Raw genomic sequence first — 135,357 nt, 5'->3', positions numbered from 1 at the left:
CGCGGGGCCGCCCCGGGGTCCCGCGCGGGGCCGCCCCGGGGTCCCGCGCGGGGCCGCCCCCGGTCCCCTCCCCCCCCAGCGGGGGAGGATGGAGGGAGCTTCGCCGGCGTGACCTTGTGCCCTCGTGGGAGGGGAGGGAGAGTTGAGGCCTCGGAGTGCACGGAGGTTTGCCGGTCTGGTTTGGGGAGGGGGGGGGGAGGTGAGGGGTGCCGGGCAGGCTGTGGGGGTCCTCGGACTGGAGGGTGGTCAGGTGGGTAGTGCGTGGGAAGATATGAGGAAACATGGTGGGGGGAGGACAAGATCAGAGTGGTTAATAGTTTCCTCTGGGGCTTGGAGTTCTTGGTCGGACTGGGGCCTAGAGAGGGCCTCGAGCCCTAGATGGGTACGGTGGCCAGAACAGTTTCGCTCGTTTGTTTGTTTTTGGTTCACCCGTGGCTACTGCCCAGGTTTGGTATGTCCTGGATTTATCTGTTACATACTGTAAGGTTGGTCAGGACAAAGGGCTGTTCCTGGGTGCTTCCCTGAGATTGAATATAGACAGATGGCAGAAACCTAGGTAGTGTAAGACTTGGCCTAATCATTTTTAATAGTAAGAATGCAACCTGTATACCCCTATGTGGTTGCGAGCTACGCTGGCGATGGTACATGCCTTCAGTAGGGTCACCCATGCCAGACAGGTCAAAACTACAGGGTCGGATACAACAAATCTGTGGGCAGGATGAGCTCATTAGCCTTCTGGCAGTCATCCTAGGAGAAGGTCAACTCTAATTCCAAACCCGGGCTGATGGAGCTCGCTTAGCCCTGTAAGGCCATCCATCTAAGAGAAGGTCACTCTAATCAAACCTACGTCCTGAGGACCTCACTGCCACCGTCCAAGCTCGCTCGGCCCTGGCAGATGAACCTCGGGATTAAAGGGTGGGTTCAGTTCCGCGCATACTGCATCTCACCTAAAAAATCCATTGCGCAGGCTTGAAGGCTTTACCCACATGCAAAAAGTCCTGTAGCGACGGGCGAGGGTCGAAACGGCAGGTGAAAGGTGCACTGGGAGCCGCAGACTCAACCCTGCATGCAGGCGGTTCAGGATATTGGTCATTTGAGACTGACTGGAGATGACAGTCTCTTGAGGCAGCACCCTGAACGACCAAGCAGCCTTTCCAAGGACAGCACTGCTTGCTCCACTCAGAGAGGGGCCTAGAAAAGGTGGCCTAAACAAAGCTCATCTCCACTTTCACCCGGTTGGTTAACCGCAGGCCAACGGGCATCTTCCTCCAATGCGGTCGCACAAAGAAAAGTCAAAGGCACACACCTGCCTCCAAAGGTGTACCTAAATTAACTCTAGCATGTTGGAACATCAGAACCATGCTCGATTCTGCAGATAGCGGACGTCCTGAGCGTCGGTCTGCCCTAATTGCCCATGAGCTGGCTCGTCTCAACATCGACATTGCCGCTCTCAGTGAAGTTCGCCTTCATGAAGAAGGCAGCCTCAGAGAACATGGTGCCGGTTACACACTCTTTTGGTCAGGCAAGCCCAGAACCGAAAAACACCTCTCAGGAGTCGGCTTCATGATCAAAAACTCTATTGTTCCTAAACTCGAAAATCTGCCGACAGGTCACTCTGACCGCATTATCTCCCTACGCCTTCCACTAAACAACAAACAACATGTTGTCATCTTTAGTATATATGCCCCAACTCTCCAAGCTGACCCTGCTGAGAAAGATAAATTTTACACTGACCTACGCCTCCTTACCCAAAAGGTCCCTGCAGACGATAAGATCATTATCCTTGGTGATTTCAACGCCAGAGTAGGCAAGAATTTTGAAGTTTGGAAAGGTGTATTAGGCAAGCATGGTGTTGGAAACTGCAATGATAATGGTCGACTTCTGCTAGAATTCTGTGCAGAGCAACAACTCACCATCACTAATACTATCTTTCAGCAGAAAGATAGTCTGAAGACAACCTGGATGCACCCCCGTTCTAAGCATTGGCACCTCATCGATTATGTCCTGGTGCGACGGAGAGATGTCCGCGATGTCCATCACACCCGCGTGATGCCCAGCGCAGAATGCCAAACAGACCATCGGCTGGTGCGCTGTAAACTCAATTTCAAGATCAAAATCAAACCAAAAAGGGGCAGCATCCCAAGGAGAAAACTCCAAGTTAACAATCTCCAATCAGCCACAGTAAGAGACAGTTTCCAGACAAACCTTCAAACTAGGCTCGAAAACATTCCCACAGTTTCTGCAGATTCCTCTCCTGAAACAATCTGGCATCATATTAAAAACAGCATCCTGCAATCCTCCGAAGAATCCTTAGGGTTCTCCCTCAAGAAGAACAAGGATTGGTTTGACGAAAACAACCAAGAAATCCAAGACTTGTTGAGGAAGAAGAGAACCGCCCACCAAGCACACCTTGCACTGCCATCCTGTCACGCAAGAAAAACAGCCTTTCGTCTTGCGTGCAGCAAACTCCAACAGAAACTCCGTGACATCCAGAACAAATGGTGGATTGATCTAGCTGAAAAAACTCAATTATGTGCAGACACAGGTGATCACAGAGGTTTCTATGAGGCCTTGAAAACAGCATACGGGCCTACATACCAGGTACAAAGCCCTCTACTCAGCGCTGATGGTCAAACACTTCTGACAGATAAAACCGCCATTCTGAATCGATGGTCTGAACACTTTCAGACTCTATTCAGTACCAACCGCACAGTCCAAGACTCGGCAATTCAGTCCATCACACAACAACCAGTAAAGTATGAATTGGATACTGCCCCCACTTTAGGAGAAACCCTCAAGGCCATACAGCAGGTGAAAATCGGCAAGGCAGCTGGGATTGATGGAATTCCACCTGAAATCTGGAAACATGGGGGCCCTGCACTCCACACCAAATTCCATGAGTTCGTGGTGCGCTGTTGGGAACTCGGCGAACTACCATCTGACCTTCGTGATGCAGTCATCATCACCTTGTATAAGAAGAAAGGAACTAAATCTGACTGCTCAAACTATCGTGGTATTACTCTGCTCTCCATTGCTGGCAAAATCCTGGCAAGAATACTCTTGAACAGACTAATACCCACTATAGCAGAAGGTATACTTCCTGAAAGTCAGTGTGGTTTCAGAGCCAACAGGAGCACCACAGACATGGTATTTGTCCTCAGACAACTGCAAGAGAAGTGTAGGGAACAGAACAAAGGTCTATATGTAACCTTTGTCGACCTCACCAAGGCTTTTGACACTGTGAGCAGAAAAGGTCTGTGGCAGATTTTGGAACGTTTAGGTTGTCCCCCTAAATTCCTCAAAATGATTATCTCACTCCATGAGGATCAGCATGGCCAAGTCAGATATGGCAATGCACTTTCTGAGCCCTTTTTAATTAAGAATGGTGTGAAACAAGGCTGCGTTCTCGCTCCTACCCTATTCACCGTCTTCTTTAGCATGATGCTCCAAAGGGCCACAGCAGACCTCAATGATCAGGACGGGATCTACATTCGATACCGTACTGATGGAAGTCTATTCAATCTAAGGCGACTGAAGGCCCACACTAAGACCTTAAACCATCTTGTCCGGGAGCTGCTTTATGCTGATGACGCCGCCCTTGTTGCCCACACAGAAGCAGCTCTGCAGCGTTTAACATCCTGCTTTGCAGATGCTGCTGAGCTCTTTGGTCTGGAGGTCAGCTTAAAGAAGACAGAGGTCCTCCATCAGCCTGCACCTCAGGATGTCCCCCATCATCCCCACATCACCATTGGTCAATCAGAGCTCAAATCAGTCCAACAGTTTAATTACCTCGGTAGCCTCATCTCCTCAGATGGTAAGATTGACGGAGAGATAGACAACAGATTAGCAAAGGCATATAGTGCTTTTGGAAAACTCCATAAAAGAGTATGGCGTAATAAACACTTGAAGAAAAGCACCAAGATCAGTGTTTACAGAGCCATTGTGTTGTCTACTCTCTTATATGGATCTGAATCATGGGTCATCTACCGCCACCACCTGCGTCTCTTAGAACGCTTCCATCAACGCTGCCTCCGTACAATCCTTAACATCCACTGGTCAGACTATGTGACCAACACATCTGTTCTAGAGCAAGCAGCTATCACAAGTATCGAGGCTATGCTGATGAGAACACAGCTGCGTTGGGCAGGGCACGTCTCCAGGATGAAGGACCACCGCCTTCCCAAGATCTTGCTTTACGGTGAACTTGCCACTGGCTGCCGCATGAGAGGAGCCCCGAAGAAACGATACAAGGACTCCCTGAAACAACATCTCAGCCTTGGCCATATTGATCACCATAACTGGTCTACTCTGGCCTCAAATCGGGAGGCCTGGAGACACACCATCTAGAACGCAGCTGTCTCCTTTGAGAACACACGCAGGATCACCCTCGAGGAAAAAAGGCAACGCAGAAAGAACCGTGTATTGCAGAATACACCATCTAAGGAGTCTTTCTGCTGTGCCTTTGGCAATCGGATTTGTCTGTCACGTATTGGCCTCATAAGCCACCAGCGTGCCTGCAGCAAATGTGGATAGAGCCTTCCCAAATCTTCGTTCGCGAAGCCTAGCCATGATGATGATGATGATGATGACTAGGTGATTTTCCTCAGCCTTTACTAGTTATAAGGCCTGTAAGCATGTGATGTTTTTATGTAGTCTTGTAAAAGTACATTTTAAATTCTTTAATGTGTGTAGCTATATTGACCTAATGAAGTTCATAATTTCAGCCAGAACGATGCTGTTTTGGGAGGCTCTTACCGGAACAGTTTCCAGACTCTTATGAAATACAGCTGCTTCATGACTCCTGACGAGCTCAGACAGAGCCCCTGACCACCTCAAAGCTCGGGGGCAGATATAAAAGTTCACAATTCACAAGTCACTGTCCTCAGACAAAGCTTCAGCGAGATCTAAGGTGTTGTGCTAACCCACCAAGTGCAATTTCAACATAGCTCAGCTTTACACGCAAAGGAGGAAATATCTTTCACTTTAATGATTAATCAGTGGCACTGTCAGGGAGGTTTCTTTTATTGCCTCTGACCTAAATGTGAGCTGCAACTCTCCTGGTGCTCCTCTTTGCCACCAGGAACTCTTTACCCTGCCATATACCAGTCTAACAGCAGAGTGGGTGTGCACTTCTCATTGCACCACACCAGAGCAACTGTGAAGTCCCTACATTTTAAAGCCCCGAAAATGAACAACCTCATCAACACAAGCCTAAAAAGTTAAGATCTACACATACTAATGTGACCACTGGAACTGCAGTTCCAAGTATCAGTTCTACAGAGATCACCTATAAAGAGGTGGTTAAGTTTTATCATTTTGGATGGGTTGAATGAAAAGAGGCTGTAAAAAAACATAATGGGGTCGATAATGCGTGATGTAAAATAAGAACTAACCTAGAAGCTTTCATAAAATTCATTTTCTATCAGCTTTGAAAAATCAAAGTTGTAACAGAAAAAAAGTGGCTTCATTTTCTAGCACACTCAGACATTATATTATACACTTCTGATAGCAAGTGCAGGTGACAGCAATTATATGAATGATGTTCTCAGATACTTAAGTTTGCTTTGTCCCAGAAACAACAGAAAGGTTTTGAAGTTTCCAAATGTTTTACAGCATTTTACAAAATGCAGAAATACCCACCTCTGCATGTGTATGTGTGTGCGTGTGTGCTCAGGTTGGTGGAAAGCCACAATTCAGATATTTTGACTTGGAAAAAGCCATAAAACGTCTAAAGCAAGGAAAACCTCAAAACATCATTAGGAGTTTTGCTACATATTTGTGGTGCCTCTCTTGCCATTTGTCTCTCTTCCCCCAGCCCTGCCAACCCCGGCTCGCCCGGCACAGCCCGGCTTTTGAAGCACTGAACGCTGGAAAAGCAGCGCCCTCACGACTTGCCAATCTCTCCATCTGCTGTCACAGCAGGGGTGTTGGGAAAGCTCTGCTTGTATGTCACACTGCATGTTGCTGGAAATTTCTGCCATCTGCTATTGCCTTTCCCTCCCGTGCCTCACAAAAATTTCAGTGACTCTAAAGAGAAAGCAATTCCTTGATCAGATGTTTTAAAGGGTTGTCAATTTGAATCATGACTCTTTTTTGATTACCCTTGTATTCACACAAACATAACAAATCAGCACAGATGGAGGGATAAAGATGCAAGGTTAGATTTATACAGCCAGTGAATAACTAAATATGTTGAACAGCCTACCCCAAATGTATTTCCTACAAAAACATTTTTTTGAACTATGATTTGGATGACTTTTGACCTGTGTGAATAGCGCATGATTCTCTCCCAAAGCCAAGCCCTAAATTCATCACACAACTTATCACGCTGGAATGCAATTTAAAACCGCACAGGATCATACACAAAAGCACAGTCTCTGCCCGGGCAGCACCCGGAGCTGGAGACTGAGCAGGCAGCAGTGCAGAGGACCCTCATCAGGGTGCTCTTTGATTTAATGTGTATTTACACCCACACCTGACAAACCAAGCCCTGAATGAGGCCAGATATGCAATTCAAAATATGCCTTGCTACAGAAAGCATTTGAAAACAAGAACAATCAAACTAAAATGTGCTCTACAGTCCTTCTGTGGTCAAAACACAGGGAAATACTCAGCTCTGAGGCCAAACACTAAGGGCTTTTAGGATGACCCAGCACACAGACAAGTATCACTGCCAGGGACAGCAGCCCCAAACCTCTGATATGAAGCATCTTATCACGTATACAACAGCCAGCAAAGACAGGCCACACTGCCTGGTGACACACAGCTTTACAATCAGCTTGTTTCTCCTACACAGTTTCACGAGAGGACTTACCTTTGTGTGTGCTCATTCTGCACGGCTCATCCTGCCCTGCCTCATCCTTCTGCTCCGCAGGGCCAGTGCTCTCCTTGTGGGGTGAGTCAGGCAGGAGCTCATGGCAATGGAAGCAGCTGCTCCACACCCTGCTCACAACCTCAAACCACGGGGCTGAGGAGCCCCATCCTGCCCAGGGAAGGAAATACTTTGGGGGAAGCTCGTCACCACCAATGGTCCCCAGCAGCAGCTTGTCACCGCCTGGACAGCTCTCCAGTAGCCCGTCCGTGTGCACCAAGGCCGTGACTCCCACATGGCAGCTGGGACACCCTTACCTGTGCATGTCAAACCGGCCGCAGCTCCCTGGCCTGCAGGCGCCGAGCCGAGGGACAGAGATGGCCCCAGGTGCTGTCCCTCTTTGGCTGGAGGTGACACCGTGACCGGGGCAGTCTCCGGTGCCTGAGCTGCCCCGGGGCCACTCCCAAACGCCCCTCAGATGGCCCAAAGCAGGATTCGGGGCAGCACCAGGTCCCTGGGGCAGCAGCGGCGCTGAGGGGTCTCTGTGAGGGGAGCCCGGGGCTGCCTCACGTGGGGCACGGTTGGTTCCAGCAGGTTCCGGCTGGTTCCGGCCGCCCCCCTGAGCCCCTCAGGTGATGCCTTGGCGGGAAAACCCTGCCTGGACACCAGGAGTGAAGAGAAAGGAGTGGCTGAGGGGGCAGAAAGAGGTGACAACGGGGTTAATTTGCCTTTATTTCTCATCACCCAAACCTATTTTAATTGCCAATTAATTAAATGGATTTTTGCCGAGCGGAGTCCGTTTCTCCTGTGCCGTACGGCGATGGCCCTGTCCATCGCCACCCACCAGCTCTGTCACCCGATGTCCCCCTGCCCTGCTGAGGTGGGGCACTGACATCTGGCCACAGCTGGCCCATGGCAGCTTGGCCACTTTGTACCAACCACAGCCATAAACCCTGTGCAGTGTCCTGGGAGACACCCAGCCCGGGACTGGGACATGGACACGTAACGTGGGAGCCCTGAAATGGGGGAGTAGTGAGAGGGAAGGTAAACCAGCCCATGGGAAGGGTTACAGGGATCCCCAAACCTCCAGTAAAAGATGTGTGGAGCCTAATCTAGCTAACCCGCAGCGACAGAAATCAAACCACGACTTGATCACAACCTAAGTGAGACACTTAGTAAGACACTTGGTGAGATACTTGGGGAAATCTGAGGTAGGATGCCATTTAATTTATATGATGAATATTAAGAAATGGCTTGAGACCAATTCTGACTTTATCTACATTTAAAGTAAGGTTAGACTTTTTGCCTAGAAGGGAAATTACCCATTCAACGCCCTGCTGAAAATTGGCAAATCACTGAATATGGAGAGTGAGGATTTCTGTTGTCATTAACTGAAAACTTTCCAACACTTTCTTAATATTGGTATGAACCCATATTTATAAAAAAGAGGCTCAGTACTTAATAGATATTGAAAACACTGATGGAACATTATGTCTCTTTTCATAACAGTGACTTGGTGATATTTCTTAAAAAGTGCACTGCACAGCTTGTTTTCTCCCCTAATCATTACCACCTCAGCTAATAAGAAATAGCAAAGCACAGGTTTGCAATATTTTCTGTTCCTTAAAGACCTGTTGCAGCAACTCTTTCTAAAGTCAAATATGGAGACTTTCACCCACAGTTTTCCTAATGGTTGTTCATGTTATTCTTTGACCATCCAACTCCTCACCTTTGACCATCCAGCTCTTCACTTTGTTTGTAACATGGCAATATTATACCTCCAAATAGTAAAAAATCATGCTGGTTCAGTTCTTCATTGGGATGTTACATAATCAAAGTTGTGAATGCTGCAAAAGGAAAATAAACCATCGGGAAAGCATTTGCCACTATTGGGTTCAGTTATGGGTCTCCGTGGAGTAAAATTCACTTTTACGCAGACTTGGGTAGCTGCCAGGAGATAAACCCTAACATTTTTTTGGACAGATTTGGGACAGTCCACTTCATTTACCAGGAACTGAAAGAAGTCTACTTGCACAAAAGCAGCATAGCAAGAGACAGCTTTTATGGGAAAAGGAAGAGTTGAAAATTTATGCTATTTTGGAGTTCTGTCTTTTCATGCTTGAGCATGAAACGTGAGTATAATTGGTTCCCTTGAGTACACAAATTGAGAGCCTGTTCACCTTGGAGCACAGGCTTCTCATTTTTAAGTAGGTGAACATGTAGCAACTAAACATTTCATACAACATACTACTAGGTCTAGAAGCCTGGAGAACTTGTTTTCAAAAGATCACAGCATGCACAGAGGAAGGAAGTATTGCTCTACCAGGGATTTCTTTTCTGTGCTTAAACATAGAACAATTTCACTAGATTCAAGCAAAAGGAAAAGTTGATCCGGTGAAGAGTTAGAGGACAAGTAAGAAAGCTTTCCAAGTCTTTTTGATATTTCTGCACACCTCCCATGTTGAATAGCATGTGAAAACACACTAGAATGTTTATCAGAAAGTGATTTGCCTTCAGGAACCATAAAAACTTGATTTATCTTCTGCCAAATTTTGTGAGCTTGGAAAATCTCAATTAGATAAAAAAATGCTTTAAGATTAAACACTGACTTATTTCATTTTGGGAAGGGAGGTGGAAGGGACAAAGTCTCTGTGATTCTTTGTCATAACATTTTTGGGTTTTATGTATACACACAAATTCTGAAAGGTCTATAAAATTTCACTTAAACCCAAAACAGACCAAGGATACAAAATATGCCATTTCTAATATAGCTTTGAACAGACAATGCATCTTCATGTAGTATTTGATTTAATGCCTATTTTATCACAGATGATATAATCACAAAAACCTGAACACTTGAAAGCAATTTGACAAACAGAACCAGATGTAAAACATCTTGAAGTTAACAAATTCATCACAAAGATTAAGGAGGACTTGAAAATAGTGGGTTTCAGAAGTTTCCAGCAGACCAACACATCTGTTCAGTCCAGAAATGCTCTCATACTTCCTGATGTGTTTACACAGTGAGAAGACACACTAGGAACTAGATGAGAAGCAATTTTGTTCCTGGCGTTTCATTACCTTGTTTCTGCAGCAGCTCCAGGGCACAGAATAACCACAAATTAATATGCAACCAAAGTACATGGATGCAGTGACCTCAGCACAAATATTACAGGTAGTTGGGAAGCAAGGAAGAAATGTGCTGTTGTGCTCCAATAACTAATGGTAAAGAATCCCTCTGTCTATGACTAATTATGTATTTATTACAGGTTATGGGAAGTGCCCTGTAGAATCACTTTCCATAATCATTTTTAAACTGTAATAAGAACACCATGCAAAAGGATGCTCCTTTCTATGAATGTTTAAAAAAAATGAACCAAAGAAGCAAATGAACATTTCCTTTACTTGATCTTCATGAACAACCACCCACCTGAAGAAATTATACCCTCATCTACACTGGCTTTGTAATAACAGTGTAATTGTGCTTACAGATTTAATTCCTCACACTCTCCAAGGATGACCATTAGCATCTGTGCCCTCATTGCCATAGTTTTTAAGTCCAACACAAAAAGCAAAGAAAACACTAGCCTGCCTGAAAATTTAAAATGCTTCAAACTTCCCAAAAGTACTTGTTTGAAACTTGACTGCTTGTCAGAAGTGAGCAGAAACTTGAGCCAAGCATGGGAGAGCCAAGATCTAGGAGAGGTGAGCAGACACCACCAGCAGCCAGGAAAGGCAGCAGTGCCAGAAGTGTTATTTCCAGTCTTCAGTCATGACTTTTAAATCCCTTCAAAAAAAATCCTTCAAAGCTCTCATCCACTCTAGTGGTTCTGGATACTGTCCATATTAATCACTCCTAGGAAAAGAAGAAAATATTGTGCTTGTGCAAGCAAAAAGCTCATGGAACTGCATGTAAAATTTAAAAATTAGCCCCTTCTAGCATTTGGAGTCCAAAAGGATAATGGAAAGAAAGCACTGAGTCAACAGTGGAGCATCTGCAACCACTTTCAGTGAAGATGGAAGATAAGCAGTGCTCAGGAGGAGCTTTCTTATGTGACACATGCCTTCAGCATTCCAGCTTGCTGGCTATTGTCACCATTTGGTGCAAGGAAAAACACTGCTGGCACAAAGATAGTTTTAATATAGCTGCACAAAAATATCCCTTGCCCCCCAGGGATTAGTTAGCTAGTTGTCTCCTATCCAGTTTTCAAGCAAGATTCAAATCTGTCAACAGTTTAGTCTCACCAAATTAGCTTTGTTTGTACTGATTTCTAGGTGCAGGGCTACATAAGGACATCTTGTAGTATCAGAAGAATCAGCATTTTAAAGTACTGAACTGTCACTGCTAAACATCCAGTGCCCATTCAAGCTATTTCAGAGTAAGGATCTTTCTGGTACCATGCAATAGCAACTTCTCACTGAGGTGAGCTTTGGCATGAAAACACAGGCTTACTCTTGAGAAACCAAACCACTGCTCTGCTGCATGGTGGGAAAACTCCTGCTGAAAGAAAAGGTTGTGAATATTTTGTTGTATCTGAACTTCAGATCCATTTTAAAGCAAAAGAAAATTATCCTTGGCTTCCATCTTCCTTTTCCCTTAGTACATTCATGTCTAACATATAGTAAGATTCACTGTCTCCTGGAGGTTTCTTATGTTCTCTTCCTCAAAAATCCCTCACATCTTCACTTCTATATTGTATATACACAGCATGAGATTGCATTTTCCATGGCTGGCTTTAGTTTTGGGAATTATAAGCTAGTGCCATGTGCATTTCAGGCCTCTTCAACTCTTCTGTCCTTCATGGGTGACAAACTGTGATTTTTATCACAGCAATAAAGTGTACCAAGATCCATATCAACCCATGGTCCTAGAGTTATTAAATTTGTGACAACATTATTTCTTACAACATTTACCACAGATTGCTAGAAGTGACAAATTTTTACTTCATTATATAATTGTTTGGGGTTTTTTTCCTCATATTATGCTTTGCTTTTTCCATCTGTTAGTTTCCATGAAGTTGCAACACAGTTTTGGCACAAACTTGGTAATTTCCATCACAATGTATTCATCTTTCTTCATATTTTCATCAACATCTGGAATCGTTCTGCATTTCTCAGTAGAGACAATATTACCCAAATCTTACTCCTTAGAAGAATGGGGAAACTTGACACTAAATGATGCTTTGACTAATACAAAAACATTTCTACATCTTCATAACCAAGTATCTTAATTTCCCAACATAACTTACATTTATTCTGATTCAGTTCAGTGTCAAAAGGATTTCACAGCATACTTCTTGTAGTTATAGCTCCAGGTAATCTAAAGGGTACTGGGAATAACAAAACAATATACTGCAAATATACTTAAAGGTAATTCCAAGAATTTCAGAGAATATTTTCTGAAAAAAAAAACCCAAAACAAACCAAAATCAATCCCAAACTTAACAGTTTGTGACTTATTTTTCTTTCAAGGCTGAAAACTTGCTTTTTGGTTTTGCTCATGTTCATTTTGCTATTAAACCTTACTACAATAAGTAGTTTGCTAACATTACTGCAATTTCTTCAGAGGGAAAAAAGTCATCTCAACTAACCATTAGCTCCTCCTAATAGCCATGTCAATATTCAAAATTGGTAAATAGGTCTGTTCTACTACTTTATTTTTATTTATAAAGTTTGCTTTGTTGATTCATGAAAGCATATAAAACATTAACATTCTAAACACTATAAAAAAATTACATCTGTACATCTGTAGCAAAGGAAACAAAAGATAAAACTCAAGTTTTCCTTAATACAATATATCATCTGCAAAAAGCCTCTTATAATTATCTGGATTCTTGTAATTTCTGCTCCAGATAGTATCTTAAGCCAAAAGAAAAAGAAAGGAATTTTATAGCAAACCCACAAGTTTATTGTGTGCTCTTCAGGTTACAAGATATTCCTCACTCACAACTACCCCTAATTCAAAATAAGACCTCTTATCTTCAGCCATTCTAAAACACCTTCCCTTAGCTTCTTGCATGTCCTGACAGCTCTCCACTTTCAGAGAAGTTGTAAAAATATTGCAGCCATATATACACCAATCCTGTATATTGGAAATTTTTCTACAAGTTCTCTAGTTTTTGCATCTTCTCAAATCCTAGAAAAACTTCGCAGCAACTCCAAATAAAAGCCAAACCTTCCTTTTGCTCAAATGTCTGTGACACAAAGGAAGCCTGTTTTTCAAGGATAAAAGGTAACATCAGCAGTGTCCAGACTTGTCTGCAATCAAATTCTTCTAAGCTTACTTCACAGTACAAGCACAAATTTCTGAATGCCCCTGCCTATCACACCTTTCCTGACCAGCTTACAACAGTACTCATAAGCCTTTTGTAACTGTGTTTTCCAGGCTTGCAAAAAAATAAGTCTCCTCCAGCTAGTGTTTGATTGGATTGGGGTCAAACAGTAAAGAGAGATGCCTCAGTTTTAATCTTTACATAGTTTGGAGACTCCATTTGCAAGCCCCCCTGCCTCTCTACATTTCCACTGAGTTTATGCCAGTGCCTGGTAAATCTGCACTCAGCCCCACATCCTTCAGAGTTGGCCTCTGTGGAAGAGTTTGTTTTTCTGTTTCCTTCCCAGACTTGTTCCCACACCTGCAATTCTCAGTAGCTGTTCAGAATAACTCACAGATTTTTGCAAGGTCAGTGAGCTGGGAACGCTGCCACTGAAGTGGAGAGGTGTGTGTTTAAAACAGTTAACTAAGAAACCACGGGAGGCTGGAATGACAAAATGCCTGGATGCACTCAGTGAGGTGAGCAATCCTGAACCTGCACCACTGCCTGTGGAGCAGAGACAAGACTGATGATGATGTACATTGTGTACACATGAACTCAGTGGGAAAGCTGTGCCTCTCACTAGAGGCTGACTGCTCATGTCCCAGCATGCCAAAGAAAGAATTCCCTTTTTTTTTTCCCCCCGCTTCCGTACTGGAAGTGACACTACCATGAAAGAACATGTAGAACTGCCCTGCTAACCTGACCAAAACATAGTCATTCAAATGGGAAGACCAAAGAAGAATAGAACTTACGTAAGCCAAACCAATAAAGCCTGATATGAATTGAACCTGAGGTAATTTAACTCCTCTATATTAATTATTAATGACAGGTATTTCAACAAAGCACTCATTTAAAAGTCAGACACTGTATATGACAAAAAGAACAGTAATACACGAAGCATTAGCATGTGAAAGAAACATGTTGCAATTATGTCAAATACTGCTTTTTATATTTTATTAACAAGCAAGCATCCCTGGAACTGGGTCTATATAAAAAATACTTCACAAACCAATCAGAATACAAGGGTGTTATATAAATTTATTTTATGCAACACTGATTAGTTTTGAAAATTCCCATTTTTAATGTCTTAATTTCAACTTTTATTTTAAAAAAAATCACTAAAAGGACACAACCCACAAAAATACAATCTGTATCTGCTCTATATTTACAGATAACTGGTCACTATTAAGGCACAGATTTAAAACTAACATTTTATGTAGCAAGTCAAATATTTGTGCATAATATAACACAATACGGTACACTGTACGGTTATATTCCCTTTGTGGAATCAAAATAAGTGAGAAATTTTTTACTTCCAGTGTGTTCTTTTTTTTGTGTGTGTGTGAAGCCCTACTGAAAAATTTTGTTGTTCAAGGGAAATTCTTCACTTTGGTGTAGATGACATAAGCACTGCTCAGCAAAAGACCACATCAACTTAATACTGTAATAAAATGAGTTTCTGAGTATAGTACCATCTGGATACATAGCAAGTACTTACAAAAGACTAGAGTGTAAAAGCTTTCTGATGCTTTTAAGTTTAGGCAAAATAAGCAAGAAGGGGTTGCAGAAAATTCTGTACCAAGTGCAGCTGAATATTTATTTAATTAAAAATATTTTATAAAATAACATGGCTGAATACAATTTGATTTGCAAACACTGGTCTTGCGAGTGCAAGCATAGAAATGACAGCTTATCTGTAAGCACACAAGTAGCCCCTGTGAATGGAACTACCTACATGCTTAGAAGTAAGCACAAGTGTAAATAGTTTTAGAATGAGAAGTTGTGGCTTCTGAGAGGGTTTCCATGAAGTTGCTCTTGCCCATGTGACACACAAGTACCTCTCAGATATGTGGATATTGACTCTTGGCATCGAGCACAGTGACTGGTGTGAACAACTGTGTACCAGACACAGCTTTACCCAGTCAGATCTGTAGTACCACTGTAAAACCAGGCAAAGATGCTACTGGACCTAGAGGGGAAGTCACCCAGTTATACACCATTAAGTAGATATGGCTGAAGTGATTACTGAGCAGCAATTTCTAGCTAACCACAAGAAGACTTTATATTATTGCTTGATCATCTATGCCCTCAAGTAACAAGTCTCTTTAAATTCCCTTTGTGTGTGCAAATTTCTCTTTATGTCATTTTGCATTCTCACCTTAAAAGAAAGAATTATCCATGGAAAGTGTCAGAACTCTTTCTCACCCATTTTTGCATAAAACCCAACTACTGTAAATGTTATTCTAATGCCTTCTGTTAAGAGCACTTGACAGTGGTTTATGTCCATCTCAAAAGGCTTGTACACTGAACATAAATAGTACATTACAGTAGAGGTAATTCACAATATTTCTCATGGGAATGCTTTTCAATTAATGCTTGGAAACTACGTATTGCATTGCAAAAAGAGGCACTTTATGAATTCCTTCATTATATCTGAACCCTTCATAAACCCATAACACAACATCTGTCAAGACAGAGGAATAACATTGCCAAATCATTCGGACTTTCACAGTATAAGAATGCAAAAGTTAGCTCTAGCCACTTATAACATGGACTCTTTCCGTTGAACATAACTTGTTTCAGAAATAGTTCATCTCCGGAGTTTGAAACACTTCTGCAGCTGACAATTACAAATCTGGATCGAACAAAACAGATGCTATTACACCTATTTTATGTAGGTCACTTAATTGCTGCATGCATAGTCATGTAAGTAATATGTGTCATTTATTAAATGGCAACAGTGCTGTCTTGTCAAATTAGATTAGTTGTCTGTTTAATCAAACTGACAGCCTGGAGCTCTAGTTTGATGAATGCCTTTCATTCTCTACCATAAATCTGCAGTAGATCAGTTTAATCTGTTACGTATTGTAGGTGTATAGAATCTAAAAATAAAAGTCTGATATAAATAAGTGTCCTTTAGTGGCAGGGTACTAAAAATAGCCCTTTGCTTTGAGACAACCATTAAAAACACTTTTAGCATAACAGGCAGCAGTTAAATATGTTGACTGCAAAGGGTTAATATTGCAAGGTCCATTTTGGTCTTTCATTGCATCTGTTACAGTGAGTATTATTGCAGGCAGCATTACACTGCTTCATAAGAGCATAACAGGACTGGTCCACTACCAAGTGACTTGATTTTGGAACAATCTCTTCAGATAACTACCCGGGAGACAGAGAGAGGGAAAAAAAAAGTCTGCATAAGAACCGGATTCTAGTACCATTATAGTGAGATGTGACTTAATGCAGGAACACCTGAACAAATTTGATTAGTGCCAATATAAAAATTGATATGGAAATGAAAGAGAGAAATAAATTTCCACAGGACAAGAAATCAGAACATGTAAAGTGCAGAAAGACCTCAATAATTATTTTAAGCAGTACCAGAAAAATCCATCTTGATAAAACCAAATCTATGCTCTCTGGCATCCCAGCTCTTCATTCTTCCTTCATTCAACAAAGTAAAAAATTCAGTGCATACATTATAGTTATAGGTAATAAAATACTAAACAAAGAACCCTATATTATTATTATTGCAAATTCTGTCCAATCTACATGAGTAAAACGTAACCCACATTTGGTGTTTCGAAAGAGAACAGACAAAATGTGTTTTCTCTGTTGATTTTTTTGTTTTCTTTTGGCACAGTATTGTGCAGACAAAACGCTTTGGTCCTTGACGCCCAAACTCCCAAAGTGCAGAGGGTGGTGTGCAGTGAAGGCTGTCCACAGGATTGCCATGTCCATCTTTACAGCTGACTTTTTAGAGCCACAACGTCCTGCTACCAGCGGCCGCTGACACTGGCAATGTCCGAGTGATACTGGCGCGGCAGTCTCCCACTGGCTCCACCTTCCAGGAACGAGGCACGGATGTTTGACGGATCAAAGAGCTTTCTTCGGTTTTTATTCAGTTCTGCAAAGGTCAAACATGCACAGAAATCTCTCATCAGAAATTAAATTTTAATATTTTGAGCCCAATGCAACGCAAAACTTCTGTTTAAACAAGCAAAATATTTTAGATGGAACAATATGAACTGAAGGTATCTGTGAGGTACTTATTCAGTTCAACAGGATAATCAGTGACAGGTTAAGGCTCAGAGGCTGCCTAGGACACAGGCATCTATTTGGTGCAATTCTTATTGGCACTGGTACAGTGTGAAGTAGATAATTTTTTGCAATATTGATTTAGAACCAGTTGATAGAGCTGAAACACTTTAAAAAGTTTGTTAGAATACTCAAAGACTGCAATCTTCCCAGAAGTATATGCTGCAGCACAACCGTGTAATGTAAACTGAGATGACAGAAAAGTTTATCTTGATCATTTCTTAATGCACAATTCTTTAAAGACAAAACTGAAGCAATATTTTAATTCGGACTTTCAGAAAAAAACAGATGATCACCTCTCATTCCAACATGCACACTAATCTTGTATTAGCAAAAGCTCATCCAAAATACTTTTTTCCCCACTTTTCTATTCTTGTAACCAAACTTCATGACAGATAGGCAGATATCACTGAAATATTACACAGATATTCACGACTGCTACTAAGTACATTGCATTTTTGCCCTTTTTACTGCACCATTTTAAATTAATAAAACATTCACTAATGGCATCAGTAGAAGAGATGAAATTGGGAGGAAAGTAATGTAGTGTTACAATGAAGCATCTGAAAGAAACTCTTCCTCTGATACAGATTCATTGCCTAGTCAAGGAAGATAGCACTCCTATGTAATAAGAAACCTCATGCTATTTATCACAATTAGAAAAATCTAGTTAGGCTTTATATACTACAGCATATTTTAAAAAATTATATTTGGCCTTCTTTCTGCATGTAGGATCAAGACAACCTATTAATTAAAATGGGTTGGAAAAATTCCAAGTAAGAGTTACATGTTTCTCTCAAACCCATGCATTTGTGGCATAAAAAACTGCCAAAAAGCCAAAGCCAAAAACTCAAAGCCCCTCAAAAGCAGGCAGTTTTTCCCAGCAGGACGATTGCCCTGCTAATCAATAAAGTGGAGGACAGGGAACTAAAAGTTGTGACTGGTAGGTAGTGCCATTCAGACCCTGTAGTGCTTGTAATCCCAGAGCTTCTTGGACCCACAATTTTGGGGCATCCAAAAAACTTCACAACCTGCAGTGAAACAAACTTTCACCAAGCTCCAACTGTACAGGACTATTGCAACTGAGCTGCTATTTGGTAATAGCAAAGCCTGGTTTTAAGCACCCCAGGTGAGGGGCAAGCTGTTATGACCTCTGTGGACTAGTGTCTTAGTCCTTCCAAGCTCCTTTGCCAACTATAAGTACACGACTCGAGTGAGAAGAATACAAACAAACAATGCTTAAAATCAACGAAATGATACTTTGTGTTATTTACCTGAGATTGCAAGCAGCATTTTTCTTCTGGCACCAAAAGTGGTAATTCCTAACTCTTTCAGATCTTGATCAGTAAGAGTAAGGAATGTCTGCAGATCAATCTAGAGTAAAAAGAAATAGGAAAATTAGGCAAAACAAGTTTTTACACAAAAGTATTAATTAATAAATGTGGTTCAGAATAGCTTCATTTTTTTCCCCTACTGCTTTGTACAGGTACTCTATTCCTACTCAGCCAACCTATTCCTCGCATGGAAACAGCAATTATGGCTTTTCAATGGCTTCTTCACACAGCTGCTCAATTTGCTACATTTCTGACAGAGAAGGAGAAACTGAAAAGTAAGCAGTTTTAGAAAAATCACAGAAGATCAATTAGTCCTATTTATTTGCAAATCTTGAGATTTTGAGTATTTACCAAAACCACTACAACACGCTTGGGAACAGTGTATATGCCAGGTATCTATGTCTGTAGATACAGTAGGTGCTTCAGATTATACCAGGTTAGCACAGGAGGATTGCTCAACTCCTGGTGACACATTTGAGTTCAAGCACCGAGCATTCAACAGTGTGTGCAACAATGGATGTTTGTGGTATTTCTTCTCCCAATGCAATTCACAGAAACAGTGGAAAATTGTTTAGTTTTCACCCTGGTCAAACTACTTGGCTCGTCTCGCACCTCATCAGCAGCTCTTGAGATAAGAAAAACCACAACAAAAACCCAGTCGTGAAGCAAAAACCACCCTTAGTATCAGAAACCAATCCAGCTCTCTCTCCTTTTTAGGAGAGTGGCTAAAATAACAGGAAAGGATTAAGAGACTGGATAATATGGGTATTATGGAACATTCAGAGGAACATACAGAGGAGATAAACCTGAAGGCTGTACGCAGAATTGAGGCACAGCTGGATTTACTAATTCAGATTGGGGATTGACCCCACATGACTTAAGCAGCACGATTAGAGAGAGAGACAATGAATGAAGGCACGAAATGCAGCAGATGCAGCTGTCCCCAGGCTGAGCCAGCAGCAGTGCACTTCAGGGCACTCTGAGTGCACGTACAGGAGTGACTTAGGGCACAGGAGACGGTACAAGTTTGTCTCCTGTCTACCCTTCTAACAGTGCAGTACACACTTGAATGCATCCTTGGTGTGTGCAGACATGATGTGTGCTGCTGAAGACACAAAGTGGACATATGGGTCCATAATACATGAAGGTGCCAAATCCAGCTGTGATCCTTCCCCTGTACCACATGGGATACTGACAAAACCCACATGGACACCTCCACCCTAGTACACCCAATTCCAGCAGTGTGGCACATACAACGTCCCATTTACAACGACAGTGCTTTTGGGACAAGCTCAGGAGCTCCATGCCTGTAAGTCTTGCAGCTGGGCCCACTGTGCTTTTGTGACACAGTCAAATCTGGCAGCAGAATAAACTACCTGCAGATAACCAAGTGGACTCTACCTATACAGCACTCTACGGATAAGGAATACTTGGAATAAAAGATTAGCTGGTGTGGAGGTAGAAATCTCATACAGTTGACTGACCATATCTCCCTGTTGGGAGTGGATCAAAGCAAGTCAACTGGCACACAGGGGAAGAAGCAGGAGATGGATATATGTGACCCCAGCATCGGCTGAGACAAGATGTTACTAACTAAAAAAGATTGGATTTCCACAACCTACACATAAAACAGACTGAAACCTATGACATTCTAGTCAGCATCCTAGTTTACAAGTAGGAGCCAAGGTTTAAACTTCCTTGAATGACAAGAATCCAATCCTACTTTGATTCTTTGTTAAGTATAAATCAAAGGTGCAGGACAACATAGTACTCATGTCCAGGAACACTTGGAAAGAACAGCCCATGAAAATCCTGCCACAAAGTGGGAGTTCCCAGTGGCTTTGGTCAAGAGACAGAACAACTGCTGCTGGAACAAATCGTACTAACACAAAGATGTCTTTCAAAGGAACACTGACCTCTTGCTGTTGGAATACGTCCGTGTATTTGCCCAAACCAAGCTTACTGAAGAGCTCAGGCAGGTCAGATCCCTTAAACAAACTGTTCAGGTTACAGCCATTGCTTCCTGTCAGCGAGGAAATGCAGTCCATGTAATTGCTGCTACTGAGATAGTGCTCAGCTGAAAGGGAAGAAGTGCATTTTTTAGACACTTCACAAAAGGGCACACTTTTCTATCAGCTAGATCATTAAAATTACAAAATACTTAAATCTTTATTTTTCAGAAAAGAACAGAAAGCTTCTCAGTGGTCTAAGAGAATGAACACCATAAAGTAATTTTTTTGTTCATTAAGTTCTAATGTTTGTTTTCTGTAGAAAGACATTTGGGTAAACATTTTAAACGATAAAATCACATTATGGGAACTGGATCACATTATGTATCACATGGATACAAGCCAGAAAGTCATGGAAAGAGCTGCAAGACCCCACGGCTTTTCCTCCTCTTAAGCCCTCTCCTCCTTTCCCCAATGACTATTTTGGAAAACATCATTGCACACAAATGCAACCAACACTTTTTGGTCTGGATGGGGAAAAAAACCACACTGGAGCTATTCTTGATAAAAGGAATATGATGTGGCCATTATTTTACTACAATACAGACAAAAAATGAATGCCATAGTTTATAAAATACTAAAACTGGAAATCCACTCCCTACACAACTTTAAATTACATTCCCAAAAGATAATAGCTTTGAAAAGTTTCCACAATGAGTTTCTTAAAAAAAAACAGAAACCTGGTTTGGCAGTGAATCCCTTTCCTGCATGTGTGCATACTGATAGTATAGAATCACATAGTTCCTAATTATTTTTCCTCATGCTGTGTAAGAACAGGATAGCTCCCATGCTATCAAGCATATGTGTAAGTGGAGCCACTGGGAGTGCTCCCCCCTCCCTACTGACACGGGAAGAATAACAGTGAAAGCATAAGCAGCTTGTGGCAGGTAAAGGGTATTTTCCCAGGTAAGCAAAATTAAGATTTCCCCGGAGACTTCTGTTATGGCCTTCACTACAGAATGCCAATGGGATGTGAAAATCGCCATTTTTCACCACTAGCTGTGCTAAATTTCTTATTTTTCTGGGCACAAACTAGTTAGAAGCATTTGGGATTGGATTTATGGAGCTTGGAGAATTTCTGTCTAACTCAGTTCCATTTTGGAAAAGAATTTTAAAATACAGTAGACTGTTCAATGTTGAAAATGTGAGTCTTAGCTTTGACAAGTGAAGCAATAACTAAATTGAGTTTTTAGACTTTAAAAGGTGATGCCTTGATTTCTTCACTATCAGAGAAAAGTAACACTGAAAATACCCAAACAGAAATTCACGATCCTCCTTCTTACTGCAGTCAGGAAGCATTATCTTGAAAAATAAAGAAGAAATTCAACACAACTGTGCAATTGTGTTGATGAAGTCATACATTTTAGTCCTCCAGCACCTATACATTAAGGTAACTACACTTGTCCAGCCAACTCATAGATGTTTCTTTTATCCTTCCTCTACACCTTCCATTCTCTGGGAAAGCTGCAGCTGCTGTAGAACAATTTCCTCCACTTCCGGTGTATTTTCTGTGTTTGAAGATATCCTTTCCTAGAATGCCCAAATTTTATTATCTGTGTACTTGGAATTTAATCTGGGATTTAGGTTTTTAAAAGAAAAATGCAACAAAAGAGAGTAAAATCAGCCACAGTACTTATTTCCTCATAATGCAGATCAGTAGTATGGACTAGTGTTTTCTACCTCCACTTTTCTTTCTTTCAAAAAAGCATCTATTAAGTTATTTAAAAAATGAAATGAAGTTTCCAAGTGTTGAACTAAAATACAATATTTTAATTTGTAAATTTCAAATATTGTTTAAAAAGTAATTACCAGAGGTACAGCCTGTATCCACGGAAACCAGTGTTTAAATTCACGTGCTCGGCCATGCCCAAAACACGGACAGGCTTCTTTTCACAGAATGGCCTGGGTTGGAAGGGGCCTTAAAGATCACCTCATTCCAATGCCTCTGCCATGGGCAGGGACACCTTCCACTAGACCAGGTTGCTCCAAGCCCCGTCCAACCTGGCCTTGGACACTTCCAGGGATGGGGCAGCCACAGCTTCTCTGGGCAACCTATGCCAGGGCCTCACCACCCTCACAGCAATGGATTTTTTCATAATATCCAATCTAAATCTACTCTTTCGGTTTGAAGTCATTCCCCCTTGTCCTGTCACTACATGCTCTTGTAAATTTGATTCCCATGAAGAGAATCGTGCTTTAAAATTCAATATTAGCACAGATTATGACTCCTTCAGTGAGCAAGTAGCCCAATAAAGACCTGGCATTGGTAACATAGCAGAACAATGGCAGTCTAGAAATAAACTTTTATAAAGATCTGGTTTCAGAACACCTTGAAAAACCGCTTCCATGACAGCAAAGAGCTTTCCAGCAAGAATGTCTGGCATTTATAAAATTTCCTTAAGTTTGCCTTTTGAACCATTATTTGTATATATCATGTTACACTACCTTGCATATGCTTTGACATTGCAAATTGTAAAAAAAAAAACCCCAAAGCTGTCAGGTGTCAGTAATTTAAATCCCTAGTGATGTCAGGATACATTTATATTAAAATAAATATTGATATCAATATGATTTTTTTTAAAATCAGGTATTAAAGAGTTTATTAACCTGATTTGTTTTGTTTCCGTTTGGGGCTGCCAATTGAGGAGACAAAATCATGAGCAGTGGGTCCCAGCCCATTACGGTCTCTCCAGTTATCAGATTCACTGCCACTTCCCAGGTGCTCCCGACTGCTGGACCGGGACAGAGACATCGATGAACCCTGCAAATCACAGAAGGAAAGTTTGGGCAGAAAACAGAGGTTTCATTGTGACTCAGATGTTTTCTTTGAAACAGTTCAGTTCTAAAAAAAAAAAAAAATAAAAAAATGCTTGCAAACATTCTTTTGGCAGTTGATCAATAGTCAAATAATTGCAAACTGGACACGAAAACAGCAGGTGTGCTTAAAACATACACAGTTTACAGTTTTGAAGCAGGAGTTATTTAAAGACCATGATTCAAAATAAATTGCTCGGTATTTCCAAGTTTGTTTCCAAAACATTCCATGGTATCAAATTCCCACACAAATTCTAGACAAAGCAGTCTATTGACTACATCCCTTCACAGGGAAGAGTACATAACAGAACATTTATCTGAAGATAAGTGCCTAAAGTACACAATATTACAACAATTCTGCAATGGCCTGTGAATTTGCAGTTTTGTTTGTAGGAAGTTTTTTGTTTGTTTTTGTTTGTTTGTTTTTAATAGATTTCATATTCCTGTAAAATACTACTCATGATCTCTCATTGCTGTGGGTGAGAACGTTCCAAAATAAGGTAACAGTATTTGGTGGGGACATACACAAAAGAGATTGACATTGATACTACACACTTACATGAGCCAAAAAATTGTGGAAATGAACAATTTCATTCTATACACTTACACCAAATTGCAATTGAAAAATATCACTTAGGACACAGCAATCTTTTATACTATTCGGTAAAATTGACAGCACTGAAGAAACAAGGCAAAAGCTCCTTATCATTGGTAAAAATTAGGAAGGTGTGAGCTAGATTTAGTATGGCTACAGAAAAGAAGGAAGGTAAGGATTGACTTCAAGTCTTACAGAAGAGCAAGAAGAGACAGGGCCTCTACCTTACATGAGATCATAATGATGTCTAAGAGTTGTCAAGTTAAAAAAAGATGTCATCCAATGTTTCTGGAAAACTGAATGCACAGTAAAATACCACAGCAAAGATGAAATATGTTTGGTGAGCTTATTTACAAATTAACTTCCCAGGCATTAGACCGTGATACCAAAACTTCATCTTCTCAAAGACTTCAGCACATGACTCTCAAAGGTGCACATGCATTGGAAGTGTGGTGGCACAGTCTCCAATACAAATGGTGTTGAAAACTGCTAAGCAGAGGAGGATACTACAAGGAATCCAAGATTTTCAGCCTCCCCAGATGTTTCCACAATAGCTCATCCCAAACAATGGTAACTGGAGTCCTAACAGTCCAGTGCTTCACTGGAGAGAGCTGCCGTGGTCTGTGGTCTGCTCATGGGCAGATTCCAAGTGACTGAGACACAGTGTTCTTGGTTGGAATGACAGACCCACTTAGAGACTTTAGACATCATGGTCTGTGGAAAAACCCCACCACAGTTCAACCAAAAAATAAAACAAATAACCAGAAATTCTGGCTGTACCTTTTCTCTCCCCTAGCTCCTACTGCATTATGTGTATCCAAGCAGAATGACTCAAAAAGTTGCCATGTCAGCTGGAGAACACCACAGCACATTATCATGGTTGAATATTTCTTTTGCATCAAAAGCTAGGTATACTCTAGAGAAAAGCTGCATAAACATACTATTTACATTTTATATAAGTAGGACTGAAAAAGGTGTGTAATACGGAAGTTGGGAAAGATTCCAGCAAGGAAACACACTAAAAATCAACTTCCGAATGCCTTTGGAAAGAAAAGAACAAATTCCCTGCAAGATTCCCATGCTGGGACTCTGAAGAGGCTTGCTGGACTCTGGCTGCCTTCTGCCTGGGAACTTTCTGGGCCCACTGAACAGTGCAAATCGAGAAAGCTGTTATAGTTCTACAGCTCTGTCAACATAAGATGAGCTGCAGACATTTCTTGTTCTGATGTTCTGCTCCACCATGCAGTGATTCACATTATATAGTTTATCTGCTATGTATACACTGTTTTCATTAGGTTACCAAATTTCTGCTGCTTGTCTGCAACAACTGAGATATTTGGCCCCATAAGTTGTTTTAAGTTTCTTTAAACAAATATATTTTAAGCAGACTTCTATGCTCTGTGACTTCTATAAGATCTATAAAACAGATATAACTGTGTGTGTTGGGTTGAACGTATTCCATATGCCTTAATATTTATGTAAGAAGCATTTTTCACCATAAAATACATTCAGAACATTAAATATCTTATCTGCAAGACTTCTTTTTACAGAAGTTATAGACATTTCTCAAGAGAAATAACTGTATCACTTACTAAAAGTAAACTTCCCTTACAATATACTTTTTTATACCTCATATGTAGTTGTCATGGATGGCTTGTACGATACATGATTTGCTCTTCTTAGTTCCTTGATAGTTTCTGCAGGCATGGATTTAGAGAACCCCAAACCACTCCATGTATTTGTTGGAGTTCTCACTTCTGTTACAACTGGCTTCTTTAACATAGCTGAAAAAATACAGAGACAAATCAGTAAATCTCAGCCTTGAGGTACTGAGAGGATAATCCTGCAGTCATGAATGGTAACTGCAGCTCAAACAGTAAACTCCAAACACCTCCACTTGCTACACAGCTTGAATCCTGCCCTTCCTTAAGGCAATTTACTCTGTCAGAAGACAGTTAAGCCCCATAGGGCTGCATGGAGACCAAAAGAATCATATCTGTTTCAAAAAGAGGAGCTTCTGGTTTTCTTTTGGCGTGTTTGTTGTTTTTTGGTTGTTTTTTTTTTTTTTTTTTAACAAGGTCAAAGATATGGTTAAGTCCCTTATCAATTTTGTAACTTAATTAATCCCTGAAGTAAGTAGCCATTTAGCCAATATGACAAACATCTCAAAGTTTAATTTGCATCCAAATAAAGTCAAGTATTACGGTTATGAGCACTCCGAAGACAATATGGATCATTTCCATATGGATATACTTATATATTCCATCTGCAAGCTGTTCTGTTCATATTGTATTTTATGCTATGTTGGTATTAAAAATCTTTTGGAACATAGAACTAAGAGACAAGTGTTTCGCTACCAGTTTCAGATTTGATTAAAAATCAAATTACAAAACTGAAACTTCAGAAAAATCATTTCATCCATGTACTAACAAACTTTTCAGAAGTCACTGTTTGTGCACATACCTTTGGTTGCTAGTAGTTTCTTCTGTTCATAGTCAAATGCCTAAAAATTAAACATGCAGAAGATAGCTTAATTGCCATTCTAGTTAAATGTCACTCCAGTACTCATCTCTTTGTGAAAACAAAGGTTTTTAGAGTGGCCAGTGAATATATCTAGGAGAAACCTGAAGTACTGCACAATAATTTGATGAAAGTCCAATTAGAGCCTTAGTTACTTAAAGTGTTCACAGAAACAAAGATTTTAAATAACTATCCGATATCCATTTGAGTGAGGGTCTAGCAATATTTACAAACTGCTTAGGCAGACTTTTTCTTTAATTTGTTTTTAATAAGACATTTTTTCAAGCATAGTTTCTCTTCCTTAACCATCTGTACTCAGCATTTAAAACATTCCCCAACAGTACCAAAAAGATAAAATATATCTTAGCAAATCTAGGCATCATGGTTATTTTTAATAATCTTTCAAGTTTAGTTCTCCTCCACACACTCATCTTGTGAAAGGGAAAGAATTGTTGAGAGAATTTTAAAAAACCTTGTATCTGTACTACCTATGACAATGGAAGATGTGAAGTTTAAATACCCCATATCAAACAAGCTACAATTGATTGAATTACAAGTTGGCAAGCCTAAACACATAAAACTACAGTATTAGCCTGAAGTGTTACATTCTCTACTAAAAATATTTAGGGGAATAACTAAGGAAAAGAGCTGCAAAACACTAACCTTCATCTTGTTCCACTGCTCCTCACAGTCTGGTTATGCCCACACTGATAGATCTATACTGAAAACTACCCCGTTACTACTGCCTTACAAAGTAGTCAAAGGGGGCTCCCTCCCTCCTTGGAGAGATTTGCAATAACATTTATAGTAATAGGCTGTAGTTTAGCAGATAGGAACAGTACAAGAGAAAAGAAAAAGGAGTATATGTACAGATTCACATTTGTATTACCAAAACCATTGTAATTAAGCCCCATATATAAAACCTGAAGCTATAAAAAAAATTGTGTTGACACTGCTTATGGAAAGTTGTAAAACGTCTCCTGCAGATGTAATTCTCTCAAAGCAACAATATAAGATTTATAAAAGGCAAATGATGCTTATGTAGACTAATATAGCCACCCAAGTTTTCTGTACCTCAATTTTCCTTATTCAACAGAAGCACAAGAGCTTTTCTGTTTCCAAGAATTTTCGTTGACAGCCCACTCTTCGCTCAAAGGAGTTAATGACTTAGCTGTGAATGCTTTTACTGAATGCTAATGACAATTCAGTCTCCAGTCGCCTGTGCATTCCGTGGTAACTTCACTCAGCGATTATCAAGGTTTTAAGCTGGAATTGGCTGTGCTCAGGGAGAACGTACCTGCATATTGACATAGGAGGGCTGCGGGGCCAGACGTGCTCGCTCAGAGTTCTGCTGGGCGGCCGCTGCTCGCTCTGCTGCCCGTTCACTGCCAGGAGCCTTCTTATCAGCCACGGGGCCCTCGGAGGCACTTAACTCTGCGTCTGAGAGCAGCCTCTCTGCAGTGCTGCGGGGGCAAAGGCACTGTTAACTCACTGATCTTTTTACAAGCAGTGAACATGCAATGCAGTTTTGGTAATCGAGCTTTACCCTGAGAAGTCTGGCAGTAAAATTCAAGACATGTCAGTACACAAACATCTTTTAGCAATATTTCCAAAAGTTTCAGCTCTCCTGTACCTATTTGTTGGTGAAAGAAAGCATGTATTGCTCCTTCCTATATTACCAATTCTGAGCTGTCTGGTATCTGGAATTATTGAATGCCTTGCTCAGGCCAGCAGTTCTAACAGGTAGGTAGTTCTAACAGTTCTAACAGGTAGGGTAGTTCTAATACATAGATCCTACCTATGTTACCTGTTAGATCCTAACAGGTAGTTGTAGGATAGAGATTGCATAACAAGGGACTAAGAAACTTAACATAGGTCCGACTTGCTTTTAAAGTTTCAATACCTGCAGTCCTACATGCCTTTAAGAATTGCAGTCCTACATGCCTACCTTACCTCCTAATGCAATCTACTTTCTTTTCTTAAAAAAATCAGCCACATTTCAGGCTACTCTAGAACAGTGATGTCTTAATCAAAGTAAAGTGATCATGTGGTAGAAGCTGTAAACTACTACCCTGAAAATACGCCCTAGGGACACTGTGAGCATTGTGTCCTCGACAAAAAGAACAAGGCATACCAACAACTGACTGACATACAAACAAGTGAATCTGGTTAGCAGGAATTCTTGGATTTCTAAACTAAGAGAGCAGAGTTAATGAAATACATATCATAGCTTTAACAGTGTAAATAAATGAAGCAAAAGAAAATATGCGTCTCAAAAGAGTGGTGATAAACAGTTCCCAAAGAAATAGTGAAAACACAAGTACATCAGACAAAAACATTGCATGAAGAACAAAACCTGTGTTGCCAAGACATATTATGACTCAAAAGAGCCTTTCCCACTGCTGTCTCATTAAAAAAAAAACAACAACCCAACCAAACACTGAAACAAGTGTTTGAGAACATGCTCTTATGCCCTGAATATTGGTTTTCTAAGAAGCAAACAGCCTCAGGTACACACAAAAGGAAAAAGCTGTCAGTTAGGAGCTATTCTCAAAGCACTCAATAAAAAAGGAAAGTGCAAAAAAATATATCCTTTAGAAACGGGTAATGCAAGTTCCTCTGACAAAAATCCCTACTCTTTTGTGAGAGAAGAAAGACTTTTTTTTTTTTTAAACAAAAATTACTTATGATGTACAAAAAGTTTGCAGTTATCAGACAAACTGGGGGCTATAACAACATCTGATGTGATTAAAAATCCAAGCCAAATTAAATCAGTTCTTTGAGTATCTTACAAGTGAACCACTCCTTCCATGTATAAAAACATATTAAGTAATTTTGTATTGCGAAAGTCCCATTAATCTGTATTTATACACTCAACTTACTGTAAGTGAGAGTTTTTGGTGCCTTGCAGTAACTCAACCGTTTGCCTCTTGGCACAGGCCTGCTTCGAAGAGCTCATCATCTGCTTCAGATCACTGGTATTTGCTGAATGGGAAGGACTTCTTGGCATGCCCACTTCTACAAAAGCATCATTGCAACCTACAAGACCAATAAAAAGAATAGTTAAACAACAACCACCCTTTTATGCTTAGTGAACTTACTGAAGGAATGACAACTATGGGAAAAATCTGCTCTTCCTCCTCACAGAACTGTTCTGGTCTTCTTGGTTAAGGTTAAGAAGTCAGGTATGTAAGTTCAAATGTACAGAAAAGGTGTTAGCATTCACGTGTATAGTAGACACACTAAGCATTCTCTTTTTTAAGATACTTATTTTAATTAAAATTGATTAGTATTAAATGTGAAGACTGACAATTAGAAGTGACTAAGCATTCTGAACAAATCTGTGTGTTCTACACAGTTTTCTGCAATAACGTTCTCAAAGGCATTAATTGCTTCCCTTTGTTAAAAAGCAAAAATAAAACATCATTTCAAACCACGAGAGATTGTTTTAAGCAAGGCGGTTAAGCTGCTGCAAAAAGAAAACTAAAATCCTTGTGGGTTATTTCCCTCTGTTCTTAGGGAATGTGTGAAATGTTACAACTGCATTAGGTTATTTAAGGTGTATCAACAGCACATCTCACTTACTACTTCTATTTACTTTCTTTGACAACGAATCTGTGAGATCCAGGATTGTTTTCCTGTAATGTGGTTGCAAAACCAATGCACAGGGAATACCTTTATGCTTTTGTTTCATAAACTGCACACAGACTGCGCAAACACTGCCAGACAAAGGAGTGCAACATCAAAATCTTACCGTCTTCACTGTTTGACTTGGCAGCTCCTTGTTCTGAGGCACCATGAGTACTTGTTTGTCTCACCGCATCACTGTGGTTCGCGCTCAACACATTTTCCCCCAGCGATGTGGCAGACAGTGCAGCATACTTGATATTTGAGGCCTGAAACGATTGTCAAAAATCCCTAAAGTGACTTGTATGCTTAAGGAAATACTGAAGCAATTTCCCTTTTCTATCTGTGCAGGAGAAAAAGAAACCCATCGCCGGTACAGGAGAACAATACGTTTGAATGTTCCATTTGTCAATCTTTTCAGTCATATTTGAAAACGCTGCTGTTATATTTATAAACTGAAAAGCTTTAAGAACTACTAACATGGATAGTTTTCTCTTTCAGCTTTCCTTAGCAGAGGTCTATTACAAAGAGATCTGGTTCTCCAGAGACACCACCTACCTTTACATGACCATTTAAAGAAGGTGAGCCTTTTTTACTCTCTGATTGCATGCCATTAACGTGGACTTCGACAGGAGTCAAGCCTGGTGGTGGAGATGGAGTGTTTTGACTATAATTAGGCACTCCAGACAACAGAATACTAGTTAAGGTTGCTTGGGCAGTAGATGGTATCATTAGGTGTGGAATAGCAGAAAAACCTGGAACGAAATTTGGTTATGTTCTGATTAAGTTTCTCATTTAATTTTCTCAGGCGTTATACTACTTTATACAAATCTTTATGTTGCTGTGATACATTACTAAAAGGTTTCCATTAGAATTACATGCAAAAAAAAATTGCTTTATCTACCCAATACTGGATAGGTTAACTTAGTTGTTTTTTATAAAACAGATGAAAACATGGCATGGGACTGCATGTCATAAGTTTATATTAAGTTATAACTTTAATTTTGCATATTTATTCATCCATCCATGTTAAGATAAATGTAGGAATTAAGGTTCCAAAGAATGAAATATTCTGGACTCATCAATTGTCACTCTGATGACTTAGTGTTGCACAGATCACGTAATTCACATTAAACTTGCACCAACCTGTGGTGTTTGTGTTAGCAAGAGATGTTGCCCATAACGTGGGACTAGGAGTGCCTGAACTTGGACTCTGCAAGGGGCTCACAGAGCTGTTAAGGGCATTCAAAAGAGAGTTTGGAGCAGTTGAGGTGTTGACTGACAGGGCTGTTGGACCTAAAAGGCCTGCAAAAAATTATGCAAGTGAATATTTAGATAAGACCTGCAGAAAATGATTTTTCACAGAAGTACCAATTGAAAACAAACACCCACTAAATTGCACCAGCACATGTTTCACAAACTAATTTTAACAATAACCCTGCTGTTCATTTGGTGCACAGAGCACACTAAGAATGCCTGTTCTTGAACTTGGAATCATATATCCAAGAAGAATTGCAGCATCTTCTATGTCCTTTTACTGGACCCTAACTCCTGTCATAACAGTCTGCACCAGCTGCTTCTCAGCCCCACCATCCCTTTGTATCCTCTGTATTGCTTCTGATGGTTTGCTTCAAAGCAGCATCACACAAGAAACCAACTGCACTACACCACCTTACTTTCATTTCAGACAATAACCCTTTCCTCAGAAGCTCCTATGAATGAATCACCACTTCTACACTAAGGACTATTCAATTCCTTTTTGCATCTTCAGTGCTGACTGCAAACCACCCCCCAAATGCATTGCTGACTGCCAAAGCATTCCCTCAAACCAGCTCTTCACGTTAGAAGATTTATAAATTCAGCACTATACACTAAAAAGGTAAAAACCCCAACCCCCCAAAGTGCAGGCATGACAGGAACAGTCACAAAAGCAGCATTAACACCCACTGTCAAAGGGGACAAACACTTGCCCCTGTGTGACCCCAGGGCAGCCTGTGACATGGAACCACACAGCACTCCTGGGTGGCAGGTCACAAGGGAGCACAGTGGTGACACGAGAACTCAGTTTCACGAACCAGTGTCAAGGTTTGTCACAAAATTCTTCTGGGACTGCTTGGCTTTCTGATACAAAGTTTGAAAATAAAACAGTAATTCCAGCCTGGACTATGATCTACTTCTGTAAAATTACATTAAGACAGGAAGCTTACACATTTCTGTCCTGAATTACATACCAATAAGCAAGGTCTAAACTAGAAGCTCGTGTATCCCTCCATTACAGTGAAATACAGCCAGAACTGAAGTGTGCTGTTAGCTGTGTTAAATTCCATGTACTGGTGACAGGCTTCAGCATCTACACAAATTCAGGGCAGCTTGAGACATCACATTGCCAATGACATGGTAAAAGCCACATCCTACCTCACCTGTATTTCCCTCCCTTTCACCTTCAGCTGAGTGGTTTGAGTACTTCCAGAGATTTTTTTTTCCTGCAGGGATGAGTCACACACCTGATTACAAAAGCCTTGGAGGAAGTTTTATAACAACAATCCCTTGAAAGGTCAGATGCTGTTGGAATTCTCTAATGCCTTAACACGACTTATGCAAAACACACATCTGGTCCCTTTTTCTAGTACAAATGAATTAAGTTTCAAACAAATAGATATCTATTAAAAACATAAAAATATAAATATAAAAAAATGCATACCGAGCCCAGTGAGTCCAAGTCCTGCTGAGGACAAAATATCCAAACCAGGACAAGACAGACCAACAGGGCACGAGACAGTAGAGGGACTTGATGCTATGGTGACTCCACTACTTTCAAGTCCCAAGAGACATTTCCGTGCCTCGTACATATTTAAGGCATTTCGTTCAACGCTTTTTACAATCACAGACTGTAGGGGAGGAAAACAACGAAAAACAACAGAAAAGGAAAATAAGTGAGTAATGCAGTTTCTTAAGGTAGATCTGCAACACAGATAACTCTTCTTAGTACTTCTCCATGGCCATCAATAATAGCCCTGTGAGACAGCATGAGCTAACATCTATTACCAGCTACTCAAATCCAGTGGCCTTGACAGTGAGTTTAGGGATTTCATGTGCACTTGCAATGAGAATGATGGAAGACCTCCCTGTCTTAAGAAAATTAATTATTACTGTACCTTGGTGCTATTTAGCACACCAAATGTTAAGTGCCCCAAGATCTAGATAAGTGAATCAATAATTAAAATCTTATCTTCTCTTTTACCTGCGGTCTACACCTTGAAGTGGACAAGAAAAGTTGTTCATATTAAATTCAGCTATTCAATTCTTAGCTGTCTGAGAATAAAGTAATAGATACCTGGAAAATTATATTGCAAAAAAACCCCATTGTTTCTTGTACATGCTCTACAGGGTGTTTCTTCGTATTGATTTTATATATCCCTACACAGGGAAGCTTACCTACTGACACAGTGGAATGATCACTTAATATTTCAAGGTTTTGCCTGCTACGGCATTATATACAACCACACAGACAACTGCAGAGTCCTTTACCCATAGACACTGGAATATTTTACAATGAACACCTCTTTTTTAGAAGTATTTTGTATTTCTGCTTTTCGTGACTCTTTCCAATATCTTGCATGTAACAGCAACATTTCTTCTAGTCACAATATTTTTTTTATTTTTGTTTAATTCTGATTGCTAAAGAACACTGTGACTGTGTGGGGAAGCTGCAATTTTAGACGAATTTCTTTAAAAAACAGTCAAGAGAAGTTCTAGTCAGATACAATTTGTCTCCTCGTAATTCATTTCCTTTATCAGTATATTCCATGCAAAAGCTAACTTCTGCATTATCAAACATTTAATGAAAGTCAAATTACCATAAAGTAGAGCTGCTGGATCATTTAAACTGGTATTTCAAGCACAAAATATATATGCCTTTTACAAGTTTATGATCCATTAAGTTAGAGAGGAAGAGCACACATGTCAACTTATCGGCTCTATAAAGTTGCCACGACAGCCTAAAAGGGATATATTAGCTTTGCACAAACCTTGCTTGGTTGCTTTGGCTTAGGTTTAATGCTTATGAAGACGTCTAACTGCTCCATTAGCTGTGTTATAAACTGGGGTTCTACTTCGATTTCTTCCTTCATATCAAACATGAGCACAAGAGGAAGGCAACCCTGAAAAGAAAGGCACAAAAAATTCCCAACACTTATAACTGACCCTTTTCCCATGCAAATGTTAGCAACAAACTGAAATATAGACATTGTAACGTTTACACATCATGATACCAGAAGTTCAGGGGGAAAAAAAAGCAAGTATGAAATTTTAAGGAGAGTCGTTTCCTTGTATGCAAGAACACAGGTGTATTTTTCTGCCCTGGGAGTCTGAACAGTTTGTTACTTTAGGGGTGAAATGATTTGTTAAATATTTGGCATTCCAATCATCACATATGCACCCTGATTAGTTATTTATACAGACTTAGAGGTGTCCAGGGAATTCAAATTCAGAAACCACTACTACTTATTAAATTAGAAAAAAGTCCTGTCAGGAATTGATAGGAGGCCTCACACTGAAATGTCTCATTCTAAAAACCTTCTCTGTAAATCACCAATGCTTAAGTCTTAGCTTTTACCTTTCTCTTCCCCTGTCCCAGATCAGCTGGATAAATATTTTCTAGTGATGTGGATGACATCTGTAACACAATTCCAGTACTAAAACCTTATGGAGTTAAAAAAAAAAAAAATCCCTAAAAAAGGCCCAGACCAATGAAACAACAAAAAACTGAATTGTCACAGGATATCTAGAAATTATCAGATTGCTACTTCTCATAAAATCACAAAAATAGAGGGTAAAAAGTCAGTAAAAAGCAAATCCTACTTCTGGTGAATTTAGGTTCACAATAAATAGTATTACATGTGTCAGGGAAAAATCCACAGTAAGATATAGTCAAGGAAATGGTCTTAATGAATCAGTTTCCTGCTTTGGCTTCAGAATGAAAAGCAGCAAATTGGTGTATTTAGTCTGCAGATCACTTGTTCAGTATAATTTAATATTAAATAGCATTTCTCGAGAGTACCACCTACAGCTGCACAGTACTACCAAAACCTCAATTAAAGCAATTTTGACTTCAGGAAAATTAAAGCAAGGCATCCTAAATATTTTGACCACAGGAAGACTGACAAGCACAGCTTAACACCACAATATGAACTTGTCTGAAAAGAATAATTATAGATATAGTCTATCTAAAACCACTAAAGTCAATATTCAAGGATTTAACAGTAACAGAACTGCTGGGAGCATTTCATACTTGGATTTTCAAAATATTATTGTAAAAAAAGTTGCAGAAAATAATACCAGAAGATCTCACCAAAAGCCTGCTGAATGAAAATGCAACTCAAGGCTAACAAGAAAAACACAAACCCCAAAACTTACAGGTTGAAAAGTCAGGTTTTATAAGCATATTAAAAGGCTCTTTTTTCCCCTCTACCACTTGATTATTGTATGTTTAGAGCATATGCATGAAGATGATGGGAAGAAAAGAAACAAATGTTCTTTGACAGGAACTGGATTAAAAAAACTAAGTCGTCAATGTTGTCTGTATTTAAATAAGGTACAGTCCTCATTATTATACGAACAACTAACAAAAAGCAAGTCTCAGTATTTTTTGATGACAAAAATACAGCTGAAACCAAAGCCTTTGGGGTGAGAGGAAGAAAGAGAACAAGAACATTTTAAACAAGAGTTGTTTTATCTACAAAACTGGAAACAGTTTCAGGACATGTGAGGTCTGTGAGTTCAAAGGGAGACCAAGTTTCCTGGTCTGTACAGTTCTTAAAGGGTGATGCAGTGGATGTGATGAGGGATATTAAGTTGTACTGATGTGTTTGGAATGAAATAAAACTTCAGTATTAAAAAAAAAAAAAGCTCTCACATAATTCCAAGTTTTTAGAGAAAATATGTACTTTGATATTCATGTGATAGTTTGGTTGCATTTCCTTCTACTTCATGAACCATCAGAAAAGCACTACATAAACCTCACCAAAGAAGTACGTAGAATAAGGCTATCTCTTGGCATTTACAGACAATAATATTCTAGAACACCATAATCTGAATATAACTGTATTAAACAGAAAGGCAACATATTTTTATTTTCTAATATAGAGCAAGGCACAGTGCATTGTAACACACATGGGGACTCCTGGAATTAAAAGGTACCATGGTTTAATCTCTTACCAGCTTTGCATTGGATTTGAGTCCAGGGCTCCCATGTTTTGTCCATAAATATTCACATATATAAAAAAGGTGTACATAAATTAGCACTAAAAAATGCCTAAAGGCTCCTGTGAGGTTTAAAGACCAATATAACAAAAATCTCTACAAACAATATTCATCACCAGAGCTATTTTTATAAAAGGCCTCATAGAACTGTAGCTATGATACTATAAAAGAATGTAAGACTGCAGAATGAGTAATGATTTCCTATGGTTTCCCAATTGCATTGAAAACTTGCCTACGTGGGAACTAAGAAATTCCTGACATTTCCTCTCAAAAGAAACCTACTTACCTGACAAACACAGAAAAGGCAGGTTGGCAAAACAAAACACAACCCATCATCCAACACTAACAGAACACTCCAAAAATCTGCCTCTACTCAGAAGCATATCGTTATCATAAATTTAAATTGCTTATGATGCATTTATATTACCAAGGTCATTTTTCAAATCATGTTACCAGAGACTACAAATATTTTAGATAACTGCAAACACTGACAAAAATAGAGCACTCAACTGAATCAGCTTTTTGCAGTGTGAGTAGCAATCCTCCCTCTCTAAGGCTAACTTACAACTTGAGCCATAAACACGTGCCAAATGAGCATATTTTCTATAATCTGGCAGCTTTTTTGTGCAAGTCTCGCTGAAAAGTATTTACCATGAGATATTGCCTGGCAAGACAGACAGCCTCAATTGTGCCCTGGAGGTAGACAGTGGATTTCTTCTGTGGGTTACTGGGGTCAGGGAAGTGGATCTGAGCACCAGTCCTCTGCATGATATGTTTGATGTTGCTGCCATTCCGACCCATCATAAAGAGATGATGCTGTGCTGCGATGTCCAGCTGTGTGCTCACAGGGATTGCAGAGGCCAGGCTCCCAGCCAGGTGTTCCAAGAGCATGGCTGTTCCTTCCTGAGGTGGGGGGAAATGAAGGAAACTGGTGAAATAATGCTCACAGGCTCAGAGTGCTTCCTTACTTGTCATGCACTTGTCAGGCAAGGTAAAGAAAATACTGTTTGGTTTAAAACCACGATTGATTTGTTAAGGGTAATAAATGGACTAAACTCTACCCACTAACTCCCATTTGATGACCAAGTGCAGCATTTCACTGCTTCTGAAAAAGGCAGTAAGACAATGTCGCATGGTTTGGTCTCAACAGACCTTCTGTGGCCACACATGGCAATAAGAAAGTCGACAGATTTATTTGGGTAAGATTACATGCAAAATTTGTCTTTCAGTTTTGGCCTAAGATATTCCTACTGGCTTGAGGGACACCCATCTGGGACCATATCAATCTCTCATACTGCCAGTTCTTCACAAGAATACTCTATTTTATTAAGATAAACAGGCTCATGGCAGTTCCTTTCCTTGACTGTCAAATTCACATCTCCCAGTGCTGGTTTCGCAAGATCAGTTTTATTGACTGTTCAGGCAACTTTCAAGGTTATATATTTGAGTGTATGTTGAGAAGAGCTAAGCATGAAGAATTTAAGATGGGGGGTGTGTTCTCTGGTTTTTGTTTGGGGTTTCTTTAAATTAAAAGATGGGTAAGATCAGCACATATTCCAGCATTGCTGGAAACCTGAACAGCGTGCAAGAGATGAAAACCAGATTAAAAGCTTATCATAAACAACGCTAAATCGTAAACTTAAAACTACTTTCTGTGCATTTTTAAACCAATACACTTCTTAGGTATCTACATTATGAACTAAGAAGACACATTACCTTCACAGCACTAGTGTTATTTTGTGACCCTCTGACAATGACTGTAGCACCATACATTCGAGAGCGTTGTTTAAAGGAAACTGAAATATTATATGTCTGACATATATGCTGAATTGTCGGAGAATTAGGATCTGGGATGGGTTGAAGAATTCCAGCAATAGGCAATTCAAACATGAGTACCAATGGAAGCAGCTCCTACAACAACATTGAAGACCAAATATTGAAAACCGAAATCATACTCATTAAAACTGAAACAACTTTATTCCTCAATCATGTGTTGGTCAGTGATGATTAAACTGCCATAATATATCCCCTGCCCGGAGTTCATTGATAAAAATATATCATCAGTTGCAATATGGCACCGATTTTTCCAGGGACACTAGAGTGGGGTTTTCTTGCATAGCCTTTGTTGTTTTTTGTTTGTTTGGGTTTTTTAATTCAAAATAGCAGAAGCATTTGCAATTACATAACAACAAGAAAGCCAAGTAGATTCCCTTACTTATCTATGCAGATCTACAAACAGGTCAATATTTGTAAAACTTGCTAGAGAAGTCTCCTTTCTGTCATGGATTAACTGGAAGTCTGAAGTCAGCTACAAAGCTAAGGAAACATCAGCTTCTTTCATGATTTTTAAGACCAAGGTTGCGTAAGAGACAAATCTCACCAAACAACTGCGAGGGACTGTCCATAATTTATACAACTTATAATTATCCATGCCAAAACACACAAAACTAGAAGGAAAGGATAGAAAATTGCCATGAGTGGAAAATGGCTGAATTCCACCAAATTATTTACATAAATTACACATGAAAATGGTTAAAATTTAAGAGGCAGCAATTGCCTTTCCTAAGTCATAGTTTGACATTGGATGCCCAAGCTTCTACAGGCCATCTGTGGTGGGTAAGTTAAGATGTAATTTTCAACAGTGTGTAATAATTTACATCTTGTTTATCGTGTAGACTTTGTGTTCAAGACCCACCTGCTAGTTAAAAATCTAGCCAGAAGGTGATCACTTTTATAATACCCTTTGCATATTACTCACATGGATACTCACATTTGTTCCTACGTTTCTGCTGTCATAAGACAGAGCCAGACAACCCTAGGGTCCTCAAATCTATACTTTTTTTCCCTTTCAGGTGTTTTTCAAGGGAACACTATTCTAAAATAGACTATTACCCGAATTCTAACTCTTGCAGACTCCACTCCAGCTGGCTGTCCAGCAATAGACACCTGGAAGAGCAAGGAGAGAGAAAACATTGCGTCACATTTTCAACTGAGGCATTGAAAAAGTTATTCAGTTATCAGTATTCCCCTTACAAAAAGAAATCTAAAAATAAATAAAAAAAATAATCACTTATTTCAAACCTGGTGACACCAGTGTTCTCTAAACACTAGTTGAAAACTATAACCAGGTTTTTTAAAAAATGATCTATGCATGTTATAGCATCTTACATTACATAGGTTTAAGCAACTAGGAAAAAAAATGGATACATCAAACAATACAGTGGTTTGGGTCAAGTAATGGAATTACTACTGTATACATGTGCTCAGTGCTAATTTTCAACAACAGTAGGTTTTCTTGAATGTTTTGAAATGACTGTATTTTGCTCAGGATGCACAAGAGGGAATTTTAAGTACAGTGATGAGGGACTTGAAAGTAAACATTTCAGCAATATTTGCACTAGAAATGATGTACAATTCAGGTTCAATGACTTAATCTAATGAAGTTGAACTCTTACAATAGGACATTCACTTTTGGTAGCTCGCCACAAAATTTAGTCTTCAACCAAGTTACACCATAAGCAAAAAGCACCAAGAAATTAATCAATATGTTGAATAAGTCAGGTGTTGAATGGGAAAAAAAAATACAGATCTTTTCATACTGCTTCTCTACCATTCACACCAAGTTGTTGACTTCTGTAAGCACAAAGTAATTTCCGCTTAGAAAAACTAAAGTGATTCATGAGCCATCGCAAATTGTTTCAATCTGTTTTTAAAGATTTGCTCACTTAGGAAGCCCTGTGCTTTCCACAGAGTGTAAATACCAAAAATCTATTTCCCTGAACAGGAACTCACTATCCCCAAAAAACCCAAATTGACGAAAGAAGTTTAGAAATGTTTCATACTCTCAGGAAATACAATACAAATGAGCTCAGTATTAAACAATACTTACTTGGTTGCTTTTCTCTGCTTGGTTGTTCCTATTTGAGTCTGGAAAATGGATATGACATCCTGTTTCCTCCATCACCTTCTTAATATTATTGCCACCTTTACCTATCACATGAGAATGTTCTGTATGTGAAACATCCATCTTCAAGGTTACCCGATTGCTCTGGAAATCAAGCACCCACGATTAGACCTGTTCACAGCAGAACCTGAGTTTTTAAGAGCAATGTAACTTCAAGAACGAGATTCAAAATTGTATTTCCAAAGTACTTTTGCCATGCCTTAGCTTCTACTCAGGGACATTTTTAATGTGGATCATAGTCGGATGCTAAACTTGCCACATTTTCTTCCCAGTGAGGAAATAACATGGAAATAAATACCAAAAAAAAAATGCATCTTCAAAAAATGTCTAAGGATTTTAAAATGCACCCAAGTTTTTATCAACTGTGACTTAAATGTCCTTTTGCGGTCCATTCTAATTTCTCTTAATTCTGTGTCCTTTCAGTTGCAGTCACACACCCCTGTCTGATCTGACAGGATCACATGATGAAGACTGCAAATCAAAGCCATGGGACAAAGCAAGTGTTTTTCCCTCCTGTAACAAACAAATTTTCCTGGTACAGGAATTTTTGAAATACACAAACACTGCCTACAGCTGTTCTTTAAAGCTATATTATTAAAAGTCCATAATAATATTAATAGTTGTTCAAAAAATAGTGCTTGTCACTGGAGTGTTCCTTTTGGTAATGTGTTCAGAGGATCAGAAAGTCACCATACAACTACACAGGAGCCATACCTACTGCCCCAAAAGACTTGCTACTGCAAGAAAATAAGATCTGATGAACATAAAGAGACCCCTGGACAAGATCTAGATGTTTTAGATATTCTGGTCCTAATGTTTCAGAGTGTAAGAATACAGTAACCATTAGAAATAAAACTGCATGAATGCACCTAAAATTGAATTTCAAACAGAAACAAAATTCTAGGTTCTCTGAAGTGGTTGCATAACCTACTGTTTGCAGTGAAGCTGTATTTCAGATGGTACAGTAAAAAACCCAATCCAGTGAACAAACCATGTATGCTTTTAGCCATATAGCTGGCAATATTATTTCTATATACTTCAGATATGGAAAAGCTGCTTTAAGCAAGTAGTTTCTTGCAGAATGTTTAAATATGTGGGTATACACCAATATCAACATCTGTAGGACATATATTGGAGGCTTTGCTTCAAAGTGCCCATAAATATCTTCCCTTTTCAATGTGCCTGTTAAAGAGATCAATGTCACCACAAAATTAGGGGTTAAGGTGTCATTCTAAATAAGTTTTCTTACTTTTGTGTCCAAGACAGACATGATTTTCTCTTTTGCTTCTTTAACATTTTCCTTTTTTCCAGAAACTTTGATATGGGGATCTATAAAAGAAATAAGAACTTTTAAGAAAAATACAGTAAAATCTATCAAAAAATTTCCTCCCTGCCTAAATAAATCTGAACCCATTATTTACGGTTCGGTGATAAAACTGCACCACCAACATTTGGGATTCAGCTAAAAAACAAGTGTCTTGTTCCATCCCTTCAGCCCCACAATTAGGATTACCAGATGAATTTATTAAACACGATAACCAAATGAAAATTAATAGAAATCAAATGCCAAATGTACATCGCAGTATTATAAATATTGTCTGCAGTACAACTATATAGCTAAGCCATTGTGTCTTCTCAAACAAATAGCAACAGCTTTTTTGGCAGCCTTTCTCAAGCTTAACACAGATAATATCTAAGGAAAGCCCCACCAAACTCAAACCCTCCCATCACTTCATTATATTTAATTAGTCTCTAGAACTATCCTTTGCAGTTTTAACCTGGCACTAGAAGGTGCCTCCACCCAAAGTTTTCTGATTGCAGTTATCAAATCAAATTTAAATGACAATTTAATAAATCAAATCTCTGAAGTGTCAAGTACATAAATTAAGATTTGTTACTAAGCTGTATTCCCAGGAGGAACTCCAGCTGATGGCAAGTTTTGGCCAGGGAGATCTAAAATATTGATTCTGTAACCCACTTGGTTTACATGGTGATTTTCAGACCACTGCCCTTAAACAGCAGGTTTTGGGCTGAGCTACCAGGAACAGTTCTGCATCCTGGAATATACCTGGTTGGAAAGTACAGACCTGACTTTGAAACTAAATCAAGTATCAATTATGTAAAAAAGTGTGAAAATTCCACATTAGCCAGTTTAGCAGCACCATCTGGTGTCCAGAAGCATAAAGTGCCACAATGTACAATTACTGTCAAAACATGAAATGAAGGTTCAATTAAAAACCAAACAAACAAAAAAAAATGCTCAACTATCACTCACCTTTCTAATTATTAGAAACAAGGACATAAAATTGCAGGTGATGCCTCTTTCCCCTGTTCTCGAGTCCTCTGTCCTTTTGCAATCTAACAGGGGGTTTTCTCCTGAGATGCAATGGACTATTCTCAGAAAAAAAAAAAATTCTCAACCCTCTTCTGACTCATGAATTAATCTAATGTATTATGCAGGCAGACACATGCATCTTAGGGAATTTGAAAGTAAATATATACTCAATGGCAGGAGAAAACATAGCTGTAGTACAACAACTCTGCTCTTCCCATCATCTCAATAATTGAAATCACTTCCCTACTGAAGAAATGCCAAATAATACAGCTCTAGATTGTAAACCTGTTCTATTGAATTGAAAGTTGAAACTGTTTAAGCTTTGCCTGGATACTCTTTACATTCCAACAATAAAAAAAAGCCTCTAGTCTTCACCACTGGGGAGTTCTGAGCACATTCAGCCGGGGATGGAGAAACACTGAAGGAACACAGGATTCACTGCCAAGTTTCGTGAAAGTCAGGAAAAATGCAGCATTTTGAGTTCTGAGAAACATATTTTATTTTTAAAAATGGAAAAACTGTAGTCACAAAAACATGGTACGCACACAGAAACTACAGAAGCTTCAAAAATCTGCTGCTTCAGCCTTTTCAAACAGTGGAGCAAAGTAAAACAAAAACCCAACAAAATAGTCCTAAAGGCAAATTTTCTTTTCTTTTTTTTTTTAACTTGACAGTAAGCCATGTGGTTCTAATGTGTTTAAGCTGTGAATGATATTTGAAGTGGATGTCACAGTCAGAAATTCCCAGAAGCAGATCCTGGCACACTGTGTGTGCTCCAAGTGCCCTTTAGATGCAACTAGGAAAAAGAAAAGACCAGACCACCACCCCCTCGGAACTGATTTTCACATACTTGCAACCATTATATTTTAATACACATTTGGTAAATATGAAAAATATCTGAAATCAAGCCTGGCATCCTATTAGTACCAAAGAACATTACAACCATTCCATAATACTATCTGTTTAGCCATGGGTGAAAATACATTTTAAAATATCTATTTTTTATTTTCCACCTCAGTTGGACACCTCTTTTCTGTTGATACTGACAACTTCAGAAAAAAATAATCCTATACTTCTACACTTATTGTTTGTTCCTTTCAGATGAAAAAAAGCTCAATTACTCCCTTTAAAAATAAAACCAAAGAACCACCCACAAGGCAAAAAAGCATCCACTGATGCCAGTGACAATTCTAAAATATGCTACCAGATCTTTCAAAATTGGTCTTAAGTACCCTCTCCTTGCATGACTTCTCAATGACACAGTGGTTGGTAATGGATATGAAGTAGCTCAGTTTTAAGTTAAAGAAATTCTTCCTTTGAGACTTGTTCATTCTTTCCTTCAGGGAAACACAATTTAGATACAGCTTCATCATTGGATTTTGCCTGAGAAGAGTTACTTGTAACTAAAAGATTTTTCAAGCCTTTGAACTGGCTTTGCAGGAGTTGAAAGTACATTGAAAATATGTATGATCTGCAGGAAAACCCACAGGTACCCAAATAACACTAAATCAACAAACAGATAATTTCAGGAATTGATTAAAAATTTAGAGAGACAATTAGATCATATAACCTGATTTTCTGAGTATTAAAGAAACTAAATTTCGTAATATACCTATGGAATCAGTTAGCTTGTTTGCTTTGCAGTTGCTCTGAAAAATGTGGAAAACTCTAATGGTTTATCAGTTTCAGCCTCCTGGATTTGTGCCTGATCTCTGACATTTAGGTTCACTGGTTCCCATTCTACCCTTTTTTCCCCCCCTGAGATCTAAGAATCCAGTTTTCAAGAGTGTCTTCCAATGAAGGTCCATCTATGCCAATCAAATCACCTATCATTATGCAACTCTTTTAATAAACCCAACCCTAAACACTTTCTTTTGACTAAGCATTACGAAAAACAAGCTAGAGAAGTTGCCTGTTTTTTTTTTCTGGTCAAGTTTTTTATTTTCAAAGAAAAGGACTTTGTGTTTCTGTTTGTAAACACTACAGCACAGGTAGATTTACCAAGAGATAAGCAAAAGGAAAGGTTCTCCCAAAATTCTTGCAGTGCAGTCCAGTGCAGATCACGCTGCATTTGACCTCAAATGTCTTTCAGAAAACCAGTCCCTAATGGAACCTGCATTCACCTTCCATTTCAGCTTTCTACTTCATCTGGACTATTCTGGGGAAAAGTCCAAAACCAGAGAGTATCTGAAGATTGTTGTCAGGATTTCTAAGTAGGAATGAAATAACCATGTAAGGTCTTTGTGCATCAACACAAAGGAATAGTTAAAACAGTTGACTTTAGCTTTCCAAATGTTTTCTGAAGCTGTTGCCACCAGTAAGGAGCCAAATAGATTAAGAAGGGTTCTAGACAATTTATTATTACTTGTCACCACAAACTTGAGGTGTTTAGTACTTCCATTTGACAAGTGACATCTGTCTGCTACTGTATTTACAGTAGGCAGGTCTGAACATAAAAAATATTTCCCTGCCACCTATTTCCCAGATACAACTGTCGATTCCATGGATTAAGTTGCATTTAATTTAGAAAAAAAAATGCTACCTCATCTTAGTACTAAGACAAAAATGTTTGTCGGATAAAGCTCTACATTTAGTATTTGAAATACCTACAGGGCGTGACAGCAGCAATACGCTGTCCAAGTCCCAAAAATTATAAATGGCACTCTCAAAGCCTGAAGAGGATTGTCAGGTGTAAAAGTATAACAAGTATGACGCTTGTCTAGTACTGACAGTACAGATAAGCATAAACTCACCCTCCAGTCAGTATCTACACTGATCCAAGTGGCCACAGTACTTGCACACAGCCCCAACTGGGATGAAAACACCCACTGAACAAGGCCAACCAATTCCCACGGAACTGGCTCTTGCTGTGACTGGGGCCACAAGAATGCCACTTGTGTCTAGGTGACATTCTCCATCCCTGAGGAACACAGGGTTTGATACCTATTTTTACTGGGGGGGAAAAAAAAATCCACCCCCTTTTTTTTAAGCTTCTGAATAAACTGGAAGTATACTTTATGTAAGCCTAGAGATAGAGCAAAAAATCGGTGCCTACCTGGACTAAAGAAATGAGACGCCAAAGTTCTGCAAAATATTTGTAAACACAGAACTCTGGGCTCTAATGCTTTAAATACAAGTGTAGTATCAGACACTGGAAGAGATTTTGGCTCCTAAGAAACAACATTATTAGTGTCTTGCAAAGTCTTAAAAATTGTATAGTAATTTATCTTCTCAATTTCAAAGGGTAATATATTTTTCCTTAAAAAAGGAAAAGAAAACATTAACTTTAAGAAATTCCCCCCCTTCTCCAGAATAAAGAAATATTTACATAGAATAGAAAGCTAAAGTTACACAACAGAAAATGATGGAAATTCTTCTCAACAGCCTTCATTTTGCCAGACTCCTGCCTTCAAGTGGTCTTTTATTGCTCCTATCCTCAAATTCCTCACTCCACACTTTGGCAGGGTTTCCCCTCTTCAGTCTCTTTGTCCAAGGCTATAACCAGCAAGCCTCCCGCTTTCTTGCTACTATTGTGTGCAAAGCTCCAGTAAACAAAATAAAACCCCTCTAAGCAAAAACATGTTTGTACCAGTGCAAATGCATCTACACTAACTTTTGCCAGGCGAGAAGGATTTCAAATAATTAAGCCATTTAACTGTGTAGGGCCCTCCTGCAATTCAGACGTTACATTTAATGTCTGGGCAAGCTCTTCAGACCACAGCTATGCATCCAGCTTGTTTACAGGATGAACAGCCTTTACTTAAGTCACAAATACCACCACTCTAAAAATAGCCAGACAACTGGGCAACACCAGGGCAGATGACAATCATTCTTAATAAGTGGCTGATTAGGATCTGAATAGCCCAAGAGTATTACTGAACTTGAGCCATTCAAACAAAAACAAAGAGACCCAGCATTTTTAACAGACAAGTTAGGAAAATATCTACCCCAAAATTACCAGCAAAAACACATTAAGCTATATGAGAAGTTAAAATAAAAAGAGAAAGTAGAGTGAACGCATGGAAGATGGTAGTTTCTCATCTGAAAGGGCAAGTACATTAATCACCCTACAACAAGAAGATGAAACATAGGCCTATAAAACAAGTGGATTAAGCAAAAAGGTCAAGGTCAAGTAAGGCTTCCTGTTAATATGGGGGAAAAGGGTAATTGAATTGAAACAATTTATTTAAAGCTTTTAAATAAATTAGGAAATATTGTGTGTACACGTTGCAGAAGTAGATATTCACTGACCCAACTAGATGGATCAGTAATAGCCAAGACAGACTTAATACAGGCTCAAAGTATTGCCATGGAGAAGAAACACTAAGGCTAAAAGCATTCAGCAAATGCTCACGAGTACATGCAAAGTAACTTGATAGAACAATAAAGTAAATTCATCACTTGGGCACTTGTTGCTGTTGGCTTATCAGTTTAAAAGAACTCTTACCCTCTCTCCAATGCCCCTCAGTGCACTTACTTCATCTCCTAGGATCTAAACCACAGAAGAAAAAAGGTACTCATGTATTAAGGCAGAACACAATGAATCATTTCCTACTGCAGGCTGCTGAGTATCCTCAGATATCACTCAAAAACATGGCTTTGTTTTTTTCATTTGGGATTGTCTTTTTTTTTAGTTGAAATTAGACTTCAGCATCATCGTGTCTGAACGAGATTTCAACTGGTGAACTTGGGCACAATCAAAAGCATCATGGAACTCAACATGGGCTGCAAGCAATTAATAGTGTCTTCAGAGCAGACAAATCCTGAGGCTCTGGGCATTCCAGGGGATCTGTTTGTTGTGGACAAACAACTGATTATGAAACGTCCCTGGGAAGAGCTGCTGCTTATATGTGCACACACACTTGAAAGACTCTTTGTCTTCTCAGAACTTGACTCTTAACTTTCCCACTTACTGGCATCTAACTCCAAACCATCTTTAGAAGAATTTCTGCTCAACTCAGAACATGAGAAGGAGGTTGAGAAAAAGTAAATACTTGTTGCACTGCTCCTGCCACAGCTCCAGGGAAAGCAGTTTACACACAACCCCTTTAGACCTTTTACAGTTTGGTTACTGTTCTTCAATCACTCGAGAAGCATTAACTACGAGAGCATTGCTTTTCAACCCTGCCCTGCAACAACTGTGTGATGTGAAGCCTACAATCCCTCTCTCCCTCCTCTCCACCATTTATAGTATTGCACTTAAAACACACATTTACATACACAGGCAGACATACACAGATATTCACAATGCAGAGACTGAGTAAAGACACTGACCTTACCCACACAGAAACACGAAGAAATGCTGTGCAATCTCTGGCAGAGCAGAGCAAAGAATCTTGTTTCTCAAAGATTTCAGTGCAGCTCAAAAGAAAACTTCAAAATTTGCAATGGGTTACTTCACATAAAATGGTTCCTTAAAGTGAAATATGTTTGATGTACCATCACAAATGAAATGAGATGCACTTGTACAAATCAGAGCTGAAGCCCGCATTTGGGTCTCTTAGTGGCTTTGAAACAGCCCAGCAGAACACTGAAAATTCATCTTCAGAATGCCCAGAACTAAGCAAAAATTAGCCAGAAACATCAGATAAGCTTTAAAAAACAGATTACCTGCACCTATGTTTGGAGAGATAAACTACTGATGACTGGATTTCGGGACCAGTGACAGAAGTTGAAAAGACTTCTCTTAAAGCATAAGCAAAGAGGTAAGACAAGGAAGAGGTAACAGATCTTATGGCAATGTACAGTAACACATCACAGAAAAGTGACCAGATTTGAAGGGGAAGGCCAAGGTGGAGAAGAAGAAAACCTGAAAAGAAGAGATAAGAATGAATTAATTGTAGTCACCCAGAGACCCCATTTGAGTTACACAATTTCAGTTTCTTACCACCACAATTAGCTTAAATTCCTTATTTTACTTTTTCTAAAAAAGGCTTTAGGGACATTTTGTAAATGCAGTTAGCCACCAAAAGGCAGACACCATGCTGCAATTCTGTTGCTTCTTGGGCAGTTGCTCTCCAGCCTTTAGCCTAAGCAGTCACCCAAAAAAGCAAGGCAATCTCTCAGCAGGACACAAAGTCTTTTATATCTTGTTTTCTTCAGCGTGGAACCAATGAATTCACACTTCATTACTTAAATGTCTGTTGCTATTGTATCTCAAAGCACAGACACAGAATCACAATCCCTGGGAAAGAAAATAAGAAATAAAGGGAAGAAAATAGCTATAGTATTATAAGATAAACTTGAGAGACGACATTAACAACCCACAACATTCCTATCAAAAATAACAGCATTATATCTTCACTGCACACAAACTCATACTCAGGGTTACCATTTTGATGCATAAGCCACGAGATAATTTAAGTTTCTTACACCAACACTCTCAAAAAAGTCATTGTGACTGTGTTTTGCTAAATAAAACCCATCATCTGACTTGTGAGCATAAATGCACACCTCGGGCTCAACCCTGTTTGCAGTGCTCCCACTTCCAAAGCCAACTACACTCCCTTTGCACCTTCCTGCTCCCTGATTGCTGGACCTTTTAATGTCTTATTGCTCCAACTGACTGCACTGTGTGAGCTGATTTTGATACAGCTACTGGGAAGCATCAATTCTGGGGCTGGGCCAGGAAGATGCAGCGAGTCTGCAGTGAAGACTAATGCACTACACACACCTGGGTGAACAGGACAAACAGAACTGTCCTCTTGAGAACAGGGTGAAAAGAAATGTTATCAGAAATATAGAAACAGCTGGTTCTCAACAGGACATCAGACATCTGGTGACTAAAGACAGAGACAGCTAATATAATATTTTTGGTCATCACAAATGCTTTATTACTTTCTCTGCTTTAATATCACACTGTGAAATGAATTTCCCCAGAAAAGTTCTCTCCTGGATTATTATGCTTTCAGGGATTGTTTCAACCATATTCCTGATGAACAGGTAGGGATTTACGTTTGTGTGTTTTGTTACTTCTAAATAAAGAGAAAAATTAAGAGTCCAATAAAGAAGCACCTGAACAGTCTTCTTGAGAGTCAACCAAGTAGCAACAGCTACACAAAGTACATGACAACCATTCATATTTCAAGTCACAGCAAGGCATTATCAGATCATGCACTGTGAGCTCTAACAGAACTTTTATTACTCATCTCGAGGACATTATTGACTGTACTTACTTTTTCTTACTTTATAATAAAAGCAAGACCTGTGTATGTAGAAAGGTCTTATTGCAAATAAATCCTAGTGACCAAGTATCTGCACCTGGGGGGTGCCAGGGCACAGAGATGTGACAGACAGGCATGACAAGGACTCACAGCAGCACAAAACAGAGGTTTTCTTACAGCACTGACAATTCAGTAAAACCCTAGTCTAACACTCCACAGTAATATTGATTTAATGGCTTACTAGGCTCTTATGAAGGGAATTCTAATACAGGCAGATCATATTCACTACCTATTTTTAATTTCCACGTACCAGATAAAAATTACATTGCTTACAACAGGTAGGTACTAACGAAGAATATCCCCCTTAGCTCTTTTTGTGAAGCTGTAAGAGGGCAGTCATTTTCATTGAGATACAAAGGTCATTGTCACATACATTCCGTCTCTACATTTTGGGCTTGAAATGTGAAATATCAATATGTATTTAAAGTTACAATAATATTAAGTGTATGAAATTTGACTCGAAAATTGCTATGTTTGTTATCAACTAGTTTCTGCCATTCATTGAACAAGATTATTTCTGTTATTATTTTTTAAAAGCACAAGGTGAATAATTTTTTACAGCCAGTATGGGCAATGTACTGGCTTTTCCCATGCATCACTGCTGTGCAGACTGTAGTCTCCAGGAAGAAAAAAAGCAAACAGGCAGATAGGGGAAGTAGTGTTTCTATCTTCCTTCTAAACCCACTTGTGATGCACCTAATCAACAAAAAGACTGGCCCTTTGGTGACAACTATTTCTAACTATTAAAACCTTCTAGATGGTTTTATACAAACAATTTCTTATGTGAATACTGAATCACACATTTTACGCATGTAATAATTCATCATTTCTTGGCAATATTCATATGACACTGTAACAGTTGTATATCTTACATGAAAAAGGTTATTCTTATTCACAGATATTAAACTGTTTTCTCCAGCAAGACTCACAGGTTGCAGCTGACCTGGGAAGAGAACCTTCAACTCCTAAAGGACAGTGACCTACTCAAAAACCTTTGCTTTTGTTTTTAGGGAAGGGTTCATAGCAAGTAAACAACTCTGCCTACACTGTTTCCCTGCAAGGGTAATTTCTTTGTGATATGCTGACAAAAGAAAGAAACAAACAAAAAACCACCAAACACCTTAAAGATGTCCAGTGTTGCCTTTTAAATCAGGAAATCATTCCTGAGCTGTTCGCAGATGAATTTTCTCTGCATCACTTCTGTCCATCACTCCACAGTATTAGACCAAGAGCAAAACTCCCCTCTGGGAAATGAATCACCTGCAGAGCATCTCTGTGAGGTGAGTTTCAGCAATCATTCTGAAAAATTGCTTTTCGTGTCCCAAAAATTGAGTTTAAATAGAAAGATGAGAATCAGAGCAAAACACTATCTCACTCTCCAGTTTGCATATAAATGCAGTGCAGAGCTGATTGCAAGGTATCTGCTAATGGCTAGAAGCTCCTAAAAATCCAAACCAATACATCCACTAATTGCAGTTTTCCCTGAAAGATTGTGACAAATTTGTACTCTCAAGTACAATTACAGCAATAAGAGTTTATATTACTGCATTCCAGAGCTTGAAATTTCAGTTTTTATTGCAGTTACTGCCAAGCACTCTGACTGGATGTTAAGCCCCTTGATAATTCCCTTCATATTACAACTGTGTTTGTATTTTGCCTCTCCCTTATCTGCCCAAGTATAAGCAAACTGCTGTTCTTCACAGAAAGCACAGCAAGTCCTGATTAAACACAGAAAAGCTCAGAAATCTTGTTCATACACTTCCTACAGAAATGAACCAAGTTCAAATCACTCTTTCATAAGCGTACTTAGAAGTACAAGGCACATCTGCTGGCTCCTGTGCTACTCAGAATTCGTTTCCTTAAAATATTCACCAGTGTCACCATAAATGTATTTTATCTTCCCCTGAGACAATACAAATTAATGATTTTACAGTTCCCTGCAGAAACAGCACTCGTGGCTATAGTGGGCTCACACACACCCCGGAGCACAGAAAAATTGACAAGGCAACAACAAACAAGATAAAAGGCTCAGGCAAATGTGACTTTAAAAGCTTTCTTGGTTGTCACCTACACTGCACGCAAAGGGGGAGGATTAATGGATGGGTCTGGTTTCTGAAGTGGCTCGTGTAAATAACTCCAGTAAATGAAGGATTTGCTGCCAGCTGCTGGCACAAGGGTTGCTGTGGATCTGTGCGTGTCTAACTGCTCAGATCCAAGGGATTCAACACGAACTCCTGTGGCCAAGTTTCAAATGCCCTGGGATGGTCTCTTCTGTCCATTTATTTATTGCAAAACAGGGAGGAGTCATCTCTGCCTGGGTCAGCTGCTCCAGAAACAAAAGAAATAAGCGAACTTGGGATCTGAACACAACGGTTCTTTAATTTTTAAAGTACACAATTATAGCGTTTGGGGGAATTTTTCTTCAGAACATAAGAAACAGTACACATTGACAGTTTCTCATTTACAGAGAAAGTTAATAAAAAACAGATGGAGCTCATAATACAGCAACTGCAATACATGCTGTAATTAATCTGGCATTCCAAACAATAAACACAATGTCAGCAAGAGACTCACTTTAAATATAAGTCAATTATGGATTGATTGCCTCAGTAACACATTACAGAAAATATTTACCATTTACAAACTTGTGTTAGGGTAAGCAATCATTAAACTGCAACAGGTAGTCTGTAGGTTAATTAGGAAGCTTAGCAGTGAGTACCTAAGGTGACTACAAACTATTAAAACTACAAAGATTCTTTCCCTCAATATATTCACAAGCCAAACATCCTAAACACAAAAAACAGCAGAATTTTTCCAGCTTTGCATCTCACCCTAAGGGGAGCAGCCACTCAGCAAAGACTGGATAATTTGCGTGCATGCATTTCTGATGCCAAAATAAGCAAATATTGTCACTCATGGCAAGTTATAAAAAAAACTAGACTAGAAGGTACAAACCCAGGTCCCCTGTCACTGGCAAAACTGGCTGAGACACCACAGCAGTCACCTCTTGCCTTTAAACACCCAGGCACTGCTAATGGGAGAGTACTGGTTCTGAAATAATACAACTACACATGGTTGAGTCTGTGGCAGGAACGTAAACCAAAAAAAAAAAAAAGTTAAAATACTAAAATATTCTGCAGAGTCTCACCTGTGAAGAATGTGCACCCCCCCACACACACACACTCTGCCCCAGTACTGACTCGCCCCCCAGCTCTTGCCCACAGATGAGAACAGAACAGCAAAGGACAGCACTTGCAGACACAGATAAAGGAACTGCAATTTGGGCACTCAAATCTAAGTTACCAGATGTTCATTTTCAGCTGCTGCTGATGTTGGCAATGAGTGGGGTTAAAGTTTTGTTTACGAAAATAACAAAAGAGAAAGAAGCAGAAAATATGCAAAAAATATCCCTGTCTGCCATTGTAGATTGGGGGAAAAGAAAAAAAAAAAAAGGATAGAGTGAGTTTCTTAAAATGTCTTCCTTTGGACTGATATACTACTTACACAGCTAAGTAATAATCTTTAATATAATGAGTCAGCGTATTAAAAGCATAACCAATTTTGTCATAAGCTTTTTTATCTTTGTCTGGCATTTTACTGATAATTCATGCTACAAGTGGTCTTCTCTACAGTGATTTTTTGGTTTATTTTTTCTTCCAAACCCCTCACTCTGGAATCAACTCCATCTTTACTTACAGAATCCAAAAGTCTGCTCCTCTCCCTAGTGCACCCATGTGCACCACTGTGGCTTTTCTAAAGGGATTTCTTCTTGCAGCATCCCTCAGTAAGCATCTGAATTGGGATCAGTTCTTTTTTTCAGAAGTCTCAGAAGTAAAGGACTAAGCTATTACAGGTGATCATTTAAGGCACCTTTGTGGCAGGATCTAGTACATTAGAGCACTGTTGATAACTGTTTAATCTGTCCTGAAAAATCTCCACTAGTAGGGACTCCAAAGCCTATGCAACTTACTGCAATAATTATCTTTGTCCTTCAAGAGGGATCTCTAAGACAAATGTTTGTGTTTAATCCTGACCTAAATAGACACTGATAGCAATCACCTTTTTCCTACACTCACATAGCCTTTTTGCTAGTTTATATATAACATTACATTTTTTTTAAACTCTTCCCAATTTGTGTTTTCAAGTATCTCCTTTGCTTTCCCCTGGATTGTCTCCAAACTGAGAATCAGGGTAACTGCTATGATTTCACAGATGAAACCTCAGCAGTACTAAGTTGCACAAGATAGATATTTCTATATATTATTTACAACCCAGTTTGCTTTATTCTCAGATACAGCATCACACTCCAGTGCCTGTTTCCTCTGTTGTACACCACAAAGTTTAAACCCCTTGAATACTGTGCACCTGAGGTTTCTTCTCCAAGCAGCCTGTATTGAGTTGCCATTACTGAGTTGTTACTCATTTTCCATTGTTCCTTCAATTTGTTTTGAGCGTAAATTGTGTTCTGTCAACTCGATGCCACTTACAAATTTTATAAATACCTATTATCCCATGAATTAACATTCAATGAAAAAGCTGCACAGTATGGGACAGAGCCTGAGAACATCACAGAATGATTTAGGTTGGAAGGAACCTTACAGATCATCTCGTTTCAACCCCCTGCCATGGGCAGGGACACCTTGCACTAATCAGGTTGTTCAAAGTCCCATCCAGCCTGGTCTTGAACATTTCCAGGGATGGGGCATCTACTGCTCCTGTGGGCAACCCAATATCTAACAGAAACAAAGATGCTACATTTCAATCATTCTAAGGATAGAAAGTCACTGGACTTATTCTTAAGTTTCAGACAAATCTCCTGCAAGCAGAAAACAAACCAACAAATACTGCACCCAAGCAGCTACTTTCTGTGGGTACTTTCCACTCACAAAGAGCAAACACTCCTTCTGCCTGTTCAGATTTCTTTGAAGTGATCCAATGCACATCTGTAAGCAAGTCAATTCACCTCTGTAATCCTCCACATGGCAGTACCCAGAGGCAGAAGAGCGAACATGAGCTTAGCTGCTCACTGCACTCACTGCGAGAGAAACGGGAGAGGAGAACTATGCACGGGAATGCATTTTGCACATGTACGGCTTCACAGAAACACAAATTTCCTCCTAGAAATCCCAGTGAGAGCTGTTGGGCATTCGAGTATTTTAAGCACGTTTCACAAAACATTTCCGTGGAGCCCAACATTTTCTCAGTTTCTTGGCTATTGCTCTCCTCCAGTGTTGCAAAATCAGTGAGTTCACATTATTTGGCATTGCACTGGACACAAATCCAATAAGCTGGATGAAAGTTGCACTCAATATTAATCCTTTTTATTGCTGTTTTGGTTTACTTGCACACATTCTGATTCTGTTTTGTGATTTTTTTTAGTAGAAATTGCCAATATCCTCAAATCCCATGGCCAAGAAACTAATGTTTTTACATTCCCGATATTTTAAATCATACTTATGTTTTGATACAAGAAAAAAGACATCTGTTAAATGTCTAACAAATTGCAATCACAGTCATCAAAAATCGCATCTTTATGGAAGCTGCACAAAGACATTAGGTGAGAAAAGTGACATGTTAGGTATTTAATCACTGCTCTAGGACAGGAATGGACATATACATCAATACAGCGGTGTTTACCAGCTTTCACCCAGGATATTCATCAAGGAAGAACCTTGTGTGTAACTTCCAAGACTAGGATACATATTTGAAGTTCATGAACACCTATGAGCCCAGGGGTGGAATCCTCCTCTCCACTTTTTATTGGACACATTTTCACCCAGTCCTGCTGTGACATCTTCCTCTTTCCACCTCTTATTTGTCTTCCCACTGTCTTTACACCATCTTTGTCGTTAACTCCTTATTCCAATCCTTCAAAATCCTCATTTCTTTAAGACTCCCACTCTAATCTCATGTTTCCTGCCATTCCTTTGCTGAACCAGATGTACCTCTTTCCAACTGCCTTCACTTTGTTCACAGCCTCTCATTTCCTTTCTGTGTCTCTCACTTCCCCCATTTCACTTCATTTCCAACTTTTTCCTTTCCCACAGCTTTCCTCCCATTAAAAAGAGCTCGTTTGCCTTTTCCTTTGACAGGAGTTAATACAGGGAGTACACATTTGCCAACAGTCCTTGGTTGATGAACACTGCCAGATGGTGTTGGTCTCACCAGTTAAACTAAACCAATCCCACAGCTCCAGTGCTGCCACACAGCCACAACTACCAGTTATCAACAAACATTTGCCATAAAATAACATTTTCTAAGTGCTAGAAATCTAGAAAAAAAAAAAAAAAGTCACAGGAACACTAGTTATGCCCTAGATTTTGTTCTTTTTAGATCTGACCTGCTTTACAGGAAATGTTGGTCTTGCCAAATAATCGAGGAATGAAATGACTAGCACAGTTCATACAAAGTTAAGTTTGTAGACATGAAAAGCTTAAATTATAGTTATTTTTTCAGATATTCCCTCCTACTGCTACTCCAAAATATCATATGATTCAAATTATAGTTTCCAGAGGAAGTAATTAAAGATACTAGAACTTCTATCAATGATGGTTTTGTATGTTTGCACTTGATCTTTGGCACAGAATCAATCTATATTTAGACTACAAAGTATAAAGAATGTTTGAAACCAAAGCAACTACAAACCCCCCCCCCCCCCCCCCCTCCAAATTTCATTTATAATGTGAGATTTGCAGAGATAGGATAACACTCACATAACACTGCAATTCTAGACAGTTTATAGGATTTGCACAGGTTTGGAGAGAGGAATGCAGTCCCCAGCCTCTCCTGCAAGTGCTACTGCCCACAGGAAAGCTTGAGGCACCAGGTGAGACACTCTCTTTGGGTGAGATTGGTCTTTGGAAGGCACCTACAGAAACACTGTATCAAGAAACTCTAAAAACGCTACAATTTTTTTTGTCAGTTACAGAATATCACACATTAGGTATTATTCCTTCAAGGTATTGTTCTCCCCAGTAATATCTGTGGGCATATGAATTTTTTTCCCCTCCAAGCTGTGACAAGACCCTGAAGTAGATTTCTGCTGCGCATCTGAGTTTCTCTGTGTTTTTGAAAGCTGGAGGGTTCTGGCCTCCTCCACTCAAGCCACTTTAGTTGCAAATCAAAACAAAAATTTAAATGATTTTTACTAACCTAACACATCAGCTCCATTCCCTGACCAATGCTTAATGTGTAACTGATGTGTTTAAATTGGCACACTCAGTTTTTCGTGTCAGTGCCATATGTTTGCATGCAATAACATTAGATTGGAATCACGGACTTCTCAACATCCCTTGAAACCTTCAAACCATTGTGATTTAAACACATAGAAACAGGAGCACATTACATTTAAAGAATGGTGAAACATGACACTTGATCTTTCTCAACACTTCTCCAAATAAACCCAGGAAAAAGTACACGGTGATAAACAAACAACGAAAAGGTACTATGGACATTTGAAACCAGGAGTTCATCTTCTCTTATGGAGAATACTAAGGAGGATGAACAATCCCTTCTCTAAAGAAAAAAAAAGGAGAACTACCAGCTAACAAGCAGATAACACACAGCATTACAAGCAGATGACTCCAGCCAGAGCTGTGCTCTAAAGCCTGACAGACTGAGATAATTTCTGTGTCAGTTAAGGATTTGACCAGTATCTTCCATATTCTGATAATTGCCAGTGATGATGATGCAGGATATTACGAATTTTCACCATCTTATTTCCTTTGAAAACGCATATTTGATTTACCACAGCCCAAGATCAAGTCAGATAAACCAGTTTTAAGCAATTCAGAGGACACAAATTAGAATCCATCATAATTAGAGAAAGGAATAAAATAATCAAGCAAGTACTTCTCCATCTTTAAACAACTTTGCAAACAAAGTTATTCTGTATTACAGATTATTTAACTATTCAATTTTGTTTCACCTACATTGCATGATTTAAAAAAAAAAAAAAGGGATATAAGATGTCCCATTTATCAAGTTAATGAATTTTTACCTATGGGAAAATGCAAAATAGCAATACTTTTGCTGTAGAAAGGTCAAGCACAAAAATAAGTTTAATGCCATTGTAAGGAACACAAAAAACTCAGAGTTTACTAGATCTTGTACCAGATCTAACTGAAATTTTATTTTATGAAGCAACTGCAGAGATAATTTCTTATCTTCCCATCCCCCAAATCCTGTCAGCATTTTCAAGAAACATTACAGAGCACCATTTATCTCCTGGCACGAGTAACTTTCAATCCCATTGCAGAAACACATGCGCGATTCAGCTACTTCTAAGATATGAGCAAAATCCTTTTTAAAAAATCTACTTATATACACAGTTATCAGCTGGACAATTGCATAACAGGGTGAATCTTTTTTCCTGGTCTTAGTGAGGTCAAATAAAAGCTGCAAAGGAATTTTGCTGCCCACAGAGAGAGCTGACACAGAATACCCAAACCAATGGTTCTGTTGTCATGGGCACCAACAAGGAAAAGGCATCTAAATGCCAAGATTTTTGAGAAAACCTTTACTGAGCTGGTACGAAGTCAGACCTACAAGTTTATACCTTGGGAACCAAAACCAAGCAGCTTTAGGAAAAATTCTGCTGACAAAAGAGCCCTGACCTCAATAGACCAGTGGCCCCAAATGCCCCCTCTGTCTGTGGGCTGGACATGAGGGCACGCCAGGCTGGAGGGCTGGGCTGCCTAGCAGGTAGCTATGGAGGCAGAGGCACAGACCCTAGGCACGCAGCAAGGCAAGGGAGATAAGACCACAACTGTGCTGTTTACCAGCTCTGAAAACAGTTCTGTCTCCCCTGATTTTGTTTCTAACAAAAGCAGTTACTACCTTTGCCTCCCCACGTGCTTGGAAAATGCACAAAGTGCACCTTAGTGGTTGCTCACAACTTATGGGATAAAGTTGTCCTAGGGGTACGTGATCAAAAACTACTGTGTCTACTGCTGTTACAAGAGGTTGTCTCAAACTGATGCACTAGGATCCTGTTTCCACTTAGAGATTGGGAAAGACACATGAAGTGACTTCAAAGGCTCATCTTTCTGCTGCCCTCTGTGCAGGCAGGTGAAGAGCTCCTCTCCTGAGGGAACAGGTGCCCACAGCAGAGGTTTCAAATCATCACCTCCACTCACCTTAAATCATCACCTCCACTCACCTTAAATCATCACCTCCACTCACCTTACTGGATCAGTTAACTCACAGGGCACTATTTCCTCACCTGGAAAGGTGGGGATCCATACCAATGAGGGAAGGTACCCAACAGCCCCATGAGAGCCTGAACCCATCCTTGGATCAGCAGCAGCAATGGAACTGCTGGCACAGTCCCAGCTGGTGTACAGTACATTGCTTTCTGGGCAATTGGAGCCTACATTTCCATTGATCTGCACACTGAAATCACTGCTGAGAGTAAACAAATTAAAACCTGATCATGAACCAATACAGAAGTTACCTCTGTTTGTAAGTGCTTAAGCATCGAGGCACTTCAGAACACACTTTTCTGCATCACTCTGCATCCTTAGTTAAAGACCACATTACAGGCTGCGGTTGTTCAGGAAAGGACATCACTCTATAGGTTTTGGTTCCTATCAAGAGTCAGGGTCCAGCCTTGCAGGACAGTTGGCACAATTTTCAAAAACATCTTAGTGGAAGAGAAGCTCAAGTTCATAAAAAAAATTCCACGAACCACTGCAGGTCTCCAAGGACCTGATTAATTTTCCCCACCATCTTTTTTTAATTGGAGCTTCAGGCTCTAAGCCAATTGAGTGGCTATTCATAGCACTGAATTTAAAGGTAGGGAAAAATTAGTTGATACATCCCACATTCACTCTCTTCCATTCTATCAGTTTGTTTTGGTTTTTTGGTTTTTTTTGGTTTTTTTTTTCCTAATTATTGTTACTAAAAACATCACACAGAGACGAAAGTAGGTCAAGAGCAGGAGTTGACCAAAACTACAAAAAACTACCATTACATGTTTAATTAACAAGCCTGAACCATTTGATAGTTCTGTGATGCTCTGTGATGTTCTCAGGTGGGGCTGACTCAGCATTTAAGACTTATGTGCAAAATAAAACTCAGTGCATTACTGCATTTACAGAAACACAAACTATCCATTCCTTTTACAGTAATTTATGGTAAAGGGTATTTTTCTTTAAGATTGATAAATCAGCGACACAGATAAGTACTGGGAAGCATAATAAGCAATTCCAGCACACAAAGCTCTGTTTTGCATTATTCACCACATTACTTTTACACAGTTTTAGAGGTTATATATGGCTATGAATGAAGAGATTGCAATTTTATAAGTGAGTGAAACTATAAGAGGACTTGCAAAACAAATATTTTTATCATATAATTTACATGGGCGTACTTGTTACAAAAGTAGCAGAATTCACTTTTATATTCAAAGACTTAAGATCCTATCAGGTGTAATAAGGAAAAGTAGCCTTTGTAAGCAAATGTTTCCATGCAACTTCAACCATCTCTGAAAAATATACAACCTTTAACTTCTTTGGAAAACAAACACAGCATTAATTAATTATCCTTGCTGAGCTTGAATTCAGTAATTCAAATACAAAAGCTGATATTATACTCCCTCATTTGCACAAACAGCACACATAGCCAGGTTAACCTGACAGGATCAACTCAAGTTTAACACAGAACCAAAATAGGTTTGATTTTCTTATCTGGTCATTTTTTAAAACATTTTATACATGAATTAAAAAACCCCCACCAAAACAAAAAACGTAACAACAACACCCCCGCAAAAAACCACAACACCTTCTCCCCCCCAGACAAATAAAGGCCAAAAAACAAGCAATTTCTTTTTCATTCACTTCTATGAACACTTTCAGAAATGGTTTTATGATATTGTACCATTATTGATAATGTAACCATTACTGAAAGCAACACTCAGGGACAGAGTTTATTATAGAAGAACTCTTGCTGTTTGAATCAGTGGGTTTGCATATCCCTGTACTGAGTTCTGGGTTGTAGGGATGTTGTGGGGTTTATTTGCCTTTTTTTGTGGTGAGTTTTTGGTTTCTTGAGGCAAATTTTTTCTGATCTAGAAATCCAAACTAACAAGAAACTACACCTCTATGGCTACAATCAAAACGAGAAGGCAAAGATCTTGGAGTTCAACAAGGATAATTAATAGATGCTGTGTTGCCAATAACTGCAGTTTTTTCCACAGTAGAGCTAGTTCCAAATTACTTTTTAACAAAATTAAAATCAGACTTGATATATATGCATTGTGAAAAAGGGAAAAAAGGCTAATCTCTTGAGCTCAGCATAATGAAGTCATTTAAGGAAAACAGAGAACTAAAAAGCTGTGTTACAGCTGCAACTACATTAAGCAGGGATAATATATATATGTAAAGACTCAGAAAATAAAAACACTGAAGATTTTAAAAATAAAGCAATCCTAACAGTCATTATTCTATAGAGAATCAATAGAATCATTATGCTTGGAAAAGACCTCCAAGATCATCCAGTCCAACCTTTGACTGAACACCACCTTGTGAACTAAACCACAGCACCAAGTGCCACATTTACGTGTTTTCTGAACACTTCCAAGGATGGGACTTCCCTGTTCCAAGGCTTAACCACCCTTTCAGTGAAGATATGAACACACATATACAGCATAGCGTTTTCTATTTAGGAGTTATCCACGACAAAGAAGCAAATGGCCTAAACTATCACGCAATTTTTAGTGACTTTTATTCTTGTTTGACAAAACTCAGACTTGGCCAATTTCTCGGGGAACATTTCAGGTTATATAACTGCACTTTGCAAACATGCCAGCCTCTGAAGTACACCAAGCCACCTGGTACTTAGAAGAAAATTAAGTATGTAACTACCTTAAAGTTTAGTAGCACAGACCAAAGCCCTTTGAGCTTTTCAGCAATCCCAGAGATAATTGAAAGCAGACAAATCTATTCAGTTCTTTAAGCTTTGCATTTATTACAAAACATCATCAACGCAATGAGACAATCTCCTGAAGTAAGAGTCCAAAACCACTTTATGCCACACAGGCACTTTTATTCTACTCAAAGTTTCTCAACTGCTGCCTCATTGAGTCCATTGCTTTGCTTAGGGGTGTTTTGGTTTGGTGAGGTTTAAGGTTGTGGGTTTTTGTTGGCTGGTTTTTTTTTGGGGGGGGGAGGGAGAATCTAGAGCCCTCCAGACAAACCAGAAGAGGTTACAGCACTGTTTAAAGCTCACACAACTCCTACAAAATAATGCTGTGCAAGATTATTAATTCTTCCATTATCACTGATATTTTATAATAAAATATTGGGTTTGAACATTGAGCATTGACAAAGTCATACTTGCGTCCATTAATATACTGAAGCAAACAATTTGAGGTGTTACCCACAGGCTTTTTTGCACTGTGTTTCACTGATATTTCTGTGTGGGAGAAGCAGTCTCTCCTTTGCACAAATGTGGGAGTTAGACCAGCTCCAATACCAAGAGCAATGCTGCATAACAGGGATGCACTTATGTTTTAAGAAATGATGTCATCTCTCCATGAGACACGTGTGTAAGTGATGAAGTGCCTGCACAGGGGACACTAAGCTGGCGAGCACAACACTGAACTGCTCCTATGGTAACCCACTGTACATCTTACTGTAAGAGATTTAGCACTGAAAACAGTCTGCACTCTTTTCAAAAAAAGATTGTGCGGACAAACTGAATTGGGAAAACTAAGTATGTCTGAAGAGAGAAAAAATACACTATCTGAAAAGCATAAAATCAGATTTGAGATTTATCAGAAAACCTGTAGCAAAAGAAAAAATAAGCTGGCACTGTATTTGCACGTTTTCATAAGGCTGCACAGCCTGACGCTGCAGTTCTTTCTTCTCTCCCTCCCTATTTCATCCGAAGATATGAACTTCAGCTTTTATTACAATACCAGGAAACAACTGAAAGTTGATTTAGAGGTCTGAAGCAACAAACATTTTAGCTTACTCTAAGGCAGTAACTTGCATCCAAGTTTGGCCTTGAGTTCATCATGCAGTGACATTTCTATTTAAAAAAAAATAAAAAAAAAATCAGCCTCTAGCTTTTATCATAATGCTCAGAGTGCTAAACGACACTCCAATAAATGGGAGTGATATTTTACTAATTTGGCTGAAGTCTCTCTGTAGAGTTAATTGCCTCAAATGTGGTATTACAGATGCTAACTGCATTGTGCATATTACCTTTGCAGTTTAAGATGCAAAGAATAAAATAGTGGAATCTGTTTGCAAGATAAGTTGCAAAAGGCAAAATTTACAGAAAAAGTGCGAAACTAAATTGCCAGGCAATGAATGTCACCAGTGCCCAGTTCTAATTATTGCTGCCTTCTTTCCAATGTCTTTAGTACCACTGTGTTTCCTCCTGCTATTCTCCTTGGATATAAATTTCACATGCTATGTACTTGACTTGAGTTTGAGATTTGCTAATGAAAAATAGCAGGTAGTTAATGCTTTGACAACAGAAACAAGTTTAAATTTTAAAAAGATATTAGAGAATGATGAAAGAATGAGTAAAAGGAAAAATCAGGTGAGGAAAAAGTAAAGACACCAAACATGGACTAGATTTTCACTAACCAACTAAAAATGCATCATTAGCAAGAGGAAAAACAAAAACAAAGAAAAAGCAATATAAACCCCCAAAAAACCAGAAATGGTAAATGAAAGGTGAAATAAAATAAGAGCAGCTCAAAAGAGAAGGAAAAGAAATAAGTTGGTAACTTCAAGAGATGACATCAATAAAGAGCTGGAGACTAATCTGAAGAAAATGGAAGAGGAGTGAAAATATGGGAATAACAGCAAATGAAAAAGAGCATGAGAAGTCCTTTTTAAAAGCAAATGGTGAAATAAACCCCAGAGTTATCCCTGCTCTGTAAGTTCAATTTACTTTGCATTTGCCTTTACAGCTTTAACTTCTCAGAATATCTCTCCCTGCTCCAACTCCCTGAATGACTTCCTGCCTAGAGCAACTAAGTTTTCAGGAGCTGATGTGATTCTTATGCTGGGACACATGGATTTAAAAATAAAATGTAGTCAGGAATATGAGTGAACTCTGAACTCTCATTTACCCATTTCCTAAAGAACACCTTAAATTACCATCAAAGGCACCGCTGGTGAGTAATAAGATGTTCACCTGCTCCCAGTGCATTCAGCATTACAGGTTCATACAGACATGTGGTGAAACAGGCTGAGGATACAGTGAGGGTTGAGGCAAATGCACAAGGAACTCTCCCTCTCCAATAATAAAAAATTATCCATGCTTAGTTTTAAGCCAACCTGGTCCCCCCATGTGGCAATATAAGCACTAGTGACAGCACAGCAGAAAGGGCTGGACAAGAAGAACAGGACAGGTCAGTATTCTGGGAATGGAGAGGGGGGGAATAAACCCCACATTAGCTTATGTCTGTCTGGAAAGCGTTTGTGGAACTACAGCATCTGACCATTTAGGATTTGGCAATCTACTGATACTTTTATACCACTGAATAAATCTTTAAAAGACAATTAACAGCATTCCTAAGGAACAGTAACTATAACAGAGTGAAAAGGTCTGTTGAGAGCAGAAGTTACTGCCTCAGTTTGATCTTTAACTCATTTCACTACAGAAGACCTCAAACCTCCAGAACAGGAGGTTTTGGTACACCCTGAACTCCACAGCTCCAGTGCAAAGCAGAGCAAAACGTGCCAGTGCCCATTCTTTCATTACTGATGGACAGGAATCACTCATAAAAAGCTTTAAATTGTTCACTTCCCTCCCTAAATCTTAATGTCATGGGATTTCTTTGTCAACCTGAACAAATGGTTTGCTTTAAGATGCTACTGGAAGATTTATATCTGCTTGTGTTTTGTAAACATTTATTTCAAAATACTTTAACCCTCCTCACCCCTCATCACTGGAGCAAGACTGTAGCATATGGTGTTCATTAAAACCAGGAAATTCCTGTTTGGCTCTTATGAAACTGTTGAGAGTAGATAATTGTTTGTTGGTTTATTTTTAAATTCTATGTTTGCAAAGACCTATTTCAGAAATTTCACATTAAATGATAAATTTTAATTGGCAAAATTTTAAATTTTGTATTTGTTAAATTCAGACACTAGTCTTTTGCAATTAAAAAAAAAAGTCAGAAAATATTTATCAAGTGTAAATTAATGAATTACCACTATGATACTTAATACATAGCATTTTGCAATCATCAATTTAAAAGTTGTAATCCATAATTAAACAAAGAAACAAAACAATTTGACAGTTTACAGGTCATCCACTCTTAGTTCTCCAGCTTCATCATAGCATTTTTTTCCTACAAGATCACAAAAGGATTCTGGGTCTTTTGCAGAACTTTATATCCTTGCTGAACCTTACACCTTGTCTGCAATTTCAATACCTTTGTGCTTCCATTCAAAAGAAAAAATGTAGTCTGTCCTTATTGATTTGTCATCAGTGGTGTCAAATGAAAAAAAACTGTCAACAGCAGTGAGAAGAGCAACACATTAAGCCCCGAGTGTTTCATGACAGACTGAACAATATCACATAAACAAAAGCAAAACTAGATGTGTTTTCCTCATTATTGTTTTTCCCCTATACTGGGAGGAGAGCTGTGAATGACCAAAGGCCACAACACACACACACCCCCAGAAAAGTGAAGCTGCAAAACTGTATGAAAAATCTGCTATCACTTGATTATGACAGAGGACAGCACATGGCTGGGGTACAAGGCTGTCCATCCATCCCTGCAAGCTTCTCCCTTGCTGGATGACTCAGGCACTCAGCTCCCAGCCCAAGGGACAGGGAAAAAGCATGTTCCGAGTTCAAGTCCCTGGAGGGGACAAATAACAGCCAGTTATTTGCTGCAGACTCTCCTCTCAATCACAAAATGCCATTAAGTGAAGCTAGAGTGTGTTAAACACTTGGAATATTTTCCCCTATATAAACAGCTGCTGTAGCTGCAAATGGAAAGTTACAGAATTGCAAACAATTGGTACCAAGTGTTAACAGAACATATAAACTACATTTTATTTCACAAGAAATAGAAACCTTTAGGTTAAGGGGTTCTTTGTGCACACACTGTAATTTATTATCTTAGGTGTATATATACACAATTTAGCAAACCAAAGATAGCCAGAGAGTACAAGCCTTAACTCTGGAGCCACCCTGAAATCCATAGGCATTTGAAACACCTTTTTTAATAGTAGAGCATATTGCTAAACTGTGTAGTTTGCAGCCCATCACTATCTGAAGTTTCTTTTGGCATAAAGACTTTCCAGGATAATCACTCCCACTGAGATACACTCAGTATGCCCAGCTGTATTATGTGTTCCCTTCCTTCAATTTTCAGTCTTATTATCAGTTCATAACTTGTAGTTGTTTTATTTCCCTTGGTATCCAAATTCATTCCATATACTGAGAGAGCTTCACCACATTATCTTCTACTTGAGATCACTAATAAATTCACAAATTAATCTACTTAAAAAGCTGCATCTCAAAGTACCAATAAAAAAACCAGACAGACACCTCTCTTACCCCTCTTTTCATGGCCTTTCATCCACCTTTCATCTTCAGAAGTAGGCTCACTTAAATTTAGGGGAAAAAAAAGGTGCAGGTACTGTTTTACTTCTTCTTTTCTCCCCTCAAAAGAAAAACAAACTCTCATGCCTCTGTTCCCTGGGGAGCTTTAGCTGTGCATCAATTTACAGCACCTTAGGCAGAGTGTGCAGGCAGAACACAGGTTTGCACTGACTACAAATGTTACTTCCACACATTAATGCATACATAACATCTTCATTTTTTCCAGTCTGAATTCCTTCCCCATTTTCCCTGCTTAAGTGAGATTTTTTTCCATGCAAGTGGGGGAAAAAGAATTAAATCAATTTGGACTTTAATACCATGTGGCAAAGTACATCAGAGACTGAATCTCACTTTACACCATAAAAATGTTATTAATCCTGCACCTTTCTAAAGAGATCATTTTTCTTCCCATAAGACCTTCATTTACAAAGGTTATTAGCCCACGTCTCCACCTACACATTCTAAATATAAGGTACAGAGAAATCATTTCATCTCCACTTTCTTGGGTTTTAATGTGTATCATCCTGAACAGAAATACAGCCAATGTTAAAAATCACCCCCAATTTCATTTTTTCATGGAGAAGAGAAATGAAGCATTCCTTTCATTCAGTCACAGCTATGATTCCTTAAGAACAGAACAAGGCAGCTCATTTCCAAAGGAGATGTCCCAGACTGTGTATTTAGTTCACACTAACAGGCTGGACTTCCAAAAGAAGCATGGTTTAAAACACATAATACTGGTCATTCCTTAGAAACAGCTCCAACTCAGGTTTCCTAAAGAAACCAAAAAAGCATGCAGGCTGTCTCTGCCAGGGACACAATGAGTATTTATTGTTCTGCTGGGCTTGACCAACACACATCTCTGTACTCCACAGCAACAAACAAAAAACCCCACAGAACACCCGCTAATTTGCAATGTTACCAGAAAGACTGACTTTAGCTGCTGTAAAATAAGGAAGTTGCTCCAATTAGATGCAGAATTATACAGCAGAAAGCTGTATAATTCTATTTTAATTCTTTTATTTTTATAATTCTATATTTAGCACGTGCTAAATACACTAAATACAACAGTATTGATAATAAGGTACTCGTAGAACTGCAAACTCCTTAGAATGGGTTTGTATATCAAATACCTACATAAAGCCAAGATAACATCAACATGAAATTTCTATGAAAAACAGACTGAAATGAAAATATTTCAGGTTTCCAGTACTGATAGAAGTGACTCTAAAAATAAATTTCTTTATTCTGTGGTTTTACTACTCTAACAACTCCTCCCACCCCACAAAAAGAACAAGATAAAATACCTTTTTTCGATTTTGCTCCAATCTTCAATTTGGATGGCCAAGCAATCTGTGTATTTGTTTCTTCCATAATCTGTTAAAACAGAAAGCAGTTATGCAAAATTGAGTTTTTATTGTTCTTCTACAAAGTCATAAGTTGCTTTTTAAAAAAAGATCTTCACCATTTTTAAGTTTGTTGGCTATTATTACTTATAAATAGCACAAGCCATTAACTACATTTCTGGTTTCCTTGAGAATTTTTGTCTGTTAATAAACAGGGCTGAGTTCTGATCACTCCAAAGAATTGCAGAGAGCAAACCCAAGATGCTCAGCAGTTTCCTTGAAGTTCAAATGAGCACTACTACCTACAGCATCTCCACGTCCATCTCAGAGAGAAATTCAAACCTTTACAATTCAACAAAAAATTTTCTTTAGTTATCTTAACATAGTTTATAAGTAAAGCCTATCAAATTTAAATTGAGTCCTTTGGGCCTCCATAGGTCAAGATATATCAGTTTGCCTCACCTTTACCCAAAAGCGGCTTTTCATTATAAGCTTACCCAGACTTCACAATTTTTACTACTCAGTTTAGCTGGTCAGAGTAGACATTTGACAGCATTTATTATGACACAGTGTACAACCTTCTGTACACCTCTAACCAGCCAACAAGGAAAAACCCTTCACACACACACACTCTCTCCTACTTTGAGAGCCATGCAGTCATTTGGCTCAGAGTTGACTTATTTTGTTGCTGCCTTGTTTCAGTGAAGTTCACTCTATTATGGGCATATTATACTGAAATTTCATTCTGTCAGAGTTACAGTGCTTCACAAACCCTTCTAGTGGTGAGACAAGAAAAGGAACTGCAGGACACCAAAGACTTCATGTACATGAATTGAAATCCAGCTCTAAGAAGCTCTGGGCATGTCTACAGAGACTAAATACCTTCTCTTTTATATTGTGATGTCATCATCAAGCATGGTGAGATCATACCTCTCACCATGAGATAATGAAAACAATTAAAATGTCGAAATAATTAGAAAAAACACTTCCCAGACAAATGCTAATGCATAAAGAAAACAGCTAGAATACCAGTAAATTTTCCACAACAGTAAAATTCAGAACTAAGGCAGGTTTCTCTAACAGTTCAATTCTTATCTTCTACATCCAAACCCCCAGGACATCACAACAACTTGCAGATTAGTACGCCATGTGGAAAAACTGAAAGTGTCAGCCAGACTTCATTATACTATATTTTTGGTTTCAGCAACTATGGGATAATAAGTTACAGCTGAAATAAAACATTTCCAGGAGGGTGAAATTCATCAGCAACATACATATACTTTTCCCAATTTTTCAATCCAGATGTTAAAAAAGCTGTTTCAAAGAATTCACTTGTCTCTGACAGAAGGCTTTGGGCCAGGATTACTCTCGGTTGGGCAACAGGCAACAAAATACACAGAAAATTGGAAGGCATTAGCTAAAAGGAGAAGAGAGATGCTAAAACAAAGAATGGTGCAGGACTGAGTTAAAGAAGATCCAACATAAAAGGAACCACAAGAGAGGAGACAGAAGAGGAATGAATGTCATTCAAGGCAAGTGTTAGATCCCATCAGTCAATAAAGACTTCTATCTTAAAGAAATTAAATCCTCCCCATTTCTGATGCTAAACTAAAATAAAATGAAATGAAAGCCCACAACTTCAGAGATGCACATTCTGAGGACATATGAGAGAGATGCATATGAGATCTTCAAAGGAAAAGTAGTCTGACTGGCAGCCACTGAGATTTGGCCAACCTAATATCCTTAAGCTCTTTGGAGAAAGCAATGCTAAAAATTACCACATTAGACTAAAAAGGCAACTCAGTCTGGTCACTACAAAGACAAATTTATCTCCTGTTTTAGACAAGCAAGCAAAAAAAAAATAAACCTGGCTGCATTTAAAGTAAGAGCATTTACTGAAGTATCAAAATGCTCAGTGTGTGCTGGCTTTTAATTCCAAGCTGTAACCTTTATGATAAATCAGGGCTTTAATAGGAACCTTTAAGAACAAATTCAACTATACTGCTTGCTTTTTAAACTATTATCATATTTATTAGGTATTGTATTTATTGCAACAGCAGGAGCGTCACAAAGCTCTAGATAACAAGGAACCAAGTTTTTACTAGAGCAGTTCAACTTGAAAGTGAAGATCATGTTGAAAACTGCATCAATTTTTGTTCTGGTTTTACCATTCCAACCCAGGCACTTTTAAGTGCCAAGATTTTTTTTTTTTCCCCCTGAAACAAATTTGGAATCATTCCATGAAAACCTCAACTGCATGTTGCAATGGGAACAGCTTCATTAGTGAAAACTTGATGTTATGCCACATGTCCTGATAACAGCAGTTATCAAATGAACAAGACAACTCACAAGTGCTATAGCTGTAATACATGCATTCCAGTTGTATAACTACTTTAGTTACATAACATGTAAAGAAAATTCAGCCTGGGGATGACTCAGAGTTCATCATCTCTGCAGAACTGCATCTCTGCTCAGGCTTCCTTATTTTCATATAAAATAAGTGATGGGGTGAGCACTAACCTGTACTTGCTTCACCCTGATGGATCAACTGACCAAAGGGAACAGGCATATTTGGCAGCAAGATTTAATCCCCCTAGTAAATAATCTCAGGCTCCTTCTTAAAATGAGGGAAACCCTAAGAAATTGTCTTTCTACAAGTTCCTTTCCTTCCCTTCCTCCCAGAGAAATTGCAGTGTTTAGGAGCAGAATTACATAAGCTGTTCTCAGTGAAGAACAAACAGAAGGTGACAAGACACTGGAAGACACCAACAGAACAAGTAAGGCTGTACCCTGACCCTGACAAAACTGGCCCTAGTTGCAAATTATTGGGCCTTCAAGAAAAAAAAAAAAAAGTCTAGCTGTAAGGCAGCTGGAAGACAAGCTTTTGGCTTCCTTGTATTCCAGTTTGAATAGTTTATAGTTTAAGCACTTTGGGGAGTTTTTACATTAAGACAGCAAGAAATTATTGTTTCTTATGATGTATTTTTTTAGCTGATTTTGGATGGAAACTGGAATGCCCTGAATGCAAAAAAACAACCAACCAAAACTCCCCCAAAGCCCAAAAGCATTTCAGAATTCAAAGGAAGTATTTTACAGGCAGTAGATGAACAAGAAGAACATACCTAACAGACCTTTCTTCATTTAAAAAAAGCACATTAAATCTAAGTACTATTGTTTATAGTTACTGTTGGTAAATCACCTATTTTTGACCTTCCCACCTCTGGGATTTATGCATCTTAGCCTTTTCTGCCCCAGTTCTTATTCACAGTGGGGAAAAAAAAAGGATCAGACAGCAACCTGCATCTAGTAGTGGGAACCTGCAATTTTTTTCTCAACTTTAACTCAACAAGCAGCTCATTCCAACTGGAATGACAAAAGGAACCCTCAAAAAGGCAAATGTAACTGGCAAAAAAAAAAAAAAATCCAGTTTGTATTTCATCAATGGAAAACCCTTCTCTTTCAGGGGAATTAGCTTGTTCAGTTTAACCTTGCTTGATACAACAGAAGATGCATACGCCATTTCAATACACAGAGTACCTGGACAATGAATAAGCATAGATGTTAAAAATCTTATAACCACTTAAATTATATCTTCAGAGCAGGTACGTGTTTATCTTAATCTGTATGGAAGAATATATATTTATTTTAAATATACAATAGGGGGTTTTTTAGATACTTTGAATTTTTCATGCAATTAAAAACCCTAGAAAGTAATCAAATTGTATGCCCACTGGTTGTTTTTTATTTCTCCGCCCATGTCTTATTTTTAAGAAGTTTCTTTTCTTCCAAGTTTGCCTACATTTTCCTCTGTGCAGGTTGAAAACAAACAGAAACACCAGATTTAGAACAACATCATCAATGGCACTAGACATTTACACTTAAACATTTGCAGAGCTGCAGAGGTGCCTTATTTTCTACTGCCAAACAATGGAAATCCTGAGGGAGGACCTAAATTCTGTGCTACTTGGAGTATTTCAGACTCCATTTCCTGTCAGCAAACCCTGCCCATGAGCCTGCTGACAAATGCTGACAGCTGAACATCTTTCATGAAGTATTTAGCAGACCGGTTCAGTAAATTATACAAAAGAAAATTAAGCTCAATAACTACAGGTGATCACGTCCATGAAAATAAAAACCATGGTCTCTGGGACAGCATAAAACACAGCAATGGATGAGAAACAGGGAACTAAGCAGTGATTCAACAATTAGCCCTTTTGAAAGGGAACCTACACCTCTGGGGTACTGTAGGCAGGCCTTCCTCCTTCAGCAGGTTAAGTGACAAAGCCAAGAAGAATATAGGGACAAATAATTCCATATTTCTAGATCTTGGTTTTTACTCAGGAACTGCCTCTGTGTGCAGACAAAAAAGTTACCACAGAGCATACAGTCAAGACAGGGCCTAAACTATATTCTGAACTACCTTTAGTCGTGCTTATGCCATTCTCAAACCTGCATTTATGCATCTCACAGAGAGCATTTCTCAATATAAAATCATATTCTAGCAAGACAAAAAAGGAATGACCAAAGAAGCAGCTATTTTTCCAAACAGCATGAAGTTTAAAACTGAAAAAAGCCTGATGCAATGCTAGTGCAACGAGTCAAAGGAAAAAGCAAAGGGGAGGAGGAATGAATTGGAAATTCATTGAAGAATGAGACAAAATGTAGATGGCTGAGCTACATCAACAGCTCTCCCTCCCCTCAGAAAAACCAAAATTGCAGGGATTGAGCTCTCCATCAGGCAGATACTGGGGAGGGACTAGAAATGCAAGATAGGCCCTGTTCATTTATATTTCACGAGCATACCTTGGAGCAGCACCTCTAGAGAATTATTACATACAGATTTCGCTTTTCTCACTAACAAAAGACAAGAAGTATAAAGCACTCGGAGCCATAAACAACCCACAACAGGTATCCCTAGGGAACAAGTGCTTTGCAGTGTAACTGTGTTCAGTTAAAAATCGCTGCAGTGGAGAAAATCCCATGTGTGAGGGCAGGACAAGGACAGGGAGGGACAGAGAGGATTGGAAAAGTGCTGTTCACATGAGAACAGAAATTCTGTCAGGAGATGTTTGGTCATTTTGTTTTGAAATTGAATCTCCATCAGGTTAAAGAAAACACAGCAATTCTTTAGAGATGACCATTGCTAACTAACTCTGTGTAGGGTAACTTGTACCCAATCAACACTCCATAGCTGCTGAAGGGAAGGTGATGATTGATTTGTTACATCACTGTATCTATCCCCGTTGCCCCATCTTGGAAAGCCATTTTTGCCAGATACAAAAACTTGTTCCATCAGTTTTATAGGAGACAAAGATGAGAGTTATTGTACAAGACAACAGGGAAAAAAAAAAGAATAAACACAGGAATACAAATAGTAAAAAAACCCCCAAACCTGTACCATGATAATGGCCTTTCAAAAATGTTTCCATAAACATGGAGTATTAATGGGATAAAAGCCACAAAAAGTGAAGGGCAACTCAACAAGTATTTTTAAATCAAACAGAATAGGAACAGCACAAATTTGCTTGCTGAACACAGTTTTATGAACCATAATGGAAGCTAGGGCTGTGCAAAGAATATGTAGAAGTTTCAAGTTCCAGTTGATCAGCAATTTTAATCTGGACAACAAAAATATTTTTCTGTCTAAGAAGGAAGAGACACAGACAAAAATCAGTTCAACATAAATACAGTCACAGTTTTGATGCAAAATCTGCCCATAATTGACAAGAGTAACAAGCAAAGGGATTAGTTATCCAATTTACTAACTCTCCTCCAAAAATAAGTGCCTAAATTCATTATTGAAGATTTCACTCATTAAGAATTATTACATGTAAATTAGCATTTCAGAAAATAAAATCATTACATGTTCAATCTAATTTAGTATTAGCCAAATCAATGAGTATGTGATAATTTTCAAATCAGGCCTCAGGATGCCTAATAAGAACACACACACACAAATTTTGCCAGTCTCTGAATACCTGGTTTCAGAGACTTTAAATCTTCATCTTGCATCTTCTGCTGTGAGAGAAGTTGGATTAGTCCCCTCAGTTTGTAAGCATTTACAGCTGTGTAAACAAGCTTATTTTTATAGTTTATTTGAACCATGGAATATAATTTGCATGAAAATTAAAGAAAAATATATTTCCATGCGAGCAGGAGAAGACCTGAGCTGAAGAGTCACAGCAGACAAGTAAAATTCTACATAAGCTGATACTTATTTTTTTCTTCTTCCAATGCAGAAGGGGTGATGCAGCAGAACCCGAGAGGATGACTAATCCCTGAGCATGACTTTTGGCAGCAAGAACAGAGCAATGGGTGTAGCTGGAACCAGAAGACGTTTTATACTTAATGGTTTGAAGACGTTTTATACTTAAGGGTTTGTTGTTTTGGGTTTTTTTTTCGGCTTTGGGGGGAGGAGAAAGCAAGGGAAGAACAAGGGTGGGAAGGAAGAACAAGACACAAAAAGGAGTTGCGTGAAGTTCCCCAGGAACTGCCAGTGGGAACGCAGCCTCCACAATCAGCGAGGCCAGAGGGAGCCAGGGCACATCAGGGGTACAGCATTAAGGACTACTGGGTTTGGCAGGGAAATATGAGGGATGAAACAAGTTAAAGGAGATGACAAAACTCAGCCCAAAGCTTGGGGCAAACATGTAGCTCTTGTGGAAGCCTGGCCAACATTTTGGATACAGCAATAGATTCACATTCCAAGCCTTGTTACCCCAACTAGAATTCAATATTTGTCCAAACTAATGCTTTAAAAAGAAGGTATTACCACCACTTTTCTGCAGGTAAGGGTGAGAGGTTGTTCCTGAGCAGGAACAGTGGCAGTGGCCCCCAGACTCCCACACATTCCAGACTACAACACCATCCAGAGTTTGCACTTTGTGCTCCTGTGTGGCAGAAAAACCATCTCCTTTGCAGAGTGGAATCACAGCCAGAATTAAACCATAAAACACAGAAAATTCCTTAATAAAATTGCTCTTAATTTAGATTGTCAGTACTAATAATATACATCTATGTGTAAACTGCTTAAAATATACAACAAAACAACACATAGAGAGGACATGGATCAAGCTCCAGTCATGTGTCTGTACAGAAAAGAGCATTACAACAACAGTACCTTCCCAACTGCAAGGGCATGAGTGCACATGTATCCTGTAGGATAGGGGCACATGATTTTCCTATTTTTTATTCCAGCAGCCAGAAACACCAAACCCATTTTTAGAAAAGTATCTGTGGGTGACGACCACTTGGCCAGTCCTTCTTTCCTAATTTCACCAGTCTTGAAAAATATTTAAACTACTTCAGACACTACCCTATGGAATATGGATAAAGTTCAGTACTGCCATGTTTTTGTTCATGCTTCCACTCCAAGTCATTTGTTTCAGTACTGCAGGAAATTGATCTTCACATGCTCACTTGTCCGTCTTCATTAAACTGATTTTTATTTTAAGTTTTCACTAAATGCTAAAATAACTTGATCAAAAAAGCATTAAAGTGGTTTTCAATTTTCCAGCTAATCTAGACTGATGTATAAAAAGGGAACAGAAGGCAAACTTGCCTGTTTCCCATTTGCACACTGCTACACAGCTTCATGTCAAGCTAAGCAAAACACCAACATGCTTCCCTCCAGCTTCTCATGACCAACAATTTTGTGGTCTGCATTTACAGACTTTGAGACTTCCACCAAGCAGCAAACAGGCTGTTTGTTGTCAAGGACTATATCCTAGCCCAGACTGACTCAAATTTGCCATCTGCACATGACATTCACAACTATTCCTAAAGACTTCACCAAGAACTAAGGCAAGCATGTGCACGATGAAGAGTTAGCAAAGCTAAAATCAGAGGTTGACATCATAGACAACGTATTTATGTATTTATTCATAGTTTTAATTAATGTGTATCAGCTGATAATACTTCAAAAAACTGATGAACAAATTATGTATAAAAGCAATAAAGGCAGCAGAGTAAAATACATCAGTTTTACAACTCAGACTTCCAGGCTGTACATGAAAGCTCTAAATCCCAAAGGAGGGAATTGTCCTGTGTAGACATGGCTTTGGAATTTATATTGTTTCTTTTCCAGCAAGGGATTTTAAGCCTAGAAGGGATGAGAACACGTGCATGTATGCACACACACACATACACTGCATCTCTTTTTAATCACTTCACCTGAAACAAACTGAGAAGGATCATTCTTAAAACATGGGTCTTCTTAAAGCAAATATTGCAGTATTGTTGCTGCCCAAAACTGCATTAAGTGAACCTTCTGCAACAAAAATATTTACAGAACTTCGTACTTTATTTACAAATACAGCAAATAGGGTTAAGTGAGAACAAAACTATGAATCACATGCCCTTACCTGGGGAGAAACATTATACCCCTTCCTTTCTTTGACCTGAAAGTTTTGTTTACCCTTAATGGAAATATTAGCCAAAGGCCAGGGGTAATACTTTTATTTTAAATAAGTGACTTAAAGTATAGTAAAAAATGTAAAAGGGTTATTCAAGCATGCAAAAAAATTAGCTATAAATGTATCTGTGTGTACAGCACTTAGGAATTCTACACTACAGTAGGAAAAAGGGGAAATTCTAAAAAAAAAGAAAAAGAAAAAAGAAAAAAGAAAAAAGTATTACTTAAAAATGAAGCCCCCACAGAACACAGTTAGAAACACCAAAATGCATCCAACTCTCCTCTCCAAAAGCAGGATCAGCAAGTCTCCTCCCTGCAAATCAGAAACCTAGTGTATATTCTTAGGTTGTATCATTCTCATACTCATCTTCATCTCCTTTTTCTTCTTTTATTTTTTCTCTTTTTTTTCCTCTCAAGAGAAAGAGTACAAGCATTTCCGAGGACTGAAATCCCTCCTCTGTTTTAAGGGAGAGTTTAATTCCCAGAATCAAAAGCATTAAACATCTCAATTGAGACTGTGGTGACAAATCACTCCTCCTCTGTTGCTGCACAATGCAAGAGATCTTGCACAAAGTGTTAAGTATAGCAATAAAGTGGCATAAAATTGAACTTTATCAACTAAAACTCTGATTCACTTGGAACTCAAGCTCCAAGCAGTGATATATAAAGAGCCACTCAGCATAACAGTATGGGATCAAAATCTCCACTATTTCTGGCCAGGGAAATTATTCACAAGCAACTTGTCAAGGACGGTTGTTGTTTTAAGACTTCTACCTGCACTGAGCACTCCAAGGATGAGGCCCATCAGAGAACATTTTCATATTACAGGTCAACTCTCAAGATGGTGCCCATTGTATCAGAAGCAGCACAGAAGAAACAAGAAATCAAATGAAATAAAAACCCCTTATAATTACTCCACTGCCTTGACAGAACAGTCCCTATACCAAAGACATGATGAATGAGCTTCCCACAAAAATGAAGCCTTCCTACTACTCAGCTCTGCCTGAACTAAGCAAAAAGTTAAGTAAGCATTCTAGATTTACCTTTGTAGAGAAAGTGATCCAACCTAAACAGTCTCCTTCCCACTGGGTGTGGTTTTGCCAAAGGGGAGACAAACTTCTCAATCCCAAAACTTCCTGCAAATGCTGACTGCCACTGACATTCTTGCAGCCCTCTAATCCACGCCACCCTCTCCCAGCAGTCATTTCCTCTTCCCAGGAAGCTAAATGAGAGGAAGCTCCCTATAAATTAAAAGTGCATGCCAGTGTTCCCAGCCCAGCCCAGCAAGGCCGGGTGTTTCCAGCCAGTTCTGGAAATGTATGGCCTTAATATATCCTTGTCACATGCCATGAGCCAAGCTCTACATCAGGAGGTTATTTTAACACTAATGCACAGACTGATTTCTACCCAGAAAAAGGGGAATGAGTGGAACGAGTTTCCTCAGTTCAAAACTGGTCCTGTGGTTGAAACAGAGACAAGACCCACAATGACAATAAAATCACCATGGACTCATTATGTCTCACCAGCAAGATAAATAACACGGGAAGAAACCGATAGCTGAGCGGTTGCCATCAGAAATGGGAATATGGCCTCAGGGAAACTGTAGCTATAAATAGGCAGTTTGAGAAAAGTCATGGATGAAGACACATGGAAAACCCTTCAGAACTCACTGCTGAACATGGATAATAATTAGCTTGAGACATCTCAGTCTCAGGTCAATGATTAATATTTTTAATGCCTGAAAATGCCCTAAGCCACTCGCATTAGAAGCTCTAGATATGTTTCATGTTCAGAGATTAAAGAGGAAGACTGATAGACTTTCAGCCTGACCTACTGCAAACAGAAAAGTAACTTTTTTCAGCTAAATTTTTTTGTATCAGAATATACTGGCTATACTTACAGAAGTATTCACGTATACATCAATACTGTATCAATATAGTCACATATAAGAATTCTACAAAAGTAGATCAACACAACATATATTTTTGAAAGACACAAGAGAAAATACAGGATGTTGCAAACCAAGTTTTTTCAGTCTCAGATAAGCAAACAAGATTTGAGGCAGCTCCTAGAGCTTCCTAAACAAATAAAAGGTAATGCACACTCACTAGTAGCTACAGCATATAGAAGAACTTTACAGAAACATGATTCAAGATGCAGTTAGACATACCTATTTTTCACATCTTCAAATAATTGCAGGGTTTTTTTATCTTTGGTTGGTTGGTTGGTTGGGTTTTTTTAATCTTTTACTGTTTCCAAATATCTGTACTGAAAGATCAACTGGTTTTAAAGGATGGTTTCACCACACAGCACTTCCAAAACGGCCTCAGTATCTCTTCAGGTGCTAGTTATTTAATAAAATTAGAAGCTACAGTTTAAACATGTTACAAGCAAGGACAGGAAGGGAGAAAAAAAAACAAACCAAAACAAAAACCTCCTAATCTTTCTTTATACTCCTGAGCTCCCAATAATTAACAGAAGATATTTTGGTACACACATGTAACATTTGTCCAATTGCAACTTGATATTTCCAAGCACGTTTACATCCCCTTCAGGGAATAATAGAGTCTGCAGCCAAGAGAAGCATGAGCATTTAAACACACCTTTTGCCTAAATCCGGAGATATCTTAAAACCCCCAAGTATCTGCAACTGGGTAAATGCATGCAAACACTATTTCTAATTGATTAAAAAAAAAAAAAAAGAAACTCAATACATGAAAGGTAAAATAATCTCAAACACTCAGAAATGGTAAACCCCACAGGTTACAGTTGGCTGGTAGGATATTGTCCTTCCCACAAAATCAAGCTCTGCAAATGAACTCCTGAAAGCCAGGAAAGCAAGAGTTGAAGAGCCCCTTCAGGAGCACTCCAGAAGCCCATGACTAACACGTACACACCAAATTATCCTGAGCTGCAGAGCTTAAATCTGACCCAGAGTCAAGCACTTGAGCAGAGCACCAGGTGTGCATCATTTCCAGTCACCACTTTCTGCACGTGCAGTCCCACACCAGCCCAAGAACTCCACCCAGACTCTACTGAACCCCCAGCCTTCACCTATCACCCCCCCTACTGCTGATAGTCCCAGGAGAAAGCCCAAGGTGGGCTCTTGTCCTGAGAAATTTCAGAATGAAAGTTTACCATCAGCACTAAGACTGCCAAGTGTTCAGAGGGAAAAAAAGAAAACCTTGATGATGCAGGAGCTAAAAGCAAACCAAAATGATGCATTAAATTCCTCTCTGTCCACACGGCCAACCCTCATCTGTTTTGGATTATGAACTCTTCAGGGCAGAGGCTCACCACCTTCTTACATTTTATATAAGAGTGCCATGCTTATCTATAGTGCTACATAAGTTATATGTTCCTTGGAACCACGTCCTGGCTTTGTCTGGGAAAAAGCATTGCTTGCTATGAGGCGTGAACCAGATGTTATGGAACTTAATGGAAAAAATCCACCATCAAATGAAAATGGGCTTTGGATCAAGAACAAGTAATAACTTCATATTATGTATTCCTCTCACAGAATAAATTAGAATAACCATTTAGAGAGCAAGGTCCACAAGGATTTTTTACATAAATAGTATGTAACACAACAGCAAACCAATCCATATTTATTTAAGATTACATGTCACTGAACTGCAGATCCAAGAGCTCTAGAGAGAAAACTATCCCATTATTTACTTATTTCTTGCTAAATTATTAGCAGCTCCCCAGTGGTTTTTGCAAAATCTGGATTAGATGATGCTAGGTTTTCCCACATTTGAAGCAAAACTAAAACTTAGAAATATTAGAAGAAAGTGTGATAAAGTTCTCAGATTTTTTTAAAATGACACTACCAAAAGACATTCATCTACTTTTGACTTCCATTCAGGAGCAGAGGAAGGGGCACTTCATCACACGATAGGGCAGAAATATTAGCTGAATTTGGCCCTTGTAGCCAAGAACTGGGGTTTATTCTGTAACTCCACCAACAACTGCATTAGATGTGTTTGTTTCTGTTAAAATGCTCAGTGAAATAATGCATTTTGACATCTGAATTGTTATTATTAAACTCTAAAAGTTAAAAGTTGATAGGAGCAGTTCACATCCACAGTCTGCTTGATTACGAAAATCCAAAGTAATTCTGCCTTCTCATGTTTAAAGATCAGGAAAAGACTACTTAGCACCAAAGCCTTGTATTAACTTCCTTTAAAAGCCTGAGAGATTCATTAGGGCATACTCTGCATAGGTTAACAGTCCATCCAGGCTGAGTGCCTGACTTCAGAGAGCACTGAGCAACTTCTGTTCCTCCCAAGGACGAGCTAATTAAGAACTGAGGAGGAGCTAATTAAGAACTGAGGAGGAGCTAATTAAGAACTGAGGAGGAGCTAATTAAGAACTGAGGACTGTTCTCCCCTGACCAGTCACAGAGCAAGACCAGCAGCCACTTCCAGAGCCATCTGCCAGCAGCCACCACTGTTCCACTCCCCCCAGTACCAGCCTCCTCTCTCCTCCCTCTTGCTCTGCGTGTCTTGACACCTTCTTAAACCTTTGCCTCGTTACCTGTCATTTCAACATTCATATGAAAACTTGTTTCACTTCTCACACCACTTCCACTCAAGAGTTAACTCCAGTGCACTGAGGGTAGTTCATCAGAAAATACTAGATAATAATATTTTTTGCATTATTCATGCAAATTATACCCCCAAGTTCTTGATGTCTCTTGAATGCTGCACTTCTCCCCCCTCCCTGCTTCACTCAAAAGCCTGCCAATAATGTCCTGAAGTCTCATTTTCAAAACTGCTTTAAAAAAAATGTATTTGCTATAGCTTCAAATTCACATCAAGTTTCTGAAAGTATCTTGCTGCCTTAGTTTGCAAGGTGTTTCTAATGCTACAAATCACTCTCTTCCTCACTACACAACCTGAAACACATGAAAAGGTTCTTCATTTTACCTCCGGATACTCTGCCTTATTCATTTCACATGAGAAAGGAAAACGTTCAGGTCTGATTAAAGGAAATTGCACAGACAGAGACGGTGAGTAAGCTATGAGCAACTGTCCAAAGATTTCTTCCAACAAAAGAAAACTCAAAGAAGATAGTTTCCATCTGGTTTTATTAGCTGTACTATTGTGTATATGTACTTAGAAACCTCAGAAATCTGCACTATCGAGTTGATGAGGGTAAGAAGGTGGCCAGTCAAAATGAAGCAGCTTGAACCTATGGCAGCACCCACACTGTGCCTATATAATATCTATGCATAAATATGACAAGATATTAATGCCAAGACAGTCATTGTATTACCAACATGGATAAGTAGTGCACTCTTTTATTCAAATACTTGAAGTTCAGCACATTTTGCTTTCCTGTGGAATTCAAAACAGTATTTTTTGCTATTACACTAATAACTACATAACTAAGGTACATCATAACTACAGTAAATAACCAGGCATCCACATACACATGTAAAATATAAAACACACTCAATCCCACACAGAGGGAGTTTTTCATTCACAGCTTCAAGAATTGTGAGCAGATTTATATAAGTGAGAAAAAACACTGTGGTTAAATGAACAATGTGTAGAAGGAAGCACACTGCTATGGCTTAGCTTTGTTTCAGTGAGAAACCATGCATTTTAATAAAATCCTAAGGAAGAACTACTAACACATTTTCCTCTGGGCACACTAATATTAGACAGTTAAGCACAAGCACCACATTTGGAAAAATAACAATCGTTGTCAGTCAAGAGCAACATAAATCTGAAGATTCCTACAAAATTCTTCCTAAAACAAACATTTTGGCAGTATACATACTTCTCCCCAACAGCCTTTATCAAAGCATCTGACAACCACATGAAGGATAAAGTATTCCACATCTAAAGAGACCTTTGGGAAGTACCACTTATAAATATAAGGAAAACATGAAAAGTACAGCAAATTACTTTAACGGACTACAAATCAATACCCTTCAATATAAAGCATCAAAATTCAGTCTTCTCTGTAGTACAGAGAGATAAAACAGCTCATTGTTTTTAATAGCCTACAGTATGCAGATCTTCATGAACAATTGGTTAATAATATTTTGCACACTATTCTTGGAAAAAAAAAACAAACCAAACAGCAACAAACCAATACCATGCTGATTTGTAGAAGTTATTTCTAAGTCATTACTCTTGACCATGTTTCTCTTTGTAGTTTAGTTGCTGCAGGACTTCTTTTTTCAGTCCTTCCGTGTCTCTGTCTAACCACAAACTTCATTGAATCACTTTGTGGATTGTGCATTTCTTTCTTAAAAGGTCTTTGCATTTCTCAACCAAATATTTACACTTTCGACAATATCTCAAGAGGTTGCAAGTAAGTTTTTCAATAACAGGATGCAGCATTTATCCACAGACAGAAAATCTTTAAGACCACCTCACAACATCTTCTGGATTAACCCCCTGCTATTAAGCAGAACAAAATTTCATTATATATATTTTAACGTTGTCAGTTAAAGAACTGTTAAAATTGTTAAATTATTAAGAAATTTGTGTGCATGGATGACAGTACCATACACCAAAGAACCTATTTCTCATCAATCCCATGCATGGCTGATGGATAGTAGACACTTTAAATGACAAACATTTTTCAAAATTTGATTAATAAGTAGAAAGTGCAAGGGAAGTCTAATTAGTTGATCTCGTGAATGAGCAATGAGTATAATTTCTCCTCTAGTCAGCTGCTGTCATAGAACTAAAATTCTTACCTTCTGAAAAAAGTCTTCCCCACTTTTCCCTTTGCCCTCTGCAGCAGCTGTAAAACAAAAGCAGGATCTGGTCACTAAATACATAGGAGAAAGTTTACAGGCTTATATATAGAAATTCTCAATGAGTACATGCTATTCTGGGTAATTTTTTTCCCATGCAATAAACATTTGTCAACAACTGACTAAGAACCAGGTCAACCTTTTATAAGTCACTTGCTGAGTCCAAACAGATGTTTGCATTTGCATACTAGAAGTCTAACACACCGATAGATATTTTAGTTGGAAAGTACACATGGTGTAAGTATAACAATTCAGTCACACCACATACTTTGCCATGCAATTCTAACAGTGGGATCAAAAGACAGCTGGGAGGGCACACGACTTACTATATCAAGATCAAAAACTAGAATCAAAACAAGACAAAAAATCATATTAAAAAAAAAAAACCCTTTTCCTCTATTGTGCTATTTTTTATATTGAATTATAGAGCTACTACCATTTGGTTTATTGAGACTGAGAAAGTGCCAAAAAATCTAAACACTTCTTAGTGCTGCTCAGTATTGTGCTCACCCCTCAACAGCAGGACAAAACATTGTTGTACAACATGGCTTGGAAGCTCACAGGAAGCTATTGCAATATTTAGTGATTTCAAGAGCAAGACCTGAGTTAGGGCTTGGATTATCTCCCACATGTATTTAAACCCGTAATTGCAAATTTAGTTAATGTACATGATTGTACTTAAGACAATACAACAGTTTGCACACAGCTTATGTTGTAGCTTATCTGTGCTGCAACCTGAGACCTAGCAACCAATTCCAAATACAGCAGCTCAAACTGATTGTGCAGAGGATAATTTCCTTTTCCCTGGAGAAAAGGATGTCTCCAAACAGAGTACTGAACTACTGAAGAAGCTTATCATCCTCATGATTTTGCTGTATTTCTCATGTACAAACCAAACCTCTAGCTCACCCCACCACTGGCTTCAAAACTAAGTTTACATCCCTTAGTTCTCCCCACTCTTCAATTATACAAGCAACTCCAAACTCTTAAGCTAATGTTAACTCAGCTAACACAATTTAATAACAAATGCAAGCAAGTAGACACAGGCTAGAGGCATGAGATGACTTTTCCTTCCCCAGAGGAAAAGCAGTGCCACTACATTTGAAACAGGCTTCTCAAAATATCAATAACAACACTTAAATACCATGGAGGAAGTGCACACTAGGAAGTTTGATCTAGTACAGTTCAGAAGTTCACGTTATTTAACTCAAGTGGAGCCAGAGCAGAGGCAGCAAATGAAGCCTGTCCACAGTCACCTTGCTGCAGAGCAATTCCAGACTCCTCAATTCCACAAGTCTGACAAAATAATGCCCTCTTCTCCTTCAAAACCCTGAAGTGCCTGTCTGAGAAAAGCAGTGCATGTTTCAGCAGAACAAGGTTTCCTGGAAGCGGAGAAAACAATCAGGGAAGATTTCAGTTTTTCAGATTTACAAGCTACCAATACAAGCAGAAAAAAAACCAACTTTCTTGAAGCAGCCACTTTATGGATACATGTTGCTTTATAAGTTTTCCATTAACTCAGGAATAGCCATGAAAAGCTTTTGGGAACCACACCACTTCCAAGTGAAACGGGACCAAGATGCTTTTAATCAGAGGGTACAGGAGATAAACTGGAGATGAGAACGTGACAGATGTGAGGCTGAAGTTGCAGTTTTGGGAATAGACAGATTTTTGTTCCAGCTGCAAATGCATGATTTCTAAACTGAATACAAACAAGAGATGGCTTAGATAATAGCAGTGATGCTCTGCAGGGCATTTAAGTAGAATGCTGACAAAGTGAATTCCAAGCTTTTTATTGTAGGTTTATTTTTAATCTGAATCATCCTGGTGACCTGATTTACAGCTCAGCCCCAACAACAACTGATGGTACAACTAATAGAAGCCAACAAGCACAGACAAAGCAAGAAGAGGGAATGCAAACATCCTAAACTGGTTTCATGGAAAAAAAACCCCACAACAGTACAGACAGTAGTGAAGCTGGAGCAAATGGCACTTTAGAAACATCTTTAGTTAATAACCAGTGGGTTTAGTTGTTACATCATGCTAGAAAGATACCCATCAAATAAGATACTTTTTGATAATCCATTTGTAAGGTCTCATGATACCTGTGAAAAGGCAGGGAAGACTGTCTGGAGGTTTTGGAAAGAGTGAAGTTGAAGGTCTGTGCCTCAAAGCAGTTCTTCACATAAGAGACATATATGCTGCAATATGTTGCCATTTTTTCGCTTCATGTCCAAGATGCAGCCTGATTTAATGCGTGAAGAGGTATCACTGTGATCATTTTTCATTTGGCTGTTTTTCTATATTAAGGTGATCCAGTCATTGCCATCTCCATTGTGCACTGAACAAATAAAGTGCTCAGAACTATGTCTTAAATTGAGTTACACTTAGAGCCATATATTTCACTATAAAAGGAAAAAATGTCTAAAATTTGAAGATGAAATACGTGAAGCAATATGTTTCCTTTTAGGTTAGCTATTTTCCAGCTATTGCTTCCTTTTGCCCCCCTTCCTCTTCCTGTAATTCTTTGCACCAACTATATCTATTTACTCTTCCATTTTGCTTCCTAAAATTTCCTATTTTTCTGAGGAGAAATTACAGTTAAGAAAATTTAAATTTCATCAATAGTTTATGAATTGTGATGCTACCCAAAATACATACATTTTCATCTATGTTTATTCCCAAACTAAGTACCTATATTTAAGAAAGCTTCCAAGAGGTGTGTGAAAAAGCCTTTCTTCCTCTCCAAAATGGGCAAAGGCAGTTCTAGCACTTCTGAAAACAGTAAGAGTAGCCAAAAACAAGGGGAAGGTTATCCATTTCTTTTATAATTGAGAGGCTAAATAGATTTTGTTCAACAGGACAAAGCCAGCATCTTTTGCAGGGAAATGAGCAAGAGGATCATTCCAGGGTTATGAAATTTATGCAGAAGTCATTAAGAGCACAAACCATTTACAGTGCTCACTGCAAGCAGCTGCAATTTAGTAAGCCATTGAGGTTTACCTCAAATCAGATAAACTGAGATAAAAGGAAACTTTAATTTGTGTTTAGGAAAAAAAGTCTGCTAGGTCATCACATCCAAAGATCAACTTCTTTCTAAACAAATATTGAGAGCATTAACCCTGACTCTGAAAATAAACTTTATCTTTGAAATACTATATTGAGAAGCTCCTGAAATTTACATCTGATGGATGCACTCTGGCAGATTATTTTAGCAATCTTACTAATAGTAATTAAATTTTATTATGAAATCAAGCTTTCTTCAAAAACATTAAGTTTCCTAGTTCTGAAACACCCAAGAGAACAAGCCTTTTGTAGGAGGCTGAGGGCACCAGCAGTGCTGTACCTGTGCTGCCACGGAAGGCATAACAACGGAAGCCCATCTCAAATTTGAAATAAGCTTTCGGATTTTAATAGACAAGTTTCACATTTTCTGACTTTTTAAATTAAATTAATGATTCTCAAAATTAATGATGCCAAAATACCAGACCAGTAACAAACAACACTAAGAAGTGACACTAATGCCCAGTACTTAAGTTATACCATCACTAACCCTAACCCAGGAAATATTATGCCAACAAATACAGTTATCTAATGGTTTGCCAAATTCCACTTCAAATAACTATTAAAAACTGCTTTTCAAGCTTTCTTCCTAGAGATGCAGGTCACTCGAGCCCCACTATCCTCAGCCACTGTGAGAATGCTTAAAGAGGCAGGTCCAAGCAGTTACTCGCAGAAGACAAGACAAACTTTAGTTTTATAAGAACACTCATCAATGAAAAGGCAAAGCCCTTGCTGCTCTCCTTCATGTGATGGCAGAGCTTCCTGTGCAGCCACCAGGTCTAGCTTCATATTTGGCAGAAAAAATAGCATTTACTGGAAGAGCCCCCCATCTTACTGAGCTGGGAAGGGCAGAGGGGTGGAGGTCTTTGGGGTCCCTCAACTGGCAGCTCTGGCAGCTGAAGGTGCTCAGGCAACCACAAATTCGGAAGCAACAGATGAAGTCATGTTTTTTGTTAAGTCTTCTCCAGAACCACAGGCTCATCTGCCTGCAGGACCAGGGACCATAAACAAGAGGCAAAAAAATCAGAGAAGAGCAGTTAACTTTCTAACAGCTCATTCTACAGCAAAAGCACTACCAAGTCAATGGAAGTACTCCCTGAACTCAAACAAATGTGCACAAGGACAACTGCTCAGAGACTCTAATGAGAAACAGGAAGGTATCAGTGCTTTGACAAGGTTCCCACAGGAGCCCTGGAAAGCCATGCCTGGTTACCTGCCTTAGGAGACCACTCCACCCTTCTGCCAGTGGTCCCTGTCCCCAAACCAGATTTGAAAGAAACCACAGACCAAACATTAATTAACGCGAGTGTACTTGACTTCTGACTGGCAAATTGATTCATTTCTGCCAACCTCTGCAATTCAGGAAATATTGCTTTCTTAGAGACAGTATTTATTTCATGGTATTGAATAATTACTTAACCAACCTTCACAAAAACTGAGATTACTTTTACACAAAATTGTAACATTGCTTTCAGAAATCCAGATGAAACCTATGTAAATGTGCATAATAAGCATTTTATATTTTAAGCTATACTCTGTTTATTATAATTTCTTCCATACCATGAAATATTTTATATGAGGTTTTTGCTTTTCAAGACATATTGGATTGCTGAGGTTCCATCCAATACAAATATGAAACAGTTGAAACAGGTGTTGACTGTTATGGTACCCATGAAGTACACCATTTGTCTACTTAATCACCAAGTCATAAAAAAGCCCAATTGTAATTTCTTCTAAGTTCACATGGAAAATGAATTTGAACTTTCAGTTCAAATGTTATTTTATAATTTAAAAAACTATTACAATACAGATCATATTTTACATGAACTGAACCCAAAATTCATTTAGGGACTTGACTTAATCAGTGTATTATCATTACTTTGTTGATCTCACACATCAGCTTTGTGTCTTATTTTCCAAACTCCTGTTATGCAAAGCTCAATATAATATTTGTTGGTTATGTTGATTTAGTGTCAAAACTTCCTCCTCTGTGTGCATTGAAAGACCACATTTTTAAAAGAGAACAAAAAAAAGGATGCTCTGCTTTTCAGGTCTCAGCTACAATGAAACAAAATTGTTCCTTGCATCAAAATACCCTTTAACAGGACAGATAAAGAGATATTATTTTAATTTTAGCAAGAAACTCTAGAATAATATACCTGAAGGTAAGTACTCAATTTACTTTTCCTGTCCACTGAATGAGAAAGAATTCATAACACTTATGTCAACACTGTCCTCATGTTAATTAGGCTTGATCTTTTTCTGAAACTGCCACGAAAACACACCAGCTATGCAACCAGGTTGATTTTTATTTAGTATTAATTTGTAAATTAAATGGACAGTTATTCTTATCAAAAACCTGAGCTCTCTCTTCAAAGTTACCAAGCTGTTATTAGACACAAAGAAACACAACCAAAAACTTCTTTCATTGAAGCAGAAACCACCTGACAAAAAGATTATGTTTTCCTGTGCACGAAGGCAGACACTATCCCACACATACTCTGAAAGCTTGCTTATATCAAGCCAAGATAAAGAATTCCACCCCCACGACCACAGAGTTAAACCAAATTGCTGAAAATATGCCTTTAGGAATAAAAAGATAGAGCATACATTGTTAAAGAGAAAAAAAAAAATCTGACCTTAAATTGAATTTGCTGAAATCCAAACAAAATGATTTTCCATTTTTCTTGTAACTGCAAAGCCAGTCTCACTTCCAGTTTTCAGCTTAGGAACTAAGAAGTCAGACAGCTCAGCTAAAATGAACAGGTCTGGCAAGAGAAGTAACAGGGCCCAAACAAACAAGAAGTCTGCATGAAAAATAGAATTCAAGGCTAATAATTGGCTTTTCAATAAGATTACCTATTCTTTTGACTTTACTACTGATTATAGTAAACTTCATTAAGTAACCATAACACATAGTAATCTCAGTATTTCAGGGTCTTGTGTAGCTTCATAGATATGTCCAAGTTTTTCAGAGACAATGAAAGAAACACAGACATTAAGACTTTCTTAAACTCATACAAAGAGCAACCTTTATGTTTTGAGGATGTTCACCACAGACAGGTCAGAGTCAACTGGAGGGGTCAGGAAAGGGGGCTGAGCAAAGGGAGACCAACTCCAAGATTCTTGAGGAGTTATCAGAACATTCAACAACCAAGAGAAGTGGCAAAACATACCTGTTCACACAGCATGATGACAAACACTAATGAGAAGGCCAGGAGCTACATGGGGTCTGGAATATTACCGAAACTATCCAATGTCTACATACTCTGTGACAAAAAGACTCCTGGGCTGAAGGTGAAAATAAGCATCACCTCTTATTAGAAGTCAGGGAAAAAATTTACAAACAATGCAAACAAAAACATACCCATGAAATGAACTTACAACGTTTATAAGGGAGCATTTTTGCTCTTCGTAGAGCAGCCAAAGAAGAATTGGAAGAATTTCAGCATGCTTGGTAAACAACAATAGACTGTTTAATATCTGGACATTTTTGGGTGGGTTCCACTCTATCTCCTGTTAGGAAGAACTCAATATCCAACTGCTGAGTTATCCATAGAGAGGCCAGATGTGCTGTAACTTCTGGCAGACAAAACGGTGCTGGGAAAAAAGCAGACTGAGCACAGGATACTTTTACCCTGCTTTTGAAAGTCCAGTGTCTCCGGCCTCTTTTTGGGCTACTTTCTAAGCTGGATGAGGTTTTCTTGGTCAAGGCCTAGGTCATTTGAATGTGCTTGTAAGCACAGACAGGTAAGACATCCCTTTTCTTCATCCTGCCCTGAAGGCCAGATTTACTCTACAATACAGAATCACGAGCACCACATTATCAGGCACATTCACTTATTAGAGTATTTACTTTTCAATAGCCTCTTATTCCCCTGCATACTGTATTAAAACTAAATTGTTGATATTAAAAATTAAGATTGTTGGCAAATGATTCAAACCAATTACACAACTAAAACTCATGAAGTTTCACCCATCCATCTTTTGTGATGAATAAAGAGAACAGCAACACAGAGAAAAAGGGAAAACTTAAAATAAACTGGGCTCTCTTTCACTACCTCTGCCTAAGTTGTCAAAAAAGAATGTAAGAAAAAAAAACCAAAAAGACGTTGATTTTGAACAAATATTCCTAGAGATTTGCTTGTAGTATTAGCATGAACTGACAGATTTGGTGACTAATGGCATAAGGGGAAAAAAAAAAAGAAAAAAGGAAAAAAGAAAAAAACATTGTGTTATCCAGAAGGCTACTTGCCTTGTCCACTCCATCACCAATATTTTTAGAGTTGCATAACTATAAAAGTCTATCTAGAACCAATAACCTAACACATAACAACTGTAAATTTTAGATAACTAACACATTTTTCTACTTTTGCAAAACAAATCTATCTCTAGGGAAAAAGCTGTCTGCCAAGGCTCTGCATAGAGAACGTCTGTTTGTTTATTCATTTTTAGAGACAAGTCACAGCTTGAACGCGGGCTGTGAAGCTGGGGTTGCTTTGGGAGCCCCATTTTCCTTGTTAGAAATCCCTCCTTTCAAAGGCACACATGGGTTTAGCTAATCCACACAACCACAGAACAATTATGTGACATGGAGCACAGGCGAGTGCACAGCACAAGATTTAGGATTTTAGCAAACATAATAAAGCGACTGCTTTGCTTCCTGCCAGCTACTCTTGAAAACAAACCCAGGAATACTGAGTAGCTGTCAGCACTGTATTACCTGATTAAAACTGCTCTGTCAGCTGCCTCAGACTGACACTTGTTCACTACTAAAGCCACAAACACTCCATCTCTATAACTGGGTAAAATATTCCTGGAAGTCTCCCACGTCATCCTTCAGATGCACTGGAGGCCCTTTGATGTTTCCCATAGTAGATATGTCAGCCCATGTTCCTACACGAAGTTTTCAACCTCCTGTTCCTCCATCCAAGCTTTTCTCAACTTCTTCAGTTTGAAGCTGGCATTTCTAGAGCCCATTCTCACCTTTCACTGTCAAAACCTTGGTTGAAACCAGAACCTCTTCTCCTTTAGAGTACTTGGTTGCTCAATCATGAACAAGTGAGAAAAGAGCCTCTTTGGAAGTCACTATTTATCAGCCATACAACCCCTCAAGTTGAAAAATATCTCCAAGATCATATCCTACATCTTTCTTTAAAAAGTTCTTCTGAATTCTTGATTTCCATGACCAACAGAGATTAAATCAATGGCCCTGCTTCTGGGATCAGCAGAAGGCTTGTTGGAAATTCCTTAACTAATAAAAATTCAATAGAAGTCTAACATGAAAAACAAAACCGAGCAAAGCACAACTTGACTTAGTATTTCCTTGAAAACATAATGTGTCTCAAACTAACACAAATTTTCCATTTCAGGTTTATAACCACTTTACTGGTACCGTAAAAGGAGAATATCAAGGCCAAAAGTGTACTCGGATGCCACATGGTGGGAAAGGAGATGAGAATTCAAAGAAAGAAAAAAATTGAAGACAGGGCATCCCAATTAGAGGGCCGCTGTTCATAAAAAGTACTGGATATTTTTCTGAAACCTGAACAACAGTTGGTGCATTACAGTAAGAATTCATCAACTCAAAATCATAACTTTAATTATTTCTTGTTTTAGCACCAAGATTTAAATAAATTTTAAAGTTCTAGATGTACCATATAAAGCTAGAGAACCTAGCTGATGTGGGCTAAGGTTTCCTTTTAAAAACAGACCTAAATTTGATAACTTTTCACCAAACAATTCCCATATTATTATCACCGGATTTTTGATTACAAGCAACATTTTTCTTCCATTTTAATCAATGGATGAACACATCTTTCTCATAACTAAATATTGTAGCCGCTGAGTTGAACACCCTATTACTAGTTTCTCTTAAGGCAGAAAGAATTTGCATCTCTGTTACCTATAATCACCTTTTTTAAAAAAAGTGAAACAAACACTGACAATTACAATGAGACAGTTTTGTTAAGATCCATGGTTTTTAGCATGAGTCCCATTAAGTACACTCATGCACTGTAGCTCACCTCAATACCTTCCCCAGTTTTGGGAAAAACATCATTGCAAATATATTGGATACAGTATCAAAAAGGGGAGAGATTGAGTCTATGCTTTTTATGTTCATAAAGCATTTTTGCTACCTAAATATATAAGAATAAAGCATCCATGACTTCAACCTTCCTATACTCCATGGCCAAGCTGCTCTCCAGAAAGATGCAAACTGGAATCAGACTGACATCCAAAAAGTGTCACCTCTACTGAGAAGTGTAAAGGAAAGATGATGTGGTTTAGCTTGTATTACTTTATTCACAGACTTAGTTAATTGTGTCCCTTCCTTCAAACATGACTTTCTGCATTTCAATTTCCCAGGAAACTTAGAAGCCTGTGGCCAAAATGATAGGCTGGCCAGAAGCAATTTTCATGTTGTATTAATTTGTTCCAAATCCTTTGCAGTGAGGAACTGACAGCAGCAGCCTGCAGCCAGCCATGAAGTCAGCAAGAGCACTCTCCCTCATTAAACAGAGCTTAGATGTCATCAAATCCCCTGACCCATGATCCAAGGAGTGGTAGTTTTGGAGGAGACAGCTGGAAAAGGGCAGCTCTGGTAGCTGGAGGAAAACTTCACCAATATCCCATACAACCCACTGCTGTTATAAAATATTTCTCATCACAGCAATAGAATTTATGAATATTCATGCCAGCAACCAAGTTTTCCACTACTGTAGTCTTCCTCTCTGACCCAAGGGAAGAGATCAAAACACTGTGGGAGGGTGCAGCCATCCCAGCCCCACTTTCACCTTGCCTATCTCAGTTGACTCCCCCATCATTATTAGTGCATGAGCTGCCATGCACATCACCTGCTCTAAATCTGGGGGCTGTTGTTCCCTAGGAAGGTGTTTAGTGAGACAAGGATCCAGCTCTGAGGCTCCAGCATTTTGCCCCTTCCCTTCAGTCCAGCACTGTCAACACCCCAAAGGGGACAGGACAGCTGACTGAGCTCTCCCTGTGCTGTCACACACCTGGAAATCAGTCAGAGCATTCACGTGAGGGTAGGAGAAGTAAGAGATGTAAAGCTTGGGTTGACATTTTTCTAACAAGCTCTGCAGCAGGACTGCCTTCTTGAGTCAGTGGATGCTGTGAAGGCTCAAAATAAAGCCCTAGAGTGCCTCAGGAGGCAGAACCTCAATTGCTGCCAGTGCCTGACAGATCCAACTCTGCCCCCAGGCCAGAGCACCCATTTAACAGAACTTGCTGTTTACAGGAGGAAAGAAAATCATAATCTCATAAGTGCCCCAGGGGCTGACAGAGGATACCTGCCAACCACAAAAGCTCTGCTCTCAGCGGGCTGATGGTTGGGGATATTCTTTCCATTTGTTTAGGGTTCAACTTTCAATGCACAACCACTTTTGTTGTCAGGTATGTGTGTACAGATACTGTGTGATCCATTACAGGGGAAGGAAGAATGTAGCAAGGCTGTAAAAAAATTAGAAACAAAAGCCCTACAGATTTGGATAAAAATGTACACAATATTTTTCTGATGGCCCTGCTTATTATGAGTCATTCACAGATGTGGAGTTGCAGGAGAGAAGCCAAGACTAAGTCAAAGACAAAGCTTTATACAGGAAACCAGTTTAAGGCTGTTGCAATGCAGGTTACACACTGAGCCACGAGGCCTTTTCCAAGAGTAATGAGACACTGTGTGTATCTGGCCCCATCATGCTGAACAAGATTCTGAAGTACACTCAACAGGGACAAAAAACATTACTGGGAATTAAGAAGCCTCTTCCTTTTGCAAAAGTCAACCAACCCCACACTCTCCATCTTCCTGGATGCAATTGGAATATTTGGATAACAAAACACAAACAGTTCCCTTCTTCTGTCCAAAACCCACTTTCTTTCCATTTCAGTCTTTTTATCAGAATAAAAAAAAACAACAGCCCCAGAGTTTTTAAAGGACACATGTTGCAGACCCTTTTCTAGGCATCTGTGCTCCTGCTTCTGCACATCTACACAGCTGCAAACACCTCATATGAAAAACGGCCACACTTGCAAATCCATACACCCAGACTGCTTGGCATCATTTTTTCCTTTAACCCATCATACTACAATATGATGAAAACAAGTTCTTCTAGCTATCCAAATATATACATAACAAATAGCAAAGGACAAAAAGTTTAAAAAGCCAAGAAAAAAAAGCATAAGATATTAGCAGATTTAAATAAGTACAGGCAGAAGCACTGGGGCAAGGCACTGAAGCATTCAGCTAATTAAAAACAAAAAAAAAGGAAGAAAAGAATAAAAATCACATTTTAACACACAACTCAATTTACAGAAATACATTGCAAATCTCAATTTCTACCTTTCATAGCTTTAAAGACAGAAAAAATTGTCCCAGTTTAGATTATTCTTAGATATCACCACAGATAATCTTTGAAGGGAAGGAGTTCATCTGTTTCAGTCAAGAACAAACACAGTTCTGTGTAAACAACATCCCTGTGGAAGTCGCAAAGCAGATGTGTAAGAGAGAGTGGGATGGATCTCCCCAAAGGGTGGAAGCAGAGGAAATAAACTTATCCTACATCAAGTTTAGAGCTGTGTATCACCACAGCTAAGTGTGTGCCAATTTGTCGCCCATTTTTCCATACGTTATTAGCTAGGCAAGGAATCCAATTATGTATCAGCACAAAACCACAGCAATATAAGTTACTTTGCCAAACTAAAGTTTACTCACAACACCAAGATCTTTCTGCTTTTAAAAAGCTAAGGAAATGAAGTAATTGTTTAGGTAAGAAGATCAAAGCACAACAGAAGTCTAGACCCTTCTGGTAAAGGTGAACAAGTTTTATTTTCACAGCTGGTTTTATGTCCATATTTTCAACATCTACATGATCTTTTTCTTATGAACAGTCCCCATATTAAAAAACACAACTGCTATATACAGCTGCCAAAGCATTAAATGATTCCATTTATGTGCATGCATATAAATAAAAACATACGCACTCAGAGCAAATAAAGGACGTCAAGTTGTATAATTAGGGTTTCTAGACACAGTTTACAGTAAGATAAAAGCCTGCACTGGTTTACATTGCAGAAGCCTAGCATCCATACCAGCTCAAACCATGCCACATTAGGAGATGTGGGCTGCATCAGCTGTCAAGGATAATCTATTAGATTTTACTTTAGAGTTGTGGACTGTTCAGCAGAAAAGAAGACAGCTAGCTTAAGACAAGCAAAAGCATTCTGGTTTCAGAGTGTTAAACAACAACAAATTAAAACAATTACATTAATTTTATCTCCTAAGCTAAGTTATTCCATTTGGGAAATCCTACCTGCTTCTTCACTGAGTCAGCACTACAGATATAAACAGTACTGGACTGAGTCATAGTCAATGCATGTATCCAGAAAAACAGTGCTCTGAGTTGGCACTAGGAGAAAGTCTCCTGGACAAAAAGATGCAGCTCCACAAGAAATTCTGCACTAACACTGGCAGCACATCTTTTTATTACCAATCTATTTTCCAAATTAAATAATCTTCTATCAAAAATTCACTGAATGGCATCAGATCATTGAAGTTGGTAAAGTTCAGCTAAACAATAATTACATTCTTTCACCACCTATTTCTAATTCATTTTTCATCAATACTAGGGAAAACCTACAACATTATTTTCTTTACAGTGAATGAAGAGCTGAACGACAGGAAGGTAAATCTTTTTTTCATTGTGGAAAAAACTAACCAGTTGCAAACTGCACTCAGTTTCCTAAGTACTGTTTCAGAAAACTTAAGTATTCTTGCCAAACCAAGTGTAAGGTGGCATAGAAAAGCAGAATTTCAAGTTACACAAACAAGCAGCAAAGTCACGTATTCATAACCAATTCATTGAGAACTGCTCAGCTGAAGGTGCTATAAATCCACCAGGCTTTCCAGAATGCCTTGGAAACAAATACCTCCCAAAAATGCAGGATGGCTCAGGCATTATGAAGCTGAGCTCGTGCTATGTATTACAGAGTCAGCAGAAAGAGACCTTAAGTTAGTCACCTAAGGGTTAAAGACTAAACCAAACTCTGGCAGAATGTACAGGGATATTTATTCAAATACCTCAATGCTATTGAGATTTGTCCCTCAAAGATCCCAAAGCCCTTTCTGAAATTAAACACAGACATGCTGGAAGCACACATCACTAAAACTGCACACGGATGAGAAGTTTTAACTGCCCCGTTCACCTTCAAGCACTGATCTAGGTTGTTAGCCATCTTCACATGGGGACTCCTCCCAAATTTGGGCTGATCTCAGGAAAACAAAATTAGTCAAGGATGTAAATTTTGCAGTACTTAAAATAAAATATATGAGCATGCTATAGGAATAAAGATTATCACCATCTTTATAGCTCAGCCATCAAATCCCATATGTATTTTTGGACCACGTTTTCATACACAGCAACACACTCAAGTTAGTTTTTCTTGGTTTCCAAACTATGTATTCTGGCTACGTGGGAGAAGTGTAGAAATGCAAAGCTCCCCCCACCCCAAGGCTCCGAACAAATGGGTCTTTAGAAAGCCAGCTTTATTAACCATTGGATTCCTTGTGATTCCCACCTCCTAGAGACAAGGTCCTGCCTTAAGGGAGCCGAAATGCTCCCGAGGGACTGCATAGTCCCGACACCACCTTTGAACCGCTACACTTGCAGCAGTGAGTGATCTCCATTTGCACTTTTCAGTATTCAGGAAGCAACCCCGCAGAGGGGTGGAACCTCTAGTAGTCGCTTTGACTGCTCAAACCTATCCCAAAACTGCTACGGGGCATCTGACTAACTCTAAATAAACATCACTTAGGAGCGTGTGTACCCAGATGTGAAAGCCGGCCTTTGTGAACCTTTTATTCAAACCCCACCAAACTGAGCGAGGCGTTTAAGGAAGTGGAGAGTTGGAGTTATGTTGCCCACACAAACAGGCCCAAAATATGTTACTCAAGTCCTAAGATTTCCTTTCTTTTCGCACACAAGCAAATCACTGCCTACCCTGTACGATCTCAAAGACCAGTATCTCGCCCCCTGCAAGCTACTTTGTATTTTTATGGACTCAAAGCTATTTCTACAACTGTTGTTTACAAGAAATATATAAGCCAGGAAAACTCTACAAAACTCCATTTACACAACCTTGTGATACAGTGCAGGAAATGCTTAAGCTAAATTAATGACCACAAGCAAACAAGAAAGCATTGTTTAGTGGTTAGACAACCGAGGCTGAGTTACCAACTCATTTATCTAGAAGTCTTGACTATGTCTGGAATTAAGCTCCTCTTTTCCACTTACAAGACTCAGGGAAGTCCTGCTTAGAAGAACTGATACAATACCAAAACCCAGTAAGTTCATGCAAAATAAACTGGAAAGAAACTCATAAACTTAAGATATAAAATGTCAAGTGTGGGGAAGCAAAAAATTAAAACAAAGAATGTACAATTTCTGCCAAAATCTAGAAAAACAAACAATAACAAGTAAGGAACTAATGTTTGGCCCATTTCTGCCTCCAGTTCCTGTGTGGAGGCTTTAGCTGAAGAAATATTGTATTTTTGCAAACAAAAACAGGATCAAGTAGCAAGATGTTACTGCAGCTGATTTAATGTAATCCGGTTTTCAGAACTAATTTTTTTTTACCATTTTTGCTCAGTATCACTCAATTTGGATCCTTTCCGTAGAAGTTCATGTCAAAGTTTTTTTTCTTTGGTATTATGTCAACTATGAACTCCTTTTTCAGTATTTACACAGTAATAAAGTTATACACAGAACAAATAAGGAAGTTAGTCCAAACCTGGTCTGTAGCAGAAAGTTAATACCTCATACTGCACATAGATAAATTATCTCAGATGTGAATTAATATTTCCAATGGTCAATTTTTAAGTGTCTGCTGCTCAGGGCAGGGCACATCTCCTAATAAACGAGGAAATGTTAGCAAGCATCATAGCAAGCATTTAGCATATCCCAACATGGCACTTACCAGCATAAACAGTGCTCCTAAAGTCTATATTTACATCTGCTTTTGTATGCATATTTGCCTCAAGTACCGTGGTAAGTGCCTCTTTACTCGGGCAGCATAACACCCTACTCCTCTAAAAATACTCGAAGTCAACCTGCAATACACCACAAAATCACTGAGCAGATTTTAAGTCACAAGGTAACAAATAAAGAATTTCCACTTTTGTATCGCCAAACACAGAATGAAATTACTACCTATTCATAAAAAGCACTATGGGCTAAACGTTGTGTAACATCTCTCAACATGTTGTACTTGCAAAATATCCCAGTTTTTATAAATATTGCCCATGTGTTTCATTGCTTACATAAAGCTTTTGCCAAAACACTCACTTTTTAAGTGACAAGGAAATCTTAGTAATCTGGAAGGAATGTCAGCGAACCAAATAGAAAAATCAAGTCTACTATTTGCACTGTTACCTACCAATTTGTGTTCTTTGGAGTAGTCATAATTAACTGACATAATGAATGCACATATCCAGATCTGTTGAAGCTGAGCTGACATAGTACACTTGTCGATTTTAAGATATATTTTCTAACCAAGGGGCATAATGTCACTCTCAGGACTGAATAGCGAATAAAACCAAAACCACAGCCAGTTTTGGGACAAAAAAATATTAAAAAGTGTTATTCAAGAAGACAAAGATTAGCTTGCTATGGCAGCAGATAAGTTACACTGCAAACTACAGGAAACATGCAACGATGTTGATGAAGTTCTTTTAAAATAGACCAAGAAATAACTACTGTAAACCATCAACTCAAGTATCAAGTGAGCCTTGCAAGAGGAAAAATATTATCCAAAATCCATAACCAGGGAACACTAGAAGAGATTACTCTTGAGAATAATTCTAGCTAGAAATCATAAAGATATGTAATAGGAGAAAAAGGACTCCTTTTTTTTATGGAACCACATTTGCTTCTGTAAAGTACTTAGCTGTGCTTGATTTATATGATGTAAAACACAAGAAAGCATATTCCTATAAGCTATTTTCAATTCAGTTATACAACTAGACTACTTTCAACTTACTTTAAACATATCTAAGTTGATATGTGGGAAAACAAAACCACTGTATGAATACGCGATTTCTAACTCAACAACAGTTTTGTTTCAAGCAGACAAAGGTCTCTGAACTGCAAACCTCCTTAAGGAAATACAGTCCACTCGAGAGCAGGCTAAAGAAGCTCAAAGCCAGCATTCCCAGACATAAATATGAAGGTACTGGGGTCAGGTTTCCATGAAAGAGACAAGTTGCCCATCAATTAAAAAAAAAGTGACTGTATGTGTGTTTGCAATAGCCACCAAAAGGAACTATTTGAGTATTTTACGTTCAGCAGAACTAACAATAAACCAAGCCTCGAGAACTCATTTTTGCTGGAGAGTAAAAAATATAATGGCACTGTTGCCACTTGACAGTCAAGGGGATCTCAGCTCTGTATTTCAGCGAAAAACAATCACCACCACCACCACCACCCCGGGGCACAGATTGGTCAATACTCCTCATGTGCTTGCATTTGGCTACTGTTTCTCCTAAACACCAGTTAGCAGTTCATTTTAAAAAACAAAAATTAAAAAAATGCAGCAAAGTCCTAATCAGATCCAGTTAAGAAAAAAATTGCTTTAGGTTTTCATTCTCCATCAAAATCTGTATTAAGGGAATAATACAGGAAAATTATAAGCAGTTAATAACAGCAACAAAACCACCTCATTAAAAAGTATGCATTTATGTACAAGGTGAACACACTAAGTCAGCCTCTCTTTCTGATGATTATTTCAAGCCACATAATTTTTCAACAGCAAATTGCAATTCATACAGCCAAGTATCCCAATCACAGAAACACCTGAAATTTTTCAAGTCCCCCATTACTTCTTCTAGGCTTTATCAAGCCCTAACAAGAGATGTCTTTCACATGTTGGGTGAGATTTACACTGCTGGGAAGTTCTGCAAGTTAAATTGCAAGTTAAAAAAATATAAAACAAACAAAAAAATTATATATAATAAACCCCAAATAACCTCTAATGCTCCTTCCTCTTATAACTTAAGAAAAAAACCTTCCACTGACCAAACTCTTAAATTGTGTTGTTCTCAATATACTGAGTCCTTGACCTCTATTTCAGCCTTTTTATTCACACACAGGAACTCAGGATGGAAAAAGCCAGGTTAGTATTCCCACAGGTTTGCAAGAACTATGCAAAGCCTGGACTAATGCTGGATAAAGCCACAAAGCCATCCAGGAGAAAAAATAAAAACAAAGTCAAGCTGAAAACTGAAAATTTATGGTTATGTATATTATCAAAAACTGTCAACCCAACAATTATTTTCCTGAGAGAGGAAGGAGAGGATTGATCATGGAGCCCTCAAATCAGAAAATGCCTGCTGCTAAGGAACAGAAAAGTTACAAAGCCTTTGCTCTTTGTGATCCAAGGATACAAAAAGCTCTGCTGAAAAAAAAAAATTGTCCACAAAAGATTCCTAACATTCTTCTTCCATTACAATAATATAGACTTCAAGATGTTCCACAACATGAACTATAGCTTCGTGCAGTGCAACCCAGCCAACAGAAAAAGTGCATTCTCCATGCAGTTAGAACAGATCAGCTTTAAAACTCAGCAGAAAGGGAAACTTGGGGACTTGCTGCTCTGGTTCCTCTGCTGAATGTTTGGAAAGTTCATGTTTCAGGAGTCTTTAAGCAGAGTGAACAGTATCTCACAGCTGCAGAAAACTGCACTTGAAGAGGAGGGTTAATAAAACTAAGTTGCATTTCTGAGAAGGCTCTGGCAGTGTATCATACTGGAAGCTTCCACTTCCAGACATGAGGTATTTCCACGAGAACTGGCTTTTTGAAATTTTAAAGTTGGCCTCATTTCATTGAGAAATACATTGAGAAAGGATGAGAAAGGATAAGAACGGGTCCCCCCAGAGGGAAGTCCAGCTCTGCTGTCACACCACAGAAAATGTGCATTTTCAGTTCAGGAAAATCCTCCCTGAAGTGGAAGTGTCCACTTAGAATAAACTACATTATGCCTCATCCAGAAAAATGGCAAACAGAGCCCTACCCACACATGATAAGTATTAAGGAAAGCCTTCTACTATTGACTTTATTTAACTGGGTCTTCCTAGAGTTGCAATTAATCCCTAAGAATTTTCTAAGTTCCTCAGTTAGCAGAGACTGTGAGTGATTTTTATGCCAAGTCTGTTTTTACAGTTGAAAAAAGTCCACATACTCACAGAAACACAAACCAAAGATTCAAAACATCATCTCCTAATATTGAAATCCAGATACTCTAACAAAAAAAAAATCATAAATACATACTCCCTTTATTCCAAAGATAATACTTATTATCAATACAATTTATTCCTGAGCTCAAGATAGTACAAAAGTATAACTATCAACTGCATACAATTTATTACAATAACACGAGTACAACCCATCAGATGCACCTCCAGTCTTCAAGCTTCACACAGTTCCATTATCTGAGAAAAATCATTTTTTCAACTGACTGTTCTTGAGATAAACCTGACAGTGCTGTGTTTTCTCTTGTGCCAACAATGACTTTATCACTTAATTTATGTTTTTAAGCCTCCTCCTTCATGCGGTTTTTTTACCAGTGCTATTTCAACTATTTGAACTGTCCCCTTAAAACAGAATTTGGCTATTGTTTGCTTTTTGTTTGGCACATTACTAAAAACAATGAGGCATTGCACACAATTAGGACTAATTCAGTCGTATGGAGACTAGCAGATTGTTCTGTAAGGACAAGCATGTGAGCTCATATTTTATTCTTTTTCCATAGACACAAAGCTCCCAAAGTCATCTTGACATAGAGGAAGGGACATTGCAATGGCCAGAATAAAAATCCAGGAAACTCAGTAGACTCTGAAAGTCTCTACATATCTCAACCCTGTATAATAAAAAAAACATACCTAGAATTAACAGAGGTGAAAGTCTGGATGGTGTACTCCATTTCTAGAGTTCATAAGCCATTATTATTAAGACTGCCAAAACCAGCAACATTTCCTGTTTATGTTTTTTTTCTTCTATTTTGATTTTGGTTGAATTTGGGGTTCCTGTTAGCACTCAACTGGCTTTAATCATAAAATACTTTTCAGCTCTGTAAGTTGCTACCCTGAAATCATGAGACTGCTTGGCTACTACGAACCCACAACCTTGGCAAAACCAATTTGCAGGAATTGATACAACTCTTTTCTGTAACTTGAAGAAAAATAATCACCAGATTTAAGGTGTCAGAAGAAAAAATTGGTTTTCGAAAAAAAAAGCAAATTGGCTTCTGTCACCTAAGCTATCACAGTGAAATATTTGCCAGCTCTCACTGTGTCTGCATGAACCCACTTGATCATAAATCAGAGAGTTTTCTCCAGAAAAGAAAACTATTCTTACATTGCTAAAGAAACAGCACCAGGAAGGTAGCTCAAGCATCAGCCCCTAAGGTGTTCAGTGTGGGTGTTCAGTCCATTTTCAATCTCTACTTGGCAGTAATTAATCAACTCCTGCCAGAAAAATCAAAAAACAGTCTGTATTTGAGCAAAGGGAGCAGATCTGTGACCCATCTGCAGCAGCACCTGGCATTTACAGAAGCACCAACAAGAGTCCTTCGAGCATAGTAAAAAAAAATTAAATCAAAAGTTACTTGAATTGCCTGAAAAGGCAATTTTCCTCCTAAGCAGCCTCTTCATCTCTACTTCTCTCCTCAAACATGTTGGAATATTATCCCTTTAAATTCAGTTAGGTTTAACTCATAAATTACTTCAAAAGAGAAATTGATGCTGCATTTCTAAACCTGAACTAAAGACTTACAGCTCAGGAGCAGAATGTTTGAGAAGACGACAACACCTGGGAACCACAGGAGAACACAAAGATTTATTTTTTTTATAAGTAGAAGGGAGTACCATGTTTTCACTTGTGCTGATGTTGAACTCCTTTGCAGGATATAAAATTACTTTTACATTATTAAGAACACATTCTTACTCCTTTGATTATTAAAAAGATGTAAGACAAGTTAAATTACAACAAAATGCTGAATACTAAGCACTTTAAAGTGTTTCAGAATAAGAAGCTCCATCTATAAGTTTACCATTACCTTCACACTACCAGGTAAAACTGATCTACCTTACAAATACGTATAGTCTCCCAATTTATATTTTTAATCATTTGCAGGACATTAAAATGATGAATAAAAGTGCACAGTGCCAATAGCTTACAAAGCAAATACTCAGCTGTACTCAAAACTACACTCCTAAAACCTCTAGTGTTATCTAAAAGACTGCAAAATTTATTTTATGGCTGTGGCTTTTCAGAGTAGAACAAAGCAAATCCTTGCTGACTGGCTCACGAGCACCAGCTCTTCTGGTTTCCATCTTTTAACATGGAGGTCAACATGCACTGAGGCATCTGAGTTTGCTTTATTGCAGCAAACAAAATGCATTAGAGTCCCAACCACCTTGCCAGTAAAGCAGTAGCTCTTCTGAGACATGCACTGCATCTCCCTCCTCCTCACACCACATGGAGAGATGGCAAGCCTGGGTAGGTAGGAAAGCATCTACACCAAAGCCTACACTCAGATGTAAGTGTTCACCAACAATCTATTCCATCTGGAGGGGCAGGTTAGGAGAGGAAGGAAAACATTTGAATGTTCACCCAGCCCCTGTGGGTTCCCAACTCCTGTGCCTGCCCCGAGCCTGCTCTCACAGCCCCAAGTCTGTGGAGCAGCTGCAAAAATGCCGAGTGGGCTCCAGTTGATCCTGATCCATCACACTGCTGGAAGGAGGCAGAACAGAGCTGGTGAGTGGTTTCTCCTCCTCTCCTCCCATAAAACAGCACAAACAAAAGAGAGAGCAGAAGAGTGGCTGCACAGAAGCAGCTCCTCTCAGAGCAGCCCGTCTGGCTGCCGTGCGATGTACGGGGAGATCCTTCCTGTTCACATCCAAAGCTACTGGACTCTTATAACCCTCTTAGTCACGTCTCCCTTTGCCTCTTGGGTCCCGAGATTTCCCGCTTAAAAAATATTTCCTATCCGTCTGAAAAACTTGGCCTTGACACCCTCCCAGCGAGTCCCTGCTCTGGCGAACCTGCACGGGCAGTTGTGTAAATCTTTCCTTTAACTCAGCCACTCTTCTCCCACGCCTGGCTCCGTCCTGGGCACGTTTGTGGTTCCTGCCAGACCAAGCCACTACTCCACCTGGAGGACAAACACCCCTTTGACTCATGTGAAAGGAGGCAGCAGGGAAGAGAGACACCAAAAGCACCCTCAGGCAGCAGGGAGCTGCAGCACGAAGCTGACAGCACTTAATTCTTTAACACCTTATTAAAACTAATCTCCAACTCTCTGCTGGCTATTCCCAAGTGGAAGTGCCAACAGAAGCTCTGCAGTGACACAGGAGAGCCACACATTCTTGCATAGATGCAATTGATGTCCTATACAGAAAAAAAGTATATTCATATTTTAATTTTTTATTACATTCTCAACTCATAACACCACTAACCCTCAGCTCTCTACATAAATACAGAAAATATACTTCCAACAGCAAGTACATCAATTAAAAAAAACTTTTCAATTGATCTTTAGCCAAAGTTTGTGTCTTTCAGGTGGGAAACACCTAAAGCTGCACTTAAAATCCAGCAGAATATTCTTCTACACTCACTTTCCCTAAACATTTACAACAACACAGAATATAAAGTTCTGTAAATGTTTAAATATAAACAAAACTTTACAATGAGCCAACCCTACCTTTTTTTTTCCACAGCTTAAACGATTCCTCATGTTTCAAACACTGGAATGACTTTTTTTATTTCTGCCAAGTCTCTGAACAATCTAAAGATGTCACCGAAGACCACTTAAAGGAAAAAACCTGACTGCTGCTAAGCAACCCAGAAAACATCCTTGCATGTTCAGTTGTTTAGTGCGTTAAAAAATGTCACACATACTGAGGATCCACATTTTCTGCGTTCTAACGGTGGTAACGTCTTCCACACAGAGAAATTCCACAGAACATGTTCCTATTTCAAAAAGGAATTGCTTATAAAGGACTAAAAAGATTTGATCAGATTTATTCACTGTTTCTGCACATGGAATAGATTAGAAACATATTCTCTCTTATCCGTTATTTTACACACACTCCGGAAGTAAATTTACTAAGGAAAAACAGCACTTATGTTTGTTTTACTAAAAAAGTAAAGACATACCAAGATTCTTTTCCACTGTATAAAACAGTATTTTAAAAAAATGTATTCCACATCCAGACTCTTTAAATCAATGCTATTTTAACTGCTCCAATGGCATATAAACAGAGGCCATCTAATGTAATTTATTATTCCACCATTCTACAGCATTCTCACCCATGGATGCACTCACACATTCAGAAGAAGTGAGACCAAGTCTCATATTCCTTGAGGCAGACCAAGATGAAACAAAGTATTTCCACATCACAGCAAGGATGGCATGCAAATGTATCCATTTCAATTACACACGAATACATATGTACGTTTTTATTTAAATCTATGTATTACACACACAGATATGATTTTAAACACAGATTATTTTAACTACTTTCTTTTCAGCAAGTGGTTAACCTTTCACTCACCATGGCTCTGTAGCTCTCTGCACAGGAACTACCTTACAACAGAGCTCCTGGTTTAATTACCCTGCAAACAGTTCACTGAATCCCAGCTTACACACCCTCAAGCAACACAAATATCTCACCATAAAGGTCCCAGGAAATATCTTCAGAAGGCATCAATCTACTAAAGCTTCCTTTAACATATAAAGTGTTTCACTGCATCACTTATAATTGACCTAATATTTGTTTTGGAATTGTGGATTTCATTTTTTACCTCTCTCAAGATGCTTAGTCTTAAATTACCAATCTCGTATATTCAACTGCCATAAATTTATTGCAGGCATAGTCTGAACAGAACAGAGCCAATAAAAATAGACATAATCAAAGCCCTTCATTCATACAAAGTCATTGGCAACAGGGAAAAAGACTTAGAGGTTAGTTTTAAACCATTAATTCAGAAAGAAAACACAGATTCCCAAAACCAAAGTTTCCTTAAAATAGAAAAAAGCATCACCTACATGTGATACTTTTAGCTCTACCTGGTAGAGCTAAAAAATATTTACAAACAAAAAAGGAAGAGGTAAAAATATATTTAAAACTTTGGAATATCTAGTAACCTCACCATGAAACTTTAGACTAGCAATACAATCAAAAATTTGAAAGCTTTAAATGGCAAGATAGAACGAGAGACAACAGGCAGAAAATGATTCACAGGAAGTTCCACCTGAACACGAGAAAGAGCTTCTTTACTGTGCAGTGACTGAGCACTGGAACAGATTGCCCAGAGAGGCTGTGGAGTCTCCCTCACTGGAGATATTCAAGAACTTCTGGACACAATCCAGAAGTGTGCTGTGTGCTCTGGGATGACCCTGCTACAGCAGGGAGGTGGGACCAGATGACCTGCCGTGGTCCCTTCCAACCTGACCCATTCTGTGATTGTGTGAGATAACAATAGGGCAGGTAGATCATAAAACAGACCACTCACTTATGTGCTTATTAAGTGAAGAAAAAAATCCCATATGTATATCATATGTTCCAGTAGCCCAAAACAACACTTCAAAAAACCAGGATAAATTGTTAGTATTACCAACTTCTCCCTCCAATTATCTATTAACATGGCTTCTTTCAGGCCAGATTTACTTGGCTCAATAGCAGTTTTCAGATGTGTTATACCATAAACCATTTAGCCACGCTTCATTATAAAAGTGTTGCAAGTTTTCCTCACAAGGAAATATAGCATAATTCCTTTCCAAGACTGAAGTTTAATCAGACAAAGCCCTGATCTGACCTGCTCCACAAGCAACACAATGGTATTTTGGTTTTGTTCTGCTTGTCATCTCATCAGAAGTACAGTCAATCATTCAAGCTTTGACACATACTTTGCACCAAGTGAGAAAATACACAGCTCAATCTTTTTAAGTACGTATTTCGAATATGCATATATGTCACTTGAATGATCTGGAATGACATTTCATTTTTTCTTTCCTTGGCACTCATTTTGATTTACAATTTTTTGCTTTCAAAACCTCTGTAATATTGTAACAGCTAGAGCTGAAACATTCCGTGGCATTATAATTCCTACAAATAAAAGTTATCTCTGCAAGTCAAAAAGCTTTAGAGAAGGACTGAAAGACCTAAAAAATGCATCATTCTGCAGTTTCTTAAATAAAGTGTTGGGAAGGCCCACAGGAAAACAAACAAATCAGAAAAACCTTTCTGTGGGATGGGGGGGAAAAAGTACCTATAAAAGCTACAGTATAACAAACATTCTTCAGTATTCACACACTGCAAGCCTGACAATAACCACATAAGCACAAAGATTGCTGCTTATTTTTCCTAGAAAACAGTTCTTACAGACCTAATTCATATCACATAGTTTTAGTGGAAAATGGAACCAAGCCTCCCAGGCCTGGCCTGCAGGGAAGTTTAGTAAATGGAAAATGGATGGCTCATTCCTCACTTGCATCTACACATGTTCCCAACAGGCAAAAAGCCAGAAGAGGAATGGGGACTCACTATTTTCTTGAGTTAATATTTGAGGAAAAGCTTCTCCATAGAAGTTTACCAAGTTTTATATATAAGGAATATTTTTATTGCAACCTTTACACACCAGGTAAATCCTGGAATTGCATTGGAACAGGGAATGAGGCTGCCTTATGTCTGGCACCAGCTACAGTGACCAGCTCCCTGCCTTTGGGAAAAGGCTTAGCAGTCAAATCAGATGGAGGGAAAATAAAAAAGCAATTTATTTGAGGTCTCAAAGCAGCTCAACAGAGGATATTCCTTGTAGTCCAGTAACATTACTACCAGGCTACATCTGAGTCCCTCTAGAGAAGGTAACAGCCAAAACATTTAACTGCACACACGGCCATCGCTTATCAGGCACCAATTATGCCTTCAGAAAATCTTCAGCTGATTGTAGATTGTGTGAGTGTCCTGGAAAGCCACCTCCTCAAGTGACCCCAGTGTGCCCCAAAAGCTCAGAGCCTCCAACAGGATGGGTCAAAATCTGATCTTTAAAGTTCTAGGGCATGTTAGCCTGGGCAATTAAAAAAAAAAACCAAAACCAAACAAACAAGCTAAGCAATAAAAAAGGAGCTTTACTGCACAGCATTTATAAACCGTTGATCTCGAGATGCCAAATTCGAGACACAGCTGCTGGCAGCTGGCCATGTGGAAGGCTGTCAGAGTGAGTGGAAATCTCATGCCTTTTACATGCAACATCTATTATTGTCTGTCTTTCTGATTACAAGTGATACATTTATAAAGATATTTTAGAAGCCTTTCACCCCTGAAATGAAAGAAACCTAAGGAACAATCTATCTCCTGTTTGTTAACGCTCACATGTGCAAGAAAGGCACTTCCAGGAAGGGTACTAAGCAACAAGAATTTCTGTGGTTTACACAACAGAATCCAAGCAATAGAGATAACAGGACTGTGCTCCAATCCAAGCTGCATTACCAAGTCCTGTTTTCACAACTTGCTCACATGCCATCAGCAAGAAGGCAAAGCTCAGCAGGATGCAGAGTAATCCATAGCTTGGAGTCCATGAACTACACTCCTTGAAGCAGCGAGGCCACCCCAGCCCACAGCCAGCTCCCACTGCTTGGCCACTGAACATCCAGTTACTTTATCCCATTCCCATAAGTGAACCCTGGCGCCTCAGTAAGATCTCAACCAGCAAGTTAATATTAACCCTTGCTAAGAATCCTTTGATTCCTTTGGTCTCCAAAAGACATGAGCGACCTCACTTCAGCACTGAACACTGCAGAATCGACAAGTCTCCAAATTTTATGGATTGTCTCCTTTCAGAAAAAAAAGAGGAAAAGTCATAAAATGAAACTTTGCTTCTTGTTTTGTCATTAAGCATCACTGAGAAGAGTCTGGCTCCATCTGCTTATATCCTCTGACACACACAATTGATGGTCTGCTCCAAGGCAGAGCTCCGTGCAATCTTGCCTGTCTCACACAAAAAGGCAACACCTCCTCCTCAGCATCCCAGCCTGTGCATCCCAAGGAGCTTATATCCAATCGCTGAATCCCACCACACATCCTCACCTTCAGGGAGCTCACAGCCCTGCACTTCCACCTGCCTGCTACCCATGCTGCCTGCATTGCCCTCAGGGATTTCAGGGATGCACCGACTCAGGTGGGTTTCCCAGTAAAGGTACGGGAGCTTCCCGTGTAACTGTCCTTCAGGCACATGCCTGTCCTGTGCCTTGGTCTCGATTACAGGAAAGCTGCACAGCAGGATATTAACTAGGACAGGGCAGTTGCCACATGCCCATCAACCTCTCTTCACAAAATCTAGTTTGCCACAGAAAAACTAAGCAAAGTTATGCTACCAGGCAATATTATTATCTGATTTATTCAGACACCTAGTGTTCTCTTATGTATTTGCTTTCAACCCCCATCCATCACACCCATCTTTTCCTGCAGAGACAAGAGTTTTTCCACCCATATCCAAAAACTACATTTTCACACAAGAAGTTGTTGAATACTCAGATTACTTAGACTGTATAGATAGAGAGATAACACTATCACTCCTGAGCATTCCCTCACAACATCAATAAGCCTTTAACACGGAAAAAGTTATTTGAAAATTATGTATTCCCATTCCAGTAAAGAGGATATCACTGTAGACATCTTTACATCAATCAGCTATAAAAGTCACCAAAACGTGAAGAGCTACATTGCCCCATGCAATACAGTCACACAGAAAGAAAGCCCCATGAAACAAAAACAGGTACTGAACAAAAGTTGCAGTTGTGTTCAAAGAATGAATTGCTAAAGTCAAAATTATTTTAGAAACTACCTCTGATTAATAGGCAGCATCTTAAAGAAGAAATCCTTAAATCAAGAGCTCATCCCTTCAGATAGCTTATTAGTTGTATGCATTTTTTGTAGCTGAACTCCAACTCGTGCCTAGTCATATTAGATTTTAAGCTCAAAGTTCATGAAAGTCACCACAGTAAGGGATACTACTGTAAAGATGTTAAATTGAAAAAAGCCATTGGTTCTTCAACACAGAAGTTTGAAATTAAAGAAAACCAGCATGTTTCATTGTTTGACAAGGCATAGAAGCAAGAGTCTGAAATAAGTACTCAAAATAGGACATATTTTCCAACGGAGGTAAAGATTACAATATAACCAACAGGAATGTGCAAGCCAGCAATACTTAACTTAGCAGTCCATGCCAAACCATGATAGTCCGTTGTACTACTTAAAAAACACTGAAACTTGAGAAAGTGGTATTATTACAATTGTTAACAATGGAATGCAAGAACATTTTTAAGCTACAAGTCACACAAATTCATTTAATGTATTTATTTTTTGTAGAAATAGACTATTCAGCACTTTAGGGATTTGAAAGCTTGACAAAGAACTTGGAATTTTTTTTCCTGCTAGATGTAAGTTAAAGACCAAATGTAAATGCTATTAGGAAGGTTCCAATTTCCCCACAACTACGTCCTTGTATAGGTTATGCTGATACATTGCAGGGAACAAAAAATAATAAAACCACCAAGAGAAATCTCACAACTTAGTAGAAAAAACCCACATTTTCTTCCATTAGGAAAAGAAACTGTGGTTAGGACCTACTAAAATAAAGAGTCTGAGAAGGTATTTCAGTACAAATCTGGTCAAAGACAAGACATAGTTCATAACCCTTGAAGATCCAACAGGGACATGGGAGCTGTAAACAGGACTGTAAATCAACAGCACTCTGAGTATTTTTAACTTCAGCGGCAAGCAAGGTACACGAATTATTTGAAGGACAACAGTACATTTAGTTTTATTACATAAATTTCTGTCACCATCACACACACACAAATAAGCCAGAGGAATAGCAGCAACTCCTGCTTAGCCATTTAAAAATCCAATATAAATTTAACACTGAGCTTGCCCTCCCTACACAGAAACCATCACAGTCAGGACCATTACAACGGCCTATTAGGCAGCTAACTTGCTCAAAAGTCATATATCCAGGGTTTAGCCTCTAATAAAACTATTGTTTTTTAACACTCAGCAGAGGCCTGGGTTTCCTAGAATATCTGTCTTCTTTAGTACATTTGAATAAAAGTGTTTTTCTTCCCCCTTCCACTTCCCTCAAACTTTGCCTGTCACACGTGGATTTATCATTCTCTGTAGATGGAACAAACTAGTGGAGAAAACTGAAAAGTACTGAAGTACACTTTCCAACAGAGTTATGCATTAAGTAGGGAAAATACACTTGTTTAAATACAAGTTTCACCTGATGGCTCAGCAAACAAAAGCTGGTTATCACTCGGGCATCAGAAGCCGGCATTGCACAAGTACAGTCTTAAGATGGGACAATGGCCTCAGGGGTGACCTTTAGGCAAATAAATTAACAATTGATTTCCAGTAGATTTACAGTAAGCTGCACCTAGATTAAACTGTGCAAAAAAAATGATCTAAGTATTTATGTCACTTCCCCCTAAGAAAAAAAGGGCTTGTTTTGGTGGAAAATTACTAGTTGAGGTTTTTTTCCCCTAACTCCCCACAACAGGCAAAGAGCACAAAAACTGAGGGACCAGGACGGGGAAGTGCTCACCCAGCGCTGCAATGGCAGAGAGTTATACAAAGACAGCCCAAAGAGCTGCTTGTACTGACTGCTCTCACTGAATTTGAGTCACACTGCTTTCATCCTTACTGCCTGAAAAATAATAAGTGATCCGTTATTATTTATAGAAGTCAAGTCTACATTGTGCAAATTAAGATTGACACGATTCCTATTATTCTGGCCTACTCCATAACTAATGACAGTCAGTACTAAATCCACTGCTGTTTTCCAAGGTGCCCACTTGGTAGCAACACAACCTGCTCTGTGAAATGAGCAAACAGGGTGCTTGCGGTGCTGAGTGCTCTCCAGTTTCCTGGGCAGATAGGTCTGTGCTTTTCTTCAGATGTTTATCAACAGTCAGTCAGGTAAATTCTGAATTACCTCACAAGGGGAAAAGAATCAACCCCAAACAACAAAGACACAGAACAAAAAACCACAACCCATAAAGTTTAGATCCCTAATATTACCCCAACGAATCCTCAAAATGAAAGATGATGCATTAAAAAAAAATCCAAAACAGAACAAAGAAAAACAGAATTTTAACAGGCACAATTTGGTTTTTTTTAATGAAAGAGCCATATATAATATGGTACACACTCCACTGCTAGATTTAGACTCTTATTAAAAAACAGCATGGATCTGTTTTTTTACCAAACTGCTATCGTGTGATAGTGAATTACAAAGTCACAAAATATTTAAGCATGTGCTGTACACACATCACATAAAAAAAAACCCCTCCAATGTCTGTTCAAGAACATGACATAGAAAAAGAATTATTTGAAATGCAAAACTGGCATAACACTTTATAACCAAGGATAAGACACACCATGGAAGCGAAAAAGGTGTTGCCTTTTTTTGTTTGTTTGTTTTTTTTTTTTCAGTGTTCATGGTCAACTTGTCTAAGCCTACTGATTGCTGCAACATTTGCTGTTAGATTATACTTTTTGGGCAACTTTCCTAAGTTTAGTGTTTTGCATTTTTATAATAATACTCAACTGCTATGGTAACAGGCATTTAAACGTGCACTAAGTAATTCATCCCACAATATTAAGTCACCTGAGCATTTACCAGAATTTGTGCAGAGCAGCTATAATTAATTGCACTGCTATGAAATACTATCTTCTCTCACTGCTGGGAAGACCACCTGATCTGTTTTACTCAATTTTGCTTAAAAAAAAAAAAGTTCCTCTAAAAAGATCTGTTCACCAATAAACTCTGATAAAGACATGCAGCATAAGATAGCTTACACCCCACTATAAAGACTGAGATTTGCTTATGGAACACTATTCCAGACATCTCTGTGCAAGTAATAAAACAGTCATACACAGTAGTTGGACACAAGAAAAAAAAAAATCGTTCTTATTTTCAAGGTTTTTACCACAGCTTTTGCCTTTCCTGATATTCCAAACAGAACACCAAATATACTAAAACAATTATTTCAAACTGGAAAAAAAAAAGTAGCAGAAGCACCCTCGAATCAAGATTTTCTGACACATCCATTCAGATTTGATTTCTTCTTTAGATACAACTGTAGCAAACTTGTTGCATCACCTCTCCTTTGAAAGAGAGCTACCCAGGGTCTCCCTACAGCACTTACTCCAGATACTCTGTATCCCACAGGAAGGTGTCCCAGCCCCCCCATGAGCCATGGAGTCCGCTATGCCCAGGTGAGTCTCCCTAAAATCAGCTTTCTCCATCAGGAAAACATCCACAAACTATCAAGGGCAGGAAAGATGAAAACAAGCACAGCAGAAACACATACAAAATTCAGCAATGCAACCACAAAGTAACAGAAGCACCAAGCCCAACACTGAGCTGCTTAATATCCTTCCTCCCCAATAGTTTTTTGCATTTCATGATTAGCACAGTAAACAACAGATGTTGATGAGCAAAAAAAAAACAAGGCACCCCGAGCAAGAATGAGAACATTTCCTGATAGGTTTCTTCAACAGATGCTGTTTCAAATTTGGCTTTAAAGACAACTGAACTAAAGACAATGTGTTCTCACCCCTCCATAATATAAGAGAGCTGTGGTGATCACTAGAAGAAATCATAGTTTTTTTTAATCACTTAAAAAGTAACTTTCACAGATGCAAACAGGCTTTCTAGTAGCTGGTAAAGCATCTAATATGAACCCAAGAAGCTGTATTTACACCAGCCTGAATTTAAAAAAAGTAAAAGGCAAAAAATTTGGCTAACTTTCGGAAATAAGAAATCTCGTCATCACCGCTTGGACTACAGACATGTTTCTCTTCCACGATACATTTTTAAGAGCTTCCAGTGAAGGCTCTAGTATTAGAAACCATAGGGAATGCAACCCTACAAATTCCCTAACAAAAATTAGTTTCTGGAGATGGCACACTGCTTCCTTTCCATTGTCCCTTTTCTACAAGGGTGAGTCAAAGTTTCAACTTCCAAAGGATGGACACCAAAAAAAAAAAAAAAAAAAAAAAAAAAGAAAGAAAAGAGAACAGGGGCTGGGAGAAGTTAAAAAATACAATCAAGTTTGGCTTGTCATTGGCACCATAATTGACTCTGAATTTCTGGGTACCACTCACAGATCAGGCTTCATGACGTTCTTTCCCTGGCAGCACTACTTTGAGCTTGAAGTATTCTACAAGAAAAGGATAACTAAAACCTATCTGGGAAGAAGTCAAGAGATGAGATAAATACTTGTAAAGTACGGAGAGGAAACTGCAAGAAAGTGATAATGTTTAACAAACAGTTCAGTTTTCTGACAGAAAGAACTACTATGTTTGCCTCATGTTTCCTAATAAGCAGTTTTTCATTGCCAATAAGCCAGACAATTCAGGTTTGCACACAAAAATAAACTTTCCTTCACAACAAGGATAACTGTCTGATGCAAAAACTCCTCCAACCATCACCTGAAGCACGTATGTTCTAGACTGGACATACAGCAACCTCTCTCCAAAAAGCAGACAGCAATCTGTTTGCATTTACTTGCTGTGCTCTATCAATCATAGACTTTTTACTACACTCTTATAAAGGTAAGATAAAATTTTTAAAAGGAGCAAAGAAAATCTCACATTTTGACACTGGCTACTGCTGGGTGACACAACCTATAGAGTATTTGGATTCTGCTTGGGAGCTTTGTTTACCCCTGCATGCTTACTACCCCAGGCAGTAGAAGGAAGGACTATGTGTGGGATGAGATAATGGAAATTTATTCAGCTACTAGAAAAAAAAGTTAAAGCAACCTTCATCTTCTTACAGAACTCTAACTTTTGACCCTTTTCTACCACTTCTTACACAGAAATACCCATGTGGTTTTGGTTTTAAGACACTTTTGATGAGCACATCTTTATAAATAGTTGATGCTGCTCTGTTTCTCCAAATTCCTTTCTCTTTATTGCATTACATAATGAGATTTTTTTCTACTAGTGCTAAAGTATTAGCTGATTAAAGATTAACTTGCCCCCAGGAGAGAGAATCTCAATTAAAAGAATTCCAATCATTGTAGTCACCAAGTCAAACCGCAGCTCTTCAGTGACCAACCCAACTCACCAGCCCCTGTTTCCCAGCTGGCTCCCACAGCCTCTCACCGCTGGAAGGAGGAAGGCAGGTGCCCTGGCAGGGGATGCTCAGGAAGAAGCACCTAAAGCTTCCAGTAAGTGACTGAAATGCCTTTCATGTGTCACGCCAGTGAAATATTTGTCAAGGGTTTATTTGTTTTGGAAATATACATAAATACGTGAGTTACCATGTTAGTGTAACACTAAATGTTTACAAAACAGTAGTTCCAAAGGAAAGTGCACCTTCTTGAAATCACCATCACCTTTCCTTGTTGATCCAAACATACCCTGAGATTTGACACTGCAAGACCTGAAACTCACCTCCGTTCTCACGGGCTCCTGAGGTCAGACAGCAGGGAACACTCCGGGGGAATTACCCCATTTCGCAGCATCCGCAACTGATTCAAAGCTATTTATCTGCTCTTTAGCAACAAAACCAGCAACTGCCCACTCTTGTTTTGTCAAAAGTTGCCTACGTAACTTCCACTGAGAGTCAGATAATTCAAAACATATTGGGACAAAATATGCAGCCTCAAGGAAAGAAAAAAATACTTCTAAAAACAAAAAGCCACAAAGCGGAGCCAAGGGCCGAGCCGGTCCTGCGGCAGCGGCGGCCACTGTCAAGCTCTGCGGAGCCGTCCCCGCTCCTCCGGCCAGGACACCCGGCTCCAACAGGTCTTTTCCCGCTACGCAGCTGTTCCTCGAAAGCCGAGAGCCCGAACCGCCCTGCCCGAGTGGGATGTTACGTTTTTACAGAAGGAATTCGGAGAGACCGGGACCCTCCGACCCGCAGCCCCGGCGGGGCCGGGCAGCAGCACCACCCGCGCCGCCGGCCAGGCCCGGCCCCGAGCAGCGTCCGGACACCCGGGGGGACGGAGCCGCTCCGCTCCGGGGATGGGGGGCCGAGGAGCCGCCTCCTCCTGGCCACGACAGCGCCCGGAGCCGGGACCGGCCCGCGGGGCTCCCGCCGAGCCAGGGCCGCGTCCCGCGCCCGGAGGGGTGACAGGAGGCGGACCCGCCCCGGCGGGGATGGGGGAGGCAGGACACGGCACGGAGGGTGCGGGGCCCCCTCGTGTCCCTCCCGGACTCCCCCGGGGCACCGCCGCCACTGCTCCCCGCCTCACCTTGGAGCATGGCCTCCAGTTTCTTCCTGTCCACCCGGAATCGCTCCTCGCCCCACTCGGGGCTGTGCAGGGCCCGCGGCGGGCCGGCCGAGTCCTCCTCGGAGCCGGGCGCGGGCGAGTCGGCGCTGCGCTCGCTGTTGGAGCCCGGGTCGGAGAGCGGCTGCTGCAGGTACCCGCTCAGCGGGTCGCGCTGCGCGGCCATGGCGCTGCCGGGCGGCCGCCGCCGCTCCGAGCCCCACTCGGCCGCGTCCCCGCGGGTCGCTATCTGCCCCCACAGCCGCGCCGCCGGCTCATCCCAGCCGCCGCCGCCCGCCCGAGCCCCGGCGCCGCCCGCCCCTGCCCCCGGCTCCCCGCCGAGTGTGCGCGGCCCCGGGCCGGCGGCGTCCGCGGCTCGGCGGCGCCCCCAGCCCGCCCGCAGCCCGCACAGCATCCCCACCTCCATTGGGCCGCCGCCCGCCGGGGAGGGGCCGGGGATATCCCCGGGAGGAGGGGGCAGCGCCGCGGCCCCGGAGGAGGGCGGGGAGGGACAGGGGAAGGGAGGGGCAGGGAGGGGACGGGAGATGTCACCGCCCCCAGCGGCACCGCCCCCGCCCCGGGGTGGCCGGGCCGGGGTCGTGGCTACTGGCGGTCCCCCGCACCCAGCCCCGCTCCCAGCCCTCGCCCGAGTGAGGGTCAGCAGCGATCGTGCGGAGGACGGGCGGGTGGCGGTGCCGAGTAACACCGAACCCAAAGCCGACCCACGGTGTGGGCAGCGAGGACGAGCGAGCCCGAGCTTTGCCGCAGGTCCCGGGGACGCTGTAGCTGCTGCTGCTCGCACATCCCCTCCCGACGGGGAGGGACCTGGCTCTCGGGTCGCTGCTCGAAGCCTCATGACGGTCAAGCGCTTTGTGCTGCACCGCAAAAGGCTGGGTTAGGCATCCCTCACCTTCCAGCGGACTAACTACATTAGTCCGCACCCAGAAGCCCAGGGCTGGATTTTACACCGGCGCAGTTCATAGCAATTTGCAAACAGATTAAGCCCAGAAACGCGCACTAGTGTAGAGGAAACATCAGCACCAGCTGCCGCACCGGCCTGCGTGCTGTTCCACTGTTCCGGCACCCGGACACTGCCCGGGAGAGCGATCGCTGGCCGAGGGTGACTGCCCGAAGCAGGGAGACGAGGGTGAAGAGTTCACACCTCTTTGGGTCTGTCTGGTGCCAGCCAGCTTGTTTCTCCTGAATCTGAGAAATCCTTTCTGACAAAAGAAGTTACCCTGCCAGTCACACGCTCCCACAAAAGCTTTCTGTTTTGATGGCTGTTTTCCAGTGGAAAAGCAGTCTGCTAGAAGATGATCTTGGAACCCCAACAAGGTATCCCACCCTGAAAGCATCGCACCTCACTTGCAGTACTGCAGATGCCTGTTGTCTGTCTTCTCCAGAACTTGGGCATCCATGCAGTTATGATGGCCAAAACACGTTGCTATACACACCCTGGAAAGCAAGACAGAAATTACAGCTGGTGTGATGGTGAACTCACCTCACATTTATCACCACCTTGAAGGACGATGTTAAAATCCATCAGGGGATATGCTGATACTCCAGGTAGATGGGAGCTGTGTCATGTCCCATTTCAACATGCAGTCATTTTGACACAGGTTCAGAGTTTGGCTTACGGAGTCTTCACGTATTTCTCACTTAGTTCCATGACAGTATGAATTCCACAATGCCCACGGTTCCATTTCTACCGAACATTGTGTGCACTCAGGGAGGCTTTCTCAGTGGAGACATCTAGAATTTAATTGTAGTATTTAATTCTCTTTGTGGTCTCAAAGCCTTTGTGGATGGTAGCCAGCAGTTTGCAGGCAACATACTGTTAACAAGATCCTCTGATACTTTTCATGACCATGGGAAATAAAATATCTGAAGTCAAAAACACTAGAACAAAATATGAATATATGTCATGAAAACAGTGCAATCTTCCTTTCTCTCAGTAGTTTGCTTATTGTGACATCTCACTTTAGGTGTGTAGGGCAGTCCAGGAAAGAGTGAAAGTCCTTCCCAGTTCCAAAGTTTACAAATATCAACCACCTTTTTTTTTCTTTTCTTTTTTTTTTTTTCTGTAAATGGGAAAGTGAACATTGTCCATTATCAAAACAACCTGAAATCCAGTGAAGTGTGCTGCCTCACCCCAGATTAGCACCAGCTGGAGCTGTCTGTCTTCTAGATGCCAGGACCATGAGTCGCACAATCCAAATGTTTGGAAGTTATGAGTGTTGACAGCACCAATTACAGTCCATGACAGCTACAGGTGCTTAGCACCTCCGAGCAAAACAATTATTTATGTATTTTCCACTCATAAACTAGTGAGAGATTCTCAGTGTAGGAGGTCCAGGAGGTCTCTTTCCTTGCGTTTTATCAGTTCCTGTAATATTGCCACAGAAACCTTTTTTCTCATCAATTAGCTATGGTTGAACTCAGCAGCCATTTTTTTTCAGCAGCTATATAAGCAATAGAATAAATCAAAGACTTCTTAAAAAAATAACAATGCCCACAGTTTTGTTTTTATTCGTTGAAAATGACCCTTTCGTGGTGTGGTTTTAGCTTAAAAATAAGAAGTATACTCTTTGATTTCTTATTTAAATCCATATAAATGGTTTAAAAAGTTTCGGTGATTAGGTGTTATTAGTGATAGCATATATTCAGTAGAATATTACTTCTGTTGCATAAATGACATTTTATTTATCTAATATATTGCAGGAAAGAATACAATGTCTGTTACTCAGCAAACTTGAACTAAGTAGAAAACCACATTTTTAATGCCTATATAATATAAAATATGGATAAAATTGGGGAAATGGGTAAAAGTTGGCAGATACAAGATCAAATGGCTATAAAGAACAGCAGCTGAAGTTGACTTTGGCATATATAATCTACATTGGCCATTTTTTTGTGGTCAATAGTTTGATCAAAGAAAAGAATAACAGGATCTTTCTCATTTTGGTGCACCATGTCTATTTTCCTATGTTCTCTCCCTCTTTTTTTTATCCTGTCCCTTTTCCTTACCTCACACACACATAATATCTGCAAATCTCAGGAAAAGCATAACTGAATAGGAGAGCATTTTATTCTCTTACTCGGCCTATCTGCGGAGTCTATTGTATCATATTTATTGGGGTGAAAAAAACACTGTCAAGCTAAAGGAGATCCATTAGTTGGTTGATCTACTGTAAGGAGTCATGTCTCTTTGGGACTGCACGAAGCCCCCAAATAGAGAGCAGTACAGGGCGTCTCCTGTGAAGGATGTGGGTCTGCCCTCGGCCCTGGGGACAAGAAGTGACAGTCACCACGCAGAGAGCACCGTTAGACCTCTTTGGGGCTGCCTTAGGGCTGCTGCCAACGCTTGGAGCTGATGGCTGGATGTGTCTGCACTCCCTGAGCCCAAGAGGTAGAATTTACCTATAAATGGAATGGTAGTGCCATGTAATTTATCATTAATACAGCACGGTCTGAATTCCAGATCTTGCCTTTATTTATTATTCTTGATCTCGAATTTAGCTGCTTCTCAGCACCCTTATGAGCAAAGTGCTCTTCTCTGTAGTTTTCTGAGGTGGGAGCCATGTGCTAAAAGGCCAGTTCAGGAAGCTGCAAGGTGAGGGTGAGGAAAGAGAGGGAGGCACATGGAGTATTTAATCATCTGTTCTATCCAGAAATGCTTTTCTAGGCAAAGTGCTGAATTTGATTTTCGTTACTTGGGAGAGGTTTATTGCTGGTGAAAATTAATGCTGGTGGTGTTTTGAAAGGCTTTATTGCATTCATCTATTTTGCAGAAGAAAGAGCCCATAATATTTTGTCTTTCATGATGTTATGCCATATTCCCCAAGTGAGTCCCATTAACTTAAATTTCTCAGAATAATATAATGTGGCCTACTGTGTACTAAAGTACTGTGCACTTAAGGCCCAGCAGCAAATAAATAAAACATCCTCCATAGCTGTTATAAAAACTTTTCCACCCTTAGAAATTCCCAAGATAATTTCTTTTCCTAACCATAAGAGCAGAGAGATTCTTAAACATCTTTTTAGCTATACTGGCTCATGGAACCATAAAAAAAGACTGAAAGAGATCACAAAAAGTTCATCTAGTTCATCTCCTAACTGTGCTGAGTTCATTCCTCATAGATATTTGTTTATCCGCTCCTTTACAATGTCTAATTACGAGGTCTCCATGACCTCTCCAGGAAATTCCTGTGCTTCACTTATGATCAGAAATACTATTTCCCTTTAATAAGTAACTTGAATTATTCTTCCTGCAACTTAACACCATTAGTTCTTGTCCTGTCCACCATGGACACAGTGAATGGATTATTTCTTCTTTCTGCCAAACTTTTATGCTTGTGTATACTTTTATCATGTATTGATCAACCCTTAAGTGTTCTGTTCATTATTCTAGTCACTCCTAAGTCTTTCAGCTCATTCTCAGAGCTCCTGTTTCTCATTGGTCTCCAACAAACTCTTTCCATGGAGTTTCAATCATCAATGAAACACGGAACAGATATGGGCCCAGAATAGAATATCTGTCTATTTTTATACACCCTTCCATTTTCACAGTGAAATAGTCATAACAACCCTGTGTGGAGATGCTTATTCACCTTTATTACGTCATGGACTGACAATTTCTGCTATATTTTATGGGAATGTTACAGGAAATAGGGTTTAAAGTTTGCTGGAGTCCTGAAGTATGGCCTCTGCTGCTACTTCCTTGTCTGCAGCCATTCCTGGTCTGCTATAGTAGCACATTAGTCTGATAGGATTTATTCTTGTTATATCTATACTGGCTGTGTATAGATCTTCTTATTAGGTTATCCATTCCAGTCACCTGTCCCAATGTGTGTTGTACTTTTTTTTTCCCTCAGGAGATGAAGTTAAATGGACTAGGCTACAATTTATTGGTTCCTCTCCTGCCATTTTTACAGACTTGTCACTGTATTTGACATTTTTCAGTTTTCTGGTACCTCACCCATCACCAAAGAATTCTAAAGGAAGCCATTAATGGTTTTGAGAATGAGCAGGGAAATAAATACAGCCTTGGTGAACCTGACAGAAAACCATTGGATCTCTGTTTAAAAGTCTGGCTGATCACACACAAGGTGTTAACATTTGGTAACATTCAGTGTGCTGTGTAACCTTATATATACACTCTTATTTATTATAGCCATGCAGTTTTAAACATCTTAATCTCTGGGAGACTTTTCAACAGATGGACTATGTGAACCTTGTCTTTGCTGAAATGTTAGGAGAATTAGAAACAAATGTACGAGGCTCAGAAGTCCAGGAATTTTCACTCTTGGAAGTTGCACTGGCATTTTCTGGCAAGAGTACAGCCTGTCTCTTTTGGCTCTCAGAAGCAAAGTGATAAATTCGCATTCTAAACCTAATTAGAAAAGAGCTATAAAGAGAGATTTAAATATTACCAATTATTAAAAAATATTGATATTGCCTGATTTGTAAGAGGAGTAATTAATAAATAATAACATGAATTAGAATTGAAGATGGCACTATAAAGAACCCAAAAGACTGAAAACAACAATCCTACATTGGCAATATCTTTGTCATGTCAGGTAACGTCCTACATTGCTGTCAAAGGAACTGCACCACGTGTCTGTCAATTAGGAAAAGTTGCCTTGTAACCTAAATACTAAATCATGAAATTGATAACCATGTTCCTTCCTTACTAAAGAGCGAGAAAGGCTCTCTCTTCTTTAGAAGCCACTGGAAAAAAACTGTCCTGGACTAAAAAAAAATTATTCCTGTTCTTAAATGCCCATGTCCCCACTGTAATCTTCACAGATGATTTTCAGGTATTTCTCATTCTTTCCATTTCATTCAAATAAATTTAAAGTGGCAAACAGGAAAAAGTGTCTTTATTGAAGGAGAGGGTATCTGAAATAAATTCTGATGTAAGTTTAGAGCTGAGGTGAGTTAGTATTTCAATTTAAATCAAATATACACTTAAGGAGTTTTCCTCTATATTCCTAAACTAATGGAAATAAAATTACAGATAGGTAAAAGTGCTTTTTGGAGTCAGGTTTTAAATGGATCAACCTTCTTCATTAGAAATATTCTAATTTTTTTTTAATTTACTATTATTGGTCCATATAGTGTATATTCTTAGCATCCTGCATAGCTAAAATGCTGCATTCAACAATGATTAATTTCAAAAATCTGTTCTTCCATTTGTCTTAGTGAATAAGATTTACTAAATTATTATAGTAGTGTCTCAACTAAGAAAAAAAATCTCCTTTACACTGCACAGGTACCTTCAGTCACTCAAAGCTTTCATATTGCATGAAATGGCTGGTGTAATTAATGCATTTCCACTTGAGTAGTGAAGGCTATCAGCTGCTGAGATCAACCAATGGGTACCTATCAGAAATTAAACAGAAAAGTGGGATTGGAGGACTTCTTGTTTTGCTTTGTTTCGTACAAATCTAATACTTGATTTCATTACTATAAAATTGTTTGCACCTTGTGTGTCACTATGCTGTAGAAAGCACCTGTGTATATTTAGCAATTAAAACACACTTGTTTTTATTTCCCACATCTACTCATCTCTCCTCCCTCAGTAACCTCTCCTGCACTGCCAGGGCTCTGAGTGCTAATAGGCTTTAATTTCCCTGATCAGCCCCACTGGGGCCCCACTTACAGACCCCACCCCTGGGCCCAGGAGCTCTATTTAAGCCTGGCCCTGAGCAATCACTTCTGGTTTGAGCTGCCCTGAGGTTCAGCCTTCTGTTCTGTCCTTGCCGTGGTTGGATGTTGGGGGTGTGTTGAAGGTAGGTGGTTTCTGTTCCTGTCCTGCTTCTTGTTGTTACTTTATGGGCTCTCTGGGTGGTTCTTAATGGTTTGGCATTGACTTATGTGTGAGGCTTTTGGTAGGGTTGCAGAATCACAGAATGGGTGAGGTTGGAAGGGACCACAGTGGGTCATGTTTATTATCAGCATCTTCCTGATCTATTGAGATAGGGTGGAATTACCTCAGCATGGGTGATGTGCTGTTGTCCCACGTTCCTGGCTTGTCCTGCCCTTGCTACTACCTGGTAGAAACTTCCCTCTTGTTATAGAAATTCCCTTTATCAGCTGACTGTCCTCTATTTTTGGAAAGGAGCCCAGCTCCAAGTGGGTAGTACTGCAGACTTACACTGTCTAATTGTGACTGAAAGGTTAGGGGTGATGTTAGTGGGGCTATACTGAATTTTAAGTTAGGCTTTACGGAACATAAAATGATAGGGACATGGTATCAGGAAGAAGAACCTTGTGAGCTGCAATCTGAATGCCAGACAACTGTTTCTCCAATACCCTTTGCTTTGTGTAGTCACTTATTCCTCTAGTGTCAAATGCTGCTATTTCATAACTTTCAATAATTTATTGCCAAAGTAACACTGATGTCTATTTTAAGTAGGTATAAGTAACTGAACAAAATACAAGGAATGAGAAGTCATTTTAAAAAAGGGGATTTTACTTTACTTTTCCTTTAGAAATTTAAGAATTGGTTTTATCCAAGAGAATGTGTTGAGTTGGGCAGATCTGATATTTCTTTGTGCCATAGAAGTACACAGGAAAAAAAATTACTCTTGAGGAGATCTCATCTTAGTTTTTATTCCATTTTCCTCCTAACACTTTCAGTAACTTAGATGCTTTTGGTTCCGCACGATATCTGAAGAACTTTCTGTGCTGTTTTCAAAGACACAATAAACATATGACCTCTGGTAAAGGAAGGAAGATAAAAGGTCCATGAACTTTAACACAGAACTGGCTGTGAGAGGAAGAGTCTTGTCCTCTCCCTATGAGAAGACATGCCAGGTGCTCAGTGAGAGGCATGGGGGCTGTCTCATCATAAGCCCAAGGAAGGTGGTAGTGGAAATAATCTTTCTCTTCCACGATTTGTTTTTGCACTACAGAAACTTGGTTTTGCTATAGTAATTCAGAGCAGGCAGAATATTTAGGAGACCACATTCCTCAATACTTTTTATTCCCCATTTGTCTAGCTGTTAGCTTAAATCCAGCATAATGCATGTCTGAGTGTCAAATATTGTTATGTGTAAAGCAGTAGCTAAGCTGTACAAATTACATTGTAAGGATGTGGAAGAACAGCTGTGTTTCCTTTCAGATCTCATACTTGATGAAATGCTGTGTAACTTGATAATTTCAATATCCAATTTAGGAGTGAGAGAGGGGAAGATTTCTTACTTTTTGGAGTGTTGTGTCTACCAAGGGCAAGAAGCTATTTTGTGATGAATTTTTTGGTAAAACTAGTTCACTTTAATGTGCATATTAAACATAGGCCCTGAGTGGGAAAAGAGTAACCTTAGTTTTTCCAATGTGTTTCTGTCTGAGACAAACCCAGCCATGAGTAAATGAGAGAGGAGGAGAAGGATCACCCTGGCTTTGTAACTACAGCTGGGTCCTGTGATAATGGAAATGTGCACTATTCCCCTTGGTGCCAGTGGGAAGGTTCCTAGAGGGCAGAGTGCCCAATTTATCAGTATATTGGTCTTATATAGATGTAATTTCAGCAGTCATTCTTTTCCTCTTTTGTTACACTTCAGTGAAGCAGACACTTACTGTAGAATGTCATTTGGTATCTTATCCTTTTATGAAGTCTTTCGAAGTCGTCTATCAACAAGCACCATTTTAGTAGTGGTAAGAGTCTTGAGCCCAAGTGGTTCGGAGATGATACAAACCACCTTTACCTGGTCTTTTCTGGACGTATCATCTTGAGCTTTATCTCTCAGGAAACCTGTGTTCTCCATCTGGATATATTTTTTAAGAATTGGCTGGAGTTCTGTGTGTGTTCTTGTAGTGAAATAGATGAACAGAAGAAATTGTTCACTTTCAGGAGAACAAATATGTCATGTATTGATATTCTTGTTCCTTTTTTTTGGTGTTTTTCTCTGCCCAGGTCTTAGGAATACATAGAGGACTCCCTGAGCCATCAAAATGCATCAGAGGACTTTATATAATCAGGTATCAAGACTTCTTTCCATTTGTTCCCTCAGTTCAAATGGAGGGATGAAAGAATGGAGTGGGATAGCCACGTTTCTGAACAGGAGAAACAGCCTGTCATCTACAGGGCTTTATCAGAATGGTTACAGAACACGAGCTCAGGACATCAGCAACTGTAAACTTGCATGGCTTCAAAGAATATGCTGACAACTGAACTTGAATGATTTGCATCAGGTGAAAATCTAATTATTTCAATAAAAATACCTTAGATAATTCCACTGTAGCAGAGAAGTGGTTCTAGCACACAGTGGAATTAAAACCAGAAGTGGAAGAGGAGCATTGGCAGTTCCTACTATCCTAAAGGCTGCGGCCAAACCAGCAAAGATTTAAGGAAATGACTCATAGTACTGAGAAGAAAGAAAAACATCATAGTAATGGGAAGGAAAGCTAGGTTAATGTAACCAAACTGTTGAAGTCAAGTTTACTAGCCCACAGAGGCAGAGACAGGAAGTACTGAAATGACTGAATTACATTCCTAAAACAAGTCTGTAATAGTGTTTTGTCAGGTTAGTGATTCAAATGACCAAGAACTTCAGTGGACATGCAGGAATCCATTTTGCTCTTGGACATTTTAACACAGACACGTTACAGTAAATGACTTTGCACATGTAACAGATAAAGATTTGATCCAGAGATCTTAGTGTAATGAATGCTCTTTGGCAATACCAGGAAGCACATTCTTCAGTTTGCTTAATAAATACATAAGTCTCAATTTGCCAATGTGCTAATTTTTAAAATGTTACTATTTCTGGGCAAATGTTTTGTATTGCTCTAAACAAAAATATGTCTAAATGCAGTTGTTAGCAAGACTAATTGTGTAGGAATGCTTGCTATTTTACTGCATGAATGGACTACAAAGAGGAAAGCCTGAGGTTCCAGGAAGTTCTATGTCAATTTAGAATCATCTGGAAAATAGCGAAGCCATAAGATAGTATTGCCAAACTCAAACAGTTATTTTTAGTGGTGTTTTTCCAGAACAATTGGTGTTGCCCTCAGCACAATCTCCAGTGGCTTAAGATAGCAGGGCTGCCTGATGGATGGCCACTGTTGTTGTTTTTTTTTTTTGTTTTTTTTTTTTTAAAAAAGCAGTCAGCTGATAACAGGATGGGGGTAGTGGGCACAGTCCTGAGTGGATTTTATTTAGAACATGATCACCTTAAGGGTGGTCACTTACTGCAACATTGCACAGGAGGGTGGGATTTGTGTTGTTGAAGATATTAGAACTTGGTAAGGATGTGAGTAAACTGATCTCATAGGCCCTGCTTTGACCATGGGACTGGGTTTGATGACCTTAATTCAGCCTGTGAGTCTATTTTCTTTTGTGAAACACACTAAAGGTTTTTTTTTTTAATTTACATTTCAAACTGTTGTGTATTCCCATTCTAGACACTTAGTCCAGAACACAATTTTCTAGTTTATTTATGAGGTTGCTATGTGGAAATTTGCTGAAGGCTTATCTTACTATAATTATATGCTACATCTGCTGACTGACGCCATAATGTATTTTTGGCAAATATGGCCTTTCTTTGTCCTAATAGTTTAAAAAATCACTTACTAATTATTTGTCCTGATATCATCTTTGATTATTCTTCCAGACTCCCATATTTTTTTGCCTTGGATTTGGTTTTGCACACTGGTATTTTTTTGTAGCTGGAGCTGCTGCTTTTCTCTTGTTGTTTTTTGATTCCTATAGATGGGGGCAAGGGGGCAGAGTTAGTTTTGTCACAAAAACACTGTTTATTGCCTAATAAAGGCAGTGACTAGTCTCTCTCCTGAAGCTACATGTTACAGTTGGCTGGTGTCAAGTAGTCATCTTTTGTAAGATTGACCACACGAGCCTTGTTTTTTGGTTGTTGTTTTTTTTTCTAAACAATTTTTTTTGTCAGCAAAAGAGATGGGTATACTGTCTAAAATGCTAAGTTGGAGTCTGTTTAAGTTATTGTCTTTATGGATTTAGTTGGTACAGGTGAATACATTAAATAAAAGATTCTTGGAAACCAGTGTAATTAAGCAGTCAGCTTAGGTTTATTTACAATTGGAATCAAGCACCTAATTTCTTTGTGCCCCCTGGAAATGTTTTCCCTCCTTCTTACCTTCTCCTATGGTTTAGTCTTTCTGCAAAGCTATGAGCAATATTTGGATGAAAACAAATTTGCTTTTCAAGTATTGTTTGGAGAAGTAACTGGCTAGGACTACCAGCACAGGTATAAAGTATAAAGGTATACACAGGAGGAATGAATTGCAAGTAACTGTCTAAATGTATTGTTAGATGTACAGCTTGCATATACTCTCTGTGAATGCCATAGTGTTTAAACTGGTGCAGTCACCAGGGCAGTTTGAGATATGCAGGTATGTCTTCTGTAGCAATCTGAGAGGCTTGGATGGCTTCAAGGTATGTGGTTTGCTGCACTCTGTCACAAATGCCAAAGTATACTTTACTTCTCTGGAAGCATAGCGCACTTCTGCATGTGGTTATAATACACAGCTATGCATGGATGAAATGCAAAATAAAAAGTCTTCTTTTTTTTTTTTTTTTGTCCTAGTATGTGCACTTTTAAGTGAGATGAATAACTAACTTGACTTGGTTAACCCTAGGGGAAGGCCTTTTAATTATTAACCTAAATAGTTGTGGGAGTTTTGCACATTTTGCTCTAAGAATGTTTTGCATTTTGTACTAAAATGGGCCAAGTGTGTCTTATCTGACTCTGTTGGGATATTTGAGAGACAAATCTTTTGATATGTAGTACGAAACCACTGGCTGAGACCATTGAACTAAATCAATCTGGAGAGGTACAGCAGTGATTTCAACTAACAAGAGCAGTGCCCTTGTACAAAATCATCATGTCTGAGAAGAACCTGGAGTTAAGGAAGAGCATTTTGATTTTGGAGAATGATGTAAGAAAGCAGGGAGATGAAGGCTTTCATTTATGACATGTAATATTGCAGTCCAAGGGCTTCTGTAGGGAAACTGTGTGCTAAATGAAGCTCACCTAACTAATCTGTACCTGAGCCCATTTTGTGTAACAAACTGAACAGTGCTGGAGTGGTAAAGGGCATAGAGGGCTTGGGGTGAGAGGAGATGAAAGATGGATGATCATTATATATGGAAACGATCATTATACACAGAAATACAGTACAACAGACAATCCACCAGTGGATGTACAGTTACTGCAGTGATGCTGAACATTGATGTAGAGGAACAGACTTCCTGAATTCCCTTTGAGAGTGTAGCAATCAGGAGACACCTGCAATATCCTGCCTCCAGGAGGGGAGGGTGAGCAGGATTCAGATCCCTGGTATCCCATGGCACCACATGGTGCCCCATGGCACCACAGTATCAATGTTTAGCTAATACCACAAAAAATTGGCACAATTATGCTGCAACAGCTCAAGCTGACTGATTGCACACACATTTCTTGATATTAAGATAGCTAGATGATTCTAGACAGTATATGAAATTATAAAGAAAGGCCATCATTCACTGTGGTGCTTAAGCCCGGCTTCGTGTGTACAAATAGCCTCACCAAAATCAGTAGGCTTAATTATGTGATTGAATTCATGTGTCTACTGAAATGCTGCTGGAAGGGCAGCACATACTTCAAACTGAGGCATGTAAAACAATGCACTTCAGGGAGAAATCCCCAAAAGTAACATGAAAAGGAGAAGATAGAAATTTGTATTTGACTGCTGTTATGTGCAGGCCTGAGAGAGCCCACGTTTGACAAGGAGAACCTAATGTGCAGCAGGGACTAGTGTTTTGGCAGGTGGATTGTTGCTGACTTAGAAGTGGGTGTTTTGATTTGTGGCACAGACTTTTGAATGCTTTTTCCACATTTTAGTAGGAAAAAAGGGTATAAGGATACTTAGGAAAACATTCACTACTAATATTTATTCTGGTGGTGAGGAAGCATTGCCAGTTAGATACCGTTAACATCCTGGTGAAAATTCATCCTTTTCTGTCATGGAGCCGATAAAACAATAGCTAATCATTGAAAACCTCCATGTGCTCAGACCAGGTTATGTTTCACAAGCAACATTCCTGTGTTTTAGAAATGAGCTGCCATGGCACTGTGATTCCTGAGCTATGAGAAAATGTTTTCTTTGGTTTACAGGTGGGTTAATATTGGAAATGCCTATGAACAGTGCCAGGTATTATTTGCTCTGATAAGGAACAACAGTTTAGTTTTAATCTTGTGTTTGGGAGAAATACATCAGTCATCTACACTTGGAATGCATGGAGATAGCAAATTTCAGAGTGACTTCAAGGTTTTTTGAATCTTCCTACTGTAGCTAAAGAAATTTAGGCAGGTACAAAATGTCATTTTTCACCTCTTGTTTTCTCTCATGATGCATTAATTAGATCAGGTGTTTAGATAAAAAAAACCCTGGCTGCTTTTTGCACTAGTGTCCCAAGTACTGCTGCTTTGCAGGGCTTTTTGTTCTCCTTTCACCAGTGGCATGATTTCTTTCAGGCTTTTTCCTCAGCAAGTGGCCTGTCAAGGATATTCCAGTAGGCTTTAGTCAGGCATTACTCTTACCAGAGCAAGGAGGAGGTCTGTCCTGTAGGAAGAGAAATCTGCTCTGGTGAGGGATTGAGCAACGTGACCCAAGAGAACCTGGGTCTGAGAAGTGCCTGCGGGGCTGTGGCTGACCAAAAGGCAAACATCTCAGTCACTGGCTTGCCTATGGATAATTGTCTTTTAGTGTGTTTTACTACCACCCACGGCTTAAACCTTGAGCAGTCACAGTTGTTGGAAGCTAAATATGAAGGACCAAAGCAGTAACTTTCAACATGCTGAATTCAAACATAAATGCAGCACGAAGCGACCTGTGGACCTTTATCTTCCTTGCGAGATGTGTGATTAAAACAAAAATTAACTCAGAAAAATACTTAGTGAAGAATTTGCTGTCATTGACCTGGGTTGACACACTGACCTACTACAGTGGGAATAATCCTTGACAGTTTATATAGCCCTCAAGATGATGGAATAAATTTTGCAGTATGAATATGAAATATTTTTTTAGCCTACAAATGCATTCCTCATGGTTTGTCCTTAGATGTTTTATGAGTTCCGTTTCATTGTTCTGAATATATCATTATTTTTCCATTGCTCTGTCCAGTAGAATGGCTGGAGATTCTTTGGTGAAGGCACAGTATGAAAAGCCATTGTGTCCACAGGGTCTGGGGCTAAGCACTGCCGTGAGTAAGAACCTGACACCAGACTCAGCTGCTTAGTCAGATGTGTCAGTAATGTGCATGATGTACCAGTGTCCTGACTGTTAATTGTAGCCTCATGTTTGCCCAGCATGACAAAGATGTTGCCTTAAAAAGCAATCTGCAATTAATAATTTAAAAAAAAGGAAAAATTATTTGGTTCATTTTTCTTATGTAGGACGCATGTATTTATTTTCCCCTCTGACAAATGAAAGAAGCTGTTGCAGGAGTTCTCTGTAGTGCTGGAAAGTAAACGTACCTCTAATAGTTTATGGTGGCTTGAAATCAGGGCTGGTAGAATGCCTAAGAATTCCTGCTTCCTGTTGAAAGTACATTCGGCACACTGGGACACATTTGTCTGGATGTGATCTGTAGGCCTACTTTTTTTATTTACACTAAATTTGCAGTGATTCCTGTTATTTCAAACCACATACACCCACACAGCTATGGTTACTTGGAATCTGTCTTGACTGGAATATATCAGGAGTAATTGGGTTGGTATGCCATCTTTTGTTGATAATTGGAAACTCTTGGATCTGACACAAGAAGTTAACAAATTCCCTGTACTTAGCCATATGCTTTAGAAGTTCTTGCAACAGCAATTTTCAAGTCATTTGTCTGGCTGGAATTTGAGAAGAAACATATGGCTACTGCTTATGTCCTGCCTTATTATTCTTAAGAGTATTATTTCATAAACAGAGAAGAGCTCATTAGCTGGTAAATTATTCATAGACCTAGCTGGATTTGTACCAGATATGCACAAGAACTCTTGAAAGGGTTCTTTTTAACAGCCCACATTTGGAATTGTCTGGACAGAGATATATTTTTCTTTTCAGTAAGACAAATAAAACACTACAAAGCCATTCATCTCAGTTAAACCAAACTGTATCTCAATTCCACATTAAATACTTATGTGTGATTAAGAATAAAAAACACTTGCTAATTAAGAAATCATGGATTTAGTTGTAACTTGCCTTCTAATGAGCTGTGTATCACTTGTTGTCAAGTAATTAAAGAGCTCATATGCAGAGTGAAGATGACTATTTTTTAATTTGGTGGTTACATCTGCTTTAAGACTATCCCAGATCGCAGAGGTCCGTCCTGTTAATGTTCAAATATTCTCTGGTGCCACCTAATGGTAAAAATTCTTCAGTTACTTTAAAGTGGGAATAAACAATGGGTGTCCAGAACATTTATTACTGCACTTAAGCCCATCAGGATCAGTCCTGTGGCCTGAATATGCATACAATAAAAAAAAGACTCCTGACTTAAATTGCTTCCAGTCAAAACATTTCACTGTTAAAGGAAAAAGTGCAGTAAACCCTATACTACTTCCTTTAAGTGTTCTAACTGAACTGTTTTTTAGAAGGTTTGGACACAAGCCTGAACCAAACCAATTGGAACTTAAATCAAAGCTGTGTTCTGAAAGTAACCCATAATTTCCCAAAAGGCCAAATGCTGTTCACCCTTTCTCTTGGGAATACAAAATTCAGAGAGGGATCCTAGCTTTGTGGGGTTTTTTTTGTTTGTTTTTTTTTTTTTCCCCTCGTGTTCTTGCCACAGTGTTGCAATCTGCTGGTCCTGCCTGACTTCCAGGAAATGGAGAGATGCCTCTCTGAATGTGGGAAATGGAGTATGGATAGGTGGCAGTAATGCCCCTCATTTTGCATCCTTTTCAGAGCCTCTGAGTGTGCACAGCTGGTGAAACTACAGTGAATCCACCCCACGGTGGATTTCCCCCCCTGCAGCAGGTGAGGGTTTGGTGCAAGGGGAAAGAGTCTGCCACCCCAAACAGAGCCAGAAACCCTACAGTCAGGAGAGATCCTCAGGAGGTGACTACAAGCCAGTCTCTTTACCTGCCCAAGTAACCCTTGAACACAGGGATCTGGCTCCTTCCTGTCTGAAGGCTATAATTAATTCTTTCAGGTTTCATTCTTAAGATTTGGTCTTTAGACTATTTTTATAATTCCATTTACTTACCTTTAAATTTCCCTTAGCAGTGGGACATGAGCATGCTTACAGTTTTACTATTGGATGTCACTGGGCCTTGCTATGACAATTTACATACTTTCCTTGGAGAGTGGGTGGGGAACTGTTCTGTTGTGTGTGTGGGGAAGGTATCTTCCTGCTTTAAATGAAGTAAAAGTGTATGTGAATATTTTGCTCAAGTCTGTAGAGAAATAAGCTGTAGTGGGACAATAAGAGATGTGATTCCACGGTTCTTATAAGAAGCTGGTGGGAGGGACAGTGTGGCCAAAGGGATGTTGCATAAGAACTACTTGAATGAACTATTTCACAATCCTCTGGAAAAGAATGTTTGGTATGTTTTGACTGATCAATTCTGCTATCACACATTTCCTGAATACCTGTTAAGAAGGAATTACTAGGGTTGAGGCAAATAAACAGCAATACCCTAGAGACAAGGAACAGTTTTATCCAAATAGCTGAAATATTAGGTTTGCTGCCAATTTAGGAGGCTCAAAAGGCTACTGAATAATGTAATTGTCAGTTATTCTAGTCAGAACTGACTGTGCCCAACACAAAGTGAACTGAAGATTTCCACTCTAATGTCGTGTTTAGAACTAGACTTAGTTTTTTCATGTTCTGAGTCACCTTTAAATTCCATTGTTGAGTCCTTTCATCAAGAATAACTACCCTTGCAAACAAAAGCCATTTGCATGAGTAGGAGTTGTGATATCACTTACAGAGAAATTTCATTTCAAAGTGAATTATTTCCTCTTTAGTTATAGAATAGTTCTATTTCGGAGTTAGAGTTGACTACTTCTTTGTAGGTGAAGTAATTATAATCTATTTCTGGAGGGGAAAAAAACCCAAACGAAACACCTTGCTGCTTTCTCCCAGGTGTTCTAGAAAAGCTGAGCATCAGTACATGTGAATGACAAGGGTGATGTAGTCACTGTAAAAGTAACACTTTTTTCCTTTGCATAAATATGACTAGGGAAGAAAATATTATGGCCCAAATTGTTTGCAGATGTAACTGTTGTGGTTTCACTGAGTTATGGACAGATTTGGAAGGATTTTGTCCCAATAGGAGATAATATGTGCAAAGCACTGCTGATGGTCTGGCCAATTTGTGGGTTCTCAGTCTGAGCTGAGAAACTGGCACTACATGCTTTTGAAAATCTGGCTTTGAGGACTGCACCACATAATAAAGCCAGAGGTTTTGGCCCACTTATGAAACTAACTGCTTGAATAGAAGTATTTTAACTTTTTGTTAGGTCAGCCCAGTGCGTCCTTTGAGTTGTAGATAGAAAAAAGAATCCTTCTCTGTGGGTGGATGTCTGTCCTCAAAGGCACTAATCACCAACTGTAGTGCTTAATATTGGTTCCCTCTTGGGTTGGGATTCTTCTATGTGAAAAAAGCCAAAGAATCCTCCAAGCTAAAACTTTCCACCATGTCCAGTAAGCATCTGGATGCTTCCTCATTGTCACTGTAAGCAAACTGTTCTTTCTTTCATGGTCCCTCACGATCTGCAGCTGACAAGCCACAGTCACAAGTACTGTCAACTCCAAATGCTTAAAAGTCATGAAACTGGCCCCAAGTCATAACATTAAGATACTGTTAAGTCAAGTAGCTCATGCTTATGACTGCTTTCTATGTATCAAGAATGGAAAAAGGAAAGAAGGAATTCACTCCGTGATTATAGGGGTTCAGTGTGTGAAGCATTAGGAGATGAGCCCTTGTCACCAGTGCAGTAAATAGTAATAGTTCTGCTTGTCCTACTCTACTAACGTTATCACAGTGCTGCAAATGTTCTGGAAACACAGTGAGAATCAACAATGCTGGGCATGTTGTAACTCCTGAAATTGTGGGAAACACAGCTCTGACCCATCCACTCTTTTCAGTCTTTGTGATTGTTTTATTTCTGAAATGTATCAATGTTTATGTTTTATGGCAAGTTTATCCAGTCCCTGCTCATGGTAAACTTCTTCCAAGAAAAGTTCAATTTGGAAGCATAGATTTGTTAAGGAGTCTTATGTGTGTGTGTCTGGGTGAGTATGTGGAGAGAGCTTTAGCTCCCTTCCCTAGTAGTGCCCAGAGCACTGCTAGCACATTGTTCAGGGATAACTTGATATCTGTAGCTATCACTGTGCAACATATATTAAGTTATTTGGAGCACAAATCTATTAAAATGAAGATGGTTTCAAAAAGAGGCCTTATAGATTCCTACCTATAAATCTTATAGATTTACTTAAGGTGATAAATGTTATCAGTTATTTGCAAGGAGAAGTGTTGAATTCAAAAACTTTTCCAACCAGACAGCATATTTTGAACAATCCATTTCTTGAATCTTTCTTACCTCACTAGTGAGATCCAGGAAACCAGACAAGTTGCGAGCTGTGCTCCTCAGCTGTTTGAGAGGTATATCTGTGAAACTCTCCATTGGGACGTGTCAGGAAATCTGTTTTTCTGCACTCCTGTACCTGAGAGAAGCTCAAATAGCCAACCTTAAGCTCTCTAGTGATGTCTGTGGCCTTAGGTGAGTCAGATAAGGTCACAGTAGAGATGCATTTAATATCTTTAAAGCCATCTCCTGCCTTCACAAAAAGTGTGGGACCCCACACCAATACTTTCTATCTTTAAACTCAGTGATTTTCCTCAAAAGTGGTACCACCTCAGCTGTGCTGTGTAGAACCACTTTGAGTGTTGCTA

General features: G+C 39.3%; 1 protein-coding gene across 3 annotated transcripts; it reads right to left on the bottom strand.

The window, feature by feature from the left end:
- Positions 1–14,144: 14,144 nt before the first annotated feature.
- BICC1 (BicC family RNA binding protein 1) lies at positions 14,145–116,680 on the bottom strand. 3 transcript variants are annotated; one of them, XM_027745978.1, is made up of 21 exons: positions 116,429–116,680; positions 82,967–83,013; positions 67,794–67,863; positions 41,597–41,676; positions 40,273–40,431; positions 39,276–39,329; positions 38,100–38,294; positions 37,035–37,286; positions 34,151–34,282; positions 32,824–33,010; positions 31,269–31,427; positions 30,681–30,877; positions 30,250–30,391; positions 29,378–29,534; positions 27,793–27,958; positions 26,439–26,478; positions 25,605–25,759; positions 23,174–23,327; positions 20,474–20,634; positions 18,498–18,597; positions 14,145–17,032 (listed from the first exon to the last, which is right to left on the bottom strand). In XM_027745978.1, the coding sequence occupies exons 1-21, from the start codon at positions 116,628–116,630 to the stop codon at positions 16,902–16,904; spliced, it is 2,940 nt and encodes a 979-aa protein (XP_027601779.1). In that variant the 5' UTR covers positions 116,631–116,680; the 3' UTR covers positions 14,145–16,901. The 3 variants fall into 3 exon arrangements, with proteins under 3 accessions (XP_027601779.1, XP_027601782.1, XP_039244097.1); XM_027745981.2 differs by lacking the exons at positions 67,794–67,863; positions 82,967–83,013; positions 116,429–116,680 and adding an exon at positions 48,293–48,359; XM_039388163.1 differs by lacking the exons at positions 67,794–67,863; positions 82,967–83,013; positions 116,429–116,680 and adding an exon at positions 42,623–45,968.
- Positions 116,681–135,357: the final 18,677 nt, after the last annotated feature.

Source organism: Pipra filicauda, unplaced genomic scaffold (genome assembly GCF_003945595.2).
Source record: "Pipra filicauda isolate LSUMZ 115617 unplaced genomic scaffold, ASM394559v2 scaffold618_size212816_pilon, whole genome shotgun sequence".
Taxonomy (NCBI): Eukaryota; Metazoa; Chordata; class Aves; order Passeriformes; family Pipridae; genus Pipra; species Pipra filicauda.
This window is presented reverse-complemented; position numbering and strand designations above follow the sequence as displayed.

Excerpts from the sequence above, each read along its gene's own strand:
- BICC1 (XM_027745978.1), bottom strand. The coding sequence starts at position 116,630 with ATGGCCGCGCAGCGCGACCCGCTGAGCGGGTACCTGCAGCAGCCGCTC. Across the intron at positions 39,330-40,272 it reads AAGCAGAGAAAAGCAACCAA|GTGTCTATTGCTGGACAGCC; the intron begins GTAAGTATTGTT and ends TTGCTCTTCCAG. Across the intron at positions 23,328-25,604 it reads CCATGACAACTACATATGAG|GGTTCATCGATGTCTCTGTC; the intron begins GTATAAAAAAGT and ends TGTGATTTGCAG.